The sequence below is a fragment of the Podarcis liolepis genome (assembly GCF_965112155.1).
Source record: "Podarcis liolepis genome assembly, chromosome: 4".
Classification (NCBI taxonomy): domain Eukaryota; kingdom Metazoa; phylum Chordata; class Lepidosauria; order Squamata; family Lacertidae; genus Podarcis; species Podarcis liolepis.
The window spans coordinates 90,800,081-90,944,259 of NC_139558.1; the positions used below are offsets into that span (position 1 = coordinate 90,800,081).

Here is a 144,179-nt window from a genome sequence, read left to right on the forward strand (position 1 = left end):
CCGGCCTACAGTTTTCATGTGGGAACAGAAGCATGTGTGTGCAGAAGGGGAGTACAGTGGTACCTCGGTTTACACATGCTTCAGGTTACATACGCTTCAGGTTACAGACTCCGCTAACCCAGAAATAGTACCTCGGGTTAAGAACTTTGCTTCAGGATGAGAACAGAAATTGTGCTCCGGCGGCACGGCAGCAATGGGAGGCCCCATTAGCTAAAGTGGTGCTACAGAACAGTTTCAGGTTAAGTACGGACCTCCAGAACGAATTAAGTACTTAACCCAAGGTACCGCTGTATTGACATTCTTCAATGTCACTCATTGCTATTTCACACCACACCCACTGGTGCGAATGAGATTTCGCTACAGTTCTATAGCACAACAGGTACTGTAGTGAGAAAGGAACATTAGCACACAGAAGTGTCGGCATTATAATCAAGTCCTGGAAACTAAGCCTTATGAGGAACAGTTGAAGGAGCTGGGTATGAAGAGGAGAGTGAGAGAAGATATGACAGCCATCTTCAAATATTTCTTCGGCTGTCACATGTAAGATAGAACAAGGTTGTTTTCTGCTGCTCTGGAGGGTAGGACTCAAACCAATGGCTTCAAGTTACAAGAAAGGAGATTCTGACAAAACACCAGTAAAGTACTTTCTGACAGTAAGAGCTGTTCAACAAAGGAATGGTCTCCTTCGGAAGGTGGTGAGCTCTCCTTCCTTGGAGGTTTTTAAGCAAAGGTTAGATGGCCGCCTGTCAGAATTGCATTAGTTGAGATTCCTGAATTGCAGGGGGTTGGAATATATGGTCCTTGGTACCCCTTCCAACTCTATAATTTTATGATAATAAGGAAATCTAACACAAGTTTCAGTACTTCTGAATGCACCCCTAGTAAGCTAAAAGGTAAAAAGTAAAGGGACCCACTGACCATTAGGTCCAGTCGTGGCCGACTCTGGGGTTGCGGCGCTCATCTCGCTTTATTGGCTGAGGGAGCCGGCGTACAGCTTCCGGGTCATGTGGCCAGCATGACTAAGCCACTTCTGGCGAACCAGAGCAGTGCACGGATTCGCTGTTTACCTTCCCGCCGGAGTGGTACCTATTTATCTACTTGCACTTTGACATGCTTTCAAACTGCTAGGTTGGCAGGAGCTGGGACTGAGCAATGGGAGCTCACCCTGTTGCGGGGATTCGAACCGCCGACCTTCTGATCAGCAAGTCCTAGGCTCTGTGGTTTAACCCACTGCACCACCCGCGTCCCCCTAGTAAGCTAGCAGTCGTGAAAAAAACTAGCACAAACACAAACCACTAGCAGAACAGTGCAAACTCTAATACTTTTTTGTGCTAACGCTGTGTAGGATATCGCCCATAATCTTGTGCTGAGCTGCTGTTCTGTGAGGTCAAAATCTGCCTCAGAATGTGCCAGCAACATATTCACATTATTATTTCTGCTATTTCCCCAGCCATTTACAGCGTGCCAATAAAAATCTGCCAGGAGGGTTCAAAAAGTTTAAAGCATGGCAAAGATGGCATCAGCGATGCCTAGGTTTTTGTGTTTCAGAACGGGTCAAGAAACACGTTTGGGGTTTTGTTTAGAGCTCCTTCTTTGCGCCTGTTGTTTAAGTTCTCAGTCTGACTTTTATTGAAATCAATGAAAAACTATCGATTTCGACGCAGAAGATGAAATCTAGATGTAGAGAAAGGAAAGAAAGCCACACAGCTGGGGTTTTCATTTCCCCCTCTTATCCAGTAACATAAAACAAGCATTGTTTTATATGCTTAGCAAATGTTTTCTGAGTAATAATCTGGTTTCACCCTGCTGGGTTAATTCAGAGGTCCACATAGTGCTGGAAACTCATTTTCAGCCAAGACCAACCAGACAGATGCCACCAAGAAGCTCACCAGCAGGATAGGAAGAAAATAGTCTTACTTTTCCCCAGCATCTGGTATGCAGAAGGATATTGCATCTGTACATGCAGATTCCATTTAGTTTCTGTTAAGGACAGGCAGTTCTGTCAATTTCAGTTTCTCTGTTTCCAATCTCAGATCCATTTCTCTACATTTCCACTTCCACTTTGCGAAAGAACAAAGAGGAAAATTAAATAAAAGTCCACATGGAGATCCATCAGCATTTTGGTGCAAATTTCTCTTCATATCCACATCTGTAGGCAATTTTGCCTAATAGACATATTTTTGCAAAACACTTTTTCCTGGGACAGTGCATTTTTTTTAAAAAAAACCTTTTTATTATTTTCACCTTCTCTCATGGCTGCAGAACTACATGACAAAATTCAGAGAAATGCACATTTCAAAGGACTGGTTGGTGTTTAGGTTCACATCTTGTTTTGGAGAGTGTGAGTTAGGTTGTTGTTGTTTAGTCGATTAGTCGTGTCTGACTTTTTGTGACCCCATGGACCAGAGCACGCCAGGCACTCCTGTCTTCCACTGCCCCCCGCAGTTTGGTAGGTTGCTCCTTAAATGTGAACTGCATCCAATTTCTCCTCCACTCCTAGTTATCACGGCTAGTAGCAGTTCACAGAGCTAGAAGGCACCTAAAAGGTCTTGTAGTCCAACCCTCTTGCAATCCTTTCTCTAATTCAAAATTCCCTGATTCTCAGAGCAGGGGAAGGAGTAAATTACCTAAAGATAGGAATATGATTTGTATTTTCTTTTCTAAGAGGGGTAACCTGCAACAAATTTGAGGAAATTATTCTGAATCAAATTAACCTAATTCAAATGTGCTTGCTTAAACACACACACAGCATAGTTTATATTCCACTAATTCAATCCCTCTCTTCTGTTCCCAATTATGGAAGCTGTTAAATTAAAGAAGTTAGAAATCAAACGATGTACTGTAAACGTGCTGGAGTTGGCAGGCTGCTACTTTAAAGAGGTTTTAGCATCCAGGGTATTGAGAAATCCTCCTTGCCACCCACTATTTGGTATTTTTGCTTGCCACCCCAATCTTTGAGTGGTTGAGATCCCAGGGCTTCCAGTGGCTTACTCAAGAATCCATGTTTCCTTTTGGGGATGAAACGCAGCAGAATTTGTGGTGTCTTTAAGATATATGACTTATTCCCACATATATACAACTTGTGCCTGCGATGGAGGGGTTCACAGCATTGACATTCTGAGAGGGTCTTGCTTCTCCCATAACAACAGCCTTGAATTCTAGCAGAAATCTTATGTACTGGGTTGAATAGGATCCAAAATGCAGCAGTCTGATTGGTCCTAGAACAATAGGATTCAGAATGCAGCAGTCTGGTCCTAGAACAATAGGATCCAGAATGCAGCAGTCTGATTGGTCCACAGAAGCCACGCAATCCAGCTCCAGGTGGAAGTGAATCCACAAGCTGATTGGCCTACTGGAGAATCCCGGAATTAGCCAATCATGTGGGGCCCATTGTGTAAATCATGGATATAAAGCAGACATTCTGGGGAAACTTCCATTCCTCCTCACCACTATGAGCTGAATAAAGAGCATGAAATCCACTCTTGACTCCGAGTATATTTCAAGAAATCAAAGGGGAAATAGAGGCAGGCTTCTTAAAACAAATCAAGGAAATTTTCAAAAAAAGCATTTTTCACATTTCCTCACAAAGAAACAACTCTTGATTCATTGAGACAACAATACCAGACAATGCTCATAAATCCTCAATTTTCCCTCAACTGAAATGGGGTGGGCTGAGTATTTATATTAGCAGCATGCAACCTCAGAACTACCATTCCCTTCTGTGTGAGCACATACTTCTCATTATTGCTAATAAGTATTACACGCAACAACCTTACAAGCAGAAGTGGGCATGCTTTGGAGCTAGATTAACACATGGCCATGGAAGCTGTTATGTTCCACCGGATCAATAAGCCATTATAAACAAAATACGTTCTAGTGACTAGATGGCACAGGGGGTTTGTAAATGGCCTACTGTGACTCCTTAGCCACTAATTGGAATGCAGATGAGATCAATGGTGAGCCAAGATGGCTGCCACTTTAGAGCTACACAACATGAGCACAAAACAGGGAGGGTTTTCGTTGTCTTCTATGGCACAGAATAGCCTGTTTTATGACTGGCTGTGGGTTCAGTGGTCCCTGCTAGAGAAACAACAGAGAGTTAACTTAGGATGCTCAGGGCAAACACTACATAACACACACAGCTCTGTCTGTCGACCATTTTTTGCTTCTCACTCATCTAAATGCCACTGCCACAATCCTCCCATAGCACCCATTGCCTGAGGCAGCTTCCCCACTCTGCATAATGACTGGGCCGGTCCTGATATTTGGCCTGCTTTTGCCCAGGGGGACATATCAGGCCACTTTGCTGTTAGAAAGATAAATTGATAGGAACTACCCTGTTCCAACTCCTCAAAAGATTCCTTCAACAGTGTCTCTGAAAAAAATTACACATCACTTGGGAAGACAGGTGAACTAATGTCAGTGTACAGGAAGAAGCAAAGATCACCAATGCTGAAGCAATGATTTTTCAACATTAACTTCATGTTGTGTGGATGCCTGATTATTGTCTTCCAAAGCAACTACTCTATTCCAAACTTAAAAATGGAAAGTGTGATGCTGGTGGTCAACAAAAGAGGTTTAAAGACTGTCTCAAAGCAAATCTAAAAAAAAATGCAGTATAGAAACAGACAACTGGGAAACACTTGCCTGCAAGTGCTCCAGTTGGAGAACAGCCTTTACCAAAGGTGTCATGGGCTTTGAAGACACTTGAACTCAAGATGCAAGGGAGAAACGTGCTAAGAGGAAGGCACGCTTGGCAAACCCCCACCATGATCAACTCCTTCCCGGAAACCTATGTCCCCACTGTGGAAGGACGTGTGGATCCAGAACTGGCCTCCACAATCACTTACTGACTCATTGTTAAAACCGTGTTTATGGAAGACAATCTTACACAGCTATGAGTGATCACCAAAGAAGACCCTGTTCTTCTGATTGTTAGGTGTTTTCATAGATTTTGATAAGATATTTTTCATAGTTCTGCAACCCGCTCTGGGGGCTTGCGGTGAAAGGCAGGCAAGATATCTAATAAGCAATCAGCATCTGCACAATAATAACCACAAAAGGAGAGTCTACTCATGAGCAAGGCAGGGGATTCAGGAAGAAGGTGCAGTTAGAGCAGAGGAAGGCACATGGAGCATGCTGCTTCTCTGGGAATGTAAAAAGGGAGGTGGGGAAGAGTTTTTTGGTTCGCGGGCTCTGTCTGCCTTGACTGGTCACAACTTGTTTTCGAACAGTAGGAATAGCTCATACTGAAGCAGAATGACCTCAACAAAAGAAAAAGCCAATCCATCGACAGTCTTAAATGTTTCGGACTAAGCAATAACAATTCGATGCATACAAAGCAAATGATTTGCACGGACCTAAGGGTCAGATCCAGCCTGCAATTTAAAAATCAATATTTAATAACAATATTTGCTCGTGGAGCTCAGTGGGACTGCCAGCAGAGTAGGAAATATGCTCTTTCTAGCCAAGAATATTTGTGCATTACCTCCCGACAGATGAAGTATGTGGAATAAGAGAAACCAAGTTAGTATGAGACAAGCGGCAATGCTTGAAGAACCCAGTCCTTGCAAATGTTGATAGAAGCAGAACAGAATGTTATCCACTGAATTTCACCCATATCCAAATGTTGGCTGTGCATTTCAGGGCTCAAAAAGTACCAAGCTACATTCAAATATGCGTATTTTGAAGGAAAATGTGTTTAGAAATGTGTATTTTGAGTGAAACATGCAGATTATGAATGTAAATGCAAATTTCCATGCATTATTATTATTATTTTTAAAATGCAGATTGATGCAGTAATGGAACGGAACAGATTCAGGGGTGCTTGTTTTTTCCTGCTCTGGAGGGCAGGACCTGAACCAATGGCTTCACGTTACAAGAAAGGAGAATCTGACCCAACATCAGGAAGAACTTTCTGATGGTAAGAGCTGTTCAACAGTTGAACAGTCTCCCTCGGGAGGTGGTTTTTACCTTCTTTGGAGGTTTTTAAAGCAGAGGTTGGGTGGCCAACTGCCATGGATGCTGTAGTTGAGATTTCTACAGGGGTTGGACTATAGATGACCCTCGGAGTCAACTCTACAATTCTTTGCTTCTGTGATTCTAATGCAGGCTTCCTCAAACTCGGCCCTCCAGATGTTTTTGGCCTACAACTTCCATGATCCCTAGCTAGCAGGACCAGTGGTCAGGGATGAGGGGAATTGTAGTCTCAAAACATCTGGAGGGAAGAGTTTGAGGAAGCTTGTTCTAATGGTATGCGAGAGGGAGAAAAACTTTAATCTCTTGCTCCATGTCATACATAACTTTTAAAACATCTGTCTTGGTCACCATTTGTCCACTAAGCCCAGTATTGTCTACAGGGTTTGGTCACAGCTCTTCAGGGTTTAAGGCTATCCCAGTCTCAGACCTACCTAGAGATACTGGGGATTGAATCTGGAAACATCTACCTACAAGGCAGAGTCTCTGTTGCTGAGATATGACCCCTCACTCATTATCAACAACAGAGGGGCCCACAGCTGGGAAGATAAATTTATTTTGACCTGCGATTTTATATATACATCACTTCTCATATTTGAAAGAAGAAACATATATGTTCACCAAGGAGCCTTCCAAGAACAATAAAACATTTGGAGCCAGACTTACTTTTGTTTACATTACACTGCCTTTCGTTGTGTTGGTTGTATTTCATACTGTTTCCCCCCCAGAAAATTGTTTCCTGCATTGATGGGTTTCATTGGCTTTGGTGTTTGTGAATGGCAGATCTTTTCATTGTTTTTGCAATGGAAATAGCCTCTCTCTCTCCAAATAATAGACGGGTTTCTACTTCAAGAACTGAAGTTCCTGTGGATGTTTTATTCACAATATTTAAAGTTTTTTTATAAAAATATATATATCTGTAAAAGTACTAGTAATTCACATATCCTGTCCCCCAGTTTGCTGAATAAGCTCAGTGGATGAAAAGAAAGATCATGGAGTTGGAAGAGACCACAAGGGCCATCGAGATTCCGCAGTCTGCAAGCCCAGCTTAGATATGAAGTTCTTTTTATGTATTTAGTTTGTTTATTTGACAAAAGAATTCTAAACCACTTAATGTTTCTATAAAACGTCTAAGTGCTGCAGAGGTGCACAATAAAAATGTAATATAAAACCAATCAAAACATTTAAACTATTCAAAAACAAACCAAGAATACAATGCAATGCAGCATTTAACAAGTAAATACACAAAAAATACAGGTCCCATCCTTCATTTAGTCTTTGCAAGTAAGGGAAAGGTTTTAAAAAATAAAAAATAAGAAAATGCAAACTGATAATTAATGGGATCAGAGCAGCCGTGGAAGGAGTGAGAGCATATGGTCAAGAGGAATCATACAATCACAGTTTGAAGTGATCTTGCTAGCAATCTAGTCCAGCCTTGGGATGTTGGGAAATTCTGGTGAAAAATGGAAACAGGAGCGGAAACTGATGATGTTCACTTATTTGCCTAATGTCTGGAATGGAAATCAATTCATTAAATATAATCAGTATTCACTGTTGTCGTTACTTTCAGTCCACAAATGACACATTTGCATTGCATTTACTTTGCACTGGAATGAATGGGGTGGAATAATGTAATGATACCTGATGAGGATTTCTTAAAAGGGTAAAAATAAGAGCAGATGCCACATCATTTCCCAAATGTAATTCTTATAAATTTGTGTCTTCCCCAATACTAGAGAGCATTTTCCACATGCACAAATTACCTTCTCTCATCCCCACAAAAAGAATTGGGTCAATTTGCAGTTCACTATCTAGGGAAGTATGGGACGCAGGTGGCACTGTGGGTTAAACCACAGAGACTAGGACTTGCCTATCAGAAGGTCGGCGGTTCGAATCCCTGCGACGGGGTGAGCTCCCGTTGCTCTGTCCCTGCTCCTGCCAACCTAGCAGTTCGAAAGCACATCAAAGTGCAAGTAGATAAATAGGTACCGCTCTGGCGGGAAGGTAAACAGCGTTTCCGTGCACTGCTCTGGTTCGGCAGAAGCGGCTTAGTCATGCTGGCCACATGACCCGGAAGCTGTACGCCGGCTCCCTTGGCCAATAAAGCGAGATGAGCGCTGCAACCCCAGAGTCGGCCATGACTGGACCTATTGGTCAGGGGTCCCTTTACCTTTATCTAGGGAAGTAGAAGAACAAAAACAAATATGAAAATAATCTCAATAAAGGCCCTTTATCTGTGGCAACAGCTACATCATGTGACTACCAGGCTAATGCTTTCAAAAAATAGGCAGGTAGCACTACTTAATTCATGACTTTAATTCAGAAAAATAAAGCCTTAAAATGAATTGTTACATTTGTAAAATGTAAACACTGACAACTGGGAAACACTGGCTTGTGAGAACAGCCTTTACCAAAGGTGTCATGGGCTTTGAAGATGCTTGAACTCAGGATGAAAGGGAGAAACGAGCTAAGAGGAAGGCATGCTTGGCAAACCCTCACCATGATCAACTCCCACCCAGAAGCCAATGTCCCCACTGTGGAAGGACGTGTGGATCCAGAATTCGCCTCCACAGTCACTTACGGACTCACTGTTAAAACTGTGTTTATGGAAGACAATCTTACTCAGCTACGAGTGATCGCCAAAGAAGAAGAAAAAAACATCTGCTTTCCACACAGAAGATCTTAGGTTCAAACTTTGGTATCTCCAGGGAGGACAAGGAGAGAAACCCCTTTCTGAAATTGTGGGGATCTACTGCCAGTCAATGTAGATAATACTGAGTTAGATGGACCAACGTTTCATCTACTCCATTCAGAAAGCTTTGCAAGACTCGTCTCCAGGCTGGATGTTGTGTGAGACAAAGGCAGCAAAAAATGAGAGGTGCTTGGGGTCATGATGGAAGGGAGGAAAAGGCCTAGTGTAGTTCATGGCCAGTAGCAGTTGGTGGGATGGGGCAGTATAACTCATCTCACCTCCAGTTGCCTACATTGCTGCTACATAACAGGGGGAAGAGGGGAAGAGGCAAGGCGTTGTTGAGGCCAGCACAGTGCAAATGCACTTGTGGAAGCACCGGACTGGTTTCACCTGTGTTCCCCTCCCTCACCTCACTGCTGCATCCTCCCCACCCCTCTCCATCCTATGATGCAGCAGCAATGCATGTGACTAGTAGTCCAGTATAGTAAAAGCTATGGTTTTCCCAGTAGTGATGTATGGAAGTGAGAGCTGAACCACAAAGAAGGCTGACTGCTGAAGAATTGATGCTTTTGAATTATGGTGCTGGAGGAGACTCTTGAGAGTCCCATGGACTGCAAGAAGATCAAACCGATCCATTCTGAAGGAAATCAGCCCTGAGTGCTCACTGGAAGGACAGATCCTGAAGCTGAGGCTCCAATACTTTGGCCACCTCATGAGAAGAGAAGACTCCCTGGAAAAGACCCTGATGTTGGGAAAGATGGAGGGCACAAGGAGAAGGGGACGACAGAGGATGAGATGGTTGAACAGTGTTCTCGAAGCTACCAGCATGAGTTTGACCAAACTGCGGGAGGCAGTGGAAGACAGAAGTGCCTGGCGTGCTCTGGTCCATGGGGTCACGAAGAGTCGGACGCGACTAAACGACTAAACGACTAAACAACAACAAAGTGGTCCAGTAGGTGATGCTGCCCAAACTCACTGTCTGCTGCTGCTGTTTCTATATTAAGCTGCACACCATCCCACCCTCCAGCTATTGAGAAGTCTTAGATCTTCCTATACCCAACACCTTCCAGATGTTTTGGACCACAACTCCTAAGTGCTGCTGAGCGCTCAGGGATGTTGTCATTCCAAACTTCCAAAAGGCGCTATAGCAGCAGGTAGGGACCTCATTTTGAGTTTCCTTCTCAGGCCAGGGTGAATTTACTAGCAATCAACAGAAAATATACAAGATCACAGCAGTTACGTAGTTTGAGTTGAATCCCTCTGTTGATACAACTTATGATGTGCACCCAATTCTTGGCTCATTAGCTGTGTTGCATTTCGCTTTCTGTGTACGTCTAGCACTGGATCAGGGCCCTAGACATATTTAATTTCTTTGTTTGCTCAGGTTTCTTTGACATTAATAAAGAGCCAGTTCCTCTACGGGCTTTTAAAGAAAGCTGCATTGACTTCAGCTAAGACAACTGTGCCAAAGTAAACATAGTTAGCATGTTAAGTTTTACCGATGCTAACAGTAGAGATCAAGATAGGAACCTTCTCTGATTTCATGCGTCTGGCAAGCCAAAGTTCTCTTTGACATTGGCTAAACAACCCGGATCATTTCGTGTAAATTCCCAAACCGCTGAAGAGTCACAGTGAGCAAGTCATAGTGAGTAACCCAAAGGATTGCTAGCCTGCCCTTAGAAGTATGCACAGCTATATTGATACAAAGTGAGCATTGCACCAATATGAAGCCACAGCCTGTGAAGCTGGACATTCTCTGGATCAGTGATATATATATATATATATATATATATATAGTCCCCATTCTCATGTACTGACATGAAAGCCCATTTTCTCTGGGTGTGTGTGTGTGTGAACATCAGAACCACATGAGCAGATTCAGTTGTTTCAGTCTATTACAGTTGATCATCATCCATTCCCTCCAACGTCCAATACATAACATAATAAAAATCCTTTTTTACTTACAGGTGTACAAACAACCCCTCAATAATGTACCTAATAATCCCAACATTTATTTATATTTTCTCAGAATGTCAGCTCATGGTTCCCCTGGGTGGAACTTCCGCACTAATTTTGATGGCCCCCCAAGGGATATTTTGGAGGCAAATCTTATGAAGCCCCATTATTCTTAAAAACAGCTATTGTAGTTTCCCAAGTGATGTTTCAGTTGGGTGAGAATTGGCTCTCATGTTCCTCTTTATCACACCACAGAAGTGATATTGACGCCCTATATCTAAGATTTGCCTTTGAAAACCATGAACAAGACATCAGGCTTTCTACATCCAAAGCTTTTTAGTTCAGCCCAGCTCAGAAGAAAAAGACTAACCATATTTCTGTTTTCGCCTCTGGAAGAATGCCGTTACAGGCAACTCCCCATTTACGTGGGTGTTATGTACTGAAGTTCTCACCCTGGGCCAGCAGGGGGATACTGTAGATAGTTATGCAAATGAAGGATCGAAAAGTGATGTTCAGTGATTGGATAGTTTTGTATGCAAATGAAGGATCGAAAAGTGACGTTCAGTGATTGGATAGTTTTAGAAAATGGCAACAGTTGCATTGTTCCGGAGCTCTTTATAAGCAGGCTGACTGAGCTCCTCAGCCTAGTTCTGTTCTGGCATCTGAATAAAGAAGAGCTGTTTAAAGAATTGCTGTGTCGTCTGACATGTTCGCCCACAACTTAACACTGGCGACAAGGATGGGATCGATGGACATCAGAGCACAGCCAGATGCAGCCACCCTCTGAGCACAGCTGAATCACTGAGCTGAATCACTGAGCGAAATCACTGGACAGAACCAATTCAGAGCTGACTGTTTTGGCTAGAGCACGGTGTTCCATCCATCGCCCTTCTCGCCGGCATCGGAATCATGGCTTCACTTGTGCCTCTACCGCCGTTTGTGCCAGCCTCTGAATCATGGGACTCCTACCTCGCTCGGTTCGACTGCTACCTCCAAGCCAACGAGCTGACAACGAGTATCAAAGGAGCGGAAGCGGGGCCTATTCCTCAGCTCTGTGGGCCTGAGTTGTTTGAGACGGCCCGAGCATTGGTTGCGCCTGAAGCAGTCCAGGCAACACCATGGGACACGATCCAAGAGAAGCTCCGCAACCACTACGCACCAAAGCCGTCCAAGATTGCTGCCCGCCATGCGTTTTACCACCGGAACCAGGCAGAGGGGGAGTCAATCAACAACTACACCACCGCCCTGCGACAGGCTGCAATGCACTGCGAGTTCCGAGACTTAGACGATGCCCTGATGGATCGAATCGTCTGCGGGGTCCGGGACATCCATCTGTAACGGCATCTCCTCGCCAAGCCAGACCTCACGCTGCAGAAAGCCATTGAGGAGGCTGTGGCCTCAGAAGCTGCTGAACGCTCCGCCAAGGAGATCCGCAAGGCCAGCAGCCCGCGTCTTGCTAGGGAGCCAGTTCCAGTGCATCACGAAGAGGCCAGCAGTGATGAGGCATCCTCCAATGACGACGAGGATGTGCACCAGACAAAGCGGGAGCACAGGAAGTTCCAACAGAAGTTCAAGGGCCAACCGGAATGCGCCAGCTGTGGAGGCAACCATTCCCGTGCCAAGTGTCGATTCAGAGATGCCATCTGTCGAACGTGTTCCAGAAGGGGCCACATCGTTAAGATCTGCCGATCGGCTCCGTCTGACACCCCCCCTTCACTGACTCCCAAGTCCAAGTTTTCATTCCAGTCTGCCAAGGAAAGCTGTTTCTCTCTCACCAACTGCCGTTGCCCGTCTGGAACCACAATTGGCCAAACCGACTTGCCTACGCGACGCAAGCTGAACGTCACGGTGCTCATTGAAGGAGCTCCGTGTGACATGGAGATCGACACCGGGTCTGCCTTGTCCATCGTGTCTTGGAGCACCATCAAAAGACTGGTACCCAGAGTGCCCAAAAGGCAACTCGACTCCCACCGCGTACACCTGAGAGACTACCAGGGAAACGACATTCCCGTGGTAGGCGTTGGCCGGTTCTGGATCGCCTTCAAGGATTTTTCGGGCCTGCTCCGACTGGTGGTGGTCGAAGGTCAGCGGCCAAGCCTCCTAGGGCTAGACTGCTTTGATGCCCTCGGCCTGGAAGTCACCGGCATCAACTGCATCTCTATCGCAGAGGCTGAGGGTCTGGTCAAAGACTTTGCCGAGGTTTTTGACGGCACTTTGGGGCAATATACAGGTACGCCCATCTCCTTTAGCCTTGATCCACAAGTCGCCCCCATCAAGCTAAAGCCACGCCGGGTTCCCTTTGCTCTCAAGGCTAAGGTGGACGAACAACTGGACAAGCTGATTGCCCAAGGAGTTTTGGAGCCGGTTGACCAAGCCAGGTGGGAAACCCCCATCGTCACGCCTGTCAAGCCAGACGGGTCGGTGAGAATCTGCCCTGACTACAAGTGCACAATCAACAAGGCACTTCAGCAGCACGCTTATCCGGTTCCTGTTGTCCAACACCTGCTGCATTCCCTGGGTGAGGGTAAGGTCTTCGCTAAGCTGGACCTTGCCCAACCCTCTCAACAACTGCCTGTCAATGATGCCACTGCTGAAGCCCAGACGATCGTCACCCACCGAGGGGCATTCCGTTGCTGCCGGTTGCAGTTCGGGGTGAGTGTAGCTCCTGGCATCTTCCAAAGCCTTATGGAGCGTCTCCTGCAAGGGCTTCCGGGCGTGGTGCCATATTTTGATGACATCTTGGTGTCCGCAGACTCACACCAGCAGCTGTTTGAGCGCCTCCGTGCTGTGCTGACCAGGTTCCAAGAGGCCGGGCTCAAGGTAAAGAGGGAGAAGTGCCAGATCGCTGTTCCACAGGTGGAGTTCCTGGGCTATCTTATCGACGCCTCCGGCCTTCACCCGACCACATCCAAGATCCGCGCTATCCAGCAGGCCCCCATCCCAAAGAACAAGACAGAGTTGCAGGTGTTCCTGGGGCTGCTGAACTTTTATAACATGTTCCTGCCCCACAAAGCCACGGTGGCTGAGCCTCTTCACCGACTCCTCAGCACAAAGACCCCTTGGTCCTGGGGTCATCGGGAGACGGCGGCCTTCAACGCAGTCAAGGTTCTCCTTTCATTGGACAGTGTGCTGGTAAAGTACAGTGAAGCCAGGCCGCTGGTCCTTGCCTGCGACGCCTCACCTTTTGGCATCGGCGCTGTCCTTAGTCACCGTTTTCCAGACGGAAGAGAAGCACCGCTCGCCTACTTTTCCAGGACGCTATCTCCAATGGAACGGAATTACAGCCAGCTCGACAAGGAGGCACTGGCACTTGTGGCTGGAGTGAAGAGGTTCCATGACTTTTGGCAGGACTTTTGACCTCATCACTGACCACAAGCCGCTCCTGGGCCTCCTCGCCGGTGATCGTCCAACTCCACCGGTCCTCTCGCCGTGCATGCTGCGATGGACTGTTTTCCTGGCTGCCTACCACTACCGGCTCATCCATCGCCTGGGCAAATCGATGGGCCATGCCGACGCCCTCAGCCGTTGCCCTCTTCCAGCGTTTGTGGAAGACCCAGCTCCAGCTTCATCACTCCTCCTGATTCAGGATCTTCCGGCAGCGCCTGTATCGGCTGCCACTGTGGCCTCCGCATCTGCCCAGGATCGCACCATCAGCCATGTGCTCAACTGGGTGTGGAGGGGGTGGCCACAAGGGCCTTTTGCATCGGAGTTCCAACCATTCACAACCAGACAACATGAACTCTCGGCTCATTGCCGTTGTCTGCTGTGGGGAGACCACGTCGTGATTCCCCAAAGACTCCGTCAACGCGTCCTGGAGGCTCTGCACGTTGGCCACCCAGGAATTGTCAAAATGAAGGCGTTGGCTCGGTGTTACGTCTGGTGGCCTAACATGGACGATGCCATCATTGCCTGGGTGTCCGCATGTCAAGCGTGCCAAGAATCAAGGCCTGCACCACCGGCAGCTAAGGGACACACCTGGGAGACGCCAAAGACACCCTGGTCGAGGGTGCACATCAATCTGGCCGGCCCCTTTCATGGCTGGACCTTTATGGTAGTGGTGGACGCCTATTCCAAATGGCTGGATGTGGCCCTGATACCCTCCACCACTACCGAGGCCGTCATCCGGGTGCTGTGAGGCCTGTTTGCGATGCATGGGTGTCCTGATGTCCTTGTCTCCGACAACGGACCACAGTTCACATCAGGCACTTTTGAGCGGTATCTTTTGGGACTGGGCATCCGCCATGCCCTAACGGCACCATTTCATCCATCCAGCAACGGGCAAGTGGAGAGAATGGTGCGCTCGGCAAAAGAGGCACTGGCGCGCCTGAACTGGGGAGACTGGCACGAGCGGGTCACCAAATACTTGTTCGTGCAACACATCACCCCTCACGCGGCCACAGGGCGGAGTCCTGCTAAACTGTTTATGGGCCACCGCCTCAGGTCACCTCTCGACCGGCTGCACCCGGACTTTGCCGTGGCCGAGCCCCCAGGCTGTGCCAATGCGCCACGGTCATTTGTTCCAGGAAACCAGGTCTTTGCCCAGAACTATGTGGGGGACATTCCTTGGGTGCCAGCCACAGTAGTGGGAGTCACTGGACCTCGCTCGTACCAGGTGGCACTCGAAGACGGACGCTTGTGGTGCCGGCACATAGACCAGCTTAGGCGCAGGGTTGGGGACTTGGACACTACCGTGGTGCCCCCAACTGTGCTTGTGGCTCTGGAAGAGACACTTACAGATGGCGAGGCTCCACCTACACCTCCCTCGCAAACTGCCAGCGTGGAGCCAAACCAAGCCACTTCAGAGGGTCTGCCAGACTTACCACAGGCTCAGACCACTCCACTTGCGGAGGCTCCACCCACAGCAGCGGATCCAGGGGATTTGGTTTCAATGCCACCTAGGGTCGCACCACAGCCTCAGCAAGAATTTTGTGGCCCCCCAGACTTGGCTACCAGTCCCCGGCGGTCTGACAGAGTTTCCAAGCTCCCAACTTATTTAAAGGACTATGTTGTTGGACATGTATCACTGTTGGTCTAAGTATGTGAAATGTACGTGTAGGGGGGGCCACTAGGGGGTGCATCGGAAGATGGTGACAATAACATCTCTCCGACCCACACGAGGTAATTTGGAGGCTATGATGGGGGTAATTAGCCTCCTTACCCCCCCCAGGATGGGGGGGACTGCCCTTGCCTGCTGTGCCCTACACCACCCCCGAATTTGTGGGGGTGGGGGCACTAGGCACAAAGCCCTCCTGTGGGATTCTGGCACTCCTGGACGCCGTCCCTGATCCACGCCACTAGCTGCAAGAACTTCAAAAGAAACAATTTGGATGAAGCTAATTGCACATATTTCAAGGAAGAAGGGGGAGTAAAGACTGCTAACAGAAGAGATCTCTGATAAAACAAGACAAGAATAAATCATGAGAAGATACGCCAAGATACGGTATGGCAAATGACTGATGGGGGAGGGGGAAAAACTTTCCTTTCTTTCCTTATGTGATTAAACAAGAATCCCCTCCCCTCCCCTCACGAGTCAGAAATGTCGTTTTAAGGACTTAAGCTGTGGATTTAAGACTGTGTGGAGATAAACTTTCGAACCAAGGCATGTTTTGAGAAGAGTGTGGAATGTACAAGAGCTCTGGAATGACGCAGTTAAAAATGCCGTCGCCATATTGGGAAGTTCTGTCGGAGGTCTTGAGTCTGGGAGGAGAAAGAGAGAAATAGAGCTGCTTTTATATTGTGGGTGAAACTTCTCAGAGGGACTTAAGAGCGACAGTTTTGCGAGATAAATGATGGAAAGAGCGATGTTATCTATGAAGGTGATGATATATGGAAACCATCTCGATTTGAGGATTGGAAGAACGGAAAAATTCACACAGGATTAATATTGGTGTTTATCGGCTTAAGGAGACTATCAGAAGAGATCATAAAGAAAAAAGAGAAAATATATGAACAAGATGTGATGTGGAAACAGCAAGATAAGACTGGATAGAATTATGAACTCTGTTTGGACTGATTTGGTCTAATTTGGACATTAATGCAGTAGCAAGAAGATGATCAGAATCCCCCTTCGGATCTTGAAATATGGGTCCCCCCAACAAAATTTAAAATTCGGCTTTGTAATTCGGAACTTATGTGATGTGATTTAATCTTATTTGATTGGCCGGTTAATAAAAAACTATTTTAAAAAAATAATGAACCATTACGTGTAGTGCTGTATATAAGGAAACCATTACGATTGTAACTAACGCCTTATCTCGGTGGGGAGGGGTGTTACGTACTGAAGTTCTCACCCTGGGCCAGCAGGGGGATACTGTAGATAGTTATGCAAATGAAGGATCGAAAAGTGATGTTCAGTGATTGGATAGTTTTAGAAAATGGCAACAGTTGCATTGTTCCGGAGCTCTTTATAAGCAGGCTGACTGAGCTCCTCAGCCTAGTTCTGTTCTGGCATCTGAATAAAGAAGAGCTGTTTAAAGAATTGCTGTGTTGTCTGACATGTTCGCCCACAACTTAACAGTGGGGATTACATTCCGAGGCATCACACGTTTAAGTGAAATCATGTATATTGGGAACTCCACTGAGAAACCCTGTAAATACCTTCTAAGACACTGGAAACCCTTGAAAAACCCTTTTAAAAAACAGCAGCACTCCTGGGATTGCACTTGCAAAGGCTCATGAGATTGCTAGATGCTGTTTCTGCACCATTTTGCTGTTTTTGTCCTCTTTTGCAGGCTGTTTTCACCAAAAACCTACCGTACTTTTCACACCATAGGGCGCACCGGACAATAGGACGCACCTTGTTTTAGAGGGGGGAGAACAAGAAAGAAAAAATCTCCCCCTCTCTGCCCAGCGCCTCTTCAGCGCAGCGGTAGGAGACGCTGCGCAGAGAGGGGGAGAATTTCCTCCCTCTTGTTTCCCCCCTCTAAAACAAGGTGCCGTTTAAGGTGCGTTCAGTCGCCTTCAGGCAGCTACCTTGGAAGCCTGGAGAGCGAGAGGGGCCGGTGCGCACCGACACCTCTCGCTCTCTAGGCTTCAGGTTCCTTTCGACCTGCTCTTTGGGGCTGGTGGGGGGAAGCCCACCACCAGCCCCAAAGAGCAGGTCGGGGAGGAGCGGAAAGCTTCTATGGCTTCTAAAGAAGCCCCCCGTGACCCTCTCCCAGCGGGGTCGTGGGGCTATGGCGTCTTCGCTCCATAGGACGCACACACATTTCCCCTTCATTTTTGAAGGGGGAAAAAGTGCTTCCTATAGAGCAAAAAATACGGTATATGCCACTTTTCCACAATGAGCGGCACCCAAAGTGTCTTATAGCAAACATTCTAAACAATTAGCCTTTTCTTATAATGTCCAGCCGGATGCCTATGGGAAGCTGACAAGAACCACCTGAGTGAAACGACAACTCTCCCTCCTTGTGATTCTCAGAAATTCATACAGTGGTACCTTGGTAGTCGAATGGCTTGGCTCCTGAACAAATCAGCTCCCGAACATTGCAAACCTGGAAGTAAGTGTTCTGGTTTGCGAACGTTTTTTGGAAGCTGAATGTCAGACATGACTTCTGCTTGAGTGCAGGAAGCTCCTGCAGCCAATTGGAAGCAGCGTCTTGGTTTTCAAACGGTTTTAGGAGTCAGATGGACTCCCGGAATGGATTAAGTTTGGCAACCAAGGTACTGCTGTATTCAGAGAAACATACTTGCCTCTGACAGGGGTGGCACTGTGCTCTAAACCACTGAGCCTCTTGGGCTTGCCGATCAGAAGGTTGGTGGTTCGAATCCCTGTGATGGGGTGAGTTCCTACTGCTCTGTCCCATCTGCTACCAACCTAGGAGGTCAAAAGCACACCAATGCAAGTAGATAAATAGGTACCACTCCGGTGGGAAGGTAAATGGCATTTCCGTGTGCTCTGGTTTCCATCATGGTGTCCCATTGTGCCAGAAGCTGTTTAGTAATGCTGGGCACATGACCCAGAAAGCTGTCTGTGGACAAACGCTGGCCCACTAGGCCTGAAAGTGAGATGAGCACCACAACCCCTCCTAATCGCCTTTGACTGGACTTAACCATCCAGGAGCCCTTTACCTTTACCTTTTTTACTTGCCTCTGACAGTGGAGGTAGAATATTCCCATCATGGCTCATAGCCACCGATAGCCTTGCCCTCCATGAATTTCCCTAATGCTAAGTACATAAATAAGAAAAGGCTATGTTTTTCCCATGTATTTGTTTTTTATGCTTTGGAATATTTCTCCATTAATGTTCTTTGCCATCTGTTGTGCTACTTGTCTAGTTGCCATCTTGCCTTTAGCACTCCTCCCCTCCGTTATGCCGTCCTCCGTTCTAAGGAGGGCGAATAGACACCTGCCTCCCAACATTTATATTTGGATGCAAAAATTTTCTCTCGTTCATTCTCTCAGTTATCTGCGCAGCTCTTTTTCCTAGACAGAAACAGAAATTGACCCAATATATCCACCCTTTTGTGGATATATTGGGTTCAGGACTGCAAGGTATTTAGCTACAATGACAAAAGCGATGTTAGGAATATGCTCAATACGTTTCCCAAACACTGATTGTTTTTCATGTACTGCAGGGCAAGGAGACTAATCCGAACTAAGGGAAAGAATCAGAGATAAAATCTTAGCTTTTGACAGCATGCATTTATGCACTTTGCTTGTTAGTGTTTTATGTTACTCCTTATTGGAAAAGTCAGTTCTACAGATTTCAATAGTAACAATAGCAGACCAAAGAAAATGGCAGTAATTATTTGGAATTACTATTCCCTTCACAAAGCTGTATTTCCTAGAGGACTATGGGATTTCTGTGAGGGGAACAGGCGTTCCCATGCAACTCTCAGCACCCTTAACAAACTACAGTTCCCAGGATTCTTTGTGACTGTTTGAAGTGACATGATATTGCTTTTAATGTACAGTGCAGATGTTTACTTAGCCTCCTAGTCAGGGCTTTTCCCCCAGCCGGAACACTCCGGAACTTAATTCTGGCACCTCTTCTGCTCCGGCAGGCAGTGCGTTTTCTGGGTGCTGGAATTTGGATGGAGCGGGAGTTGGTGTGTTGCATGTTTTTGCACTTTTCTAATCTCCGGAAAGAATCTCCTTAAGGGAGGCGTGTGTTTTCGGTGGCTCAACAACTTCAGCGTTTCCTAAAATAAAGCTCAACAACTTTGGTGGCACCCTAAGAAAAGCTCAGAAAAAGCGAGAGTTCCTGCACCTCTTTTTCTAGAAAAAAAATTGCATTGCTCTTAGTACTGGGCATACTCTTAGCACTGAAACACAAAGGCAAGTGTCTTTCTTAAATATAAGCCAAGAAAAAGAATAAAAATATTCTAGCAGTATATAGGTTATGATCACTCTGCCTGCTCCCTTTCCCTAGCTAAACAGTTAGACCTCCTTGCAACTCCCTTGCACAGTATATGCAATTCATTCTTAACCTTGGCTGGCTGCAGAGATGTGTACGCATAATTTAATATCCCCATGATGGCATGGTGGGAATAGGTTACAATTATGACAAGAAAAGGAACCTGAGATTTCATCATGATCAACAACGTGTGCCATCATACCGTCATGGGAAGATCAAATTATGCTTACAAATCTCTCCAGGCAGGCAGAGTAAAGAAGGTGTCATATATTATGGGGTGTGAGGTGGTCTGGTTATTTGGTGGGCTGGCTGGGGAGGGGAGAGCGATCTCTGAGCTGTGGAAGTTGTCTCTGTTGGGTTATCTATAGGTCATTCCAGGAAAGCATAAGGAAACTGTCTTAAATCTTACCACTACTGCTTGGATAATTGCGTCAGAGCCACGGAAGGACAAAAAGTGAGTCTTAAGCATTGAGCCATGGTTAAACAAAGCCGTTGGAACTTTTCCAGCAAGGTGAAAGTGATTCATTGTTAGACTGCAAGAAGGCAGACAGGAAACTGCTCAGCAAAAGCTCTGTTCAGACATTAGGAGCAGAGGAAGCTGCCTTATACCAAGTGAGCCTGTTGGCCCATCCATCGCAGTATTGTCTTACACCTTCTGGCAGTGACTCTCCAGGATTTCAGACATAGTTCTCTGCCAGTCCTATCAGGAGATGCTAGGGACTGACGCTGGGGCTTTCTGCATGAAACACAGATGCTTCTTTTTTTTTACTGAGCTATGGCCCTAGACAGCCTCTTAAAAAGCAGAGACATCACCTTGCCAACAAAGGTCCGTATAGTTAAAGCTATGGTTTTCCCAGTAGTGATGTATGGAAGTGAGAGCTGGACCATAAAGAAGGCTGATTGCCAAAGAATTGATGCTTTTGAATTATGGTGCTGGAGGAGACTCTTGAGAGTCCCATGGACTGCAAGAAGATCCAGCCTATTCATTCTGAAGGAAATCAGCCCTGAGTGCTCACTGGAAGGACAGATCCTGAAGCTGAGGCTCCAATACTTTGGCCACCTCATGAGAAGAGAAGACTCCCTGGAAAAGACCCTGATGTTGGGAAAGATGGAGGGCACAAGGAGAAAGGGGATGAGATGCTTGGACAGTGTTCTTGAAGCTACCAGCATGAGTTTGACCAAACTGTGGGAGGCAGTGGAAGACAGGAGTGCCTGGCATGCTCTGGTCCATGGGGTCACGAAGAGTCGGACACAAATAAATGACTAAACAACAACAAATTGCCCTTATTGCCCTTATAAAATGGAGAGTGGGGATACACTTACTGGCCCCACCTACTTGCTCACATCTCTGTCACACTGCCCTGCTACCCTCAACACATTGAAAGGCAGACATTTGCGGCAGGGAGACAGCTGCTCTCTACCCATGGAAGCTCCCTGCATGATTTAGAACCCTACATGAATGTCCTTGCATGATTTAGAACTTTGCATCAACAGGAATATAAATCACCTGGGGAGACTTCACAAAACAATAGCGAAGGTTCCTTGCTGAAGGAGCGTCTCCACCCCTATCGTTCAGCCTGGACTCTGAGGTCCAGCTCTGAGGGCCTTTTGGCCCCTCTCTCACTGTGAGAAGTGAGGTAACAGGGAACCAGGCAGAGGGCCTTCTTGGTAGTGGCGCCTGCCCTGTGGAACGCCCTCTCATCAAATGTCAAGGAAATAAAGCAACTATCACAACCCGAAAGTTACGTTACCTAAAGGTCCAGTGGCGTAGCGTGGGTTGTCAGCACCCGAGGCAAGGCAAGTAATTTGCGCCCCCTAACCCGTGGATTTGCGCCCCAACCCGTGGATTTGCGCCTCCTAACCCTAACCCCCAGATGTTGCGCCCAGTGCGGCCGGCCCCCCCTGCACCCCCCACACTACACCACTGTAAAGGTCCACTGTACTTCAAGTCTGGAAGAATAAATATTCCCCATCTGTTATAAAAATGGACTGAGGAGGTTAACGCCCTTGGTACATTTGAAGGAACTTTTTATAAACACCAATTTTGCTTTGAGTGTTTATTCAGACATTTGGATGCCATATGTAGATTTATACAGTGGTACCTCTACTTACGAAACTGATCCGTTTTGGGGTGCCGTTCGCACCCCGAAAAGTCTGTAAGTAGATTGCTGCTACTGCACGTGCGCGAAGCGTGATAGATCGCTTCTGCATGTGCGTGAAGTACGCAAATCACTTCTGCACATGCGCACGTGATGAAACAGGAAGTAAACACTTCTGGGTTTGCCGCGTTCGTAACCTGAAAAGCCTCCACGTGAAGCAAACATAACATGAGGTATGACTGTATGTCCAACTTAAGATGCATGTAATGATGTTTATTGGTTGGTTAATAACAGCCAATAGGTTTTTCCCCTCCCCTTTCCTTTGTTTTCCTCGTCTCTTTCTTCCTCTTTTATAAATTTACAATAAAATAATAATAATGGAAAGAGTCAATATCTTGCCCCACCCACTTTTGCTTCTGGCCCCACCCACTTTCAGTTCCAGTCCCACCCACTACTGACATGGGACCCTTGGGAGATTGCCAGTGGAACGCAACCATGGGGCTGAAAAATGACCCTCACCCTTGCTATAATTCCTAGATGTTTCTAGTGAGTTACCAGGACAAGGATTAATTTCCATATAGTGCTAAGTGAGTTTGGAAGAGTGCTGTCAATCTCTTGATTTTCTTCTATTTAAGTAGAATTGGCAGCTTTCGCCCTGCAAATGTGTTGCACCTAGCACACAGGTCCCCATAATCTCCCTCTGTCTTGTGAACCTCAAATGGACCAGAAAGCAAGCAGCCAACCTTCCAAGAAACCTCCCACACTTGACTGGCATCTGCATTTCAGCTTAATGTCCAAGGGTCCCAGGAAGCGATACTCAAACGTCTTCCCAGTCATTCCCAATAGACCCGTTAAGCACTTCATCCTCTTTCGAAAGCCATCAAAGTCATCAGACCTGCCGCACAGTTTTTAAAAATATAGCAGTAGAGAATTTAGCTCATCTGACACCTTCCTTTTCAACCCTATGAAGTAATTTAATGGCTATTAGAACTTTACATATACACAGTATTGAGAAAGTTCCTGGGAGGTTTGTTGACAATGTTTATTGGCATAAATTGTACTTTGATGCTTTTCTTTTCTTAGTGTATGCTACACGTGCACTCATAAGAGCACAATAGTCATTTAGGCTCTTTATTCTAGATTGAAGCTAATGTGCACAAAATTCCTTGTGGTGCACAAAGTTCCTTGTGGTGCTGGGATGCTACTTCAGCACCTGGAGGCCTAATACAAATTTATTTTCGATTAGACCAGACAATTGGACCTTTCTGCACAGAAGCTGGACTGCAGGCATTCCGGCATCTTGAGCAATTTGAATGCCCTTGAACATTTCATTCCACCACAACAGCTCATATCAGACACTTCACTGCCTACAAACACTGTATAATATCCATGGGACTGAATACAGTGTGCTGAAAATTCTGCCAATGAACTTAAATTCATGTCACCTGCATATGTAGGCTGGAAACCATACTTTACTTCTTATCTGCTTAGATTGCACACCATTTTATTTAAGAACTTAAAAAAAAATCTTCACAAATCTAATAGAAGACATATTCTCCTGTAATGATTGCCTTTAATAAGAAGGTGCATTCAAATTTGCATGCCATTAGTGTAATATTTCAGTAATCACGGGTAATTATGAACTTAAGCTCTTACATTTGAAATACAATTCCATATTCAATACAGCGAATGTTCCCTAGTGAATTTTCTGACTTTAATTTTCTTCATGTGGCTCATCCATACTGTTCCCTCCTCGCGTGTGGGGCACACTCTCTTTATACTTTTTGATATTTAATTTGATTTAGGTCTGAGTTATCAAAATCAGAGGGGCTGCCATCTCCCACATTGAACTTCCTCTGTCCTCATAGTATGCAGCAGGGATATAGAGCCCGTGGCCATCCAGATGTTGAATGACAATGCCCATCATGCCTGACCATTTGCTTTGCTGGTTGGGGCTGATGCAGCAACATCTGGAGGAAATCAAGCTGCCACTGTAACCAAATTACAAATGCAATATTCTGCATACTCATTCCCATTGGGAGGTTTGTGACTTCCAGTGTCCTGGTTCCCCTTGCTTTTGCATCTTGCCCTGTCCACCATTGACATGTGGCCCCTAGCATGTTGTCTTTGAGGGAACGCAACGTTTGGACCGAAGATGTTTCCTCTCCTCTGGTTTAGGGCATCAGAATGGCCCAAAGCTGCCATGCTTCACAGGGCATTGGCACAGCAGGAGCTTTGAGGTGCTTAACCCCTGGAAGCAATGACGACATCCCAGGACCCTGTAGTGCAGGGATAGCATGCTTCAATGTCATGGGAGTCATTATTACTGTTGCGCATCTGCTTGTCATCGTAAGGAAGAACTGTCAGTGCCTTTAAACTGCTGAAGTAAGCATTTGTCCTTAATGAAAGAAGCCACTCTACATTTTTAATCAATTTTCCATCAAGAAAATATTACTCCTCCTCGGGGCTTTTTGTGCGTGTGACAGTATTCACTGGTACCTCTCCTTTTGCTGTCTATGGCAGCCATTTTGTGTTGGCCATTTTCTCAAAAGATGAGCAGTAGAACCTCATTATTATTATTTTTACCTCAAGCCCCTACACTGCTGCTACTACTACCTGACTGGTGAGGTTTAATGAGGCCTGCTAGGCCTCAGAGGTTGGGCCACCAGGTCATTTCAAATATAGCACTGGGGCAGATGAAAATAGGGGGAAATAGGGAATGCAGACTCTCCCACCTCCTTCCCAAAGTGCAGTAAGCCCAGATTTGGGAAGGAGGCATGATGCTCTGGAAGTCTGAGAGCCTTCGCACCTCCTTCCCAATGCCCGGTAAGCCCTTGCCCACAACCTTGCATTTACCCAGGGAGTCCAAACCCTGCTCCATTTCTGGAATATTCCCAGATCAAATCATAAGCTGAGATGGCTTCCGTATTTCTGGGAGTGCCACTGTTAAATCATGGCTGTTGGCCATGGCACCCCTACTTTTCCTGGGCCTGATGTCATATACAATGTCAGCCACAGGAAATTCCAACCTGCTGTTTGAAATGTCAAGCCACAGCTGAAGGAAGAAGAATCAGAAGTTCACCTCAGTTTCCTCCACTGCAGCCTAAATACGGCACTTTTAAAACCTGGCACCTTCTCTCATTGACCTCCACCATATTTCACCTGCGGACTGTGCTTCCACTTATTCAGAGTGTGCTTCCTATTCTTCCTTTGAAATCAAGCTGGGGATGTAAAGGAAGAAAGTGGACTACAACTTGGTTTTGCAGCTCTAGCTTGACGTCAGATGACTGACATGTGGGTAAGCTTGGCCAGTGATAGCTGGACCATAAAGAAGGCTGATCATCAAAGAATTGATGCTTTTGAATTATGGTGCTGGAGGAGACTCTTGAGAGTCCCATGGACTGCAAGAAGATCAAACCTATTCATTCTGAAGGAAATCAGCCCTGAGTGCTCACTGGAAGGACAGATCCTGAAGCTGAGGCTCCAATACTTTGGCCACCTCAAGAGAAGAGAAGACTCCCTGGAAAAGACCCTGATGTTGGGAAAGACTGAGAGCACAAGGAGAAAGGGACGACAGAGGACGAGATGGTTGGACAGTGTTTTTGAAGCTACCAACATGAATTTGACCAAACTGCGGGAGGCAGTGGAAGACAGGAGTGCCTGTCGTGCTCTGGTCCATGGGGTCATGAAGAGTTGGTCACGACCAAACGACTAAACAACAACAAAGCTTGGCCAACTATGAATCTCTGATGGTGGGCTACTAAAAGGGGTGGTATTAAACTACGCTTCACCCTGAAGAAACCCAATAAATTTAATGAACCTAATGTCATGCTCATTCATTTCAATGGGTATACTCTGAGTAAAACTTAATTGACTACCACCCTGGGTCTGGCCCTGACTAGTTGTTGACACCCATCTGTCTCAGGAGAAAATGGAGGATTGCGCCTTTTGGGGGTGAAGTTGAGCTGTTGGGAGGTTGCAGTGCCTGCTGTGGCTGTAGAGATGGATACGGGGAGACATGTTTTGTTGCAACTGGGGCAAATGAGGGTGTCTGATTGTACTGCTGAAGATGCATCATGGTGTTTCTTCTCTGTGTGCTCCTCCCAGGGGTCATTCCTCCTCTGGTCACTGCTGTGGAGGAGACCTGACTGTCTGTCTCCAGGCACTGCGATAATCTGCAAGGGATTCCCACATGTCTGGGATGATGGTTCCAGCCTTTGTGTTGCATTTGTAGACATCTTTGTAACACAGAGTTGATCTGCCAACGGGCTTGGTGCCCGAAACCAACTCCCTGTAAAGCACCTCCTTGGGGGTCGTGCCATCTTCCATTCTGTGAACATGACCAAGACAGCGTAGACATCACTGAGACAGGAGTGTGAACATGCTGGGAATGTGGACTTGGGAGAGCATGTCTTTGTTTGAAACTCTGTAAATCTTCCTGATGCAGCACATGCAGAAGACATTGAAGCATCATTCCTGATTGTTGTGAGTTGCCCGCAACTCACTTCCATAAAGCAGCATGCTCAACCCACAAGTAGAACAGGTATCATTAATACAATATCAAAACAAGACAGAACGTTGCATGACGCTACAATAAAATTGAGACAAACAAAACTCTTCAACCGGCTGAAGCAATGCCCTAATTTAGAGTGCCTGGACAAACAAAAAAGTTTTGACCTGATGCCCAAACAAAACCTGCTTCCTAATACATTTGCAAGCTGATGATATATTCCTGAATCATTTTTTACCCCCAATTAGAAGCTGCTTATAAAAAGGAAAATGCAATCGGACACAATAATATCTGTAAATTGAAAATGTGGAACAAAAGGCTAACCATAGGAACATGGGAACCTACTTTAATTGGAGTCAGAGCACTGATTAGCCCAGTAATGTCTACAGTGTCTGGTAGCATCTCTCCAGAATTTCAAACACTGGGTATCTAATACTCCTCTCTCTTACTGGAGAGGGGCCCAGGTCTATACCAGAGCAGACTTTCAGCTTGGAGGGTCTAGAACTACTTCCATGCACTCCCAACTACAGAATGATGACATGCATGGTATTGCACAGCCTCAGCACCCGATAAAGAAACAATAAGGCTGGTAACAGACACTGCATGATATCGCACAGTTAACAATTCCCACCCTGCCTGCTTTGTTTTGTGCTTTAGTGCTACCGAAACCTCCTTAAAATGATGCTACTGTAGAGGTATTCTTTTTCTAAACCTCTCTTTAGAAAACACACACACACACACACACACACACACACACAAACACACAAATCTGTGCGAGGTTTAAAAATCATATTTAATTGGGAGCTCTTCAGAAAAGCAGCAAGACGTACTCTGTAATTGCATTAAAAAAATATAACAGAGTTCAGGCTGCACAAACTGTAATAAAAGAATAACCTTAAAAGGATCGGTACTTAATACCTCCGATTCACAAAGCAGTTGTTTCATTCCCCAGCCTACACAGTCTTGTCATTATCTTATAGCTTCCGATAAGTAATGCAAAGTAGTGCTGATGATGATTTGTGTGCGTTTTAATCTAACGTGCTTAACTCCAGGATTTTTTTCCTTTTTGGTGGGGGTGGGGAGGCTGCCGGCATAATATTTTAGAAGAGACCTGTAGCTTGCTGCTAAGCCAAACAAATTAACAAGGACTAAAACTCCAAAGAGCTTCCACCAGTAAATGTTGAGCTGATTGGACCAGTGGTCTGACTCAGTATAAAACAACTTATTATGTTCCTTATGAGCAGTAAGACATAGCCGAAAGTACTTTATCTGGTTGGATTGCGGGTGGGGGTAGGGTGAGGTACGTCAGTAGGGTGTTGGACACGTTGGTCAAAAGGTGGGTGGGATTACAGGTACAGTTCTACAGCCGCAGTCCACTTCACGCAGAACCCAGTTGTGGCAGGACATGGTAGACTTAATGGACCAATCTGGACAATGCTCACCTCACATCTCAAAACTGGGAGAATAGGATGTGTTGAATTTTTCAACTTTCAAATTCAAAAAATGAGGGACGCTAAAATGTAACATGACTTAGGAATTCGAAATATATTTTGATTAAATTAATACAATTTAGATTTGCTTGGCAAGTAAAATGTCTCTAAAATTGCACAGAAATCATTGAAAATGAATGCCAAGTACTTGCAGTTATCAATCAATCAATCAATTGATTATTAAGCATTACCTGACATTTTCAGAAATCTAAATTCTTTGGTATTCCGAAAGCAGTCTAAGTGCTTGATCATCTTAGTGCTGCCATATGTCTGGAATTTCCTGGACATTTCAGGGATTTGGCGGTAGAAAGCTGTGTCCAGCTGGAAATCAGAATTTTCGGGGAAATGTATCTTTTTAAAGATATTGCAAATTAAAGCTCAACAATCGCAAAAAAATCTCAACAGCTTTTGTGTCCAGATTTTCACTTTTTGAAGTATGGCAACCCTAACATAGACTTACCAAGCGAAATCTTTTCCAATAGCAGATTTGAGTTTCTCACACCCAAAAATATATTTTAAAGACCCCTCACTGAATTATTATTATTATTTTGCAAAACTTAAGTTTCAACCCCATAATGGCACGTCCTACTGGGAAGAGGTGTTCATAGCTCCTCATCCTGGTCTGCTGTTTCTCCCTCCACATATCCTGCTCATGTAGGGACAGATTATCTGAGCTGTGCCTTCATGTGTACAAATAGCATGGACTAAAAATTGCATGAATTAGAAGCATCAGCCGTGTAATCCATGCGTTTTGAACGTGCGTACAAATGTCGAAAGATGTACGTTCTATGTTAAAGGTGCACATAAAAATGCACAATATGGGACGGAATGGGAAACAGCAGCACCCAATCAGACAGAATGGGATGGAACAGACCTATGAGACCCAAATGGAAGGCAATGATCTGCTCAGCCTTGTGGGTGTGTCCTTATCAGCCTCCATCATAGAGCTGTAGTGGAGGCAGACAGTGGCTCGGGCTGCACTGTCCAGATGTATGGCAGTTTAGTGACCAGTAGCACCCAGAATTGCTCCTCAACATCTGCATGCGTGCAGTTGCACTGCCAGCCACTGCTTCCTCCTAGTGACGTCTGCTGATAAAGGCTTGAGACCCCTTTCCTTCTCTGCTCAGTAGCAGGCAAGCACTATGTTCTGTGCCCACACACAAGCTGCCACAGCCACAGCCCAAACTACCCTGATTAGAATAATGGAATTAGAATAGAATTGTAGAGTTCGATGGGATCCTTCTATGCAGGAATCTCAGCTAAAGCGTTCATGACAGATAGTCATCCACGCTCTGCTTTAAATTCTCCAGCGAAGGAGAGTCTGCAATCTGCTGGGGGAATCTGTTCCGCTGTCGAACAGCTGTTTCTGATGTTTAGTCGGAATCTCCTTTCTTGTAAATTGAATCCATGGGTTCGAGTCCTACCCTCCACTGCAGGAGGAAACAAGCTTGCTCCACCGTCCATGTGACAGCCCTTGAGATATTTGAAGATGGCTATCATATCTTCTCAGCTCCCACAACCGCTCTTCATACGGCTCGGATCATCTTGGCTGCACTCGTTCAGTTTGCCAACATCTTTCTTAAATTGTGGTACCCAGAACTGGACGCAGTATTGCAGGTTTGGCCTGAACAAAGCAGAATAGAGAAGGACCATGACTTCTCTGGATACTAGACTTCTGTTGATGCAGCCTAGAATAGGGTTGTTGTTGTTTTGCTGCTGCCGCATCACACTGCTGACTCATGTTAAGCTTGTGGTCTGCTAAGAGATCTTGGCCAGCAAAGTGGTTTCCCAGATGCTCCATGGAGTAGTGATATGGGGCATGGACCCAAATGCTAACAAAGCCTTAGAAATCCTCAGGAAAGTGGTCTCACTCCCCAACGGGACCCCGGCTGCGCTTCTTCGTGCTGAAGCTGACGTGATGACAATACAGGCTAGAATTGATTACCTGTGCCTAAATTATGTGAAAAGACTTCAATCTCTTTCAGAGGAGAGATTCCCTGCTATGTCTTACACAGAATGGAAACAGACCAAGTGCTGGAAGGCTGGCATCTAACTCCTCTTGTCCCAATATCAATTACAAGATCTTCAGGTACCCATGAAGATGGCACTTAAGAGACTGTCTCTTTAGGTCCGATGCAGAAAGGGATCTAACCATGATTGCTTCTACTAAGAGCTCACCATGGCTCCCATTTATCAAAGTGGAGCATGCCCGAGCCAGATACCTGACAAAGCTCTCACTTGCCGTACTGAGAATCACTTTTACAGAACTACAATTCCAATCGATGCCCTCGGTGGTGTTGGATGGACGGTACGGCAAAGTACATTACGAAGAGAGACTCTGTCTGTGTGGACAACCCTGTGTTGAGGACCTGTGCCATTATTTATTGCAGTGTCCGTTATATATAGACCCAAAAGACTGATTTATAAAACCCCTGTTTACGAATAGAACACATTTGAATAGGGTGGAAAGGGTGAACTGGCTGCTGAGTGACACCGATGACTTTGTTATTTATAAAGTAGCACTCTATGCGCTAGCAGCTAAGAAGATCAGGAGGAAGGAACTAGACAAAACAGCGGTCAACTGCAAAGGGGATTCGGATATTTAATTTGGCACATCTTACCTGAGAATCACATCTTAAAAAGCAGAGACATCACCTTGCCAACAAAGGTCCGTATAGTTAAAGCTATGGTTTTCCCAGTAGTGAGATGTGAGAGCTGGACCATAAAGAAGGCTGATTGCTGAAGAATTGATGCTTTTGAATTATGGTGCTGGAGGAGACTCTTGAGAGTCCCATGGACTGCAGGAAGATCAAACCTATCCATTCTGAAGGAAATCAGCCCTGAGTGCTCACTGGAAGGACAGATCCTGAAGCTGAGGCTCCAATACTTTGGCCACTTCATGAGAAGAGAAGACTCCCTGGAAAAGACCCTGATGTTGGGAAAGATGGAGGGCACAAGGAGAAGGGGACGACAGAGGACGAGATAGTTGGACAGTGTTCTCAAAGTTACCAGCATGAGTTTGACCACCATGCAGTGGAAGACAGGAGTGCCTGGTGTGCTCTGGTCCATGGGGTCACGAAGAGTCGGACTAAACGACTAAACAACAACAACACCTGAGAATCTTCTGCTATTCTATTCTATTTAATGCAACAAATAATTTTAGTAGCCATGACCGTGGTTTTATTGTATGTCTGTGCCTGATGATTTCTATAGTTATTGTTGTTTTTTCTTTTTTTCTTTTTTGTTCTCCTTCTGAATGATGCCATGGCCTATGGCTAGTGCAATAAAAAGTTTAATTGGAATTGGAAATTGGTCTACTAAGACCCCTAGATCCTTTTCACTTGTACTACTGGTAATCCAGTTTCTTTTCTTCTTCTTTTTAATCAAAGCACAATTGAGCCAAACCTCATTGAGCCTCCTGAGTTTTCAGTTGTTGGCCAGAACGGACCACATTATTCTGAAAGTTCTATTTCAGCCACCGGAGGGCTCCCATTTTTATTTCTCCATTTCTCTCCCAGAACTGCCTAAATGAATGAAAAGGGGTAGGTAATTTAACGAACAGCTCAGTATGTAGAGAATAAACTTCTGGTGTGCTGCCTCAACAGAGCAGTATGGTGCTTGCTCCTTGCGCAGAATGGAAAGCAGGAAATTAAATGAGTAGCTATAGATAATCTGTCTCCATAGAACATTTAGAGAAATAGCTGAAGCCATACTATGCAGCCTTAACTATGTTGAAGAGCAACTGTGCTAAAGGCATCTACTGAGGGCTTTCCAGATATCAGGTGTCAGCAACACCTGGGAGACTAAGGACTTATTTCAAGGACATCTGTGAGTATGGAGCAGTAGACAGACAGCCCAGCTAAGCAGCATCATATTCATGCCTCGCAATTTTTCCAGGTTTCCTCTGTGTCCCTACCCTTCTCATATTGTTTCATAACTGAGAATAGGGGCATACCAAAGATTGTTGCTCAAGAATCCCCTTTCCACATTAAGGATCTTCTGTGCCTGCTCTGCATGGTCTTGCAATAACTTGGATCACTGCAATGCGCTCCCCATGGGGCTTCCCTTGGGCCTGGTTCAGAAGCGCAAATTGGTGCCGAATGTTGCTGATGGGCACATCTGGCTGAAAACATGTGGCACCATTGTTAAAGCATCTGCATTGGCTGCCCATCTACTGCTTAGCAAGATTTAAGGTCTTTCTTTAATTTAAAGGTAAAGGTAAAGGGACCCCTGACCATTAGGTCCAGTCGTGGCCGACTCTGGGGTTGCAGCACTCATCTCACTTTATTGGCCGAGGGAGCCGGCGTACAGCTTCTGGGTCATGTGGCCAGCATGACTAAGCCGCTTCTGGCGAACCAGAGCAGCGCACGGAAACACTGTTTACCTTCCGCTGGAGCGGTACCTATTTATCTACTTGCACTTTGACGTACTTTCGAACTGCTAGGTTGGCAGGAGCAAGGACTGAGCAATGGGAGCTCACCCTGTTGCGGGGATTCCAACCGCCGACCATAACTTAGTTTCCGTGGACCTCCAGGGACCACCTTTATTGCAGCTCGGTCACTGAGATCATCTGCAGGTGTGCCACTGGTTGCTTCCCGAGCTGGTGAGGCTCATTGGACAACAACAAAAGCCAAGCCTCTAGTGTCACAGGCTCAGTCTTGCAGAATACCCTGCTAAGAGAGATTCAGCAGGCACCTGCTGTTTCAGTTTTTACATGCCTGCTGAAAACTATTATGTTGGGCTTTCGCAGGCAATTAAGAGCACATCTGAAATATACTCAGAGTCGCGTAGTGATTTCATGCTCTTTATTGCAGCTCAAAAAACAGTGAATGAATTTTCCCCAAAACCTCAGGCTTTATATACATCATTTACTCAGTGAGTCAGTCCTGTCTGATTGGTTGATTGTGTTTCCCTCCTGGAGCCTGATTGGGCTGCTACTGCAGGCCAATCAGTTGTTACATTCTAGGATCCTACCTGCGTATTGTTCTAGGATCCAAGCTTAGTATATAACACCCATCCCCTCTAAGTTCCCGTTGTGCCCAGAAGGTTAGTATTCATAGTCATTGAGGTATGCTGGTCGCCTACGTATGTGTTGTGGTCTGGGGTGTCCCTGGTTCTGGCTCTTGTTCTGGGGCTGCCGGCTACGACGGGACCGTTGGATCAGGCGCCGTCTGTCCGCTCGGTCGTGGCTCTGTTTCTTGTGGCCGCTCTGCCTCAGGGGTCACCTCTGAGTTTACTAGTTCTGCCTCCCTTACCCGCTCCTCATGCTCTACCGGCCTCACCTCCCAGCTGTCCCCTTGGGAATCCTCTGTCCAGCCCTCCTCCTGGTTTTCCCGTGGGAATTGTCACCGTATTTGATTTGGGCTGCTGCTGCAGGCCAATCAATTGTTGCATCCTAGTATCCTACTGGGTGATTAATTTCCTCCTGGGGTCTGACTGGGCTGCTCCTGCAGGCCAATCAGGTTACAGTGGTACCTCGGGTTAAGAACTTAATTCGTTCTGGAGGTCTGTTCTTAACTTGAAACTGTTCTTAACCTGGGGTACCACTGTAGCTAATGGGGCCTCCCGCTGCTGCTGCGCCGCTGCCGCACGATTTCTGTTCTCATGCTGAAGCAAAGTTCTTAACCCGAGGTATTATTTCTGGGTTAGTGGAGTCTGTAACCTGAAGTGTCTGTAACCTGAACCGTCTGTAACCCGAGGTACCACTGTATTGCATTCTAGGATCCTACCTGCCTATTGTTCTAGGATCCAAGCTTGGTACATAACAACATCCTTCCACACATAGGAGCCAACTCCTAGGGGCTGAGGTCCTTCGTCCCCCCAATAAAATATTTGAGGGGGCCAGCCCCTCCCAAGTTGATGGGCATTGCAATTCAAACGGGGGGTGTGACCATGTCATGTGATTGATTATGTGGGGTGGGGCTTACCTGCCCCCCCCCCCAATATTTTATTCAAGTTGGCACCCCTGACTGGCCATGCCTCTTCATGACGATGCGCCCATTGCTCCCCCCTTTGCAATGGCACCTGAGCATTCGGTCTCATGCACAAGGATTGGTGAACACAGGACTCCTCCATGCCCCTGTTGTAGAGAGGAGTGATAAAGCTTGCAGATCACCATGCATAGGACCCATTCTCACTGAAGCCTTTTGCTTCCAGAGCATGGGGGTATGACCAGCACATCTGTTCCCAAATCCTCCTTATGTATCATAAGATGAGAAACACCCTTGTGTGGTGTTTCAGTAACGTCCAGCATGATGACATGCAAATCCACCAGGATCAAGATGCACTCAAGCTTCTAAAGATTTAATAAAGTGGGCTGAAATATGAAAAACTAGAAACAAATTATTAAATAAATAAAAGAACCATCCATGGGAAGTAAGGATAAGTGTATTGCCCGCCTTGTTATTCTCTTCCTGCAGCCTGCTATCAGTCTCTGTTGTGTTATGAGTCCACTCTGAGACACTTCTGTGATTAACTGGGAACAATGTGCTGAATTATAGGGGGAAACATTCTTGGAAGGATTCAGGCCAACACATCACAATCAAGCACAACATTTATCTTTGCCTGCCAGTCTCATACTTGTCCTTGGGCGTAGCTCAGACACCCATCCATTAGATGACTGGGGAACTGCTGATTTCTTACTGAAAGGAGAAAGTATCTATGTGTATACAAAGAAAGAGCTGCACAAACATAAAGAATGCTACTATAACTGGAATGAGTCGTTCTGGGTCCCGAGAATTCAAACAGTTGTGCTCAACCATGGTAGCATCCTGCTAGCATTCTCCCAACCACAACTAGCCACCTTATTTCCATTTATACCAGCTTGAGCTTTCCCATCTTTGCCTCCTGGGAGCAAAAAATCTTACATTGAGGGCCTGGGTTAGACTAGCAGGCAGCAGGGGACTCTCACATACACAATCTTGTGCAGGTCGCATAACTCACATGGGAGCATGGATGTCCCAGTTTGGGGCCTCAACATGTTGGAGGGCATTCTTTCAGGCACTCAAAAATGTTTTTGACTAATCCTGTGGTTTGAAGGTGACCCAGAAACTGCAACTAATCCAGAATGCGGCAGCTAGACTGGTGACTGGGAGTGGCCGCCGAAGACATATATTGGCTCCCAGTACGTTTCCGGACACAATTCAGAGTGTTGGTGCTGACCTTTCAAGCCTTAAATGGCCTTGGCCCAGTAGACCTGAAGAAGCATCTCCACCCCCACTGTTCAACCCGGACACTGAGGTCCAGCACAGAGGGCCTTCTGGTGGTTCCCTCAGTGCCAGAAGTGAAGTTACATGGAATTGGGCACCCAGTAATGGCGCCCACCCTGTGGAACGCTCTCCCATCAGATGTCAAAGAAGTAAACAACTATCTGACTTTTAGACGACATCTGTTTAGGGAAGTTTTTAATGTTTGACGTTTTATTCTGTTAATATTCTGTTGGGAGCCACCCAAAGTGGCTTGGGAAACTCAGCCAGTTGGGTGGATTATAAATAATAAATGATGATGATGATGATGATTAGTAGTAGTAGTAAAGTAATTAGTAGTAAAGTGGCCTCCTTGGTGAGCGATGCTGTCAGTCTCTTTTCTGGCTGGAAATCGTGGAGACTGAATTCTAGTTCCTATGATCCCTAGAAGAAAATGTCAACAATGCATGTTTGGGACAAGTGTATGGACAATCACCCATCCCTAAAACTTTCTACATATACAGTATACACTCTGCCACAGTTATAGCCTTTCCATATAATGTAATAAAGCCACTTCTGCTTAAATTAAGGCAGATGCAAACAACAGCTTCTGGTCATCATTTTTTAGGTGCCTGTCAAAGGATGGTGCATCATAGCGCCGTAAAAGAAAACCCACATTATTTTTGACTGCCTGTTCTTTCCTGTGGCTAAAAAACTCCGCAGCAAAACAAGGTTTTAAATTATTTTTTTACTACATTTAGTTTAGGGCTTTTGCTGTCAGCTTAGACAGGAGTGTGGGATCCATCTTGTGTCAGTTACTGTTACTAGCAATTTTCTAATGCCAGCTTATCAGTGTCCCTTATTAATACTTGCTGTATTATAATTTAGCTCTAGGTGTTCATTTGTTCATGAAAGCAGCTATTAAGTATCTTCATAGACATCGCTGCCTATCAGTCAATGACAAAGCATAGATACATTAGCTGTAGGAGAGTAACTGTGGAATTCAATTAACTTATTAATAAGACATCAAGATGTTTTAGAGCTTGCTATGGGATATGATCTACTCAGATAAATCTTCTGGAGTATATAAGTGGCAAGTGGAATGAATCTCCTTGTAAGTGACATTGAAGACACCAAGTTTGGAGGGTCTTAATTCATGCATTGTGCATGCCTGGTTGCATTCCAGAAGTGGCCAAGATGGAGGGAGGGCAAATGGGCAAATGGGGCACTGCAAATGGGGCACTGCCTCACCAACCCTCAGGCCGTCTCCCTTGCCTGCCTTCTTACTTATAAACAGTCATGGGGGTGGCCTGGCTCTCAGCTTCCTCCTACTTAGCCTCTGTTTGACCTTTATAGAACTCAGCAAGGAAGAGGATGGGGACAAAATGAGAATCAGGTGGTTCTGCTCGTCATTGTCTCTGGCTCCATCTACTGATGACCTCCAGCCTCGCGCCCTAAAAGCCCCTAAGGCAGCGGTTCTCAACTTGTGGGTCCCCAGATGTTGTTGGCCTACAACTCCCATCATCCCTGAGCTCTGGCCTTGCTAGCTAATGGTGACTGGAGTTGTAGTTCAACAACATCTGGGGACCCCCAGGTTGAGAAAGGCTAAGGCACCAGCCACCACTGTGACATACCCTCCAACATCTCAGGTAGGCAAGTTGGGCTTTTCACCGTCACCAAGTCCTATGGAAGTGAGTTTCAAAGATCAAGGATTCAACCCCATAGAAGCCATTTTTTTTATTCACTGTAAAGTGCTGATCTCCAGGTTGTTCTCTAGATTTCACATTATGCATAGCTATTGCTTTCATTGTTGATACCAAAAGTAATAGTAAATTATTAATAGCACTTTCACTGCTGAAGGGGAATTTGAATGATCTCCAGTCCCCCGCAGAGTTATGAAGAATCTTTTCTGCAGTGGATGACTTATTAATTATTATCATTATTGCAGATTAACATATGCAGGTTCTCTCTCCCTCTCCCTCCACACCATCAGTTTTCAATGGCATTAAAACTTAAAACATTTAAACACCCCAGTTTATGAATAAAGCACAGATGAAGAAGGATTTGGGGAGGGGGAGATGCAGAGAGGGGGAGATTTAAATTGAAGGAACCCTGCATCTCCCACGGAAACTGGAGGAATGATACTATTTCAGAACACATTTTAGAACCATTCGCTTTAACAATGCCTCTGTTGGAGTTTTGCAAGAGAGTTGTCTTCTATGTCAATACAAGCACTAAATCGCAATGCATTATCCCTGACAATTCCATGACTTTGGAGGCAATCCTATGGCAGCATCCACAGGGATGAGCATCTGTGGATATGGCTGCTCTCCGAACCCAACCCAGGCTCGATAAAAGATGCAAGACTGTCGGAGGCAGATTTAAGGCAGCGCAACTGGTTCTGCCGCACTGGGAGCAGAGCGTAGGGGGTGTTGCAGGGCATCATAACTATGATGTAGTGAACTGAGCAGAACGGAAGGCGAGAGAGGTTTTTTTTGGGGGGGCACCAAATTTTAGCCTTGCACAAGGTGCCACCGAAATTTGAAAGACCAAAGTCTGTCCCTGCCGGTGTTAAGTTGCTCTACCCAGATCAGTCAATGCTCAGCTAGCTTCCTCATAGCTGGCAGGACCAAGGCTGGTGCAAGTTCCCACAAAAGGAGTGTTCCAGGGATGTGGCCAATGTGTGTGTGTGTGTGGAGAATTGGGCTGGCTCCTAAGTCTGTTTTGTTTAGTCACGTGACTTGGCAGTGAGAGCCAGTGTGGTGTAGTGGTTAAGAGCGGTGGACTCGTAATCTGGTGAACCGGGTTCGCTTCCCCGCTCCTCCACATGCAGCTGCTGGGTGACCTTGGGCCAGTCACACTTCTCTGAAGTCTCTCAGCCCCACTCACCCCACAGAGTGTTTGTTGTGGGGGAGGAAGGGAAAGGAGAATGTTAGCCGCTTTGAGACTCCTTCAGGAGTGATAAAGCGGGATATCAAATCCAAACTCTTCTTTTTCTTCGTAAGCTGCTATAGAACGCTATTTTAGAGGGTTGATTTCCATCTGCCTGGTTTAGGCAGAGTATCAGCAGCAGTCCTCATGCTGAACAGGGTTTGGATCTGGTATAACTTTATCCTGGCTGAATTTAACCAGCTTGCTTCATGCCAGCTTCTTCTGTATAGGATTTCCACATTAACTAATTTCTTTGGATTTGTTTCCTGTCTCATCCTAAAGAGGTGCAATTAACAACAATTATAGTAATAATTCAGTAGTGATTTAAAGGATTCATCAGGTACATTCCATTTTTGAGCTCCACAGCTTGGAATTTTATTTTATTTTTAATACTCTTTTATTTTTAATACTTAGAACATGTGTGTTTATCATAAGCACCGTATGATTAAAAAGTGCCAGTTCAGCTTTGGTTTTGCTAACGCTTCACCAGAAAACATTAACATTAACATTTTGGCCTTCTTTTTATTAATTGCTGTTGCTTTTATTAATTGCTGCTGATGTTCTAACTGCTATAATTAAATCTAAAAGGGTGGTGTAATGCGGTTTTAATTGTCCAATTATTTTATTGTGCTTTATCACCATCGTTGTTGTATTTTGTACAATTTTGTGCACTGCCTTGAAGGGATAGCTGCACTCTAAAAGGAATGTATAAATTAGATCATCAATAATAATAATAATAAAAATGAATTAACAATAATTCAGCAGTATAATATATGAATGACAATGCACTTTATGCAAACTGAACTCTGCCACAAATATATTCCTCTCCTTACATTATGTCAGGCAACTGAACCCTCTGTAATGGACTCCTTCTCATGCTGCCTGGGTTATGGAAGGTGACCTGTGTCATGTGGGAGGAGCCTGTGATGTAGCTCCTCCCCAGCCAGCGTTTCCCTAATTTCTAGAGGAGCCACCGTGTGGTAGGCCCTGTCCACATGATTCAGGGCTTCTCATGAGAGCTAGGCAGCAATTGAAGGTTCAAGCCTCACGTTGGGTGAAAGATTCCTGCATTGCAGGGAATTGGACTAGAGAATCCTCATGGTCCCTTCCAACTCTACAATTCTATGATTCCATGAACTGAAGAAGCTTCCACAGAGTCCTAGCAATACATGGAAAAAACGATTAATGGTAACAATACAGTGGTTAGACACAGTGGATGTCTGAAAATTAGTTAGATGGAGAATTAGCCAGGATGTGGTGACGAAAAGTCATAGAAACATTTTTGTTGCTTAGTCGATTACTTGTGTCCGACTCTTCGTGACCCCATGGACCGGAGCACGCCAGGCACTTCTGTCTTCCACTGCCTCCCGCAGTTTGGTCAAACTCATGCTGGTAACTTCGAGAACACTGTCCAACCATCCTCTGTCGTCCCCTTCTCCTTGTGCCCTCCATTTTTCCCAACATCAGGGTCTTTTCCAGGGAGTCTTCCCTTCTCTTGAGGTGGCCAAAGTATTGGAGCCTCAGCTTCAGGATCTGTCCTTCCAGTGAGCACTCAGGGCTGATTTCCTTCAGAATGGATAGGTTTGATCTTCTTGCAGTCCATGGGACTCTCAAGAGTCTCCTCCAGCACCATAATTTAAAAGCATCAATTCTTTGGTGATCAGCCTTCTTTATGGCCCAGCTCTCACTTCCATACATCACTACTGGGAAAACCATAGCTTGAGCTATATGCATCTTTGTCGACATGAACACGCCCTTCATGGATCACTGCCTTGTCGTGGTGAAGGGGCTTGAATAACTCAGAGAAGCTATGAGCTATGCCGTGCAGGGCCATCCAAGATGGACAGGCCATAGCCGAGAGCTTAGATGAAATGTGATCCACCTGACAAGCTACTCCAGTATCCCTGCCAAAAAAACTCCATGGACAATAACATCAGGCATAGAAACATAGAATCATAAAATTGTAGAGCTGGTAGGGACCCCCAAGGGACATCTAGTCCAGTCCCCTGCAATGCAGAAATCTCAACTAAAGATGGCTGCAAGACAATGTCTTGTGGACCACTTTATTAAGTGTTTCATTCATAGGCAAGAAATAGTCACCTTGAAAGTCGAGTGGCCTTCATTGGTGCCTTGGCACGGCAAGGCCTGGGGTACAGTAAGTACAGTGGTACCTCAAGTTAAGAACTTAATTTGTTCTGGAGGTCTGTTCTTAACCTGAAACTGTTCTTAACCTGAAGCACCACTTTAGCTAATGGGGCCTCCTGCTGCCACTGCGCCACCGCTGCACGATTTCTGTTCTCATCCTGAAGCAAAGTTCTTAACCCGAGGTACTATTTCTGGGTTAGCGGAGTCTGTAACTTGAAGCGTATGTAACCTGAAGCGTATGTAACCCGAGGTACCACTGTAGTGGATCTTGCCTAGTGTGAAAGTCCAGGTTTGCAGTCCTTCCCAGAAGACTGCTCCTCCAACTGTTTTCCTAACAGATGATTGCAAATGATAGCTAACTGTCCTGTCTTCCTGGCTCCAAAGGAAAGATCTTTCTTGGCACTAAACAATGTTGACCCTGCAGCTCAGGGCTCTACTTTGAGTTTTTCCAGTGTTGTGCCAGGCTCTCTTATCTTGCTCCATTTGCCTTTCCTGTAGCAGCATCCAATTATTCTCCTTAGGACATTGGTTCCATACCAATGAGCCTACAGAGGAAATCTTTCCAAAACGCCTGCGCAGTGAGAACGTTCATGTCCTTCCACTCTGAACAATATAACGATGCTGAGGTTTCTTTTCTTTTCTTTTCCATTTTGAGGACACTGCTGACTCATGTGAAATCTCTCTTGCATACTGATCAGAAGAGGCAATCATTCAGGTCATTTGATTTTAATGTGCACTTCACAATATTGTTAACCTTTCAGCGCTCAGTGCCTGCATTTCCTTATTGCAGTTCAAATTGATTGCACAAGGGTGGCACAGAGAAAAACCCAGACATTCTACACGAAGGAAGAATTGCCCATAAATAAAGGATGGCATGAACTTAGGTCTTATGAATGGGTTCAACAAAAAGCACTGATTCATTCACTTTGCTCCCAGCTCTGCTGGGCCTGTCATCTTCCATATGACACCAGAGCAGCTAATCCTATGAAATCAAGAGGGACTTTGTCACTTTGCTACACAGGCCCATTACATCATGAGGGTTAGTGTCAGGTGACATGAGGGTTGTTCACATGTTACCCTGAACACTTGCACAGGGTGGGAAAATGGACACTTGTTGATTTGTACAGATCAACTATTGTATACGCATGTACACAGCTTCTACACTCATTTAGCATAACATGTGAACATCCCTATGGTGAGTACGGTCATACTTTTTTAGGGGGGAGCTGTCTGCAAAATTGATAAATGATGCTCTTGATCAGGGATTGCCAACCTGGTGCCCATGGGCACAATGACACCATGTGGTCTTCCTCTGGTGCCCACAAAGCCACTGGGCTCCCCCACTCACTGTCCCCTAAGAGATTTTGTGTACTGGTCCAGTAAACGCTTCCGCTGCGCCACCAGCAACAGCTCTCTTTGCAGAGTATTAATTAAGTCCAGTGCAGAGATTCTTGTTGCAGTACAAGCTTCAGAGTCTCAGCAGCAAAGAAATAACGACACAGGGAAGCCTGTCTTTCCAAAGACAGGTTTATTGCAGAAAGATAACATAAACACCTCCGGAGCTTTCAGACATTTTTGCTTCACGCCCCACAGGCAGAGAAAACAAACACTCTTTATATACTGAGCAACTTAACAACTTAACGAGCTTGACTACTTAAAGTCACATAACATTGCTAACTTGCCAGCATCTTAGGTTTCACACCCTAACACCCCCTCTCGCTGGCAATACAAAAAACAAAATTACTTCAGACCCATTTCTTCACAAAAGTTTTCATGCCGCTGAAACCCAAGCGGTTTTGTAAAACCATCAGCTTGATTTTCATGACTGGGACAGTAATTTAATTTAACAATTCCTGCTTTTACCGTTTGACAAATATTTTGAAAGCGGATATCCAAATGTTTTGTACGACCTTTAAACTGCCCATTTTGTGCTAACTTAAGACACGGTTGATTATCACCCCATACAGTGATTGGAGTGATGGCCTTTTCATACATCTCTTGTGCCAAGCATTTGTAAAATTCTAGATCTCTACATAACTCAGATAAGGCACAGAACTCAGCTTCTGTTGACGACAAAGCAATTAGGTTCTGTTTCTTGGATCTCCACCCAATCAGAGAGTTACCAAATTTTATTACACAGCCAGACACTGATTTTCTATCCTTTAAATTTGCCCAATCACTATCTGCCCAACAAGTAATCTGTGCTTGTCCTTCCGAAGATAATTCAAGGCAAAAATCTTTGGTGTACTGTAAATATCTTAACACTCTTTGAATTCCTTTCCATGCATTTACACTAGGTTTCGAAGCTTCTCTGCTGAGTAAGTTAACAGCGTAAGCAATATCTGGTCTACTCCATTGCGAAAGATGAAGTAAGCTTCCCAGTGCTGACTGAAAGATCTCAGCACGCTTGAATTCAGCACTATCCTTGAACTCATTGTCTTTTACAAAACCCATTTCCATTGGTGTTCTAACACCTGCACACTCCGTCATGCTAAACTTTTTCAACATTTGCAATATCTTGCCTTTTTGATTCAGTAGAAAACTGCCATTTTTGGTCCTATCTATCTGAACACCAAGATAGACCTTCACATCACCAAGATTCTTAACTTTGAAGTGTTTATTTAACTCTTTGGCTAGTTTTTTTACTTGTTCTTGTGTCTTTGAAGTATAAATCAGGTCATCTACATAAACAAGCAAAGATTCTTGAGCATCTCCTGAACTTCTGAAATATAAGCAATTGTCAGCCTTGCTCCTGCTAAAACCAATGCCTACCAAAACATCATTCAAACACTCATTCCAATTATGAGCAGATTGCTTGAGTCCATAAATAGATTTATGTAGTTTCCATACCTGATTTGATTTACCAACTTTCAATCCTGGCGGTAGCTCCATATAGAGCTCTTCAGCCAAGTCTGAATGAAGATAAGCTGTAGAGACATCAAATTGATTCACTTTGAACCCTTTCTGAGCAGAAACTGCTAATAGTGCCCGTAGGGTCTCACTCCTTGAAGTGGGTGCATAGACTTCGGAATAATGTAAGCCCTTTCTTTGTGTAAAACCTCGAGCTACAAGCCTTGCTTTGTACTCTGGTTTCCCCATCGCTGTTGTCTTTATCCTGTACACCCACCTACAACTTACTGCCTTGGTACCTTCTGGCAGTTTGGTGATGGAAAACACACCCAGTTCTTTCATAGAATTCAACTCCTTTTGCATGGCCTCACGCCACCTACTGGCCTCCTCCTGGGGTAATTGCTCAACCTCCTCAAAACTTTCAGGTTCACAATTTGCCAAACCAGCCCAAACACTAATAGCTTGGTACCTTTCAGGAGGTTTACCTTTGTTGGTACGCTGAGAACGCCTTAACAGTTCCTGCGATGTTCCTTCAGTTTCCCCCTCTGACCCAGAATCACTAGTCGTCACCTGTTTGTCACTAGTAGTTGAAGAACTTTCTGATTCTGACTTTACACGTCTTTCTTGCTGTACAGGTGAACTTTTAGAGCTAGAAGATTCTGACTTTACAGACTTGGGTGAACTAGGCGATTTCTCACCCTTGTCCTCAGACTCAAATTCCTCAGTCTGTTCTGGAACTAATACCTGTCCTGGGGCCTGAGTTTCATTATTACTGTTCACCACATCAAATAGTATGTCAGGATTTCCATGAATTTTATTCCAACCATCCTGTTCACAAAATTCCGCACTTCTGCTTATTGTGATTTTCGTTTGATTGCCTTCTACATTCACAAATCTCCAACCTTTTGTGTTTGCTTGATAACCACAGAAAAACATTTCTTTAGACCTAGGATCGCCTTTCCTACGTTGTGCCCTAGGCACCAGCACATAAGCACGACATCCAAAAACTCTTAGATGATCAATTTTTGGTTTTTTCCCAAATAGCATGAAGTAAGGAGTGTTGCCTACTGTGCTATTGTACACTCTGTTAAAAGTATAATTCGCATACAGTGCAGCCTCAGCCCAAAAACGCTGTGGAAGTCCAGAATCAAACAGCAAAGCAGCAATGGCTTCCTGTAATGTTCGAAATTTTCTTTCGGCAACTGCATTCTCCTGTGGTGAATAGGGATTGGTAAGTCTATGAACTATACCTTTCCTTTTTAACCACGTCTCCAGCGTGTGGTTCACATATTCCCCACCACGATCTGATTGTATTTTACGTACCCTGGTGTCAAATTTACATTCGACTTCTTCAATCCAATCCATCAGGATGGAAGCTGCTTGTGATTTTTCTTTCAGAAAGAAAACCCAACTAGCCCTTGAAAAGTCATCCACCAAAATTTGCATAAATCTCGCACCTCCAAGCGATTTGACTGGCATAGGGCCACACACGTCTGTGTGCACAAGTTCAAAGGGTTTCTTGCTTACTCTATCAGATCTAGGATAGTTACATGTCTTAACCTTAGCATGTTTACAAGCACAGCAATCCAGAAAATTTGGACAGGGTTTAATGTTACACCCCTCAGCTAAATGTGGCATCTTGCTTACATACTTAAAGCATATATGAGCTAACCTTCTGTGTAGTAGATGTGCACAACCTGTATGAGGAGCCTTATTTACACACTTAGCTTGCGCTTCACCTGTTGAACATCTACCTGCTGCTAACTGCTCTTCATCCAAAACAAAAAGCCCATCCTCACAGGGAATTTTAACTAGCTCCTTCCCCTGTTTCGAAATGGTGCACACATCATTTTCAAACTCAACCTTAAAACCACTTTTTACTAGGCATGACACACTCAAAAGTCCATTCTTCATTCCTGGAAGAACAAAAACAGGAAGGTTAGTTTGCAAACAGTTAACATAAATTGTGCCTTTAAGGTTCATTTCTCGTTTACTATTGTCTGCTATAGTCACGGTTTTTGCAACTGGCAATGTCTTGCAGTTCATCAAGCGGCCACTAGATGTCGCTGGAACTAAACTGTGACTTGCTCCACTGTCAATTATCCACTTCAAGGTTTGTTGGCTCCTTTTAGGACTCTTTTGTGCTGCCATTGCAGATAGTCCCTTATCAGCACCTGCTCCCCCTCTGGATCGTTGATTTTTGTAGTTCTCATGTCGTCTTCCCCTGTAACTCCGGAAACTGGCCTTGGACTGTTGAAATTCCTGTTGCTTTTCTGGACACTTTGCTATCAAATGAAACCTGCTGCCACATCGAAAACATGACTTGCTGGCCAAAGCAGACACTTGTGAGGCTTCCTTACAGCTCTGCCTGCTAGTTTCCCCACGCTGGGAATTATCTGAACATCCAACCCTTGGGGTATTTGAATTATCAATACGTTTTCGATGATGTTGATATTCTTGCTCACACAATCTACCAGTCACATAATTCATATTCAGCTGGTCCTCTGGCAAAACTTGTAAAGTTAGTACTAAGTTTTCAAACCCTGCATGCAGGCTGCTAAGCAGAGTATAAACTTTAATATTTTCAGGAAAATTCACACCTAAAGATGACAGTTGGTTGAAATACTCAGTCATTTGTGACGTGTGTTCAACCACACTATCCCCTGGCTTCAGTTTCAACTCATACAAAGCACGTATAATGTTCACCTTCTCTCCGGGCGTGGCTCTATGGTGAATTCGCCTAAGAGCTTCCCAAATTTCAAATGCAGACCTTAAATTTTCCACATGAGGTAATTGGGAATCGTCTATCGATACCATCAACATGCATCTAGCTTTAGTGTCCATTTTATCATGTTCCCTGTTCTGAGCATGTGCAGCAGCCTGTTGTTCTGCTGTGGCATCTGCTGCAACAGCCACAAACGGCTTTCGCCTCTGGACATAGTCAGCCCACACTTCTTTGGCTTCCAACCAGACTTGAACCCTCTTAGACCACTGCACGTAATTAGCAGAGTTCAACTTTGTAAACGGAACCTGGAAATTTTCCATTGCCATTCTTGGGGTCTGCTGCTACTCCCTCTGTGTGCCCTTTCTTCTCTTTCCCCTTGGGATTTGTTTTACTCACTTTTCAGACGCCTCCAGCCTCCTCTGAAGCCTTTAAGAGCTGGATTTACGACCAAGCCGGTCTTCTCTCATCCAAAAGCTGCTTTCACTTTCTCTGCACACAATACAGCTGTAGAAACGTAGAAGGATCCATAACCTAAGAGATTTTGTGTACTGGTCCAGTAAACGCTTCCGCTGCGCCACCAGCAACAGCTCTCTTTGCAGAGTATTAATTAAGTCCAGTGCAGAGATTCTTGTTGCAGTACAAGCTTCAGAGTCTCAGCAGCAAAGAAATAACGACACAGGGAAGCCTGTCTTTCCAAAGACAGGTTTATTGCAGAAAGATAACATAAACACCTCCGGAGCTTTCGGACATTTTTGCTTCACGCCCCACAGGCAGAGAAAACAAACACTCTTTATATACTGAGCAACTTAACAACTTAACGAGCTTGACTACTTAAAGTCACATAACATTGCTAACTTGCCAGCGTCTTAGGTTTCACACCCTAACATCCCCTTGGTCATAAGATGGTGAGGGTGGTTACTTTTCTCTCTCTTGAAAACAACAAAAGGAGGAAGTTGGAGAAGTGATGCTCTTTCCCACATCCTTGTTAAGTTTTATGATCATCTTTCCCCTATGGTTGTGAAGCCATTGTTTGACAAAGATTACCATTCCATTGGCATTGATTTCAGTAGCCAAGAGAACAGGTTTTTTATTTTATTTTAAAAAATGTCCCTCCTCCATTCTAGCATTCAGATTGGCTAGTGTCACAATAGCACAAACACTTTTACGAATTGTTGTCAATGCAGACAAATCACAAAAGACAGTGAAAATTAGATGAAAACAATAAAGCGTTCCAGGTAATAGGCCCACATAACCTTCTCACTCTAAGAATGAAAGAGAGAGAGAGAGAGAGAGAGAGAGAGAGAGAGAAAGAAAGAGAAATTACCATGCCCCCTTTACATCACTAATTGAGGCAGTGCATATTCCATCTGTAAGTCACTGAGTAATGAGATGCTGAACATGAGGGTTCAGTCACATGCTACTAATTGGAAAAGGGCCATAGATCAATGTCAAAGCACATGCTTTTGTGTGTCAGATGTCCCTTGTTCAATCCTGAGCATCTCCAGTGCAGACAATCTGATACCAGGTGATGGGAAACACCTCTTTCTGCTTGGGCCTGGAGAGTTGCTTCCAGTCAGAGTAGACAATACAGCATTTGATAGACATGGAGTCTGACCTGATATAAGGCAAATTCGTGTGACTCCCCAAGCCTGAAATCTTTGGAAATCAATGGGAATTTAGCTCTTGAATCCAAGAGAGCCAGTGTGGTGTAGTGCTTAAGAGTGGTAGACTCGTAATCTGGTGAACCAGGTTTGTGTCTCCGCTCCTCCACATGCAGCTGCTGGGTGACCTTGGGCTAGTCACACTTCTCTGAAGTCTCTCAGCCTCACTCACCTCACAGAGTGTTTGTTGTGGGGGAGGAAGGGAAAATAGAATGTTAACCACTTTGAGACTCCTTTGGGTAGTGATAAAGCGGGATATCAAATCCAAACTCCTCCTCTTCTTCTTCTTTTTCTTTTTCTTCTTCAACATGAGCAGACCCATGCCCTAAAGGTATGCACCACCATATCTGAAGTGGATGCGTTCCAGCAGGGGTACACCTGGCAAGGACCTGTCCCTGGCCACAACTTGAGAGACAACGGAGTGTGCCTCAAGGAGTGAAGTCAAACTGATGCGTTAGCAACACTGAAGTGACCACCCCAGGGTGTGCAAGCCTGGGCACTGTGAGAGGAGGTCCACCCTGCTCTTGGCCTTGCTAATGTCAAATGAAAAGTGGTCAAATGAAAAGCGGAGCAATACATCTGGCCCCAGCTTGGCTGCAGCAGGTGCCAGAAGGAGGTGTACAAGACACCATCCCACCGTCTTAGGGACTCCACTCCAGATTTGTGTAGGGTGTACTCCTTAGACCTCTCTTCCACTGAAGATGTCCCGCAGGGCAGCAGAGGTTTGGGGTCAGAGTTTTCCTTCTCCTAGATGGCCTACCTTCCCAGATTGACATGATAGAAGGTAAAGGGACCCCTGACCATTAGGTCCAGTCGTGGCCGACTCTGGGGTTGTGGTGCTCATCTCGCTTTACTGGCTGAGGGAGCTGGCGTACAGCTTCTGGGTCATGTGGCCAGCATGACTAAGCCGCTTCTGGCGAACCAGAGCAGCCCACGGAAATGCTGTTTACCTTCCCGCCGGAGCGGTACCTATTTATCTACTTGCACTTCATGCTTTCGAACTGCTAAGTTGGCAGGAGCAGGGACCGAGCAACGGGAGCTCACCCTGTTGTGGGGATTCAAACTGCTGACCTTCTGATTGGCAAGTCCTAGGCTCTGTGGTTTAACCCACAGCACCACCCGCATCCCTGACATGATATATATGATATATATGGTCATAAATACATTGCATGCAAAGGCATACACCCTCACCCTTAAACCATGACTTCTGAAACAACCCTGGAAGTTGCCAAATGACAACTTCATGCCCAAGGGACAGCTTGAACCCAGACCTTGCTTTGGCTCTAAGTCCATCTCATTATCTGCTGGACCACCTCGACTCTCATGCCATCAATTCAGCCTGTTCCTGCAGAGCCGTCCCTACTCAGAAATATTGGATGATACAAAATGACACACTTAGTCTGATTATGATTAGCCCCTGGCTCGTTCCCCAAAAGCTTCCAGAAGAAGACTCTGGCAGCTGGGATCTAGCCCAGAAATTGACGTTGTGTTTCTGAACCTTCTGCTGTACATTTAGATAAACCGACAGAGGCACCAACATGACAGCTGGGGGCTGCGAGGCTGTTGCAAGACACCCTTTGCGACGAAAACAGATCCAGTGGATACGTTTGACAAGATGGACTCAATGAAGTTTGCAACTGGCGAGGGGGTGGGGATGGGGGATTGACTCCAGTCAATGATACAGACTCTTTACACTGCTGAAGTTTAGCAAACAGAGACAAGGAGGTGGAGTGAGAAGAAACAGAGCAGAACCGCAAGAGGAAAACTTCCTTTTTTTGGAAAGCGCAGAGCGATGCCGGCTGTGATTCTGTGTGGGCTTAAGGCAGCTTTGTGCTTAAGCTTATGTAATGATGGATGATTTCTAATTCATATAGCTGCTAGCTCAAGCATAATAATAACCTTCCAGACTGCTAAAACACATGGATATGTTCAGCTGCTACATCACCCTGGCAATATATTGATGGTGGAGGAAAGGTGGAAAGAGTTGGCCATCACCTACTCCAGGGATGGAAGAGCTTGGGCCTGGGACATCTTTTTTTTCAGACCGGGTGGGGGGCACATTCCTTTCTGGGCAACCTTCCAGAGGCCTTATGTCAGTGGTGAATGGAGCTAGGGGAAAGTGGGTGGAGCAAAAAAATGTGAATTTTACCGTTCTGTGGTAGGCTGGTTTCTGCACAAATTCTCCCCCCCCCCCCCGTATCTGGCATCCAGGCAAGGAAGATGCATTAGCAGAGTTCAAACAGGGGTGGAATTGGTCTTTCAAATTTCAGCAGTGTCCTCAGTCTCAGGAAGCCATCAGTGCAGCAAAAAAAAAAAAACACCATTCTGGGCGCATGACCTGTCATGGAATTCTACTCAATATTGATCCCGAGTAGATTCCGATGTATAGTTAGCAGAGTAAAAACTTTAACACATTGCAGGATCCCCCCAAAATAGACCAGAGGCAGTTGTGTTTCATCCAGCAGAGCTTTACTGCTACTGAAGGCAAATGAGCATAATAGTAAAAAATCCAGTACATTCAGGAATGGCACTGTCCATAAGAAATCCAGTTGAAGCAGATTTAACTTAAACTTAAAATAACTTATAATAAGTCTAAACCTTAACACTATAGCATACTATGTACAGAACACCACACCAGAAGGAAAAGAGATAGAAAATGAAAGTGAAACTCAGGCTCCTTCTGGCCTATTTTTATAGCCAGCATGACCTTGACAGAAAGAGATAAGAGGTTTAAACCAGCTGTAGTCAACTTCTCTGAAGGAATAACCCAAACAACAACCCTCTGCTTGTTTCTTTCACACAGAGAAGCTTCCAGAACCCTCTTGAATTAATTAGAATAGGAAAGATCTCTGCACATCAGATCAAGGCTTTCTGTACCAAGAAATGCAAACTGACAGTGTGAGGCCAAAAACATGGTACCCCCCCATCCCCTTCCATTCTGCTCAGTTCAATTGTGATGCTCTGTAGCCCCCCCTAGGCTTAGCATCCAGTGCGGCAGAACCGGTTGACTTGCCCTAAATGTGCCTCTGGTTCCAGGACACTTCGTAGCCCAGCAAAAACACACAAGAGTATGAAGTGGTAGTAATAAGGAGCAGGCCCTGAGGTTCCCCACCTGTGCTCTAAGGCTTTCCTGCCTCTCCAAAGAGACCCCAATCCTTTCCTGTGAAGGGGACGCCACGTGATTATGGGAAAACAGGAGATACTCACCTCCTCAGGCCTTACTACTAGTGCATCTTCACTGAGCATGGATCTTGAACCCAATATCATTCAGGGGTCCACAGTGTATGGAAACCTGCATGTATGGAACAGTACATCTGCAGGATCTGTATCCTCATCACCTTCAAAGGAGGCATTTTGCCTGGTACAGGTGCCTTTGTATTTTGTGTCTTACCAATTTTTTTAATTCTTTCACTACATTTCACATTCTATCAGTTTTTAATGAACACAGTGTGGATGTGTTACTTTTAAAAACACTTTTTTTTGCTCATTTTAATTGGTTTTGTTCAGGTGGGAATGAAAAGGCAAGAGACATGAAAACAAGTGGTATTGGTAAAAAGACGAATAAGAATATGTAAATGTGGATTGACAATGGTTGGAAATATATAGTTATAAAAGGTTAAGATAAATAGGTAAAGATAAATGATAGAGGGTAAGGATTTGCTGAACTAACTATGTGAACTGGAATACAGAAAAGGGGTGTGTGAGGAGGTCAGGAAATAAGTAAATGAAAGATATGACATGAAAATATGGACTGTTTTTCTCTTTTTTATTAATTTTCTTCTTTATTGTCTATTTCTGTATTTTTTTCTTTTCTTTCTCTTTTAATATTGTTATGTATTTTTATTTTCTTATTTATAATTTTGTAATTTTTACTGTCTGGAAAAGCTTAATAAATATTATTTTATAAAAAAAAAAGGCAAGAGACAATTGCAATTAAGACAGTATGGGACAGTAATTGCGCCTGTATCAGAAAGGAAGGTAGGAACAAGCAAAGGTACCTTAAACTGAGTCAGACTATTGGTCCATTTAGCTCACTATTGTCTACATGACTGGCAGCAGCTCTCAGGGATTTCAGATCTTCCACTAAGCTATGGCTGCTTCACAAAGCAAACTCATTTAATGAGAATGGCAGAGATTATCGCTGCCCCCTTAAACCCTGACACATTTAGGTGAGCAGAGGGGCCTTCCCCTATTACTGGGGCTCCACAACTCTGGCCAAGTCCTCCTAGAGGTGCAGCAATTAAAAAAACCTGCTGATAATAATAATAATAATAATAATAATAATAATAATGTATTACTTATACCCCGCCCATCTGGCTGGGTTTCCCAGCCACTCTGAGCAGCTCCCAACAGAATATTAAAAACACGATAAAACATCAAACATTAAAAACTTCCTTAAACAGGGCTGCGTTCAGATGTCTTCTCGAGGTTATATTGTTACTCTCATCTCCTTGACATCTGATGGGAGGGTGTTTAACAGGGCGGGCGCCACTACCTAGAAGGCCCTCTGCCTGGTTGGTTCCCTGCAACCTCACTTCTCGCAATGAGGGAACCGCCAGAAGGCCCCTGGAGCTGGACCTCAGTGTCCAGGCTGAACGATGGGGGTGGAGGCGCTCCTTCAGGTATCTAGTACATTTGCAAAGCTAAGTAGGGTCCAGTATGCACAGCTAAGTAGGGACTGCATGTTGGGATGCCTGCATTGCAGGGGGTTAGACTTGATGACCCTCGGAGTCCCTTTCAACTCTCCAATTCTATGATTCTATGACTCAGGTTAACCTCAGAGGTGCTCCATATCCCTGAGCCGCAAGCTGAAATGGCATGCAACATCTGGAGAGGGCTGTGATCTGACTGTGCTTTGTGTTCTGATCCGCAAGCAAGTTTGGGAGTGTCATGTTAGGTTGCTCCCTTGTGAAAAGTGGATTCCTCCCCTACCCCTAGTGTCCTTTGCAAAGAAGAATATGCTGTGAGATTCGGTTCCCACTCAACGGCAAACCTACCCAATTCTTACCTTCTGAAACAATAAATTGACAGAAACACAGCCATCCTTTGAATTTTGCACTTCGCTGAATTTTGCAGTTCTCTGATGTGTGTGCAAAAATGTGCTAAGGTGTGCATGAAAATCTGCATGTTTTGGAAAGCTACATGCAAAAAATGTATTTTATTGGGGGAAACTGCTTTGCTAAAATGTGGATATTGGGAGAAACCCATGCTAAAACGTTGATGAGGAGGGTTTTGTTTTTTGTTTTTTGCAAGATGATGTGGAGATGTGGAGTACTGATTTTAAGATTGGTAAAAAGAGAAACCAAGGGGGGGGGGGAAATATGAAATTGACAGATCTGGCCATCCCTAGGCAGGATTTATGGAAGGGATCACACCTCTTTCTTCCATTAGTGAAATTAGTCAGTGCGTGTCGGTAAGAGGTGAGAGATCTGAAAACAAGAAACAGGCAGAGGAAATTCAGCCAGCAATAGTATGAGCTGTCAAAGAAAGAGCCCTTGATACTATGGAAATAGGGGTATTTTACATTTTGTGTGTGTCAAGCGCGAGATACGAGAGCTGGCATTAGAAACTTCAAGGCAGAGGCGTGCAATGATTAGATGCATCCTTTGATGTAATGTGTTGTGCCGGCAATAATCTTATATTCGAGCCCATTTAGGTGTGAAGAATCCTTGGCCTGAAAACTCCTCCGTGTCAGGACTCTGTTAATAAATAGATGCCGTGTGAAGACTGCAATTGGCTGCATGTTTCTCTCTCCGTCTTCCCTTGCGCTCCCGTTACTTGTCAAACAGTTTTTGAAAGTACAAAGACTCCCCCCACCCCTTTCTCAGCCATTATATTATGTTGTTTTGCTGACATATTTTCTGTGTCGGGAGCCTTGGATCTGTGTTGAAAGATGGCATGAGGAGAACATCTCCCCCACCCCCAATACACATGCACACTGCTTATTTATTCGGGGTGGGGGAATTTGCACATGCAATGATCACGAGGAGAACCGGAAAAGGGAGCAGCATGCTAAAAACATATATTGTGTTCACCAGAACCCCTTTGCATGCAAACACTCCCCAATTTAATCAACAGCATCTCTGAATATGGCTGGGAAAAACCCCTGTCTGCTTCTCCCAGTCAAGGCAGACAACCTTGGACTAGATTGCTAAAAACTCTTTGTCTTGGTATAATGCAGCTTGCAAGGCCCCAATGGGTAAAAGAGAGTGAGTGAGTGAGTGAGTGAGTGAGTGAGTGGCATGCAGAGATTGGAGACTGATGGACCAATGCTCTGACTTGGTCTAAGAGCATGAGGCCTTATGAGGAACGGTTGAAGGAGCTGGCTATGTTTAGCCTGGAAAAGGGAGGACTTAAGAGGAGATATCATCGCAATCTTCAAATATCTGAAGGGCTGTCACATGGAGGATGGAGAAGACTTGTTTTCTCCTGCTCTGGAGGGTAGGACTTGAACCAGTGGCTTCAAGTTACAGTGGTACCTCGGGTTACAGACGCCTCAGGTTACAGACTCTGCTAACTCAGAAATAGTACCTCAGGTTAAGAACTTTGCTTCAGGATGAGAACAGAAATCACGTGGTGGCAGTAGGAGGCCCCATTAGCTAAAGTGGTACCTCAGGTTAAGAACAGTTTCAGGTTAAGAATGGACCTCCAGAATGGGTCAAGTTCTTAACCTGAGGTACCATTGTACAAGAAAAGAGATTCCAGCTAAACATGTGGAAGACCTTTCTGACAGTAAGAGCTGTTCGACAGTGGAGCGATCTCCCTCTGAAGGTTGTGGTCTCTCCTTCCTTGGAGGTTTTTAAGCAGAGGCTGGATCACCACCTGTCATGGATGATTTAGCTGAGATTCCTACATTGCAAAGGTTGGACTAAATGATCCTTGTGGTCCCTTCCTATGCTATGGCAGTGTTTCCCAACCTTTTTTGGGCAAAGGCACACTTTTTTGATGAAAAAAATCTCGAGGCACACCACCATTACAGCCCCGTGACGTCAGCGCGCAGCGTCACGCCGGGAGGGACGCACGAAAGTGTAAGTTTCAATTTTTTCCCCTCCCCCTTGCCGGGGAACCTCCAAGCTTTGGGGGGGGGGAGGAGGCAGCAAAGCGAGGGACTGAGGGACTCCTCCAACAACAAGGGTTGGGGAAGAAGAGAAAGGGCTAGTCCGCTCCAGTAACGGGAGGGGAATATGTACTGGCCCAACTGGTGTGCGGTCTTCGGAAAGCGGGGTGCGGGAAGGAAGCCTAGGCTCGGGGTCCACCGACCTCGGCGGAGAAAGGCAACAACCGAAGCCTCCCGACGGTTTCGGGGGAGACGTTCAGAGCTTCCCTGGGAGTTTCTCAGCCTGCCTTTCGGAGGAAGAGGCGGAGGGGCCTGGGGATGGCGGTGGCCTCAGCCTCGCCCTCCCTCCGTCCCTCTACCTTTGTAGTGGACGCGCAGGTTGTTCTGCGAGAGGCCGATGTAGCTGAATTTGTCCTTCGGGCTCCAGGAGCGCGGCAGCGGCGTCTCCTGCTTGTCCACGGCCGGGTAGAGCCACTTGAGGCGCCGCTTGAGCTCCTTCTCCTGCTCGTTCAGGGCCGGGTCGCCACCGTGAGGGAAGGGCGCCGGGGCACTGCTGCTGCTGCCGCCGCTCCCGGCAGGCATGGGCCCAGCTGAGGCGGCGGCGGCTGTTGTGGTGGTGGCGGCGATAGCGGGCGGGGGCGGGGGCGGTGGCGGGGCCGAGGTGGCCGGCGGCGGCGGGTGGAGCAGGAGGGCGGCCGAGGCCGGTGAGGGAGTAGGGTTGCCCGGGGCTTGAGGAGCCGTCGCCGGGAGTTGCTGCTGCTGTTGTTGCTGCTGCTGCCCGGACATGCCGGCCTCCTCCTCGTCCGCTGTCTCGAGCTCCTCCCTTTTGCGTGCGCTGCCCCGCCGCCGCCCCATTGGCCGGGTCCTGTCAGCTGATCCTGTGTTATTTCCTGTGTGTGAGTGTGAGGGGAGAATGGAGAGAGAAACCTCGGCACCACCACCGCGGAGCCGCCCCCGGCTCGACGCGGATCCTCGCCGCCGCCGCCCCGCCTCTCGCCGCCCGACTCGCCCGCCTCCCTCCCACGGCACACCAGGCAACGTCTCGCAGCACACTAGTGTGCCGCGGAACACCGGTTGGGAAACACTGTGCTATGGTTCTATGGCTGTGTAGAAGCTCTAAGGCATCTTCTTGCATTCCCATGTATATGTGCACAAAACAATTGTGTGTATCATAGAATTGTAGACCTCCTACTCTCTTTCTCTTGCAAAATCTGTTGCAATGGTCCTTCCCATATTTTTTTTCTGTTTGCAAATAGGGTAGATAATTTACAGAGGCCATTTGGGTGCAGATGACCTCTTTATTTAAGTATTCATTCTGATTTGCTTGCACGAAGTTTGCACAGAAGTGAAATTGCATCTGGTGTTTTTGTGGGGTGGTTCTGTGAAAATGAGCATTTGTCCTACTAGTCAGTCACTTTCCAGACTGCAACAAGTTTGATATGTGCCTGAATTCCTCCCACAAAACAGTGACAGTCTGGAGGTGCATGTACACGTAATCCAAAATCCTTGCAATATTTCAGGGAATACTTGGGTTGCAGCTCCTGGTGGGGAAGATACCTTGTAAAGTGCTGTTTCATTGGTATACCTTGAATATTTGTCATCATTTGGGTTGCATGCATGGTTGAATTACTTCTGTGGACACAACAGTAAACCACAGACTGATGTTCTACACAAGCCACCCTGTAATCAATGGAAATTATATAGCATCACAGTTCAGTTCCTTTGCACTCCCCTCCTCTTCCTCTGCATCTCCCATGCATATGCATGCATCAATAACACCCATCACTGAGAGTTTCTGCAGGCTGCATGACCATTTTTATTATTTTTAAAATAATAATAGTATGAATGCTGGCTAGGGCTGTTGGAAGTTGCAGTCCAGGACATATGGAGTCAAACTAGTTGGTGAAAGCTGCTCCAAGGTTTGGTTTTACGCTTCCTTTGCTGTAGGGCTTGGATGGGAATGGAAGTAGGGCCAGATTTAGGGTGGTTGAGGCCCTAAGCTACTGAAGGTAATGGGGCCCCTTATATGTCCAGCTGTCCTTTGTCAACAACAAATTGTCGCTGTTTTTTGTGTGTTGAATATATGCTATATGGTAACTTATGGACCTAATAGGTATCTAAAACCATTTGCACATGTTGACTTGCAATCTGTTCATGCAGAATGTAGGCACCCTATATATAGAAATGCGCAAACCAGTGATATGTTAGGGAGTAGGCTAGCAGGCGGGGCCAATAACTTACCGTACATCATAGGAGCCTACACAACACAAAACACTGTTGCTGTATGTAGGTTTTATTCTATTTTTTTAATCTTATATTTTGGAAATGTACATCCATATTTTTTTCCTTTTATTTTTTGGGGGGCCCTCAAGAGAGTGGAGCCCTAAGAGTGGAGCTTGTTTAGCTTATACGTAAATCTGTCAAGCATGCACGTTCTGAAATCTTTCCTTTGCTGTAATTTGTGTTGGGATTGAAATCTCCGTAATACTGTCCCAACACTTTGCATTGTTGCCATCACTCTGCATCTCTCGTGCCCTTCTCGCTTGCAGGGTTCGTGCCAAAATGGACTCCCTGTATCCACGAGAGGCTTACACTGCAAGGAGAAATTCATAAATCAAAGGCGTCGCTTTGGAAATCAGCAAAGCTTTCCTTGCTGCGCCTTCTGGAAATCAACTTCTCTGGCACAGCTGAGCTCTGCCCAACAATGCAGAGAAAGGCGCTTGGTGTTGTATTGAACGTAGCCCTGAAAGGGGTACTTGACCTTTGACATGGTTTTGCAAGTCAACCCGGGATGGCATTAAAGCATATGCTTCCCAAGGCTGCCCTGTGCATAATGCAATCAATATTCTTTAATTACAGGATGATGTTATTGATTCCAATTAACCAAAATTGCCTGCCTCATTCATTTACAGTTCATGTGTGTTCCTAGGGACAGGATGATTTAGTGAGATGGCTTTGGCTTGCCACGTCGGGGGAGAGACATGCCTCTTTCAAAAAATACTCTCTTAGACCCTTGCCTTCTGATAAGCCGTTTCTCCCGTGATAGATGGATAAATTAATGTGTATAAACATATAATAATAATAATAATAATAATAATAATAATAATAATAATAATAATAATAATAATAAAAATTATTTAAGGGTGGGTCTGAATGTGCAAGACAGGTATCCAGAGAAAACAATGCATTTTAAAATGGACATATATTTGAGATTACAGTGGGAACCTGGCTACATTAATGGCACATTGAAATATATTTTGGAACTCATATTTTTCACTCCCAATAATGTGTCAGATATTCTTTTTTGTTGTTGTTCCTTGGAGGGGTGCTGTGTCTGTTCAAAGGGTCTTAAATAGGGAGGCTTATGAGCATATCCATCAATTTATTTGAAGACAAGAATCTTGGTTATATTGAAACACTAATCCATAATGTATAATACAATCTGCACTTGGAAATCATTTTTCACCAGCTTTCTTGCTAATGTTAAACTGCAGGTAACTGGGGATTAATGGCCTTTTAAAATCTTCAAAAGGCTGCATATTAATTCTTATCAAATGATGATTTTTCAAAACAGCCACATGGGGAAGGATTTCTCTATTAACCCCTGAGCTGATTGCGCCCCGCGCATGGTGTGCTTAATTATTTCTACTTTAAATGGAAAGCCGCTGTCCTGCATGGAGGAAACCATGAGGCATACTTCAAACAAGCACTGTTTCCAGAAGGGAACATGTAGGAGTGTGCTTGAAATACAAAGGTGATCTCCTAATTGGGAATATTCAACTATGGTGGGGTTCATCTTTGCTGCATGGGGCTGCCCTTGAGGGCTGGCATGAAAGCTAGTGCAAAACTGCTTACTGGGGCAGGATATTCCCACTATTTATGTCAGTGTCAAAGGAATTGCCCTGACTTCCAATTAGACAACAGGCTACATCTGAAGTGCTGGTATATGAACTTCTGCAGAGCTTGGGACCAGGATACCTAAAAGATCATCTCACCATTTATACCCCCATTCTGCGGGTCTCCTGCAGATACAACCTTATCAGATGGTTCAGTGTGAGAGCCAGTGTGGTGTAGTGGTTAAGAGCGGTGGACTCGTATTCTGGTGAACCGAGTTCGCTTCCTCGCTCCTCCACATGCAGCTGCTGGGTGACCTTGGGCTAGTCATACTTCTCTGAAGTCTCTCAGCCTCACTCACCTCACAGAGTGTTTGTTGTGGGGGAGGAAGGGAAAGGAGAATGTTGGCCGCTTTGAGACTCCGTCGGGTAGTGATAAAGCGGGATATCAAATCCAAACTCCTCCTCTTCTTCTTTTTCTTTTTCTTCTTCAACATGAGCAGACCCATGCCCTAAAGGTATGCACCACCATATCTGAAGTGGATGCGTTCCAGCAGGGGTACACCTGGCAAGGACCTGTCCCTGGCCACAACTTGAGAGGCAATGGAGTATGCCTCCAAGGGTGAAGTCAAACTGATGCATTAGCAACACTGAAGTGACCTCCCCAGGGTGTGCTAGCCTGGGCACTGTGAATGGAGGTCCACCCTGCTCTTGGCCTTGCTGATGTGGTCAAAGAAAAGCGGAGCAATACATCTGGCCCCAGCTTGGCTGCAGCAGTTGCCAGAAGGAGGTGTACAAACTCCTCTTCTTCTTCTTCTTCTTCTTCTTCTTCTTCTTCTTCTTCTTCTTCTTCTTCTTCTTCTTCTTCTTCTTCACAATATAGGAATCAGGCTTTTAGGTATTGTGGCACCTGCCCTTTGAAATTCCCTCCCCTTGTGTGTCAGGCAAATTTGTGGGGTTTTTTTGCACCACTGGATTTAGGACATCAAGTCAAGAGGGTGCAAAATAATGATTATAATGATGATAAACCTATATTTATACCGGTACTGACTGAGGAGTGGGCAGAGCTATGGTCTAAACCACAGAGCCTAGGGCTTGCTGATCAGAAGGTCGGCGGTTCGAATCCCTGTGACGGAGTGAGCTCCCGTTGCTTTGTCCTAGCTCCTGCCAACCTAGCAGTTTGAAAGCACGCCAGTGCAAGTAGATAAATAGGTATCGCTGTCTCGGGAAGGTAAATGGCATTTCCGTGTGCTCTGGCTTCCATCATGGTGTTCCGTTGCACCAGAAGCGGTTTAGTCATGCTTGCCACATGACCCGGAAAGCTGTCTGTGGTCAAACACTGCCTCCTTTGGCCGGAAAGCGAGATGAGTGCTGCAACCCCATAGTCGCCTTTGACTGGACTTAACCGTCCAGGGGTCCTTTACCTTTACCTACTGAGAAGATCCATTACAAAGCAACTGTGCCAAATGAATTATTGTGAAACCAAGAACTACTGCAGAGGCGGGGGTCAAATTTTGTCCTCACCATAGGAGCCAACTCCTAGTGGCCGAGGTCCTTTTGGCCCCCACAATAAAAATATTTGAGGGGGCTGCTCCCCAAAGTTGTTGGGCATTGCCATTCAAATTGTGTGTGATTGATTTTGCAGGGCAGGGTTTACCTGTCCCCCCCCCCATATTTTATTCAAACTGGTCCTCACTCAGGGTGGCATATTACCAAAATCCACCCCTGCTTTTTGGCACTTACTGAAGACCTCCGTCTTCCAACAGGTGTTTTCAGTGGAGATCTTTCCCAGTACTGGAATTGTTTTTTGATGTTTAAATTGTTTCATCATTTGTCTGCTTGCCAGCTGGAACTGAGAATTCCCAAAATGTTCTAAGCTACCCTGTGCCCCTCCAGCAAGGGCAGGGAACCTAAGGAGACCCACCAGATCTTCTCATGTGGCCTGTGAAGGTGTGGGTCACACCTGCCCTACACCTGACATCCTAGGTTGCACTTGGAACAGGGCTTCTCAAGACCCTTTCCAAGTGCTGCATACAAGGATGCTTTCAGGCCTAGTACCAAGTACCAAGTGGTACTAGCAAAGTACCACTTGCTTGTCCCTTTCCGGCACAGCCATTGCCCTCTCCCCAATCCACACATTTCCCTCCCTAATCTATGTGTTTTTGTACACACTGTTTGGTTGGAGAAGTGTGCATTTTGAATGACAGCTGTGTTTCGGTTCCAAGATTGATTTGATAAATCCAAATCCATACCCATCAAGTGTCCCGAAAATAAACGGGGCATCTCGTTTCTCCACAGGAGATCATGGCAGCCATTTTGGCTGCTGCGATCTTGTACTTTATTGTGACGCACCCTAAAAAAACACCGCTTTTGGGGGGCCACAATCTCACACGCCACCCAAACATACATGTTTTTGGAGTCACACGAGATTTTACAAAAGCATTTTTGGCGACACGATATCAGTGTGGATCACATGACTCGCCTGGGGGTGCATGCTGGAAGACACACATCCAAAATGTTTACCTGAAAAATTTGGATGGGATGCAAATCAGGTAGTTTCTCATTCTAAATAATGGTAATAATAATAATAATAATAATAACAACAACAATAACAACAACAACAACAACAACAACAACAATAATAATAATACAGTGGGACCTCGGGTTAAGTACTTAATTCGTTCCGGAGGTCTTTTCTTAACCTGAAACTGTTCTTCACTTGAAGCACCACTTTAGCTAATGGGGCCTCCTGCTGCCGCCGCGCCGCCAGAGCACGATTTCTGTTCTCATCCTGAAGCAAAGTTCTTAACCTGAAGCGCTATTTCTGGGTTAGCGGAGTCTGTAACCTGAAGCGTATGTAACCTGAAGCGTATGTAACCTGAGGTACCACTGTAATAATAATAATAATAATAATAATAATAATAATAATAATAATATGTTTCTTCCCCATTCTGGACATAGCTCAGTTTGTTAGCATGTGCTGCTGATATTGCCAAGGTACCAGGTTCAATCCCCATGTGAGATAGCTGCATAGTCCTGAATTGCAAGGGACTTGATGATCCTCAGGTCTGTTACAACTCTACAATACTACGACTCTATGATCTTCTGCTCCACCTTTCCCTTGCTCCTGATGGAATGGCTGGTGTAGACGCCTGTTGTGGGCTGAGCCTAATGGAACCTGCTTTTCAGCTGAGCCTGGACAAAGGCCCTGCACTCCCAAAGACCTGCCTCTCGCCATCTGTTCTGTGCTAAAAACAACAACCCTTAGTTCTTCGCCTCACGTTGCCTCGTGCGTGGCAAACCTACGGGAAAGGTAGTTCCATTTGGCCAGCTAGAACAGATCCTGGAGGTTTTAATCCATCTTATCTTTCCATCCAACCATCTCTTTTGTTTGCAGCCTTCGTTTCTGCGGTGTGCTGCAACCATTTAGCTGATTACCGAGATGAAAGGAGACGCACAGCAGTGAATCCCACTCTTCCATTGATCTTGCTGGGAATTAGTTAAAAAAAAAGAAAGAAAAAAATGGGGGGGGGGGGGAGTGGGAAAAAATCAATTGAAGCACCTTGGTCACTGGCCAGAAGAAGCATAGATTCAAGCAGTGCAGACTTTACAGCACAGAGGGGGAAGGTCTGTTTAAAGGGCAGCATTGATAACAGACGTGAAGGTAATGGGTATTGTGGAGAAGCAGTTATGATATTGACAGAAACACACATGGGGTTAGATAAGAACAATCCAGATAAAGATGTTCTCTGCAAACTGAGACAGCAAAGTGAAGAGCCGTAAATGGTTTTTCAAAAAATATTTCCCAGGTAGGACTGCTATATATAGATAGATATATTTCGTAACTCAGTGGCACTGCCATTAAAAGCAATTGATTCGGTCTGTTGATAATGAGGCTTCACAGCCCAGGGTGCATGTGTGGAGGAGAGAAAAGATGGAGTGTAACTTGTTTGGGTCAAATTGCAAAATCATTTGCTATTGGACACAAAATCGGTGTAAATATAATAACGATTGACAAGGGGTTGTTGCCATTCATGAAAAGAAGTCTAGCTAAGGAGGGTCAGCGAGAAGCCTTGTTGCAGATATCCTGTGAATATCTTCCCCCAAAGAGGTAAGAAAAGCAATGGGCAATAGAAATGGGCAATTGAGTCTACCTCACTTACTCATTTGTTCGCCTGTAAGGCCACATTGGGATGTGGGTAGCGCTGTGGGTTAAACCACAGAGCCTAGGACTTGCTGATCAGAAGGCCGGCGGTTTGAATCCCCACGACGGTGTGAGCTCCCGTTGCTCGGTCCCTGCTCCTGCCAACCTAGCAGTTTGAAAGCACCTCAAAGTGCAAGTAGATAAATAGGTACCACTCCAGCGGGAAGGTAAACGGCGTTTCCGTGCGCTGCTCTGGTTCACCAGAAGTGGCTTAGTCATGCTGGCCACATGACCCGGAAGCTGTACACCAGCTCCCTCATCCAGTAAAGCGAGATGACCGCTGCAACCCCAGAGTCGTCCGTGACTGGACCTAATGGTCAGGGGTCCCTTTACCTTTACCTTGAAGGCCACATTCATACCATGAAGCATTGTGGTTTAATAGGCAATTCCTCTTCACAGGGGACTCTGGAAATTGTAGCTCCGTGAGGGGAAATAGGGGTCAAACTACAGCTCCCAGAATTCTTTGGGGGAAGCCATGACTGCATCGTAGTGCCTTAAATGTGTGGTGTGTGGATGAGGCCCAACTTTGTCCCATCCTGTGTCTGCATTCATCTGCAGTGTAATAAACTATCAATCTGGAAATTGTTTAGACTAAGCCTACATGTGTGAATGACAAGGTATCAGAGAGAGAACTAGGGGGATACATTCTTGCTCCTGCTCTTCACTGTGCATCAGAGAATGGTTGGAGAAAGTAGGATCTGATCTGGTCTTTAGTGTAATCCCTGTAACATGTAGGGTGACATATTATATACGTAAGAGTCGAACCATGGAGACAGGAGTAGGGACCAGTCAACATGCTCCTAATCCCCTTTTATGAATGAATTCTGTGCATGAATAAGGATTTGATATTTGCTTTAAAAGAAACTCCTCAGCTTTCCTTGTCTTGTTCTTGTTCTTGTTCTTATTCAACAAATGTATACACCTCTTCATGGCATAAAGCCATGGAAAAACAGAACCCCTCTAAATGCAAGTGCCAAGAACAACAAAATCCATCCAGCACACTCCAAAACAATAAAACTGTCCACAAAAACTCTAAAAACAAGGGAAGCATTTCATAAAATATAAAATTGCTCTTCTGTAAATGATTGGGATGCATCTCAGAAAAAAGCCTTCCTGCACAGCAATGTCCTCAGTAGTCACTTAAAAATCACTAGGCCAGGGGCCTGCCTGGTTTCAGCTGGTATTTGGATGCATAAATGCTCAAGGGAGATGACACGATTTAGGATTCAATTATTGCAATGTGTTGTATGTGGGGCTACTCTTTGCTCCCACAGGTGCAAAATGCTGTGGCTAGACTGTTGATGGGAACAGACTATTGCCAGCATATAACTCTAGGGCTCAAAAGTCTCCACTTCCTGCTATTGGAAGGGTCAAGGTTTTTGCATTAATTTGCATTAATTTACAAGGCTCCTAACAATTTGGGTCCAGGACACCTCAAGGCCTGTCTAATCCCTTACATTCCTGCCTGATCACTGAGGTCTTCAGGGGAGTCACTGTTAATGGTCCTCTGTAGCTCACATGCACAGCACCAAGAATCATGTGTTTTGTGCTGTCGCCAAATCTCATGGAACCCCCAGTTGAAGTCAGGCACACCTTTATGAACTTGGGTACATACTGAAGATTTAAAAAATAATAATAATGCAGACATTTCAATCAGTGTTTGCTTTTTGTAGTTTTGACTGATTTTTCTTTTTTGTCTTGTAACTTTATAAACTGCTCAAAGACTATTGTAGTTTTGTGGCACATAAATTGTTTAAATAAATAAACAGGCACAGGTGAACATCTTTGCTGAGCTTTCGTAGACAGATTTCTAGTTTCTTTTAACTTGAAGCATAGAATTATATCCTGAATCTGCACACCAACTAAATTTCAAACATTTCAGTTTTCAAGGCAGATCTAATCTGTGCATTTTCTGGCTTTGGGGAGTTGAGCAGGTGTTCTAAACTTGAAACGTGAAATTGCATCCTGAGCTGAGTTGTATATTTTCAGGAACAACAACTCGCTTCCACTGGAGAGATGCCATGATAATTATTTCCTTTGGTCTCCACTCTAGAGTTAGTTTACGGCCGATATGGATCCACAAGAGAAGTGCCAAGAGGGATTAATTAAGCCAGCAAGCAATAACAAAGGGAAGAATACAGGAAAAGGCCATTATCAGAGGATTTGCCCACAGGAGGGAAAGTGGTATGAGTGAAAGAATTGGAAGAAGATTCAACAGATCAGGCTGGGCCAACTGCCTGAGGAGCAGCACATCGAGTGACTGCTCTGTTCCCAGATGAGCTCTCAAGATCTTTGGCAGAGCCACTAAAAATGAGGTTCACTAGCTTGTAAGAAAGGAAGAACCAGGCCACGGAATGCTAAATATGAAAGGAGGAAATCCCACAATTTATAGAAGCATGTTAGATATATATGGAAATCACCATGTATCATTTCAGTTTGCATGTATGGAATATATGGAGAGGCGCGACTGATCAAGTCCATTTCACCTCATCGTTTTGGCTTATGAGGTCAACTGGCCTGGGTTTGCAGAGCTCAGTTGGCAGTAGACCATTGAAGGTATATTTGAGAAAGAATTGTGTCCCATCTGTACCGAAGGTGGTGGCAGCACAGTTTCTTCTAGGGGAGGAAAGCATATGTGGATTTCTTTGTTGTAAACAGCTGTCACCTGCTTTCAAACATGCCTTCTGAGGGCAAGGTCTTGAGCAGGGTGGAGGTGGTCTCCCAGCTTCAAGTGTTCCTCAAATAATCTGATTATGTAGATTAAGGTAGTCATTGTGGTGCCCTTCAGCTGTTGGAGGGTCATGCTAACAAAGGCTGGTGGGAGTTGTCCTCCAGAGCAGGGCACCATGTTGACTGCCACTGATCTAGACCCTTTCCAGATGAGTTTTTTCCCTGATGTTGGGACTAAAACTGACTCACTTACCCTAGTGTGGATAATCTACTCCAAGAGATGGAATGGAGGTGATTCTTCCCCTTCCACAGTTTCCGATAGTATTCAGAAACATTACCAATTCCAGCTGTGCAGGCAAAGCACAGCTACCATGGCAAGTTGCCCTCTCCTCCACAGATTTTGTCTAATCCTCTTTTAAAAGCCGTTCAAGTTGGTGGCCAGCACTGCTTTACTGTGTGAGAGAGATCCATCGTTTAACTACGCACTGTGGGAAGACAGACTTTTTCTTACGTCTGCCTTAAATCAATTCCCAAAGATTCCCTCCTACCAGGGAGCTCTGGGAAATGTAGCTCTGTGAGTCTCCTAACCACACCCAGCACCCTTAGCAAACTACAGCCCCCATGATTATTTGGGTGGAGCCATGGCTGTTTAAAGTGGTATGGTACTGCTTTAAATGTACGGTGCAGAGAGAGGCTTAGGAACCCCTGTCTGTCCTCCGCCCAGGCTAGCCAGAAGCATAACCAGAGTTCAAGGACCCATTCCAGCCAGGCAAAAACACTCAAGGAGGTTTCAAATAGGGTTGGTGAGGGCTGTGATGAGCATCCTAAGAACCAGTTAGTTAGACACTGAGGGATGAATTTTGTCCTCAGCCCTGAGGTACCTCACCTCTGAAGTACAGATTTTACTGCTTATTTAATATTAAGGATTGTTTAATTTTTGTAAGCTGCCTTTAATTTTCAGATCACACTTCTTTGCTCTGCAGCCCATTCAGACATTTTGAAGTTGCATCTTAATATCACTGGTCACAGATGTGGTTACTGTCAGAAGCAGGATGTCTCGGGTCCCACTCATGGGTTTCATAGAGGTATCTGGCTGGCCATTGTGAGCACAGGATCCTGACCTCAATAGCCCTTTTACCTGACTGAGCAGGGCTTTGCTTATGTGGTTGTGCTCTTAAAAAAACACACCCTTTAAGCCAGTTGCTCAAAACTCTACTGCAATAGATATCTTTTGAATGTTCCAGCCATCCCATTGCAACTTGTTTTCTGTGGCTTAGTCCCATTGCTGGGTGGTGATTTTGTGTGAAGAACCCACTGGATTTGGCCCTGGCCATTTGGTTCTGAGCTGCTAAGGATTACATTGCCATGGGATGAACCTACAGAAAACCATTGTCGACTCTTTCAGTCTGCGTAGAGCTTCCAGGAGTCAATTCTTGCTTGCAATTGCATGCATGCAAACCATGCCTATCTCATTTTGCATACCTGGAAAGGAAAAAAGAGAACCTCACTTAATACGATTTTCCTAGAACATTTACCTTCCAGGGTGTAACACGAACCAACATTTATACGTGTAATTGGTGCAACAGGCATAATACGACGAGCTATGGAAGTGTTCATTAATTACGACCGATCTATAATAAGATCTGCTTTGCAGAGGAGGTATAAATCCATCTCTCTCAGCATTCAGTCCTCAGAAGCAGCATTCGGAACAGGAGGACTATTTTTCATCTTGTGGTAACCTTTCAGTTTAATGGTCGGACATGGTGGGGGCCAAATTTATGCCTTGAATAAGAGCTTGGATGTCAGTGTTTCTTTGCCCAGGGATGAATGTGCTCGGGTTTTTTGTTCAGCGAAGTGTTGGAAATCTTGTGTGCTCCGGTCTCTCTGGTGTGCAATAGGAAGATTTTTGCAGCTATACAGATGCCATTATTCGCTTGGCATTTGAAGTAGTGCCTCTGCCTTCAGTGCAACAGACAATGACCTGACTTAAAGTTCCAAGTCATGTTTTATATTGGATACTTCTAGGGTGATGCAAATTCTGTCTGCACTCAAGGTGTGCTGGCCGAATCGTCCACTCTGTGTGATTCAGTCTGGCCAAGGCCAAATCTACTCTGAAGAATTACTATTAAGTTGCCTGACAGAGATGCAAGTTTCTCCCTCTGAATAGAGTAAGTCCCATTAAACTCAGTGAAATTACCTCTGAGTGACGTGTATAATATTGCCCTATAAGAGAATGGGTGGGTGAGAGGCTTCTGTGAATGACATTTAGTGTGACATGCTGGTCTACCAGTCAAACAGCCACAGTTCCATAATGCAACAGTGTGGGATGTAACCCACTGGGAGCAGTCAAGTACAACATTCCTTGTTTTGCTAGAGTGGACATGCAAGGGAATGTTTGGTCCAGCCAGTCGAACTTCCTGTTCCTCCTGGCCTGGAGCATCCTTCCTTGCATGCGACTAGTAAGTGGGTGTGACCTTACCTGACCTTACAAAAGGTCCAGTCACACTGCCACCTCTGTCTCTTTGATCTTGCTTTTTGTCCTGCGAACTTCCAGTACTGCTGGCTGCCAGCCAAGCAGCTCCCCAGGTTATCTTCCATATGGGGTAAACCTGTCTGTACATGTTTGTAACTTTAAGCCTTAAGCCTGCCTTCAGGAATCACACTGTGCTCTGCCTGATCGCGAGTAAAACTACTTTTTGTTACTTATGAACAAGACTGTGTGTCTTTATTCTTTTAGGAGGGATTCAAAGGGGTCTCACGAGGAATATTAGAACGTATCTCAATCTGGACAAGCCAGATTGAACTGTTTATTGTCTCACACGAGTTTGCAACCAGTTTTCTGCTGTGTAAGAAGGAGAATGCACTCTGCCAAGTGAACAAAGTTGCTAGCGCAAGTTAGGAAGGATATTAATAAACAATATATCCTCTCCTGTCACCCTCGACATTCCCACAAACAGTTCCTCCAGTCAAAATAAAGAAATTCCTTCCAGTAGCACCTTAAAGACCAATTAAGTTAGTTCTTGGTATGAGCTTTCGTGTGCATGCACACTTCTTCAGATACACACGAAAGCTCATACCAAGAACTAACTTAGTTGGTCTTTAAGGTGCTACTGGAAGGAATTTCTTTATTTTGACTATGGCAGACCAACACGGCTACCTATCTGTAACTAGTTCCTCCAGTGTGAAAGGAATGCCAGAAAAATGGCACAGAATCACTAGCATTACAATCAGGAAAACTAATGCAACATTTCCAAAATCTGAATGCACCCCCAACCTGATGTTCTGATCCCTACATCACTCTTGACTTTGATCACACCTTGCAACGTTATATCCTCTATGGTACAGAACACATCTGGTTGTGCAAAACAGTTTAATGGCTTTCGGGTGTGGGGATAATGCAAGACTTCTTTCTTCTTTTCAGTGCCACTGGTGTCGATAGCAGTAAACTTTGACATAGAATGGTATTGCATTTACAATTCTAAAGAATGAGAAACACTGACATTTGGAAGCATGCAGCTTAAGATCCATGGGGAATAGAGGCCGATGGTATGTACTGAGTTGTTGTATACACCATCAATGCAACTGACCTTTGAAACAACGATACTATTGTCACCTCACTTGCTCAGGCTGGTCATAGCATCATAGAATTGTAGGTCAGATGTCGATAAGCAGGCTCACTGTGCTCATATCTGGGAAGCCTGTTTTGGGTATCATCCTTGTGAAATCTTTGGGTTGTATTCAATAAGAGGGAACCCATTACAATTAATGTACCCAAGTTAGCCGTGGCCATTGATTTCTGTGGGTCTACTCGGAGTATGATGAATGTTGAGCAACAACTCCTTGCTTGCATCTTTCAAGTGCACAAAGTGGGTTTTTGTTTGTTGTTGTGGTTGATGTTGCAAAAGCAGTTTCCCACAGCGTTCTCACAGCATCAAAAGCTCAAATTATCTCCACAAGATTAGTAAAGGGTTAGCGTTTGGGAATATTGGGAGGTAAGAAAGAGTTTAGGACAGAGATTGGTAACTGTTCAACGTGCAGACACAAAAATATGCCTTTGATTCAGTTCATGTATCACTTTGAAGTGAAAATTCACTCCCCAAAATAAAATACAAAACAAAGATACGAATGAAATCAATTTATACCCATTTATTTCCCTTTGAGAATCATTGAGTGGGTTTTAAGGGATTGAGTTTTTGAGATACTACTCTCTCTCTCTCTCTCTCTCTCTCTCTCTGTGTGTGTGTGTGTGTGTATGTGTTTATAATACTGAAGTATATTATAGGTTTTAAAAATTCCTTCCAGTAGTACCTTAGAGACCAACTAAGCTGGTTAGTGGTGTGAGCTTTCTTGTCCATGCACACATCTTCAGATACACTGAAAGAGAAGTCACCAGACCCTTATATATAGTGAGAGGGTGGGGAGGGTGGTGGGAATGGGTGATTGGCTGATAGGTGTGGTAAACCTGTTGACTGTTAACGACTGCAATTGGTCTTACAGGAAAAAGCAAGGGGCGAGATGGCTATACTTTAATCATGTATAAGGAGATAAGAATCCAATGTCTGTATTCAGACCAGGTCTCTCCGTGGTTTTAAGTTTGGTAAGAAGTTGCAATTCAGCAACTTCTCTTTCCAGTCTATTTCTGAAAATAGACAATAGAAAACAATAGAAAAAAATTGTTTATCATGCCAGTCCTCCAAGGAGCTCTGAGTAACATACTGCTCCACTTCCTGTTTTCCTCACAACAGTCCTGTGAGGTAGGTCAATCTGAGAGATAGGAACTGGCCTAAGGACACCCAAAGAGATGCATAGTTGAGCAGGGATTTTATCAGTTACAGATAGGTAGCCGTGTTGGTCTGCCATAGTCAAAATAAAAAAAATTCCTTCCAGTAGCACCTTAAAGACCAACTAAGTTAGTTCTTGGTATGAGCTTTTGTGTGCATGCACACTTCTTCAGATACACTGAAACAGAAGCTGCCAGATCCTTCTATATAGTGAGAAGGTGGGAAGGGGTATTACTCAGAAGGGTGGTGGGAATAGGAGATTGGCAGATAGCTGAGATGAGCCTGTTGACGACTCTTAACGACTGTAATAGGTCTTACAGGAAAAGGCAAGGGGTGAGAAATGGCTTAGTCATGTATAATGAGATAAGAATCCAATGTCTTTGTTCAGACCAGGTCTCTCCATGGTTTTAAGTTTGGTAATGAGTTGCAATTCAGCAGCTTCTCTTTCCAGTCTATTTCTGAAATTCCTTTGTAGTAAAACAGCTACTTTGAGATCTTGTATAGAATGTCCTGGGAGATTGAAGTGTTCTCCTACTGGTTTCTCTGTTTTGTGATTCTTGATGTCAGATTTATGTCCGTTTATTCTTTGGCGTAAGGTTTGGCCTGTTTGTCCAATATAGGGATTTTATCAGTAATGGAGAAACATCCCCCAACTCCTCTCCCAAAACGCTGAAGTGGCTGCTGAACCTTATGTTGCAATTGGGCACCTAAAATTAACTGCTTGCTGTCTCCTTAAAGATATCCCAGCTACCAGTTTCCAGCCTACTTCTCTTAGATGAGAAGAAATCTTGTTACAGGTCTGCATTAACCAGGGAGCTCTACAGAACCCTATTAATAAACTTGTTCGGTTACCAACACTGTGCAGGGCCTGATTTAAAGTCAAGATTTACAACAGAAAGCCAACTTCTGCCGCAGAGTTGTCAGAGGGTTTAGTTTCATTCCACATTGTGGAGGGAACATTTCAATTTCAGACACCTGGACCCATGCGAGGATCAGAACATAGGTATGTGGATAAGTCTGAACGATCACTGAACCGATGTAAGCATTGATTGAACAATATTACTTACGAGGCTGCCTTCTGCCTTCGCTTTTTAAAAAACACCACAAAGCTGCCCAGAGCAGCTTGTAGCTCTGGGCTCACCCACAGCCACATTTGCCCTTGCCACTTTCTCCTAAGGAAACCTGGTCTTTAGCTCTGAATTGGAACAAATGGCAGTTGGGTTTTCCATGGATTGTTGTTTGTTCCGATTTAGCGCTAAGGAGAGTGTTTTCTGGGGGAAGCACGGGAACCTTTTACTCTTTAATCAGGGTTTGTATATATTGCAGAATTTGCTACCTGCTTAAATTATAGCTTTGTTGTCTAAAGCAGCATTAATATATATTCTGCCTCTCCTATTTCATATAATAAACCAAGCTTTCTTCATTCCTCTGTGTGAGAGCTTCATGTGGGCATAAGTTTAAGGGTCATAGAAGCCAACTCCTAAGGACCAAGCTCCCTTCAGCCCCCCAATAAAATATTTGAGGGGGCTAGGCCCCCACAAAGTTGATAGGCATTGCCATTCAAATGGTGTGTGTCATGTCTTGTGATCTTACCTGCCCCCCCATATTTTATTCAAGACGTCTTATTTATGTCATAACTCCAGCAAAAGATCCTAAACCTCTCAGAAGTGTATATGAAGCCGGTGTGGTGTAGTGGTTAAGAGTGGTGGACTTGTAATCTGGTGAACTGGGTTCGCTTCCCCGCTCCTCCACATGCAGCTGCTGGGTGACCTTGGGCTACTCACACTTCTCTGAAGTCTCTCAGCCTCACTCACCTCACAGAGTGTTTGTTGTGGGGGAGGAAGGGAAAGGAGAATGTTAGCCACTTTGAGACTCTTTAGGGTAGTGATAAAGCGGGATATCAAATCCAAACGCTGCTGCGTCTTCTTCTTCTTCTGGCTGCGCATATATGAGTCCAAGTTAGGGCTGCCACACATCCGAAATTTCCCTGACATAGCCAGGATTCATCCATCAAAAATGGTGTCTGTGTGAAAATTTCTAAAATTGCTTCAAATGTCCAGGAAAACCTGGATGTATGGCAGCCCATATTGGAATTTTTTGGCAATTTTCCTAAAAAGTAGCTTAAAAACTTCACTCTCTTTTTGGAGATTTTGCAAACAAAAAACAAACAAACACAACTCAACAACTTTGGGGGAAAAGAAAGCTCAACAACTTTTGCGTCTGGATTTTCACTGTTTGAAATATGGCACCCCTAGTCCAGGTACACACATGTAACAGGTAGCCCAGTGGTCTGACTCAGAATAAGGCACCTTACTATATCCCTGTTTCCTCAGAATGTGGGAAGGATGTGAGTGGAGCCACTCCATAGGTGGACAGCGGGACCGAGACTGACATGCACACTCTTGCTTCTCCCTACACAAGTTCAGGCCATAACTGTATGGCTATAATTATTAGCTGGTTCACGTTACCTATAAGCAAAGAGACTTGGTCTCATTCCGCATTGTCCTCCATTCTGTAGCTCCACTCCTCCACTCCTTGAAACTGCTCAAAGTCTTTGCTGCTGCCTTTTGGGGACTTTTTCTCACCTTCGTGAAATATGCCTTTCTTTTCTTTTTCTTTTTCTTTTTTTTGCTGCAGCCTTGGGGAAACCACGGAGATTTGTTTCACTCCTAAGTTCAACATCCTCTCGCTGCTTTCTTCTCATAAACAGTGCGCAGAGGGTGTCTCCTCCTACGCCTGTTTGCACTTTGTCAGCAGCAGCCCCGGAGCTGCGAGAAAAGCTTCATTTTTAGGCTGCATAAATTTGCACCTTTGCACATCACTTTCTATTTCAAACGGCATTAAATGCCAGCCTGCTGCTGCTGCTGCATAAGAAGTAGAGCAGACCTGGATTATAACTTGTGATCTGCTAAGCCGTGAATGCAGCCCCAACTGGCAGGTATGGTGGATGCCCACCTAGAGCAGCAGAAAATCGGTCCCTTTCGCATGAATTAGAATTGGCCCTGCGTTGGTGTCATCCAGTCTTCCACAAGCTGGAGTCTTCCAGGTGCTGTGGACTCCCATCAGCCCCAGCCAGCAAAAGCCATGCTGAGTGAGGCTTATGAGAATCACAGTCCAAAATATCTGGAGAGTACTAGCTTCAGGGAGGCTGATGTACTTTCTCAGTGAGCTTCTTTTCCCAGACTAAGATGCCTGGATAGCTCAGTTGGTTAGAACATGGTGTTGATAATGCCAAGGTGGCAGGATCAATCCCCTTATGCGACAGCTGGATATTCCTTCATTTCAGGGGGTTGGACTTGAATGCTATCTGCTGGAAGACCACATGATGAAGCAATAATTACCAAGAGTGTGCATGAGCTGTTGCTTCATTTTCAAAGTCATTTAAAGTTGATTTTCACTAAGATATGTGTAAATATTACTGTCGCTTCTTCGGATTAATTTAGCATCAAGCACGATATCAGACTCACTGGCATTTTTTTTTAATTTGAAGAAGAAGGCAATGAGCTAGAAAACCAGCATGTATCATCAGAAGCAGACACAGCCGATCCAATCTTAGGAATGAGTTATCTGAAGCATCCGCTGTCATTGCAGGGAATGAAACCCTGAAGTCCACGGCTGCAATATGGCACTATGTGGGTCTGGAAAGCAGGATGGGGAGTGAGTCTCCACAAGGTTCTTTGTTAGAGCTGGGAGAGAAATCCAGTTTGGCTGGCACATTATTGCAAGCTTAACTACTTCACTCTTCCTGAAACAATACATGACCAAAACCCATTGAACTGTTCACTTCTCTGAATTTTTTGATGTCCTTCTCTGAGAATGCAGTAATGCTTCTGAGACCACAGGAGGCTGGGCGGCTATTGTGTGAACAGGATCCTGGAAAATTTGGGCCACAGGCCTGATCCAGCAGACCCTTATGTTCTTATGACTACAAAATATGTAGGAAAATGTATATTTTTATGATTTTGCAGGGGATGAAATAGGCTGTTTGCAAGATCCTTCTAACTCCTGGATCCACCAAGTCTCAAAATATAAGCCAGGCTAGCTTCCTGTTTTGAGGTGATCACCTGGGCGATAGGCAGGGCTCCCCCCCCCCCCCAGCTGGAACTCACCAGAAATCAGTTCTGGCACCTTTCAGGTGGGTGCCACCGCCATCTTAAGAGAACAGGGGAGATGTTCATGGTGAGTTCCGGCATCTCTTTCTCTAAAAAAAATAGCACTGGTGATGGGCCATTAGGAGAACCAAGGAAAGGGAGTTCTGTGTGAGACTGCAAACTATCGAAAGAGGGGGATTTGCCCTGCCGGACTTAAAATTGTACTATGAAGCAGCAGCATTTTGCTGGCTGAAAGAGTGGATGCTCCTCGAGAACACAGATATCTTGGATCTAGAAGGTTTCAATAATACATTTGGTTGGCATGCATATCTATGGTATGACAAAATTAAGGTGCATAGGGCCTTCAAAAACCATATTGTCAGAAAAGCATTATATAATGTTTGGACAAGATACAAAGATTTGTTGGAAAACAAAACCCCTAGATGGTTGTCACCCTTGGAGGCTAAGGCACTGAAAAAGCTCAATATGGAGGCCGAATGGCCAAAGTATTGGGAAATCTTGGAACAAGATGGAGAAAAATTGAAGTTACAGAGTCATGAGAAATTGAAACCTAAAGTACGAGATTGGCTCCATTATTATCAAATAATGGAGGTGTACAAACAAGATAGGAAAATTGGCTTCCAGGTGGAGAAATCAAAGTTAGAAACTGAACTGTTAGAACCCAATACTAAGAATTTGTCAAGAATGTATAATTTGCTGCTGAAATGGAATACACAAGATGAAATAGTTAAATCAGCTATGATTAAGTGGGCACAGGACATTGGTCATAACATTATGTTTGCTGACTGGGAATGGTTGTGGAACACCGGGATAAAATTTACGGCATGTAATGCCTTAAAGGAAAATATTATGAAAATGATTTATAGGTGGTACACGACCCCAGTCAAGCTAGCAAAGATTTACCATTTGCCTGATAATAAGTGTTGGAAATGTAAAGAAACGGAAGGTACTTTCTATCACCTTTGGTGGACATGCCCAAAGATTAATGCTTTCTGGGAGATGATATACAATGAAATGAAATAAGTACTTAAATGTACATTCCCTAAGAAACCAGAGGCCTTTCTCCTGGGCATTGTCGGCCAATTGGTGTTAAAGAAAGATAGAACTTTCTTTATGTATGCTACGACCGCAGGAAGAATACTCATCGCAAAGTATTGGAAGACACAAGATCTACCCACCTTGGAAGAATGGCAGATGAAAGTGATGGACTATATGACATTGGCTGAGATGACTGGCAGAATTCGTGATCAGGGGAAAGAGACGACGGAAGAGGATTGGAAGAAATTTAAAGCTTATCTTAAGAACTATTATAAAATTGATGAATGTTAAAATGTCGAGGTGTTGAGAAAGAAAAAGGGATTACAGTGACATAAGATTAAGTTGAAGAAAAGACTAATAGAATATATATTTGATAAAATTATTTAGAAGCTGCTGAAACAATTTTTGAAATTGGAATGCAGAAAGGGGAGGTATGGGGGAGTCCGAGAAGCGAGGGATATGAAAAAAAGGTTATGAAATTATACATGTTTTGTTTGTCTGTTTATTTGTTTGTGTTGTTTAAAAAATGTTGTAAAACTAATAAAAAATTATTAAAAAAAAAGAGACTGCAAACTATCAGAGATAGTTAGAAGGGCAAAACCTGAGTCTGGAGTTGAAAGTGGCAGTGATGTGACCTAGACACAAAGCAGCAACTGGAGAGACCTTCAGAGCAATGTCTGACAGCAGGCTGTGGCTATGGAAAAAAACAAGACCCTTTTAGGATGTCAATGCTGTGAACCCCTGCATTGTTGGCTCAGATTGTATATATGTGTAAATATACCATATATAATAAAGACACCACAGTCTCCACAGTGCCTCATTCCTGAAGGAAACACAGACCCTGGGAAAGTGCCTCAAACCCCTGAAACCTCACAGCGCTCAGAGATTGGGGTGGTAGGAAACACTATATTTGGGGAAAGTGTTCCTACAAATGCATATATTGGTGAAATGTAGCATACAAAAACGACTTACATTATGGGGAATCACTTGCAAAAGCCTGCACAGTATGGAAAACTACATCCTGAAATTTGCATTGAAATGCTGGTGGAAATGTGTGATGACATTAGGAAAAATACTTCTTTGCAAACGGATGCAGAAAATGTGGTTAACTGAACTTAAGATTGGAGAAATGAGAAACTAAAAATGACTGCTCCATCTTTTGCACAGCCTTAACTTTTCTCACCATGCCTCCTCTATGCTGGTGCACTGCTGCTCATCTCGGTTTGATGTGATGCTTCTTCCCCAGGTTCTGGGGCACAGACTGCTTGCAGTGGAAATTGAGTGATGCTTGGTAGCTTGGACAAAAGTGGGCTGTCTGGTGTCAGAACCCAGCTGTCATGACTCCAGAGTTCAGTAGCAGTCAAGACTTGGAGTCAGAGGCTGTAGAGCAGGGGTAGGCAATATAGTGGCATGACCAACCCAGCATAGACGTCACTGAGACAGGAGTCCATGTTTCTCATCTAGTTTTGCCTCTGGCTCTGCTCACCTCTGGAATATGGCCCCCAATTATTTGCCCAGAAGGGAATGGGCCCTCCGGCTGTGAAAGGTTCCCGATCCCACTGCTGGAGGCAATTGTTCCCTGCTACTGGTTCTAGCTGATGAGTGACAAGTCCTAAGTCTTTCTTTAAACTCACAATCTTGCAGTAATCTTAGCCCAAGGCAGGATTATTTCTTCACTTTAATAAGGCACCTGCTTTCTTGGTTATTTCTCATCTAAATTTTTCTGTGCAATACACAATCAATGTAAAGTAAGGAGCGGATTTAGGGCAGCACAACCAGTTTAGGGCAGCACAACTAAGGGATGCTGCAACTATGATGTACTGAAATTGAGCAGAACAGAAGGTGAGAGGCGATGGGGGCGGGGATGACGACGACAACGACTGAATTTTGGCCTTGCACAGGGTGCTGCTGAAATTTGAAAGACAAAATTCCTGCCCTACCAGGAGCAGGAAGCTACCAGCTCACCATGCTGTTTTATGTACAACATTTCTGACATTTTCTTATTGTTATGTACTGAGCTTGGATTCTAGAACAATAGGCAGGTAGGCTTCTAGAAGGCAGCAACTTGATTGGTCTGCAGGAGCCGCCCAATCCGGCTCCAGGAAGAGAGTTGAATCAGCCAATCACACGGGATCCATTGTGTAAATAATGCATATATAGCCAGAGGTTTTAGGGGGAAACTCACTCACTGTTGATCATGAGCTGAAATAAACAATCAATTCCGAGTATATTTCACTTATTCTTATATAGGCATGATCAGCCAATGAGGAGCTTGCAAGGCTTGGCCACACCAATAAGCAGACCATTCCTTCAAAGAAACTGCCATCTATAGGTAAAGGGTAAAGGGACCCCTGACCATTAGGTCCAGTCGTGACCGACTCTGGGGTTGCGGTGCTCATCTCGCTTTATTGGCCGAGGGAGCCAGCATACAGCTTCCGGGTCATGTGGCCAGCATGACTAAGCTGCTTCTGGAGAACCAGAGCAGTGCAAGGCTTCCCGCCGGAGCACTACTTATTGTTCTACTTGTACTTTGACGTGCTTTCGAACTGCTAGGTTGGCAGGAGCAGGGACCAAGCAACGGGAGCTCACTCCGTCATGGGGATTCAAACCGCTGACCTTCTGATCGGCAAGCCCTGGGCTCTGTGGTTTAACCCACAGCGCTACCTGCGTCCCTTCTAAATGGCAGCTAAATGTTCGCCAGGCCCCAGTTGCAGTTCAAAACAGAAAACCTCCCAATACTTGCCCGGTATTTCTGCCAGCAGTGGGATTAATTAAACACAGGTCTGCGAGGCTGTCCAACAAAGTCTTTTGTTTAAATGGTATCAAAAGCTTCTGGCAGCAACAAGAGGCTAAGCACAGATGCTTGACTTGCATCCACTTTCTAGAAGGAAATTATCAGTCCCCAGGTAAGAAGGCAGATGGTTTTCGTTCACAGAATTCGAGAGGTTGTTATGAGCGTTGGGCCTCCTTCGCTCCAAACCTTTGACATTCTGCATGTGACTACAAGCAAGCAGAGTTGCTGCAAAGAATACTGAGCGATCCCCCTGCCCCAATTTATTCTAATCAGGTATATTCTGGGTCTAATTGTTCTGTAGCCTGGGCTGATGAAAGCGGAGGAAACTCAGAGGTTTTTCTTCAGCCACTCAGTGATCAAATTGTTTTGGGCAGGGAGAGGGGAACTTTTTCAGGACAGGGGCCACATTGCCTTCTGGGGAACCTCCCAAGGGCCACATACCAGAGGTGGGAGGGGCTAGAGGCAAAAGTGGGCAGGGCAACCAGAGATGAGAAAGGCTCCTTACCCTTGTTGTCATGAACACTGATGCTGCCATATACCATATGACAAGGCAGCCTGTTTAGGGAAGTTTTAAATATTAATGCTGTATTGTTTTTAACACTCGATTGGAAGCCGCCCAGAGTGGCTGGGGAAACTCAGCCAATGGGCAGGGTATAAATAAATAAATTATTATTATTATTATTATTATTATTATTATTATTATTATTATTATATTTTCCACTCCATAAGACGCACCTGACCATAAGAGGCACCTAGTTTTTAGAGGAGGAAAACAAGAAAAATATATATTCTGAACGAAACAGTGGATGTATGATTTTTGTGGTCCATGCTGTGGCAACAGACATGTGACTTGACGGTGAGTTTGGGGTAGCCCAATGCAAAAATCCTGAGAATCCATGTGGATCCATGCTTTGTAACCACGTTTTTGTGCCATTGTGGCCCCACGAAACAGTGGATGTGTGGGGTTTTTGGTGCAGGCTGTAGCCATGGACATGCTATGTGATTTGAGGGTGAGTTTTGGGTGACCCAATGCAAAAGCCTGAGGATCCATGGGCTTTTACCTCCCCGCTCCTAGGCAGCCTCCTTTATCTTTAGCGTCCCTTATCTCTCTCCCCGATCCCTTGCCGATTAGCTGCTTCCTTTCAACAATCCCTTCCCTGTTGTTTGCCTTAGTGTCTTTTCCTTAGCTGGAGCAGTTTTTTGCTCCTCCTCTTCTTCTAGTTTCTCTCCTCATTGCTTTAGTCTTCCTGTCTCCTCTCCTTGCAAGTGTGCTGTCTTTACCCCCCCTCGGCAGCCTCCTTTATTGCTAGCGTCCCTTATCTCACTCCCGATCGGCAAACGATCAGTGGCTTTGTTTCAACACCCACTTCCCTCTTTCAAGAAAAAAAAGCATGATCTGCTTTTTGCCCCTGGGCAATTCGGCTCCATGGACCACGCATTCGCTCCATAAGATGCACAGACATTTCCCCTTACTTTTTAGGAAGAAAAAAGAGGCGGCAAAAGTCCATGGCACTCACCCAGGGAATTGAGACATGGTGAAGACTGTTGCAGCTTTAAGAAATGCTTACACCTTCAGTCTGCATGGAGAAAGCCCAGAGCTTACAGCATGGACATTTCAAGAGAGGCAGCACTCCGGAGATCCAAGGGATCTCACCCCATCAGCTCTGCAGCCAGCCTGCCCCAAAATGGATCTCGGACCTCTTCCTCCTTCTCCTTCCTAGAACCCCTTGCTACCAGACTCCCTTTTCCTGTCACCTCAAACACCTCCCCGCCCATCACCTTGGCAACATCTGTCTCCCCAGGCCAAAGGATTCCTCTCAGATGGCCCGTCAACCCCTTTTGTCATGTTAACAGAATTGCTCTTCACTAGGCCTGCCGGGTTGGTTTGCATAAGCTCTGCAAGTTTGTACTTTCATCCATATCCCAAATGAATCAGAATCCTACAATATTTTAATTTCTGGGGTTTAGAGGGGTCCCCCCCCCATATCCATAACAATAATAATCATGTTGAGTGTTAAAAGGGCAGCATTTTCTAAATAAATAAAAGGAAGGAAGGAAGGAAGGAAGGAAGGAAGGAAGGAAGGAAGGAAGGAAGGAAGGAAGGGATCAGCAGTCTTTCTAGTCCAAGGACAAGGAACCTGTGACCCTCCAGATCAGAGGTCGGCAGCCTAAGGCCCAAGGGCCACAAGCGGCCCATGGGGGGGTCATTTAACCAGCCCATGGACCCCCCCCACCTGCTCTGTCGGCTTCCGTGCACAATGCTAAACCAGCGTGGAGCAGAGTGTGGACCGCCTTCCACGATGCTGGCTGGCTTCCAATTGGCTGCAGAAAGCTGCTGCAGCCAATGGGAAGCTGCACGCGCCTCTTCCACACTGGAAGGAGTGCCAGAAATAGTGTTTGCACATGCGTGCATGCGTGCATGCGTGCGCATGCACACACTCTGGCCCACAGAGGCGTCTGCGGGACCATGAACCGGCCCAAGCCACAAAAACTTTGCCGACCCCTGCTCCAGATATTCCTTCATCCCTGGTCATTGCCCATGCTGCATGGAATGGCTGATGAGAGTTGAAGTCCAACATCATGGGGACAGGGGTTTAGCTCCAAAGAGAAATTCACTGTACAGGCTGAAGAAGATAGTCTGTGATGCTGACATGTATTCTTCCACTGAGCTCTCGCCTCCCCATCTCGCATCACTGAGGGAGGCATGACTGTGAGATGCGGAAGCGCATCTGCCGGCCACTAAATTGCAATATCTGCTCGACGTGGATGCCATTAATGTTTATCATCTGCGTGGCATCTCAGAGCTGAGATAACTTCTAGTCTTGCCCATCGCGATCCCAGAAGCGCAATGAAGTGTTACTCAGAGTACGATCAATTCATTTCTAACCACCTTTGTTCGAAAATTATAACCTCATTAAAACAGAACAACGAAGCAGAGATGACATATTAATTTTAATACTGAAACGAAGAGAAGGAAATTGATCCTTGCTGGAATTTTAAAAATGCAACATTGGAAAGGCAGGTTCAGAGGGCAGAGGTCTTCATCAGAGTCCTGGCTTGGGCAAAAGAACTTTGCTAAATGGCAACGGCAAGAGGGCGATGGGGTGAGGACTGAGATGGCATTAGTATTAATATATTCCAGGAATGCATTATCCTACAGGTGAAACACTGTTTTGCATTGTGGGTGTTAAGAGTGAAATTTCAAGGTGATTTTGGAGGATTCTGTGCAAATGAAACATCCAAATAATTGTGAAGGAATCAGCACAGAACTGGATAAGAGGTGAGAGAAAGTTCCTATAGCTCAGTAGCAGAGCTATGAGTGCAGAAAGTTCTACATCGGGATTACTAGATAAAAACATTCCAGATATCAGGATTGGAAAAGACATGTAGAAGTCATATTACAACAGGGGTTCCCAAATCACAGTCCACAGGGCACCCAGCAGAGATCCATGAACTTCATTCAGGTGGTCCGCAATGTGGATCTGTGGCTGGAGACAGCCGACAGCCCATCTTTTGCATCAAAGATTGATACTGATTTTTTTAATTGTCTTTTTATTGCTTCTTGTATTTCTTAAGTCACATTTTATTGCATTGCAGTTTAAATTCTATGGAATTCAAATCGTAATGCCATATGTAAGAAATGAAAGAAGCAATAAAAAGACGATTAAAAATCATACGGCATCCAGCACAGCCTATTACAATTGCTACAATAGGCAGGAAATAACAATAAGTGGTCCACCAAGACGCTAAGCAATTTTCAAGTGGTCCACGGGGAGAAAAAAAAAGGGGGGGAGGAGAGAACAAAAGAGCCTTGCTATAGCAGACAAAATACCTATCTAGTCCAGCATCCCATTGCACACAGTGGCCAGTCAGATGCTCCGGAAATCCCAAAAGCAAGAGAGGGCAGCAATAGCTTTCTTAATCACTTGCTTCCCAGAGTCTGGTGGGTAATCTGCGGTATTCCAGATGTTGCTGATCTACCATTTCCACTGGCCATGTTGGATGGGGCTGGTTGGAGTTTAACATTACCTGGAAGACTAAGGTAAAGGGCCCCTGGACAGTTAAGTCCAGTCAAAGGCGACTATGGGGTTGTGGCGTTCATCTCGCTTTCAAGCCGTGGGAGACGCCGTTTGTCCACAGACAGCTTTCCGCTACTGGAGCATGGAGGACAGTGATGAGTGCCAGAGCGCACAGAAATGCGGTTTACCTTCCCACCGCAGTGGTACCTATTTATCTACTCACACTAGTGCGCTTTCGAACTGCTAGCTTGGCAGGAGCTGGGACAGAGCAACGGGAGTTCACTCCGTCGCAGGGATTCAAACTGCCAACCTTCCGATCGGCAAGCCCAAGAGGCTCAGTGGTTTAAATCATAGTGCCACCTGTGCTAAGGGTTCCCCTACCCCTGGTGTCTAGTGCCTATCTATTCATTTTAAGATTTATAAATATGCCCTTCTTTGATCAACTGATATGCGAGTTTGCTTACAACAGATTAAAAGAATACAAGAAAATGACACAAAGTGACTTGTCACTCCTTAGCAACACCAGGCTTGTCTTGAGCAAGTCTTTGGCTAGGCTTTCTCAGCTACTGAAGGGGAAAGAGAGGGCTGAGGATTGCGAAAGAGGGAGGGAGATTATGAGTTGTCTCTGGTGTAGTGCTGAGACAATGACCCACCCACACAAGAATTTCTGCTTGCGCAATAGACTTTCCCGCTATCCTCCCTGTATGTGCAAACCCACAATCTGTTCAAGGGGTTCCCTCAACCCTCTCAAGTTCATGGGGAGGGGTGTATGGTGCATGCCTCAACAGAGGAGCAGGGGGAAAGTGTGCAAGTGGAAAAGCATGTGCTGACTGGATGAGTTAGCTGAATAAAGCCACACACACACACACACACACAAATCACATCTGTTCAAGTGTATTGTGTGCTTAGTCCTACTAATTTTCTATGCAGAAGCATGAACTGTCTTACCTTTAATCCATAAGATTGTTTGTCATAATGGGTGGGAAATACAGTACCTAAAATATCAATTTAGGCTTCGTGTAAAGATGACAGCTGACCTGAATGTATTTGCATTTTTTTTTCAAACTTCTCATTTTTTTTGCAGTTTTGTCAATATAATTTGTGGTCCACCAAGTGCAAGCATGAAGGAGGTTTCCCGCTCACAGGTCCTTATAATATCAGTGGAAACAGTTGGTCCTGGCGAGTATTAACCGCTTTCAATTTTAACTTGAGAATTGTTATTTGTCCAGTTTTAACTTTAACTTTAATTTATTTGAATTAATTTTGGGATGCATTTCAATTTATATGATGTTAGCTGCTCTGAGCCCGGCTCCAATTGGGGAGGGCGGGGTACAAATAATAATAATAATAATAATAATAATAATAATAATAATAATAATAATAATTAATGAGCTCATTCATTTACATTGCCCTGACTCACCATATTTCCACTCTCAGTGATGTCATTATGAAGTCAAATCTGATTGGAATTGTGGGATCTCTGATTGGATTGGGCTCACTCACACACCTAACCTGGGAAGAAGTGGGAAAACAGAAATCGGGAGGAAATGGTACAAAAGAAAGAACAGCCAGAGGAGGCCATGGCAATGAGAGAGATCTTGCTGTCACTGTGACTATTACTCCTGTTCCGGTGGGATATTGCGCAGGCTGAATTTGATTAACTCATACTCAGAGTAGATCCATATAAATCAATGGACTTAGTTAAATACAACATGTCAACACTCTTTGATGCATGGATAACAAATTGTAGAAACTTTTGATGTGGCTTGAGCACTTATATAGGTCCACATTAAAGAACAGTCTCAGGGTATCCTTATTGGGGGCAATGAAAAACAGATCAGTTTGCAGCCATTTGGTTTCCCTTACTTTTAGATGCACAGGAGCACAGCAGGCTGGTCCCTATACAATATAAATCAGTGTGGCTATCCTGAATCCTATCAGATTTTTTTGTTAATTTTAAATTTTGCCAGGTATTTTGTAAAAAAAAGTAACAGAAAGGGAAAGCAATTCCTATAACAGACAGACACTGCTTTTGACAGCATATTAAGTTTATATTAATTGTATTGTTCCATTTTATATTGCACCTTGAATTGCAGTGGGGGGGGTCTGTTTTTAAAACAGGTTGGTTGGGGTTTTGGGTAGCTTATTTATTTGTAATATAACTATCTTTTGTAATATATAAAACCCAATAAAGAACTATATATAGAAAGAAAGAATGATATCTTCCTTGCAGGAGAACATTTGGTACAGGTTAGAATCACAGGAAAGGGACGCGGGTGGCACTGTGGGTTAAATCACAGAGCCTAGGACTTGCCGATCAGAAGGTCAGCGGTTCGCATCCCACGACAGGGTGAGCTCCCGTTGCTACAGTCTCTGCTCCTGCCAACCTAACAGTTTGAAAGCACGTCAAAGTGCAAGTAGATAAATAGGGACCACTCCAGCAGGAAGATAAGCAGTGTTTCCATGTGCTGCTCTGGTTCGCCAGAAGCGGCTTAGTCATGCTGGCCACATGACCCGGAAGCTGTACGCCGGCTCCCTTGGCCAATAAAGCGAGATGAGCGCCGCAACCCCAGAGTGGTCTGCGACTGGACCTAATGGTCAGGGGTCCCTTTACCTTTACTAGAATCACAGGATGTGGCTTTTTATGGAGTCAATTAGTCATTTCACACAGTCAATACTCAATTGGTTCATTTCACACAGCACACTTTACGCTCCTGGCTTCCAGGCAAGGGTCTCTCACAGCCCTACCTGGAAGTGCCAGGGACTGAACTTAATACTTTCTGCATACTAAGCAGACGCACCTTCACTGAGCTGCAGTCCTTCCCCACAGACCCTGAGAACACTGTGAGAATATTTGATGTTTTACTCTGTGGAGAATTTAAAGGATCAGATTTGTTACAGCTTTAGTGAACTGCAAAGCCAAGCGTACAGCACAGAAAGGCGGTCATCTGAGTCCACGCTAAAAAACCACTGCATAAAAAGCAATAGGGATAATGACCTACTTCAATGCCATTTGCCTTTGAATACTTCGCTCTTCCCTGCAGTTGGTCTTGAGATTTATCCTGGCCTTTGTTCGGAGGCACATTCCTGCGTCCCTGGAGGCAGCTTGGCTGCCTGCGAGTGCCATCTATTTAGAAACACCTGCTGTTAGTTTTGTTGTTTCTCTGCTAGCAGTCAGGAATATTCCTTTTGTGAAGCCCTGAGATTAAACTCAAATGGCAAAAAATAAAAAAGGATGCTAGCTGCAACCAGCACAGTTTTAATTCATCGCACAAAGATAGCTCAATCACAGCCCAATTTCTCCAGGCTAATTTTGATTGGATTCACAAAACTCTGGCTAACGTTGCACACCTGTTGTGCGCTGCTGAATCAAATCACACCCACCCCGATCCTTCAACAAAGAAAATAGGGCTCTCCAAAAGTTCCTGCAAAACTATGAAGTGTTGAGTTGCCTTTTGTTTGCAGATATTCAGTACAGTGGCGGAGCTTCATGCTCTGGCACTGGGTGTGTGTGTGTGTGTGTGTGTGTGTGTGGAGAGCAGGTGGGGACGGGGCTGGCGCATGTCCCGGGGGCATGGAGCGCCACCTGTAGGGGCATGGCACCCAGCGTGCGTGCGCGCGGGGGGGACAATCACAATGGCACCCGCCGGGATCGCACTGCCCAGAGTGGTGTGCTCCTCCCACATGCCTCTTCCTCCGCCAGTGCTTCAATACATGCACCTAGGATTGCCCATGGAAAAGAGCACCGCTTCCAAAAATCTGAAGGTTTGCCAAACTATATCTGTCATGCACACTCTTAAATGAAGAAGAAGAAGAAGAGTTTGGATTTGATCTCCCACTTTATCACTACCTGAAGGAGTCTCAAAGCGGCTAACATTCTCCTTTCCCTTCCTCCCCCACAACAAACACTCTGTGAGGTGAGTGGGGCTGAGAGACTTCAAGGAAGTGTGGCTAGCCCAAGGTCACCCAGCAGCTGCATGTGGAGGAGCGGAGACGCGAACCCGGTTCACCAGATTACGAGTCTATTGCTCTTAACCACTACACCTCACTGGCTCTCCGGATTGGATGATATGGCTGTGATGACTCTCCTGCATAAAGTTGGGAGTAGCATTAAGAGCAAGGGCAAAAGATGGTCACATACACACCATGCATACATTTAAAGTAGTACAGTGGACGCTCAGATTGCGAACGTGATCCGTGTGGGAGGTATGTTCGCAACCCGCAGCGCCACGTCTGTACACGCACGGTCGCGATTCGGCACTTCTGCGGATGCGCAAAGCGCGATTTAGTTGTTCTGCGCATGTGCAAGCACCGAAACCCAGAATTAACCTGTTCTGGTACTTCCAGGTTCGGAGCGGTGCACAACCCAAAAATGCGCAACCTGAAGAGTCTTAACCCGAGGTGTGACTGTATTATACCACTTAACACAGTCATGGCTCCTGCAAAGAATTCTGGGAGCTGTAGTTTAAGAGCGCTGAGTAGGAGACCCCCTTGGCAGGGGGTTGGACTCGATGGCCCTTGTGGTCTATTCCAACTCTATAATTCTATGATTCTTCACAGAGCTGCATCCTCCAGAATACTCTAATGATCTATCTGTCTTCACAGGAAACTCTGGAAATTGTAGCTGTGTGAGGGAGTTGGAATAATATTCCAACAGGGCCTGAACACATCCAACGCAACATGCATAGACTCAAATAATATGATCAGTTCTGAGACCCTTATATGGGAAAACTGCTACATGAGACTGGCCTATGAGCATGATTCCCCCCTCCATATTTCATATGTAGGCCCTATTTAAGTTCTACAGTGGCATCAAAAGCAGAATGCATTCCAAATGGTTGTTTTGGACCTTACTACCAATGACACCTACATGAGTCTTAGGGCGCCCAATGCCTGCCAATCCAACAGTTATTAGATAGCTTAAGTGGATGGTTCTGAATGAGCCTTATGATCCTTATGATCTGTTTTTCTGCCTGGTTTCCTGTAGACTGAATGATTATTGCTCCAGCCCAATCCATCCAGTTTTTAATTCCTTATTCCACTGTAGAACATTTTAAATGCACCCAAGTGAAAGAAAGTTTGCACAGTACAGAAGTATTAACAGACTGAATGACCTCTGCCTTCCCAGTCTGAGGAATGGTGAGATGGGGGCTACTCCCCTATTTTTCCTGCTTCCTGAAACCTGCCATCTCTCATTATTCCAATTTTCTGGACCAAAATGGTTCAGCTGAGCCTTATCGGTTCAGATGACATCACCAAAGGGCTGCAACACCAGGTTTATATACATTTTCCCGTGAGAGTGATGCACAACCTCTTTCTTAACAAATAATTCAGAAGCCTGGAAAAAGGATGCATGACTCACCAGCGTTTCACAACATCGTGGGCACTGAGGTTTTTGTTTCCTATGCCTGAGGTCTCTGGGCATGCCTAGCTTTACACAGCATAACAAGGCACCTAAATCCGATCTACACCAAAGCTGACATGGAACCTTATTGGTCTCTGTGCATTCTCCTTAAAATCTGATTCAAAATTCCCAGTCTACAGATGAGATCCAAATACAGAGATGAAAGAGCACTCTGGGTAGCTTTTTTGTTTTTGCATGAATGGATTCAGGGGCTGATTAACCCCTTCACCTGAAAAAGCAAGGGCACCTGAGCTCCTGGTTTTCTTGTCTCCTGATCTTCAAACCAGCAGTTGTTAAAGGGCCTTTTGCAATCTTGCCAGCATTTCCTGCCCCGAAGCTGACAAGTAGCCCTCTAATGAATAATAATCTAAAGCGAAGTTCCTGGGTCTGCAGTCCCTACATTAAATTGAGAATGATTCTGTGTAATAATTGAAGGTTGCAAACCCTTGTCAGTTTGCATCCATGTCAGACAATTTGCCATCTGCGAAACAGTCCCCCTGGACTTCCAAAGGTACTTAGGCAGGGAGGTTGTGAGAGTGAGTTTGTCTAATGCATTTGCTCCGCATCGGCCATTATTTGCTCTTTTCATGTCACTGACGGATGGATTTGTTTAAGTAAAAATGAAAGGGGCATCCCTTGGTAGTGTTGGCATTTGGAAAAATTTGTTACAACACATCCATTGCTTCGGGGTATATCATTCCATTTGTTGCAAGCTATGCCCCAATGGATACTTCCTTTTGAAAAATAATAACAAACAAAACTGTACCTATTTGAGTTGCAGAAGGAACAAAATATATTAACAATCTGTCCTACATCTACTAGGAGCAGAAAAAGATGAACTGACCTTCACATATTGAATCAGAGCATGTGTCCTTCTTTGTCCATGGAGTTTTCTTGGCAGGGATACTGGAGTGGCTTGCCAGTTCCTGCTCCAGGTGGATCACGTTTGATCAAAACTCTCCACTATGACCTGCCCATCTTGGGTGCCCTGCACGGCATAGTTCATAGCTTCTCTGAGTTATTCAAGCCCCTTCGCCATGGCAAGGAAGTGATCCATGAAGGGGATCTATCCATTCTGAAGGAAATCAGCCCTGAGTACTCACTGGAAGGACAGATCATAAAACTGAGGCTCCAGTACTTTGACCACCTCATGAGAAGAGAAGACTCCCTGGAAAAGACCCTGATGTTGGGAAAGATTGAGGGCACAAGGAGAAGGGGGCAACAGAGGACGAGATGGTTGGACAGTGTTCTCAAAGATACAAACATGAGTTTGACCAAACTGCAGGAGGCAGTGAAAGAAAAGAGGGCCTGGCGTGCTCTGGTCCATGGGGTCACAAAGAGTCGGACACGACTAAACAACAACAACATGTGTCCTTGCTCCAGGCTATGGAACCTTGTTCACATTCCTACATGGATAACCTTATGCATTGGTGGGTGGGGCCAGATGCAAAACTGGGTGGTGGAATGAATATGAATGTTAGCCTTATACCATTGGCTAGTTTCTTAACCCACTCACACATATCCCTCTCTTGTTGGGGTTTCTGGGTGTACGCATTGCAGCAGCTCAGTCAAGCAGTTAAGTCACCACAGCCATTCAGCAGAGATGTCTTTATTTAGCCAACACCAACATACACCGTTATACATGCACATACCATTTACAGATGTTAAAGATAGTCTTCTCTCTCTGAGCCTGGAGAGGGCTCTTTGCTTCAAAGTCCTTGCTGTGTTCAAGTCCACAGCCAAGTCCTGAGTTCCGTTGCCTGCAAAGTCCTGCAACTGATAGAGGTTCTCAGAGTCCTGAAGTGTAGCGATTTTCCAACTTCTTCCTCAGATGATCTCTTCAAAAAGTCTCCACTAAAACCCACCGTTCTAATAGACAGCCTTCAACAATTTCTGTGATCTCCTCCCACAACCCACACATTATGCTGTAACCTGAGCCCTTTTGTGCACAAAGTTGCTTCCCAAAACTGCCCAGTAATAATGATAAGAGAGTCGCAAGATGCCTGCAGGTGCATTGTGAAGAATGAGTGATCTCTGCTGACTCATGGAGAATTAACCCATTAACTGCATTCCTTAACATTTCTGTCCTCCATTTGGGCAAGCTGAGGTGACACATTAAAGGAAGGTGTGGAGCAAGGCCATTTAGGGGTGTGGTCTGAGGAAAGTGGTGACATTTGAGGAATTTTCCCAAGCGTCATAAAGAGAAGTCTGGATGGCCACATTTGAGTCACAGATTTGAGGTTCCCCACCACTGATCTACGAGGGATGTGGGTGGCGCTGTGGGTTAAACCACAGAGCCTAGGACTTGCCGATCAGAAGGTCAGCGGTTCGAATCCCCGTGACGGGGTGAGCTCCTGTTGCCTGGTCCCTGCTCCTGCCAACCTAGCAGTTTGAAAGCACGTCAAAGTGCAAGTAGATAAATAGGTACCACTCTGGTGGGAAGGTAAACGGTGTTTCCGTGCACTGCTCTGGTTCACCAGAAGCGGCTTAGTCATGCTGGCCATATGACCTGGAAGCTGTACGCCGGCTCCCTTGGCCAATAAAGCGAAATGAGTGCCACAACCCCAGAGTCGGCCACGACTGGACCTAATGGTCAGGGGTCCCTTTACCTTTACCTTACCACTGATCTACACGGAATTTGATTAGCAAGGAGCCTCCATCTGCACTGTACATTTAAAACAGTATCATTCAGTTTCAGTCATGGCTTCCCTCAAAGACTTGTGGGAACTGTGGTGTGCTGAGGGCACTGAGAGTCATTAGGGGACCCCAATTCCCATAAATTGCTACTTACAAGGAAGTAAGAGAAAGCTTGGCAAAAAACCTAGAGGTGGTTTATAATTCTAAAACAGTGAGATTTTTTTTATAGGGCAAGGTTATAGAATGAGTTTTTCCTCACAGTTTTTAATGTGCTTCTTGAATTCACTTATGCATAATATAATTTACCTCACTTACAATAATAGAATTGTAGAGTTGGAAGTGGTCATCTAGTCCAACCCCCTGTAATGCAGGAATCTCAACATGCGGTCCCCCATCCAATTTGAAAACATACTGCACCCTGCTTAGCATTGCAAATGTGCTAGCAGTTTTATTGCTCCACCACTGGGAGGACTTAAACATAATTATGAAATTCAGAAGAATGGATAGCCATGAGGTTGCATGGCTAAGAGCAGACCGAGTCATTGAGTAGAGACAAGTTTTCCAAAGAAAGCAAAATAAATAAATAAAGTCCATTTTGGTTTTGGGGACTCAGCTACACTGACAAAGCAAAAGCGCTTTATGTGTGTTGTATATGCATTATAACATTGTGACACCAGATGATGCTGTGGAGTTCTGTTTTGCCAACCCGATTTCTCATACAAAGTTTACAATGCATTTAACTGAAACGCTTCTTTGATGTGCCTAGAACCAGCCATGGTCAAGAGGGAAGTGGTGAATTTCATTCTCTGTTCTGCTGTACATGTGGTGTCATCTTTGACATTTGAAAGCCACCGAAGTGAAGCATTTCTCTCCTTTTTGCAGGTTTTGAACAACCTTTCTGTTCTTAGAAGATTTCTAAGGAAAAGAATGGCCCCAAGTGTGATAATTACTGGAGTAATAATAGAAAAGTCTACAGCTTTAGGCAGTCAGGTGGAATCTGGACACACTTACAGTGGTACCTCGGGTTACATACGCTTCAGGTTACATATGCTTCAGGTTACAGACTCCGCTAAACCAGAAATAGTGCTTCAGGTTAAGAACTTTGCTTCAGGATGAGAACAGAAATCGTGCTCCGGTGGCACAGCGGCAGCAAGAGCCCCATTAGCTAAAGTGGTGCTTCAGGTTAAGAACAGTTTCAGGTTAAGTATGGACCTCCGGAACGAATTAAGTACTTAACCTGAGGTACCACTGTATTATTATTATTATTATTACAGTGGTACCTTGGGTTAAGTACTTAATTCGTTCTTAACCTGAAACTGTTCTTAACCTGAAGCACCACTTTAGCTAATGGGACCTCCTGCTGCTGCCGTGCCGCCGAAGCATGATTTCTGTTCTCATCCTGAAGCAAAGTTCTTAACCCAAGGTACTATTTCTGGGTTAGCGGAGTCTGTAACCTGAAGCATATGTAACCTGAAGCGTATGTAACCCAAGGTACCACTGTATTATTATTATTATTATTATTATTATTATTATTATTATTATTATTTGATGTGGCATCGTGTTGTACTGTTTCAAGTGTGGCTAGAAACTGATGCAATAAAAGAGAGTAAAAACACATTCCCCACAAGAGGTATTCACCAGGTGCTCTTGCTGTCCTCTTCGTAAAAATACGCACACGCCAAGGTACCACAGAAGGCACTGAGCGTGGTTTTCTATGGACAACTGTTTGGGCTTGTTATTTCAGAGCCGATATTTGAAGCCAATCCTTCCCTCCCACTTGACGTATTGAAAAACGAGACATTCTGAGGGTTCTTGAAGTCCTATGTGATTGCAGCAAATCAACATGGAGTGATTTCGTGCAGGTGTTGTTGAGATTAGATGTGAGTGAAAAAGTTCTTTGGTGAAATCCGAGAGGACCAAGGTCACGGTCACCTCTATCTTGGCCATCCATGCACATTTAAAGATGGCATGCTATTCTCTTGCTCTGGATTTTGTGGTGGTGCATGAATTCTGGTGTAGCATTGTTGGCTGAGATTGAGCCCAATTGCCTCTGATAGAGGATAAAGCTATCAATGGCTGTGTTCTACCTCCAGTATGGGAGTTGTGGGAGATGGAGAGGGCTGCTGTGAATGGGGTTGTTTTCTGAGCCTCAGATTGGCCCAGAAAACAACCCAAATTCTTTCCATTTTTTAAAAGAAAAACTGACATATTAAAATATTCATATTTTTTGAGTAGAGCTAAATTTGCTCCACCCCCCCAATCTGAAATTTCTCCCCTGCAAATTTTGATAGTGAATATTCTTCAGATATTCTTTTAACATTCGCTGAATGTTAGATAATTGTATTTGACTAAGGTACACTTCAACCTTTGATAGCTGTATTTGACAGTACTTGATAGCTGACATGCAATGTTAATTAGTATTTGAGCATATTTGATAGATGACATATGGTAGTGTTTAGTATCTGCTAATGTTTGAATATATTTGATAGTTGCCATTAGAGTTCAATGAACATCCTTAATCTCATCTGTTAGCATTAGCATTAGAATTCTCATATATATCTCACCAAGATCTTCTGAAGGGGTATGTCTGGTGATTCCCTATGTTCCAGAGGTCTGGTCCTGCCCAATGGAATCATAGAATTGTAGTCCAGCAGCCTGCAATGCAGGAAACATAACTAAAGAATCTCTGACAGATGGTCGTACGACCTCTGTTTAAAGTCCTCCAATGAAGGTGAGTTGACCTCTTTCCCCAGACAGTTCATGACACTGTCAAATAGCTCTTATCGTCGAGCCAGTGTGGTGTAGTGGTTAAGAGTGGTGGACTTGTAATCTGGTGAACTGGGTTCGCTTCCCCGCTCCTCCACATGCAGCTGCTGGGTGACCTTGGGTTAGTCGCACTTCTCTGAAGTCTCTCAGCCTCACTCACCTCACAGAGTGTTTGTTGTGGGGGGAGGAAGGGAAAGGAGATTGTTAGCTGCTTTGAGACTCCTTAGGGTAGTGATAAAGCGGGATATCAAATCCAAATTCCTAATGTTTAGCTGGAGTGTCTTTTCTTGTATAGTGGTACCTCGGTTTACGAACTTAATCCATTCTGGAAGTCCCTTCTTAAACTGAAACCATTCTTAAACCAAGGCGTGCTTTCCCTAATGAGGCCTCCCGCCGCCGGTGCCCTTTCACCATTAGGATTCCGTTCTTAGACCGAGGTAAAGTTCGCAAACACTACTTCCGGTTTTGCGGAGTTTGTAAACCGAATTGTTCGTAAACAGGGCTGTTCTTAAACCGAGGTACGACTGTAATTTGAATCCAGTGGTTTGGGTCCTGCACCTCGGGAACAGCAGAAAACAAGCTTGCTACATCTTCCATGTGGCAGCCCCTTTGAAGATGGCTATCATACCTCCCTGCCAGTTCCTTGGGAATCATCCCTATCTTCCCTTAGAAGTCTCCTGAAAACTGTTATTCAGACAAGCCTTTGAAATGCGGACTTCTTTTATCAACCAGTATTTCTACTGATGCTTTTATCAATACCTCTGTTGAGCTTATTGAGAGGATGTGTTTCCGTGTATACCTTCCTGTATCTTTGTTTAAGTGCAGTCAATAAATAAACAAACCCACTGTTTGTGTAGACCAGGCCTTGATTGTAACCCTCGAGTTTTTAGCAGTCTTGTATTCGACAGCAAGGCTCCCAACTTTTTCTAGCTATTATATGCGGAGGAGAATGGTAAAGGCCCCTGGGTATTTTAGAGGACATCTCTTTTTGGTGATTGACTTGTTGGGAAAATGTAACAACAACGCTACTAACACCATCCCCATCCTTTTTAGTCTTTATAACATGTGGGTGAGGCATTGACTGACATATTTATACAATAGAACATCCATTTATCACACTCGTTGGACAGGTATTGTGGAAGATAAAAGGCTTGCCTTGGTCTCATTGGTATCATGGTTTTTTGTTTTTGTTTTAATGCCTCTTCCTGTATTTGTGCACCATGGGTCTCCAGTTTAGATCTGAGCATCTCTTTACTATGGTTGGACTAAATAAAGCTTTCCTATGAGACGTAAAAGGTAGGAGCCCCAAAGCAACAAATCTAAAATACATCTACTCCATCATGTACGTTCCAAGTGTGGCCAGTGGGAAGCATCTAGAAAGGGAACAAGAAAGGCGGTCCCCTCACCCACCAGTTAAAATTTAGAGATACATTGTGTCTGGACTCTGAAACTGGAGATTCCATTTCAATATCCTGGTACTAATCATCATGGATTAACTTACTCTCCAGAATGTGGCCATTCCTGTTTTCATGTGATATAAGTCAGTAGACATCAACACAACTTGTGAGAAGAAAGACTGTGGCCTTAGTCTACTGCAGGTCTACTGCATTGGTTGACCCTAAATTCTAATATTAGAAAATGTCTGTTTGCAATTGACAGGGGGAAAGCGGGACCATGGAGATGAAGGTGGTGTGGGGGACGTAGCTGGACTAGAAAGAAGTGGAAGCTGTTGGATAATGTGATACATGGGATGAAGTCATTGGTTGAGATCTGCGGCATCAAACATAAGGTTTGAGGAACATATTGATGGAGCTCTTTTGAGCTCCTCAGTATGATCAGTGGCTCCTGCTGTAACAGTTTGCATCAGAGATGGGGAACCTGTGGTCCTCAGTATGTTGTTGGACTCCAACTCCAACCATCTCTCATCAGCAATGGTCAACAATGATGCGAGGTGTAGTCCAACAACGTATGGAGAGTCACATGTTCCCCATTCCTGCTTTATACAAACCTTTGGACTATTTTTGTTGAGAAAGCCCATGTCCTCCTGTCCTCCTGTCTGGAAGAAAGGGTGTGTACGTGTGTGAAGATGTTGGCTATCAATCCAGTTGTCTCAAAAGCTTGTGCATGATCCAAGATAGGCAAAGGTCAAGATTCAAAGCATCAGTCTAGGAACAGGAACAAGTACTGTAGTCCAAAAACCAGCATCTTCACACCAAAGATTCTGACTGAATGGCTGTAGATCTTGATAACATCTAGTGAATAGAGGAAATAGACCTTGAGATCAGCTGACTGGGGGTGCTAAGGAGATTTTTGACAACACCCTCAAAGCACAGAATTTTCTTGCAAGGAGACAGAGTGCCGGTGGCAGAAGATAGGTGTATAAGGTGCTTCCTGGCACTTTGTATGGAAAAGGGCAGCTTTCTAGTAACTTCCAAAAAGTTAAAACAAATTCCATCCTCTTTTTTCATTGCTGGCTTTTGGAGGAAGTGGAAATGCATGCTTATGGCATATTGGAAGTTAGAAAGAATAAACTATTCATGGGCATGATACCTGCTATATCTACTTCTAGATAGTAATTAACCATGTTTTCAGGTCAAAATAAAAAAATTCCTTCCAGTAGCACCTTAAAGACCAACTAAGTTAGTTCTTGGTATGAGCTTTCGTGTGCATGCACACTTCTTCAGATACACTGAAACAGAAGTTGCCAGATCCTTCTATATAGTGAGAAGGTGGGGAGGGGTATTACTCAGAAGGGTGGTGGGAATGGGTGATTGGCAGATAGCTGAGATGAGCCTGTTGACGACTCTTAACTCTTAACGACTGCAATAGGTCTTACAGGAAAAGGCAAGGGGTGAGAATCAATCTATGCAAGAAATACATTTTTTGGACACTACTATAAAAATACAGGATGAGCGCATAGACACCACCTTATACCGTAAACCAACTGACTGACAAACATATCTACATGCCTCTAGCTACCATCCCAAACATACCAAACAGTCCATTGTATTCCCACCACCCTTCTGAGTAATACCCCTCCCCACCTTCTCACTATATAGAAGGATCTGGCAACTTCTGTTTCAGTGTATCTGAAGAAGTGTGCATGCACACGAAAGCTCATACCTAGAACTAACTTAGTTGGTCTTTAAGGTGCTACTGGAAGGAATTTTTTTATTTTGACTATGTCAGACCAACACGGCTACCTATCTGTAACATGTTTTCAGGTGTTGTGTTTGGATGGGAGGGAGAGAGGAGATTGCTTGGGGTATGAAATGTTAAGGTAAGGGGGGAACTGAAGGGAAGATAGAATGAGTGAGTGATAGATCCTTTTGTCAGTTGGCAGTTGGGAGAGCACAGAGGGGATTAATTTTGTGAGAACGTGTTTTAAGAGATTACTAGTTCAATTTGTGTTCACCTCAGATGTCAGTTTACTTTTGGGTAGCTACTTATGCATTGCCCAAGAAAAGACGAAGTGCATATTTTAAAAGAGGACAAAGGAGGTCACAGCTTTGCATAACATTTGCAAGTGCTTAATTACATGCATATATGCAAATTGAGAAATAATTGCTATAATTTAAATTTAAATACAAATGCAATACCTATCACCGTGGAGGTGACCTGCATGCCTGCTCAGTCTGCTGTCCAGGTACTAGCTATTGATGGGCAAAGTTCCTCTCCCTTCTTATGGTTCCTTGTTTTCAGGATGATGGTCAATGGTTAGAGATGAGTGGAGCTGTAGTCCTTGCACTAGAGGACTGTCCTCTTTTAGGTAGGATATGTGGCTGCCTTCGTTTACTGTGGCTTCATTCTCATCACTCCTGAAATAAACTCCCCGTCTCTTGTTTACCCAGGGTAATTGTCGGTGGGACCCATATTAAAAAGGTTTTGAACAGCCAGCCTGATACATACACCTACACTGCGGTGTTAGCGATGGAAGACTGACAGATAGCTTGCTGGAACAGCAGGAACAGTCATTATGTTTTCCAATTTTAGCATTCCGTTGAGATGGAATTGATGGTTTTGTGTTGGATTCAGACAGAATTTACATTTTTTCTGATGAAAAGGGAATAGCTTCCAGGCAGATGCAGGTGGGGAATTTGATCCTTCATCCCACTGGAGTTTGACATCCTCAACACAGATGCCAAACAATGCAATGGTTGTTTTTGTCATCTGTCAATGATTTGTGAACATTGTTGTTCACAATAGAAAGGGGCATCCGATATCTGTTCCAGAAATCTGACCAACAACCTGCAGCCTGGGATATTATTAAGACAAGGTGATGATCCAGCGAGTGGGTAAGAACATGAGAAGAGCCAAGGGCCAACGGCCATCTAGTCCAGCACTCTGTTCTCACAGTGGCCAACCGGTTCCCCTTGGGAAATTAGCAAGGAGGATCTGAGAGCAACAGCACCCACTCCTTCTGCAGTTTCCAGCAACTGGTATTCAGAGGTATACTGCCTTCATCAATGGAGTCAGAAGATATTGTAGATGTCATGGCTTGTAGCCTCATCCTCTATTAATTTGTCTAATTCTCTTTTAAAGCCATCCAAGTTGATGGCCACCACAACTCTTAAAGCATTCAATCTTATAGATTAACTAACCACCACTTGTTGAATAAATACTTTATTCTCTCTGTCCCGAATCTTCGGATGTTCTTTGGCTATCTCCAAGTTCTAATATTTCGAGAGACAGAGAAACACATTTCTCTATCCACTTTCTCCACACTGTGTATAAATTTATACACCTCTATCATGCCATTTTACTTACTTACTTACTTACAGGTAAAGGTAAAGGGACCCCTGACCATTAGGTCCAGTCACAGACGACTCTGGGGTTGCAGCGCTCATCTCGCTTTATTGGCCGAGGGAGCCGGCATACAGCTTCCAGGTCATGAGGCCAGCATGACTAAGCTGCTTCTGGCGAACCAGAGCAGTGCACGAAAATGCCGTTTGCCTTTCCACCGGAGAGGTACCTATTGATCTACTTGCACTTTGACGTGCTTTTGAACTGCTAGGTTGGCAGGAGCAGGGACCGAGCAATGGGAGCTCACCCTGGCGTGGGGATTCGAACCACCGACCTTCTGATCGGCAAGTCCTAGGCTCTGTGGTTTAACCCACAGCGCCACCCACGCCCCACTTACTTACTTTACTTTTAATTAAAAAGGACATTGTTGTTGATGATTATGATACTATTGTCCTGGTGCCTGTTATTTACTAATAATATTTTTGGTCAGTAAACACAGACTGCATTTCTAATAGCTCTAAAATTTCCCAACCTTCTTTTTTTTTGGGGGGGGGGGGGAGAGATACCCTGCCCACAATATTTGACTTAATGATCTCCTCTACAAGTAAATTCCTGAGGTTGACTCCAGGCTGCATAAGATGGCATTTGTTCTAAATTGGCTGCCCTTTCCTTTAATTGAGTGTCCTGTTGTTCCGGTGTTCCAGGCAGAGTTAAAAAGAAGGACAGAGATGGGTCCTCGCTGATCGCCTTTATAATTCTGAATAGCTGGACGCGGTCCCCTGCTGCTCTCTTTTCCATCCAGGCGAAATCAATGAAAGTCATTTTGACTTCAGCAATCTGGACCTAAGCATTTTTATTCTCTCTCTCTCTCTCTCTCTCCCCCCACCCCCCGCTTTTTGGCAGTATCTTTTCAATCTGCGCAATTTGGCTCCTGGGTTGTTTTGAAGTCCTGTGGGAATTTACGTAGCTCTTTCCCCTGAACTCATTTGCCGTGTGCTTCCCAAGTGCTCTTCAGGCATCTCAGATCAGCAATCAACCACAATCCTGCAGTTTGTGAGTACAAAATCTCAGGCAACGGTTCCGGTGTTTCAGTCTTTATCAAAAGTTAGAGGCATTTTTTTCTACCCCGAACTGCAAATTTGCATCCTCCAGCCTTTACCTTTCAGTGACTGCTCCACTGATATTTTCTCCCTTTTTTTTTTTAAAGAAATCATTCTCTATCAATTAATGAGGAAATTGTCAAAAGAAAGAGGAGGTTTTAGTGAAAAACCCATGGGTAGGTTGTAGGGTTTTTTGTGGTGTTTGCCTTACATTCAAGGTGGTCAAGCGGTGATTGTGAGTGTCCTTCCTTTTATTCTATGAGGGCTTCGGATTCTGCAGCCTCCTTTTCTGAAAATCCCATAGATCATAAGAAAAGCCCTGCTGGATCAGGCCTACAGCCCATCTAGTCCAACATTCTGCTATCACAGTCATATACCTGTTAGAAACCCACAAGCAGGACCCAAGCATAAGAGCACTTTCGCCTTCTGTGATTTCCCTCAGAAGCACTGCTGCCTCCAACAGCTTGTAGCCATCAACAGCCCTTTCCTCCATGAATTTGTGCTATCCTCTTTTAAAGCTATCACTTCCTCTGTGTGGTGTAGTGGTTAAGAGCGGTAGTCTCGTAATCTGGTGAACCGGGTTCGCTTCCCCGCTCCTCCACATGCAGCTGCTGGGTGACCTTGGGCTAGTCACACTTCTTTGAAGTCTCTCAGCCCCACTCACCTCACAGAGTGTTTGTTGTGGGGGAAGAAGGGAAAGGAGAATGTTAGCCGCTTTGAGACTCCTTAGGGTAGTGATAAAGCGGGATATCAAATCCAAACTCCTCCTCCTCCTCTTCTTCTTCTTCTGGGAGTGAGTTCCTTGGTTTAACTATGAACTGCAAGAAGAACTAACTTTTATTTGTCCTCAATCTTCCAACACTCAGCTTCATTGAATGTCCACAAACTCTGGTGTTATGAGAGAAGGATAATTCCCCCTCCCCTTCTCTATCTCCTTTCTCCATGAATAATTTTATAAACGTCTATCATGTTGCCTCTTATGTGCCTTTTCGCTAAATGAAAAATTCACATACACTGCGACCTCTCCTCACAGGGCCTTCACTCCATCTTGGGCCATTTGTGGAAGGCAAGCTCAGGCCTACTATTTATTCAGATTTATTTATATTTACTTAGTGGAATCATAGACCAATTAATCATCACAAATCTCTAAGCGGTTTACACAAATGATGGCATGGAGCAATACCCATGAGCAATACTTGCCAATCTGGCTAGGGGGCAGGCATGTTAGCCCCAGAGCTGGGCCTTCAAGAACCACTCCCCCAAACAAGTAAGGGGGTCCCCAAGTAAGGAGCAGGGAGCCCACCCCTGCTTACCCCATCAAAGCAGTTTGGGGAATATAACTGGAAACCAACTAAGGCTGAAATCCTGGCCCCAAATAACTTGGAGTAAGCTCCCCTGAATTCAGTGGCACTTATTTCTGAGAAGACATGGTCAGGGTTGCAGTCTGTATGCACTGCTTTGAAAAAAAGCAAACCAGAGGGCAGCGTCCAGCAAAATAGTTTGAATAGGTCAAGGACTTCTGGTTCAGCAATAGAACTGGCCCCCCTCTCCTCTCCCCGTCTCCCCCCACAATCTGCCATGAAAGCTAATTTGGGTTGGGGTGGGGAGCGAGGGAGGGAGGGATTGGAAGTTCCATTGCACAGTGTGAAGTCCCTGTCCTGAAATCCTTCACTGGATGCTGCACCAAATCTAAAACAATGTTGGTTCATTTTTTGGTTCATCCTGTCTTTCTTCAGACAATTCGTCACATTAGGAGAACAGGAAACTCAGACCAATGGCAATCCCATGTGTGCGTGTGGGTGGGGGCAGGAAATGCAGGTCTCTTAAGAGCACCCTTACCAAACGACACTTCCCAGGATGCTTTGGGGAAAGCCGTGACTGTTCAAAGTGATATTAAAGGTAAAGGTAAAGGACCCCTGACAGTTACGTCCAGTCGCAGAGAACTCTGGGGTTGCGGCGCTCATCTTGCTTTACAAGCCGAGGGAGCCGGCGTTCGTCCGCAGACAGTTTTTCCAGGTCATGTGGCCAGCATGACTAAGCCGCTTCTGGCAAACCAGAGCAGTGCACGGAAATGCCGTTTACCTTCCCACCGGAGCGGTACCTATTTATCTACTTGCACTTTTTTGGCATGCTTCCGAACTGCTAGGTTGACAGGAGCCGGGACCAAGGAACAGGAGCTCACCCCATCGTGGGGATTCGAACCACTGACCTTCTGATTGGCAAGCCCAAGAGACTTAGTGGTTTAGACCACAGCGCCACCTGCGTCCCTTTGAAAGTGGTATAATAGTGCTCTGAATGTTTGGTGTGACTGTAGCCATACTAAACCTGGTATGCACTTCATGCTCTCAGAGACCCAGCTGGTTTTCAAAGTTCTGGTGTTCACAGCCAAGAGAAACCCAATTTCCACCTAAATAATCTGCCAGCACCTTGCTTCTGCAGGTAAACATGACAGGCATCAACTTCAACAACCAAGAGGCCTTAATCATACCAGCCCAATATACGGGTACATAGCAGAGTTGCAACAAACAGTCAATTCAGTTGGTAGCAAGTTCTTTTTTCCCCCCGGCAAGCAGGCAGGTAGGAATTAAGTAGACAAGAACTATATATATATATATATGCTTTCGTAGATTTTCACGGGTACAGGAATGCAGGTTTTGGTGTCTTCGGGTGTCTTCCCGTGTAAGAGTTGGGGTGTCTAGGCGACGTTTCGACGAGGTCTCACTCGTCATCTTCAGGCTGGTGCTTTCGGCTTCTTGTTACTGGAACAGAGCAGGATCTCAGTGTTTGAGTTCCTATAAATACTGTTGAGGGGGTGTGGTGTATAGCCTCCGACGTTCTGGGCAGAGAGGAAGTTCCCAGGTTAGTGTGCCTTTTCTTCTTTTGTTCCTTAATTACTTGAGGGATATCTTGAGTGATTTCTAGAGTGATATTCTGAGTACCACTTAGGAGGGTCATTAAGTGTGGATTAGTTGCTAAAGCTTTCGTGTCTTGACCTCTTGAGCTTGTGAAGAGTTTTTCTGAGAAGATGGCTGTACTGCACTTAGTTGTGCTCTGGCTTGGCTTCGTGTATAGGGGCGAGCTGTGGTTTTGTGCCCTGTGCCAGCCAGATCTGTGTAGGGATTGCAGGGGGGTGCAGCATCTGGAGGTGCCACTATGGTTTGGCTACTGGATGGTGTCTGTAATTTATCTGTGGAGAGGGTCTGGGTTTGGGTCTGGTGTGGTTGATTGGTGATGGCGTTCTGTGTGCCTCTGGTTCTGGTGTCGGTTTTTGTGGGGAGGGCTAATTTCCAGATGTCTGGCAGGCGGGACGTGTCGTCACGCTTGTTCATGTTGTGAGGGTGTTTCTCTATCTCGATGGCTTCCATGATTATTCTCTTGTGGTGATGTTCCATGTTAAAGAGCAATTTGGAATCTGCAAAATTAATTTCGTGTCCTGTTTCTTTCATGTGTTGGAAAAGAGAGGAAGTTTTTTCTTCTTTTTTGACGGCATTCTTGTGTTCTGCGATACGTGCATTTATTCGTCTGTTTGTTTGTCCAATGTACGTGGCTGGGCAGACTTTGCAGGGTATTTCATAGACCCCTTGGTTTTCCAACTGGATTTTATCTTTGGGGTTTCTGAGGATATTGGCTATTTTTTGGTTGGTGCAAAAGGCTGTTTTGATATTGTGTTTATGGAGGATTTTGCTAATTTTATCTGTAGTGCCCTTGATATAAGGAAGGAGGGCCATGCCATTGTTTTCTTCTGTGTCTTGGTTTTTGGGGGGTGTTTCTTTTTGGATTAGCTTCGTAACCCTGTTTTGCTGGTATCCATTGGCGATTAACACATTTGAGAGATTCTGTAACTCAGTTGTCAAGTGGTCTTTGTCAGCCAGGTGTTTGGTTCTGGAGATGAGAGTCTTGGCTACGGAGTTTATTTGTGCAGGGTGGTGGTGTGATTGTGCATGTAAGTAGCGGTTGGTGTGTGTTTTTTTCCGGTAGATAGTGTGTCCTAGGGAGCCATCAGGTTTTTTGTAGATTAGGACGTCAAGGAAGGGAAGTTGGTTGTTGGCTTCTATTTCCATAGTGAATTGTATTTTGGGGTGTAGGCTGTTGAGATGTGTGAGGAAGCTATCTAGTTTTTCTTTCCCGTGTGGCCAAATTACAAAGGTGTCGTCAACATATCTGAGCCAAAGTTTGGGTTTGTGTTCTGACTTGTCTAAAGCATTGGTTTCAAAGTGTTCCATGTACAAATTTGCGATGACCGGTGAGATGGGTGATCCCATAGGTGCTCCTTCTATCTGTTTGTATCTTTGTCCATTGTGGATGAAGTACGTGTTGGTTAGGCAGTGGTTGGTCAGGTCCAGGATGTATTCGGGGGGATTGTATTTGTTTTGAATGGCTGTCAAGGCTTCATTAATGGGCACTTGTGTGAAGAGAGATACAACATCGAAGCTCACAAGTAGGTCATCGGGATGTAGGTTTTGCTTCTTTATTGTTTCTATGAACTGGAAGGAGTTAGTAACGTGTGAAGCGATGGATTCTGCATAGGGCTGAAGTTGCTTAGCGAGAAATTTAGCGAGATTTTGTAGAGGTGAGCCTATGGAGCTGACTATTGGTCTGAGTGGTGTTCCTTCTTTGTGTATCTTGGGGAGACCGTAGAGTTTGGGGCATCTGGATGATTTTTCTCTGGGGATGATTCTTAGCTGGATTTCTTCACTGATAGGAGAGGCTTTTATTTTGGATTTGGTGGTTTTTTCCAGATAGGTGGTGGGATCTGTTTTTTTATAGAACGTCGGAGGCTATACACCACACCCCCTCAACAGTATTTATAGGAACTCAAACACTGAGATCCTGCTCTGTTCCAGTAACAAGAAGCCGAAAGCACCAGCCTGAAGATGACGAGTGAGACCTCGTCGAAACGTCGCCTAGACACCCCAACTCTTACACGGGAAGACACCCGAAGACACCAAAACCTGCATATATATATATATATATATATATATATATATATATATATATATATATATATAAAATAATATGGATTTTTTTTCAGCATGCTGAAAAAAATTAGCTGAACATCAAGGCATTATGTGTGTGTGTGTGTGTGTGTGTGCTGATTTCAAAATGGTCTTGGAGAAGTAAGCCGGCATAGTCTTCAGATGCTGTCGAAAAGTGTGTTGGAAAACAAGGCTTGTCGAATATATGGAATGTGCGCACAGGGAGGAAGATAACAGACAGCCTAATACCGGGGCCTTCTGCTGCCTTTTTGAATGCAAATTCCAGCTGTCAGATCTTAATTAAAAAGTACCAGTCAGCACTATTTAACAATTGGAAGAGAACTAAAATGCTAGGTTGCTTGGGGTGGTGGCGGTAGTGGAAATCCGCAACTTCTAAATTCAGTAGGTGGGGTGACAGGTATGTAATTATCCTCCGATCAAGAAGGGGATGAGAAAATGACTGCAGTTCCTGAGAGGGCGGAGCTTTGGCAATTTTCACCCTCTGGAGAGGAGGGCTTTGCAGTCAGGGCTCATTTGTAAGCCCTTTGCTTTTCAAAAGAAAGCCTCCTTTTATGTGGAGCGTCACTGAAGCTCCTAGGGGGAGAGGTGGATGATTTTGCAGGGATGTGCTTTTATAGGAAGATGTTACAAGTTAGCTTGCATGCACAGACCTTCCACCCATCACATCCTTGAATAAGGCAGTATGGAGCTTTTTGAACTGTAAAACCACCTCCCTGGTACTGCATAATCTTCTGGCGGCTAGATGTGCCTGAGCTAAACTTGAGTAAAGGAGGGGAGTTGCAGGGGGTTTTTTGTTTGCAAAGGAACAGAGACCTCCAGGAGAAAAACCTAGGCAGTAGTTAGGGATGGAGGAGACATTTGACTCAGTTCACATTTAAAGGCAAACTTAACTATAATCCACATTTTCCAGAAAACATGAGAACCAAAACACATGAACTAGATGACCTTCCAACTCTACAGTTCTATGATTCTATGAAAATATGGACCTCAATTCACACCTCTCTATTTTTTGCAATGCAGTTATGTGTACAAAATGCACATAACTAGCATAAAGTATGCATATAAGTGCGTATATTAGCATAAACAAATACATTTTATTAGAGGAAATCACTTTGCATAAATGTGACTATTAGGAGAAATTCACACTCAAATGCTGGTGACTTTTCATGATGACTTAAAGAATAGAAGACCGCAAACTGATATGGAAATGTGGAGAACTGAGCTTCAGGCTGGAGAAAAAAATGAGAAATGGGAAGAAACTGAAACTGACAGATTTCCCCATCCCTAGCAGTAAGTCTGAAGCTCAGCATCAAAAAAACTAAGATCATGGCCACTGGGCCCATCACCTCCTGGCAAATAGAAGGGGAAGAAATGGAGGCACTGAGAGATTTTACTTTCTTGGGCTCCATGATCACTGCAGATGGTGAAAGCAGTAACGAAATTAAAAGATTCCTGCTTCTTAGCACAAAAGCAATGACAAACCTAGACAGCATCTTAAAAAGCAGAGACATCACCTTGCCAACAAAGGTCTGTATAGTTAAAGCTATGGTTTTCCCAGTAGTGATGTATGGAAGTGAGAGCTGGACCGTAAAGAAGGCTGATTGCCGAAGAATTGATGCTTTTGAATTATGGTGCTGGAGGAGACTCTTGAGAGTCCCATGGACTGCAAGAAGATCAAACCTATCCATTCTGAAGGAAATCGGCCCTGAGTGCTCACAGGAAGGACAGATCCTGAAGCTGATCTCATACTTTGGCCACCTCATGAGAAGAGAGGACTCCCTGGAAAAGACCCTGATGTTGGGAAAGATGGAGGGCACAAGGAGAAGGGGACGACAGAGGACGAGATGGTTGGACATGTCACGGCTAAAATGGCCGCTGTTTCTTTAATGTGAATAAAGCTGGGTCAGCATGACTCAGCGGCTTGCAGCAGGCTGTATATATAGGTGAGAACTGTTGGTTTGGGTGTTGGCTGGTGTCCTGTTGGCTGGTGTTTGGGTTGGTTGGTGCTGGTGTGTATTCAGTCGTGTTTTGCACAAAGACTTTTAATAAAACTCTGCAAGGATATTCCCGTGGACTCTTTTTGTTTCAACAAGGAGACTGAGAAGATAAAGGGAGGTCAGAACCCTTTCCTTCTTTTTTTTTGCTTTTCTGCAAACACTGACAGGTTATGGGCCCAGTGTTTCTGAGCATGTGCAGAGTGCAAAACGACTAACAGCATTTCAGCAAGGAGCTGGTGAGTCCTGGTGGTGTATGGAGCCAGTGGCTGTGCGTTGGAGCAGTTGGTGGCAAGCTGTAACTGTCTGCAGTGACGCTGGAGCGGCTAGGATCTGAGGATCAGGAAAGCACTCAGCGTCGGCTACTGGAACAGTTTGAACTGCTAGAGGACCACAGTAGGCGACTCACAGAGCGGCTACACCAGTTGCAGAGCCAGGCGGGACCTGAGGGTCAACAGAGGCAGCAGCTAGAAGCCGGTGAGTGCCAGCCAGGACCATCTAGTTGGACTCTAAAGAGAGAGTCAGGAGAGATTGCTGGAGACCCTACAGAAGGGGCTCAGCAAGCAGCAGCAGAGATGGCAGATTTCCAGTCTTCCCAAGTTGTAAATATTGGGGGAGGCATCCCTTTTGAACTTCTCTCAGAGAACAACTGGCTGAGTTGGTCAATTAAAATGCAGCAGTTGTTAAGGAGAGATGGACTATGGGACTGTGTTGAAACTGAGGTTTTGAGAACTGACTCTGCTGAGAAAAAACGGCTAGATGAAAGGGCCCGTGCCCAAATTATGCTGTGTTTGAGCAACTCTCAGTTATTGCATGTAGCAAATGCCAGCACAGCGTTTGAGTGCTGGAATTTATTAAGGGCAATGCATGTCAGAGAAACTGCTGGAACTATAATTTCTCTGACCAGAAGGCTGTTCAGGACTGTTATGAAAGAAGGTGAGAGTTTGGCAACTCATCTTCAAACGCTGAAATCTCTGTTTCTTCAACTACAACAGAGAGGTAAGCGTTATGATGAGACTGACCAAACCTACATTATCCTTTCAAGTTTGCCTGAAAGCTGGTTGCCCGTAATTAACAGCATGGAGAGTATGCGTCCCCGAGATCTGACCCTTGAGTATGTGGTTGGCAGATTGACCAAAGAAGCAGAAAGAAGGTCAGATAGACAGGCTGAACTCCAAGAGCGGAGGAGTTACAGCAAAGGGGGCCAGCAGCACAATCTGCCAATGGAGCAATGCCAAGGTTTGGACTTGGCCATGGCGGTGAGGAGATGCTATAGATGCAACCAACCCGGGCATCTCCAACGTCAATGCAGGGCAAGACTTCCAGGAGACGACGTGGAGCAGAGACAGCAATCAACGCAGAAACGTAAGCAGAAGGGGTTCTCTTCAGGGAAGAAGAACACGCGTTCTGCTCAGTTTGTGTCTGCATTTTCTCGGGAGGAGAGAAAGATACCTCGGGGAACATGGTTGCTGGACTCTGGCAGCAGCAGGATTATCTGCAATAGTCGGGAGGACTTTAAGACCCTGGAGAAGCCAGCTGATGGAAAAGACTCAATCTATCTTGCTGATGGTCGTAGAAGCAAGATTGATGGCCAGGGAACATGTTTCCTGCAGTGCTTGAACACTACTCTACCAGAGACTCTGTTTGTCAGCAGTTTGGACTATTGTTTGCTGTCTGTAAGCTGTTTGATTAATGCAGGGTATAGTGTTAAGTTCACGCAGGATGGCTGTCTGATAAAGAACGGAACTCAGGTATGTGGCCATGCAAAGTTGGAAAATGGGTTATATGTAATGCAGGACAAGCCAGTTAAAGCAGCCCAAGTGGTTCAGGATAATTTGCCAGTTCATAAGGGGTGTGTACATCAACTGCACAGAAAACTGGGTCACGCCAATTTCCGTGTGCTCTCAGAAATGCAAAAGGTGTGCAAGAACCTAAAAGTAAATAGCTGTAACTGTTTCCTAGATTGCAATGTATGTAAAATGGCCAAATCTAAGAGGAAGCCTGTGGCTTCTAAAAGTGACAGATATCTAAAGAGGTTTTAGAACTTGTCCATTGTGACGTGATAGGCCCTTTTCCACAGAAGACTGAAGGGGGCGCCAGATATGCTTTTCTGGTAATAGATGACAAATCACGTTTTAGTTGGCTGTTTTTGTTAAAGCAGAAATCTGAGTGTTTCCCCACATTCAGAGAATGGGTTGCCCAAGCTGAAAAGCTCTTCGCTCGGCCTGTTGTGCAGCTGCAAACAGATAGGGGCGGAGAATTTCTGAACAAACAATTTGGGGCATGGTTGCGACGTAAGGGGATCACTCACCGTTTGACTAACCCTTATAGCCCTGCTGAAAATGGTCTGTGTGAAAGACGTGGGGCTGTGATACAGTCAGTAAAGGACTGCCTGCTAATGGATGCAGGATTGGGCCACAACCATAGGCTGTGGGGCGAGGCTTTTCTGACCGCGAACTTTTTGATTACTAGAACCTGGTCTAGCTCTATAAAAGATATACCATATCGTGTGTTGTTTGGGAAAGAACCAGAGTGGACAATGCTCCATAATTGGGGTTCTTGGGCACATGTAAACATTCCCAAAGCTCAGCGTCAGAAAGGGGGCGCTAGAGCGCAGAAACTGCGGTTTGTGGGATACCAGTCCTATGGCAAAGGGTGGCGTTTCAATTTACGCCCAGGACGCGTGGTTCTGTCACGAAGTGCAGACTTCGCTGACCAGGACAGATGGACTGCGATCCATGCCAACCCTGATTGCCTACTGCCCCTGCAAGTAAGAGAAGAGGCTTCTTCTCAGCCATTGGCAACACAGGAGCAGAATGAGGAGGAGGCACAGGTTTCCCCAAAAGATGTGGCAATAGATAATACTTCTCTAGAGGAAGAGGAAGAAGAGCCAGAGATAAGGGGGGAAGAAGAAGTAGTTATGCCTAGGCGCTCCCAGCGTTCAAACAAGGGTGTACCTCCTCAGCGTTTGACCCTAGGAGGAGTGAGAGTATGCAATGTGAGTTGTGTGGAACCACAAAGTTATAATGAAGTCTTAGACTTACCCCCTGGGGAACGTGCTTTGTGGGAACAAGCCATGAAAGAAGAAATGGACTCTTTTAAACGTAACAAAGTGTTTGAGGTCATAATGCCGCCACCTGGTGGCAGAGTGGTGTCATGCAAGTGGGTTTACAAAAGGAAAACCCTTGCATCTGGGGAACCACGTTTTCGAGCCAGATTAGTAGCCAGAGGGTTCACTCAGATTAAAGGGGAGAGTTATGATGAAGTGTTTTCTCCCACGGTAAAGAGTGAAACTTTTCGTTTAATGCTTTCCATTGCTGCTGTAAGACAACTAGCAGTGCACCATTTTGATGTTGATGCTGCATATCTGCATGCAAATTTAGACCATGAAGTGTTAATGAGACAACCCCCTGGGTTTGAAGAGGAGAATGGTGCAGTCTGGCGTTTGAGAAAGGCTGTTTATGGTCTCAAACAAAGTGGAAGGTGTTGGAACCAGTGTTTAAATGAAGCCCTTGTAAAACTTGGTTTTAAAAGGAGTGTGGCTGATCCATGCTTGTACACCAAGGGGACAGGCAACAAATATCTAATGCTCTTAGTCTTTGTTGATGATTTGCTTGTGGCAGGGAGTTCCACAGATGAGATCCAGAAGCTCACAAGTCAATTGGAAAAGAGGTTTAAGCTTAAAGCCTTAGGGCCTGTAAGCAATTACTTGGGAGTAGAAGTAAGGCAGGAAGCTGATGGAAGCTTCCTATTGAGTCAGAAAGAGAAAATTCTTCATTTAATAGAGCAGTTTGGCATGGAAAACTGCAAGCCAGTTCAGACTCCCATGACACCAGATTTCCCAAAGACACTGTGTGATGATGAATTTGATCAGCCTGAGTTGTATCACTCAAAAATAGGATCACTGTTGTATTTAAGCCAGTGGTCAAGGCCAGACATTGCATGTGCTACAAATGTTCTGAGCCAACGTGTATCTAAACCCAGTACTGCCGATTGGTGTGCTTTGAAAAGGCTTATCAGATATCTAAAGGGGACATTAAATGTATGTTTAAGGATATCTAGTACACAAGATGAAAAACTAGAAGTATTTGTTGATGCGGACTGGGGAAGCTGTGTAGCTACTAGAAAATCTACAAGTGGAATGGTTATGATGTTTGCCAATTCCATAATTGGATGGAGGTCAAAGAAACAAGGATTTGTTGCGACCTCATCCTGTGAGGCAGAATATGGGAGCCTGTCGCTAGCATGCAATGAAATCATGTGGTTTATACAGATACTAAAAGATCTAGATTGTAAAGTAGATTTGCCTATCCAAGTGTATGAAGATAGCCAATCGTGCATTGCATTAGCAGGCTCGGAAATAATGAAATCCGCATCAAAACATATTGCTATTCGTCATGCGAATGTGAGAGATTGTGTACAGAATGGGGTAATCAAACTGGAGTATTGTCAGTCACAAGATAATATTGCTGATTTGTTTACCAAGCCTTTGCCAGCAACATGCCATAATGAATTGATGACAAAACTGGGTTTATGCATATAATGTATTGTTGTAATGTATTGTTTCTGTTGGGGTTTTTCGCATTTAAGAAACAGAAGGGGTGTCACGGCTAAAATGGCCGCTGTTTCTTTAATGTGAATAAAGCTGGGTCAGCATGACTCAGCGGCTTGCAGCAGGCTGTATATATAGGTGAGAACTGTTGGTTTGGGTGTTGGCTGGTGTCCTGTTGGCTGGTGTTTGGGTTGGTTGGTGCTGGTGTGTATTCAGTCGTGTTTTGCACAAAGACTTTTAATAAAACTCTGCAAGGATATTCCCGTGGACTCTTTTTGTTTCAACAAGGAGACTGAGAAGATAAAGGGAGGTCAGAACCCTTTCCTTCTTTTTTTTTGCTTTTCTACAAACACTGACAGGACAGTGCTCCCGAAGCTACCAGCATGACCAAACTATGGGAGGCAGTGGAAAACAGGAGTGCCTGGCGTGCTCTGGTCCATGGGGTCACGAAGAGTCGGACACAACTAAATGACTAAACAACAACAACAAAGCAGTAAGTAAGTGTCCAATCAGGCATCATGTGAGTGGAGACAGAGTGGAAAAAGCAGTGGTTTGTTCTGTTTAAAAGATGTAGGAAACCACCCCTGAGAAATCTTAGCTATCTTACTGAAATGTTTGTTTGCTTTCCTTGAAGTGCCTCTTCCACACAGAAACCTTCAAATTTGCAACAGGAACTGTTTTCTCAGGTCTCACTGGTTTTGCCCCCGGAATGAGGTGTGTGCCTAGCCCCAGACCGCCAACAGGCATCTAGTGCTGGTGAGAGGAGAACAGAATAATAGCACCATTGGATCAGGCCAGTGGTCAGACTTTCAGGTTTGCTTGTGACAAAATAACATAAAGGATGTAAGAAAAACTTGGAAAGCAACCAAGCAGAGGCTGGATACGTTTTTCCTTTTCTTTAATGAGATTCCTACTTCAAGCTAGGAATTTAATAAGTAGCACTTATTTGCAGCACTGTTTGCATTTCTATTACCCCCCCCCCCCGATTCCGTTTCAGCTGGATGAGTGCCTTATGTTAAGGCTCAATGTGATTTACAAGTAGAATCTATGCATTTAGAAGGAAATATCATTGAGATCAATGGAGCTTACTTCCAGGAAACTGCTCTGGACTGCAGTCATGCTGATCCTCATAAATAGGGTATTGTGCAACGCACTGCTGTTCTTTGGTGTGTGTGTGTGTCTGTAAACACAAACGCCTGGGGATACAGCTGTACACACTTGCCAGTCACAATAAGATCCTGAACTTCAAAAATTGCCACCATATAATCCTTTCCTCCTTCAACACTGTCCCAGTGAAAATCACACCAGAAGCTCCGGCTAGCTGTAATAATAATAATAATAATAATAATAATAATAATAATAATAATAATAAATACTCCCATTGTTCAACAAGATAATCAAGGGCAAGCATACCCATTTATTTTATATATAGTCAGCCTGCCCAATAACATGGAAAGAAAGGCTTGTATTTATCCCCATTCCTTCCTGTAGTGCTACCCCTTCACAGCTTAGCAAAAAACTAAAAAAAAAGAAAGGGGGGAAAATTCCCTCTCTCATATTCCCACAGGTGAGGGCTGCGCCATTTCTATTTGCCAGGCTAAAGCAATACCCTCCAAGTGGTTCTCCCAGACCTTGTAAATTATTCAGCCGTTTTTAAGCCTTTTGCTGTTCAACTGATGGTCTTCATATTGTATTCCATTCATTTTCGTGCTTGTAAGCTGCCCTGGGAACTTTTATGATTGAAGGTGCAATACATTCATATATCAAATAAGCAGAGAGAGGGAGAGACAGACAGACAGAGAATGACTTGGATCCTAAGTCAGGCTAACATAAAGATGTTAAAGTCTTTAAACTATAAGCGGTTCAGCCTCCAGCATCTTTGGGCAGGGCTGGGAGAGACCCCTTGTATGAAATCCTGGAGAGTGGCTTCCAGTCAGTGTAGACAATACTGAGGTAGATGGATCAACGCTCACTATAAGGCAGCTTCCTATGCCCATAGAATCACAGAGGTCTACAGTTGGAAGGGACCCCAACATTGCAGCCCAACCCTTCAATGACCAATGAGTCCAACCGATGACTCTGAGACTATGAGTCTCATGCTCTACTGAATGAGGAGAGTTTATCTCCGATTCCTTCATTGCGAGCTTGCAAGTAAACTGGTCCTACTCTTATAAGGATTTTATATGCTTATAAGATAAAAGGCAAAGCTAAAGGACCCCTGGATGGTTAAGTCCATTCAAAGGCGACTATGGGATTGTGGCACTCATCTTGCTTTCAGGCTGAGGGAGCCAGCGTTTGTCCACAGACAGCTTTCCGGGTGATATGGCCAGCATGATTAAACCGCTTCTGATGCAATGGGACACCGTGACAGAAACCAGAGTGCACGGAAACACCATTTACCTTCCCACTGCAGTGGTACCTATTTATCTACTTGCACTGGCGTGCTTTCGAACTGCTAGGTTGGCAGGAGCTGGGACAGAGCAACGGGAGCTCATCCCATCACAGGGATTTGAACCACTGACCTTCTGATTGGCAAGCCCAAAAGGCTCAGTGGATTAGATCACAGTGCCACCTGTGTCCCTTATAGTATCACACTGAACAGGAAACTTTCCTCTTGAGAATTTCCTTAAGCTGACTTGTTTTAGGATCCTATGGTATTCTCCTCTTTCTAACACAAACACATAGGAGTTTAAGGAGAGCTTGGCCCATCTAACTCAGTGCTGTCTGCACTGGCTAAAAGCTGTTCTCTAGGGTTTTAGTCTGTGGAGATTCCCAGCCAGATGCCAGGAATTGAACCTGAGATGTTCTGGATGCAAGACAGACGCAATCTATAGCTTCTCCTCCAACACACCCACACCAATCATATTAAATCCCCTCCATTACTATGGCTATGGATTCAGCGAGAGGATATTTTTATCATTCCCTCCCACCCCCAATTCCATCATTTCTAGAGGCTGGGAGTGAATGACAAGGGATGGATCACTTATAACGTTATTGTTTCATGCTGGCTTTCTCTGGGCTCTGTCAAAGGAAGATGGCTTTGCCACTGGGACTCTAAGCTTGACCTGGCATGACTTTTCTTCTCTTCTTCTGGACCGTTGTGAATGAGTAGCTTCTCTCCCTTTGATCTAGAGAAGCAGCAGCGAGACAGCTGCCGAGGATATGGGGCGGGGGGAGAGAGCTTTCAACTCCATACTGGGAAGATTCTGGAAAATTGGACGGACTTTATAGCAAAATAACATACAATTAAATTTCGACTAATGAGGGATGAGTGGAAGAGCTAAAACAAAGCGCAAATGACCCCTAGGAGGGTGGGAGCCGAGTGGGGAACAAGTCATTAAAGAACATAATAACCAGGGAAGGAGATGAAGAATATTAATTGCTCCAGAAGGGTATAATTATGAGTAATGGGATGATAACATAAAAGAGAATATTTAAGCCAATCAACAGGAGGAACTGCTCCCGCTTGGGAAGGCGAAGGAGACGGGAGAATACCATCGCCGTAAATATCCAAACAGGTACTTTTTCATAAAACTGGGTTTGCCGCTTCTGCACGAGGCCTTGGACTTGACGGTATGGGGAAAGAATTTTGCTAGCAAACGGACAGACTCCGTGGATTTGATAGGGGCTCATTTATCCACAGGATGGCAAATTTAAAGTGGATGAAGAGAAGGCAATTGTATCTCCCACTAGAAGCATTTTCCTCTAATACAGTGGTACCTCGGGTTACAGATGCTTCAGGTTACAGACGCTTCAGGTTACAGACTTCACTAACCCAGAAATAGTACCTCGGGTTAAGAATTTTGCTTCAGGATGAGAACAGAAATTGTGCGGCGGCAGTGGGAGACCCCATTAGCTAAAGTGGTACCTCAGGTTAAGAACAGTTTCAGGTTAAGAACGGACCTCCGGAACGAATTAAGTTCTTAACCAGAGATAAGGGTAAAGGGACCCCTGACCATGAGGTCCAGTCGTGGCCGACTCTGGGGTTGCAGCGCTCATCTCACTTTATTGGCTGAGGGAGCCGGTGTACAGCTTCCGGGTCATGTGGCCAGCATGACTAAGCCGCTTCTGGCGAACCAGAGCAGCGCACGGAAAGGCTGTTTACCTTCCTGCCAGAGCAGTACCTATTTATCTACTTGCACTTTGACGTGCTTTCGAACTGCTAGGTTGGCAGGAGCAGGGACTGAGCAACGGAAGCTCACCCCGTCGCGGGGATTCGAACTGCCGACCTTCTGATCGGCAAACCCTAGGCTCTGTGGTTTAACCCACAGTGCCACCTGCGTCCCAGAGGTACCACTGTATAAAAGACATGATTTGTTTTGCAGGGTGAAAGCTGGTCAGTGGAATCTGTTCCATGGGTGAGTGACAAGCTGGGATGCCAGGGACAGCCAATATGGTGGCCTCCAAACATTTGATTGGCTACCACTTCCAGCATCCCTGGCCATTCATTGGTCATGCTGGCTGGGGCGGATGAGAGTTGGTGTCCAACACCCTAAGTGAGAGAGAGGTATGAAAGGACATGGTTTTTCTTTTTATTTGCCACAGAGCTAACTGGCATTCTTAACACATATCAAGTGTGATGAGCAGCTTTATTGTGATTTTGCTACTTTATATTGCTTTGACTGGGTGCATTTGGAGAGGGTCTCTGAAATATAAATGTCCTTCCTCTGTTCGAACATAAAAAAGATAGCTACGTAGGTAATTGGTTCTGATGTGTGTGTCTGTGTGCTTTTGGGGGGAGAAACCCCTCTTAATCAGGGGAAGCTGTTTTAAAAAATGCAAAATCACACACTCTAAAAATTGCATGATTACTAAATTACATGCTGTAAAAAGACAACGTCCAAATTAATAAGCTATGTCGAAGAAATTCCACACTGCAAACTAAAATATTTAATTAAATTGCAGGTAAATGTATAATTCAGAAAAACCCCGTAAACCTCAATATCATGATCATATCAGAGTTGTAACTTAGAAAAAAAATAGTGCCCCCCAGCTTTAATTTCTGATAAAACCCAAAACACTCTTACGATTTGCATGATAAAATGGCCTTATCAATGCCACCACATGGTAAAACTGCCAGTTACCAAATTCTTGAAAAAAGGAAGAAAGAAAAAGGAAAACAATGATGTAAGAATCCATAATTGCATCATGCTCAGGTCCTTTCATGAGATGATTTTGCCACATAACTGAGTCAGACCGTTGAGCCATCTAACTCAGTATTGTCTCCACTGACTGGCAACAGTTTTCTGTAATTTCACACAGAGAGACCAGGGATTGAACCAGGGACCTTCTGCATGGAAAGGAGATGCTCTCCTGCTGAGCTACTGCCCTCCCTCATAATTGCACAAGTCATAGCAACCACACATACAGTCACCATGTGGAGGTAACGGCTTTCACAAATGTCACCCCCACATAAATGGAGCCCATCCACGAGCCCAGTGGCAAAAGCCAGATGCTCACACAGGACCTGCTGTAAATGTGGAGAGGCCCTCAAAGATGGAGCGTGGCTGGTGCCGTCCACCCACTTCCAGGTGGATAGCACAGGTGGTTAGTGCATGGTTCTGTTAATGCCAAGGTGGGAAGTTTGATCCCCAACCTTTGGCCCTCCAGATGTTTTGGACTACAATTCCCATCATCCCTGACCACTGGTCCTGTTAGCTAGGGATCATGGGAGTTGTAGGCCAAAACATCTGGAGGTCCACAGGTTGGGGATGCCTGCTGTATGGGATAGAGGCATATTCCTGCACTGCAGGGCATTGGATTAGATGATGCTCAGGATCCCTTCCAACGATTCTATGATCTGAGTCTACCTTAACAAAGACAGTTAAAAGCCATTAGAGCTCCTTATGAAGCTCAAAGGGTTCGCAACCTGTACAATTAAATAATAATATAAAAGCTCTGCCATGCTGATGAATGAAAGCTCATTACAGCTTCTCGAATTGGACAATGTATTTAATTCATTTTCACTCTTTCACTTACTTAAATTCAATTGATTTCATTAATCTCCTGACCCCGAGACAGCAATCTTGCCAGCTGGGGCACTGGCATTGATTATGATTTAGTTCCACAACGATGGAGGGCAAGTGGGCCTTCGATGGCGTGAGATTTCAATACACTGCTTCAGGGATAAAGGTGAGCATGCCTTCCCCAGTCCTCTCTTCCTGAACCTACTGGGTCTTCAGTCCTGCACAAATCTGTCTAGAGGATCATAGAAATTCTGAAGAAAAATATTGGCTCTCAAATACGACTGGTGACAACTAGAGATGGGTGAATCTGTCCATTTTGCTCTCAGCTTTTCATTTTGCAATCTTAGGTTCAGTTCTGCACATTTCAGAGGGGAGAGACTTCTTCCACCTGCCTTGCCCCACCCTCCAGCCTCTGCTTCTCAATTTGTATTATTTTATGCACTGTGTCTTGCCGTTGTTTTATCGATTGTAGTTTAGAAATTATTTATTGCAATTGTCTAGAGTGGATGTCTGATTAATTTTTATATGCTGATATTTAATATTATTCTATAGTATTCTAACGATTGTTGAATGCTACTCTATTTGATGTAGGTTGCTTATTTTAAAGTGATGTTTTATTATCACATTTTTGTATTGCATTAGATTGTTATAAGGTGTACATTCTCTGTTTGTTCAGCTTGTAAACCACCTTGGGTATTGTAAGGTAGAAAGACAGTATACAAATTAAAAGTGATGATGATGATGATTTCACATGTATAAAAAAAGCCCTCACAAACATTCTTTATCATTTTATTGTGCATTCTGAATGCAATTTTTCCTATCAGAAACAATTCTGCAAGCAACTTCCCTGAATATAATGAATTTTCTCACATCCCTTTCACCAATATATGTATTTCCCTCCTGGATACTTTACTTTAGTACATGCATTTTTGTACAGAATGCTTGGCGAACAACCTTCATTTCAAAATTCAATGAAGTGCGAATTTTGAAGGATGGCCGTAGGCTTGAATATTGTTTTGGAAAGTCTGAATGAAGCAGCTTCACCATTAGGTATGAACTGAACCAAATGTCTCTCTCATCCCTAGTTACAACTGCTTTGGGACCTGCTCTGGTATCCAGGCCTCTTCTCCTCTCTGTTTCCCATGCTTTGCTGGACCTATTTCTGTCTGCTTCAAGTAGCCTGTCACCAAGGATTAAAAGTGCAAGAGTGATGCCCACTTAGGAGACTTAGCAGAACATGAGAGAACATTAAATCTTGCTTCTGGGGGAATAAAAATTCTCTTAGCTGAAGGCTATTGTGCTGTGGTCTCATGGGAGAAAGACCTTGCATCGGCAGGAGTAGGGATAACAAAAGATGCTGGGAGTTTCGCAGTTTGAGCCCTATAAATGCTTACTTGAAAGTAAACCTCACTGAGTTCATTAGGACTTACTTAAGGATGTAAGGATTCTTTGAATTGCAGCCTTGGTAGTAGTCATCATAACCATTTCTCTCACTAAGTAAAAAAAAGTATTTTGGCTCCAGAATCAACAGTGCTGCTTATCCCTCAATATTTAACAACCGTCTGAAACATTGTACATGCCATGGATAGCCGTGGAGGAACAAATACAACAGGGATTCTCCATTGTCTGAATTTTGTACTGGATGCTGTGTACATCTTGCCAGAGTTTTTATTTCCTGGGAAAGATGGTAACTTGGTGGTGGGTCACATACATTGTACGCAGAAGGTCCAGGCTTGGCCCTTTTGTTGCTTTTGATTGTAAGCCTCTACCCAGAAAAATATCCGAAATGTATTTCAGAATGCAGGACGAAGTGAAGCTTATGGAGCAATAAAATAAGATAATGATGGATACCTGAAATGGGCAAGTCCTGTGGTGTCTTTTTTTCTGATTGGAAATTATTCATCGTATTAACCTTGATTTGGAACAATCTTTGATATTTGAAGATGCTAGTGCACAACTGAATTCTATTCCTGTGGTGTAGGAATTAACAGATGGATGGCAAACGTGGATCCTGAGAACCCGCAGGATTGCAAAAAGAAATATACCATGCATGGAAGGGATAAACACCCACCACTGCGTGGGCTGAATATCTCACTGCACTTTCCACATTTGAAGCATCATCAATCTTGTTTAGATATACATTTGGATGGCTTATATTTACATATATGCTTAGGTCAGGATTCATGTGTTTTTATTGTTAATCTCGGTGGATAACATTTCCTTCTTTTTTCATTTTGATATATCTGCAGTTCTTTACGAAGAGGTCATTTTTTTGTCGACGCAAGATCACCTAATCTACAATCTTCCTTGCTTGTGATTCTCAAGTTAGCCCCAGGTGGGCAGGTGTTACACATGTTCTTACTTTATGAATCATGCACAAGGTTGTGTAACTTGGAAAGTTGGAATACTGTGGTGTCTTGGGACATTTCATTTTGTTAAGGAAGAGCCAATATTCACTTATCTTTGATCTTCTAGATGAGTCCCCCGAATGAACTAACAGAAATTATCTGTGCCATCTGAAGTCTTGGTCCATAGGCCTGTCTACCTCCTTTCATGGCAGGGGAAACCTGGGAGGATGCAAGCCAGACAGGCCAAGAACCTAGACTCTGAGAATGAGCCAACAGGTGTTAACACTATTGTTTAAGCGTTTATGTTCCAGTATATGCAGACTCAGCAATGACCAGTGGATAGCAATGATTCTGATAGCTTTAGCAGCAGAAGAGCTCTGACATTTTGGGACTGTTTTCTTTTGGTTTTTCAAATTGCATACTCCTCCGTTCTCAGGATGTGTCCTTTTGACTGTTAGTCTCACCTTACATAAATGTCCCCCCCCCTCCTCCACTGTATCCGTGCTTGTCAGGGACTGGGCAGAGGAGGAATGGTGGAGACCGCCTCCCCAGGCTAACCCTTCCAGAGAAGAAGGAGACAGTTCAGAATTACAACAGGGGTTTGAGGGAGATCACAGCTCAGAGGTGGATGAGGGGAAAAGCTGGGAAATAATGGGAGAGGAGGAAGAAGAAGCACCAAACAGGCAACACCTGGTGGACACAGTGTCTTTAGAAAGCACCCCAGACCCACCCCTCCCAGAAACCGGCGAGCATTGAAAGTAGGAGAGCAAAGAGCTCAAAGGCAGAGGGCACTTCTCAGCACCCATAGTAATTGTGATGGCCTGGGACTCGGGCTCAGGCTTGGAACCAGAAGAGTCTCAGTCCGCACTGGATCCTTTGCCTCAGGCGGCATCTGAACCAAGTCTGGGGCCTGATTCTGAAGAGCCCCAGTCTCCACAGGTTCCCCTGCAACAAGCACCAGCTGGGCTGAGTCAGGGGCCTGAGCCTGCCCTGGCTCCAGATGCGGGGATTACTTCGTTGTCTTCAGCTGGGCCCTTACAGCTGCTCCACTACCAGTTGGGTCAGGAGAGGCTGAGACAGCCTCTGGGTCTAGTAACCCACCAACATCTCCCGAGCTACAGAGACTAAGATTTGAGAGAAGGAGAGACCTGAGTACTCGCAGGAGGAGTGCTCGCCTTTGGGCGAAACAGGGAGGTGAGTCACTGGGGGATCAGGACCGGCCGTTACTCTGACAAAGATAAAAGGCTGCTGGACCCCGCCCCAGGTTGCGGGAGAAACAGTGCTGTTTGCTAGAACCTGCCTGAGACCCTGTGCCTGACCTAGCCTGGTTTCCTGCCTTGTGTCCTGCCTTGGCCCTGTCGGACTGACTCCTCACAGAATCCTTGGATTTGCGACCGGACCTGGACTGCATTGCTCGGGTTAACCCCCGGGCCCAGCACAGTAATGGCGCATGAAGGGAGAGGGGGGGTGGAGACTCACTTATAGCAACACTATTATTCCAAGAGGCTACATTTTCAAGCCTCTCTCTGTGAATATTGAATAAAAAGCAGTTGGTAAGAACTTTTCCTTGTCTTATCTGTTCCTGGCAACCTGACGTGGTGGTTGGATCCTCTGCGCCTGACAGTGCCCATCTGTTATATGGTCACCATTCTCTCTGTTTCATCCATACTAGTGAAGTTGACCACCTACAACCATCAGTTAGCTAGTCTTGGATGCATCATGGATGGTCACCAATTTGGATGACTTTAGAAGATTAGGCAAGCTCAATGGCTACTGGCCATGATCACTATGTTCTTTGTTAGCTGTCAGAGGCAGTATGCCTCTGCACACCAGTTGTGGCAACACACAAGCGAGGAGACTTACAAAAATTGGAGGAAAAGAGGGATTGTACAGGCATGTATGTAACACCATAAGTGAAATTGCTGCAGAAGCCAAGAAGGAACCACTAAATTTTTAGTATATGTGATGGTACTGTGGGAAGATACATCTTACTGGTGTAAAAAAATATCAAATTAATTACAAAAGTGTTAGAATATGAATCATCATGGGATCCAGTCATCTTGCTGTTAAATTATTTTAAGGGTATGGCTGAACCACACCATGGAATATGTTACAAACCTATTATGTGCTGAAAGCAGCAAAATTTAAGGATAATAGAGCGCTTGCAATTGTTGACTATTTGAAAAGGATCTGGCAGACCACAGATATTGCAAAGCTCATTAATTACATCATTCTTTTTTTCTTTTTAAAAAGACAGCAACAGGAGATTTTTTATTTTTGGAAAATTGGATAACATGCATTCATTTCTGAAATGATAAACATAATGTCTCTTTGGCACCTTGTGGCGTCTTTTCATTACTGTGAGATCTCTGCTTTTAATATATGCAAAATAATTTGAAATAGCTGAGTGTTTTGATTTCATAGTATTCAAAACATGCATACTTTATTCTTACAAAGAAAGACTTAAACAATTTGTGCCAGTCATTATCATTGATTTTGAAGGCCTTTTCTCCCTTCCTTCGTCAAAAAAATGAAAGGTGTCGGCATGCTATGCTCACTGAATGAGCAACACGGGAATCCTACAGTATTGTGCTTACTTAAGCAAAAGCTTGTGGATTTGACTGCAAGATCCTATACATCTGCTCACATCTGGAAGAGGCTGGCACTGGAAAAATCTTGCAGCCAGAGAATAAACATCAATTCAGCATGAGTGAATTTTTCTTTTAACTATTTAATGACAACAATGAACCATAGTTTCTACTGCAGCTGGTCATAGAAGCATAGAACTGAAGACTTGGCAGGGACCCTTAGGGTCATCTAGTCCAACCCCCTGCAATGCAGGAAACTCAATTAAAGCATCCATGGCAGATGGCCACCCTACCTCTGCTTAAAAACCTCCAATAAAGGAGAGTCCGCTTTCCAAGGAAGTCTGTTCCACCGTCCAACAGTTCTTAATGCCATAAAGTTCTTCCTGAGGTCTAGCCGGAATCTCCCCTCTTGTAACTTGAAGCCATTTGTTCGAATCCTACCCTCCGGAGCAGAAGAAAACAAGCTTGTTCCATCCTCTATGTGGCAGCCCTTGAGATATTTGAAGATGGCCATCATATCTCCTCTCAGTCTCTTCTTTTCCATGCTAAACACACTTAGCTCCTCCAACCGTTCCTCATAAGGCTTGGTTTCCAGACCCCTGATCGACTTGGTTGCCCTCCTCTGTGCATGTTCCAGCTTGACAATACACTTCTTAAATTGAAACAAAATTTAAAAAATCCTTCTGGTAGCAACTTAGAGACCAACTAAGATACCAGTATCTGAAGAAGTGTGCATGGACACGAAAGCTCATACCATAACAAACTAGGTCTCTAAGGTGCTACTGGAAGGAATTTTTTAATTTTGTTTCGACTACGGCAGACCAACACAGCTACCTACCTGTAACTTCTTAAATTGTGGCGTCAAATTGCTTCAAGAACATGGCATGTGCTGCCATGAGCACCAGAACTATTTGTACATTCTGAGGAATGCTGAATGCTTCACTTCCGGGAAGAGTTAATTCCATGAGCAACATAAATAAATCATAGTGAAACTCCTCCTCATTTCAAAGTGGTAAACATTATATCAAGAGTTGATGAAAGTCCTTGCGAATCAAGCTGGAAGCCTTTAAAGAGTTTTCATACTAGACATACAGAATTTCAGCACAAGTGACATATCAAGATGATATTTATTTATTTTTAGTCAAGATTTCATGGGCTTTCCGCTCGGTGGGCTGTACACACACAGCTGAGGACTACACTTATGTGAAAGCTTCCTCTGCTTTCCTCTCTTCAATTCCCTTCTGGTTCTGGGAGAAAGTGGTACAGGAGAGGGTGGGGAAGAAGCTGGTTCTTCACTTGTTTGACCTGCCTCTTCCTCCTCTTCTTCTGACCCATGCTGTGTTCCGCCCCTCCAGTTCTGACATTTCCAGTGTGGTGTAGTGGTTAAGAGCGGTAGTCTCGTAATCTGGGGAACCGGGTTCGCATCTCCGCTCCTCCACATGCAGCTGCTGGGTGACCTTGGGCTAGTCACACTTCCTTGAAGTCTCTCAGCCCCACTCACCTCACAGAGTGTTTGTTGTGGGGGAGGAAGGGAAAGGAGAATGTTAGCCGCTTTTAGACTCCTTAAAGGGAGTGAAAGGAGGGATATCAAATCCAAACTCTTCTTCTTCTTCTTCTTCCCCGGCCTCCACACTTGCCTGCTGGCTGGTATGGTTCCCCACAGATCACTGCCCCCCTCTCCCATGTCAGACTCCACCCCCCTTTTCCCAGTGCACGAGCACCACTGTCCTGCCCATCTCTGACAGGTGCCAGTCAAAACTCTGGCTGCTGGATTCTGAACTAAAAATGAGAGGCAACCTAAATGTAACATAGAATGCAGAAGCCAGGGCAGCAGTTGCCAAAGCCCCTTGACTGTTTTGTTTGCCTTTCTCAGTAATGTTTCCAGCTCTACAATATGCTTTTTGTGGCACGGCAATCACAACCGCACAGTTTTCGACATGTGGCTGCACCATAGATTTGTATTAGGGTCTTATGAAAAGCACTATCATATTGGCAGTTTTATTTTCAGCCCCTTTCCTAATTCTGGTTCCTAAATGGAATTCATCCACACGGGAATGGGATAGACTATTCATCTTTTCAGGATAAAGGCGCAATGCATTTTGGGGAGGGAAATGTGTATTATGTTACACAGCTGTCATTCACAGAGAGATCTGTTTAACCAGAGTGAAAGGAAGGCAATCTGTGTTTGACATTGCAGACGAGATCCATTATTTCAAAAATAAAATGTATTATGTCACTTAATTAGCGGTTCTAAAACCTCAGTTAAACTAACTTCGATACTGTTTGTATATGCATCCCCTTCCTGCTCCGGGAGCTTCATCTCGTTGCCAGTAGTTTGGTGGGGCAGAAATGCTCACCTGGTTTCATTGATGTTGCTTGAGATCTGATAGCCTTAGTGGTGCAGAGTGCCTTCCATCAGAATCTGCCAGTGGCCCAGCTGTGCTCCTATCAGGGATAGCCTAACTTCCATTGTCTATGCTCTGGCAACCTCTAGGTTCTATTACACATTATATGTGGGGCTGTTTGGAAGCTACTGGGTACATGGAACATACTCAATAAACACACAAAACGTAACCAGCTGTACTTTTGAATAAATAAGATATACTATTCCTTGTATCAATTTGTAGATTTCAACAGACGTCTCATAAAGTTCAACGAAAAAAGCAGAAGACCCAGTGGATCAGTTCATTCTCTAGTCAGTTCATGCAGTTCATGTTTCACAATCCTAGGCTTCATCAGTAGAACAGGCTCATATGTAATATTACAGGATAGTGGATTTTATAGCATAGTAGTGGTTGTGAAACAAGGTTAATATTCTGGAAATCCTTGTCTGAGACTCTGTGATAGGATTCTGTGGAACTGTAACAACCCTTCATGTGGATTATTGGACTCTGTGAATAGACAGGTGGAATAGATACTCAAACATGAACTGACTAGAGAATGAACTGATCCACTGGGTCTTCTTTTTTCCATGAACTTTATGAGACTTCTGTTGAAATCTACGAATTGATACAATGAATAAAAAGGTAAAGGTAAAGGGACCCCTGACCATTAGGTCCAGTCGTGACCGACTCTGGGGTTGCGGCGCTCATCTTGCTTTATTGGCTGAGGGAGTCGGCATACAGCTTCCGGGTCATGTGGCCAGCATGACTAAGCCACTTCTGGCGAACCAGAGCAGCGCACAGAAACGCCATTTACCTTCCTGCCGGAGTGGTACCTATTAATCTACTTGCACTTTGACGTGCTTTTGAACTGCTCACCCTGTCATGGGGATTCGAACCGCCGACCTTCTGATCGGCAAGTCCTAGGCTCTGTGGTTTAACCCACAGTGCCACCCGCTTCCCTGATACAATGAGTAGTATACCTTATTTATTTAAAAGTAAGCCGGTTACGTTTTGTGTGTTTAATGGCAGCTACTGGAGTCAAAACCCATTTTTAAAGCCAGTTGACCAAGTATCATTTGCTGAGCATTAACAAGCTGCTTTGGCGACTGACAAGCAAAGAGGGATTCTGAGAACCAGCTGTGGACGTGACCATGTCCTGGTCACGTGGTGCTCGGAAGCACATCATGTCATGTGAGACAAAATGAGCCAAGGAGGAATCCTCAAGGGAGCTGACTTCAAATATGACAACGTGCCAAAGAGTTTGAAGCATGAATCTGGTTGATAAGCAAGTCTGGTCTACATTCCCAGAAGGTGACAAAGGTGTCTGCAGTCCCTTGATTCCAGCCATATGGCCCCAAAATGTGAGGCAACAGCTTACTCCTCTCCTCCCGATTCTGCTAAATGTTCCAGCGAGGCCTTAGCCAGTTACTGAAATATAAAAAACCGAATGCCTGCAAGTTAATTTCAAGACATACATCATCATCATCAATAACAACAACAGTGTAAGAGGAAACATATTGTTTCAGACTCTTTGTTTCTCTTAGTTCGCTTTAGCATATAGAAAAAGGCACACACCATACACATAAATATTTTGTAATGCCCTTTAAAGGAAAAAATAAAATTCATGGGCATGTCCATTAGCAAAAAAGTGTTTAAAAATAAAAAATAAAATGCAAACTCACTGTGATGGCATCTACTGAAAGGTTCAAGGAGGAAGAAAGGAAGAAGACCGGCTTTGAGAAGAGTAGGAAAAAGAACATCAGAAAAAGAAGGTGCAAAGCTTCTTAAAAGAGGAAAGAGAAGTAGCTAACTGAATATTTAGTGCTTAGGTTCGCAACATGGTGCCCTCCCCAGGACTCAATTCCCACCAGCTCCAGCCAGCCAGTTAGGGAGCTGTGGTCCAAGAGCATCTCAGGGGACCATATCGGCTCCACTGATTTTAAAGCAGGCATAGGCAAACTTGCTCCTCCAGATGTTTTGAGACTACAGTTCCCACCATCCCTGACCACTGGTCCTGTGAGCTAGGGATGATGGGAACTGTAGTCCTAAAACATCTGGAGGGCTGTGTTTGCCTATGCCTGTTTTAAAGAATTCCAAGTATAAGGAGCAACAAGGAAAGAAGGAAGGCTAGAGGGGAAAAGTGAATGAAACTGGCCATTTAAAGTGTGGATCAATATTAGTAGACTGAAGTGGCCATGGAGGAGAATACAGAGAAAGTGAGAGAAGAGATAAGACAGAGCTAGATCGCCAGGAGATTTACGGGTAAGAAGCAGCAGCTAAAACTCAACATGGAATGAGAAAGGGAAGGCAATGAAGTGTGATGCGGTCACAGTGTTAAGTAAGATAAATTGGATGGGAACAGGAGTTCAAATATCAAAGGAAACTGAGCCAGTTGAGAACCAGGAAGACCAATAAAAAGGGGATGTTAGGAAGCTGCTTTATACTGGCTCAGCTCATTGGTCTATCTGACTCAGTAATGTCTACCCTGATTGGCAGGAATTCTCTAGGGTTTCAGACATGGGACAATCTCAGCCCTACCTAGAGATTGAATCTTGAACCTTCTGCATGCAAGGCGGGTTCCCTTTCCCTGGGCTATGTCATATTCTGCTGTTGTCCTCCTACCTTAAGTAAAAAATATGGAGTTGACTGGAAGCAGCAAAAGAACTTGCCTCCCCTGGGGGCGGGGGAAGGTCCTGGTGAATTATGGTGAAGTGGGGGGTAGGAGGGAGACAGACAGTGATTTTAATAATTGAGAGACTATTAGTTGCTAATCTCTGGTCCTCCTGAAGAATTAATAAAGCACAAAATTACTAGGAAAAGAAGCAGTGCAAGAATTCATCAGCGCAAATTTGAGGAAAGCACAAAGTACCTGGAACAGATGGGCTCGCCTCAGAATGAATTACGTAGGGAACATTAACGCTCCATTAGGAAATTCGTAAGTTAATCATGAGGAGATCCAGAAAAGACAATCGAGGCTTGACAAATGATTAAAAAAAAAAGCTGTCAAACATCCGACAATTAAGGGGTTTAAACAAGTTGTCACTTGTAGTGATGCAGTGGTCTTTCAGTGTTCAGCAAGAAAGAGGTTTTGATCGATACGGTTGAAAGACCTGCCTCCAAAGTTAATAAAACTTATTATTTATGTAGCACTTTGTGAAAACTGCTCACGACGTGCTACATGAATTTTCTCCATAATCTATACAAAAACGAGGCAAGATAGGTCGGAACCATCGCACACATATTGTCTATGGCCACTTAGCGAGTTCATGGCGGGGTGAGATTTGACCCAGATTATTTCCTGGTCCATATATCAGCCTCCATCCCTACACTGGTTTCCTGTCTGCAGCTGCAGATCTAGCACATAATTTGTATCTTCACCCATGCTGGCTGGGGTTGATGGGAGCTGTAGTCCAACTCCAGATCCTTGGGTCCCTGATAGGCAATACTGATAGATGGACGAATGGTCTGACTCAGCATAAAGCTGCTTCTTATATTCCTGTGACTCAACAATCTACCTTGCAGTCTCTTTAGGAAGCAAGAGATGGCACCAGTTATGCTGATCCATAAATTAGTTTGTCACTCTGATTCCTAATGGGAAGGATCACAAACCCTCCAAGTGTCCCTATTTTCCAGGAACAGTCCTGGATTTACAGAAGCTGTCCCAGTTTCTGATTTGAACCTGGAAAGTCCCTCTTTTCCTTAAAGGTAAAGGTAAAGGTAAAGGGACCCCTGACCTTTAGGTCTAGTCGCAGACGACTCTGGGGTTGCGGCGCTCATCTTGCTTTATTGGCCGAGGGAGCCGGCGTACAGCTTCCGGGTCATGAGGCCAGCATGACTAAGCCACTTCTGGCGAAGCAGAGCAGCGTACGGAAATGCCATTTGCCTTCCCGCTGGAGCGGTACCTATTTATCTACTTACACTCTGACATGCTTTCAAACTGCTAGGTCAGCAGGAGCAGGGACCAAGCAATGGGAGCTCACTGCGTCGCGGGGATTTGAACCACCAACCTTCTGACCGGGAAGCCCTAGACTCTGTGGTTTAACCCACAGCACCACTGCGTCCCTTCTCTTTTCCTTAGGATGTCCCTATTTTCATCAGAGAAATGTTGGAGGGTATGGATCAGATCAGTTTGCACTGCAATTCTCAGAAACCAAATTCCTCCAGCATCCCCACTTTAGCCCATTAGATTCAGTTCTGCCCCCGTGCTGCAGCGGAGGGCAAGCTTTTCAGACCGAACCATCTCCATTCCTGCTCTGTTCAGACCCTTCCATGATAAATCATTTCCATGAACAGAAGATGGGGGGGAAACCCAAAAAAGTCATTAAATTGAAATGAGCAATTTACAATGCTCCAGCTGGACTCTTAAGTCTGCAGGCTGCTCAGCAAAGGCTGGAGGGTTTGTGGGGGTGGACAAACGTTCAGAGGACTCGTGAAGCAGAAGAAGTCGGTGGCAGGTTTCAGAGGGCAGAACAGAATGATGGGGGACCCCTCTCCCTTTGTCTATCCTATTCCGGAGATATGTGAGAGCTTAGTCAAAAGAATCACCATTTACATTTGACCTCAGCCCACACATTTTCCTCAGCCCGCCTGTGGAGGAGACAAAGCTAATATTTGTGTTGCGAGCTGAAGTGTTGCCTTGCCTAGAATTTAGAGGGAAATGACTCAGGATATTAAATTAGATTTCTAATCTGCCAGGAGGCTCGGCTACAATGAAAATACGAAATGTGATAGAAACGTTTTCATAACCCTGCTGCTGGAAATGCTTCCTTAATGGAAGGCCTGCTAATACCAGAGGCCTTCCTGTGAACAGACAGAATATAGCCCTGTTCACTCGATGACTTTTAAATGGTTTTATTGCATGGTGCTATTGCTGTGAACCTCTTTGATATTTTTTACAATATAGCGGTATACAAATGTTGTTGTTATTTTAAAAAATAATCATACTAAAATAAATAATGGCACCCAGCCAGATGGGCAGGGTATAAATAATAAAGTATTATTATTATTATTATTATTATTATTATTATTATTATTATTATTATTATTACTGAGCAATGCTCCCTCATACTCTTTATGCATGATCATGTATAACATAAACAATGGTCAACTCAACTATGATCTGACATGATAGTGGATGCCTCTACTTAAATTTTAACCTTTAATGTCCTGCTCATTGTCCTGCATTGAGCGGTAGGCCTCCCAGGACATGATATTACTAAGAAAAAGGCTGCATACATGGCAGAGGTGTGTATCAGGAACTTAGGAAACGTTTAAAGCCCTAAACGGCCTCAGTCCAGTATACCTGAAGGAGCGTCTCCACCTCCATCGTTCTGGCCGGACACTGAGGTCCAGCTCCGAGGGCCTGTTGGCGGTTCCCTCACTGCGAGAAGCCAAGTTATAGGGAACCAGGCAGAGGGCCTTATTGGTAGTGGCACCCGCCCTGTGGAACACCCTCCCACCAGATGTCAAAGAGAAAAATAACTACCAAACTTTTAGAAGACATCTGAAGGCAGCCCTGTCTAGGGAAGCTTTCAATGTTTAATAGGTTATTGTATTTTAGTGTTTTGTTGGAAGCCCAGCCAGAGTAGCTGGGAAAACTCAGCCAGATGGGCGGGGTATAAATAAATTATTATTATTATTATTATTATTATTATTATTATTATTATTATTATTATTGGAACACAGGAAGCTCCCGAATACTGAGAGTTCATCCAAACTTCCCCATGTCCTGCTGTCCCCCCCCCAGTGAAAACCATTCTCTAGTGCTCAATTGGAACAATTCAGATTTTCACCAGATTGTCTATGTTCCGATGCAGCAGGTTTTCTATGGAAAAGGAGTGGAGCAAGGGGGAAACTGCTTGGACCCATGCCTAGAAAGGGTGGGTCGATTCAGAACCTGCTTGGACCAATGCTTTCTAGGCACAAAAGAAGCGGTAGTGTGGATGAGCCCTGAGTCAGACTGTTGGGTCCAACTACCTCAGTATTGTCAACAGTGACTGGCAGTAATTTTCCAGGGCTTCAGGAAAGAGACACTTCCAGCTGCACCTACACAGCTACAATTCTCAGAGTAGCTCAATCCAGGGAATTCCATGAACTGTAGCTCTGTGAGGGAAGGAGGGGCCTCCTCACTACTCTCAGCAAACTACAGCTCCCAGAATCCTTTGAGGGAAGCCATGACTGTCTGAAGTGATAGCATACTGTTTCAAATGTATACTGTGAATGTGGCCCAAATTTCAATTACAGGCAGCAATGTGCAGGCATGGAGAATCGTCAGCAGGCATGACCAAGCTTAGAAATAACTCTCAGAAAAGAAACATTTTATTTTTGTCCTGAATGCTTGTCAAGAAAGCATATAAATATTGTGCCCGTTGTGCTCCAAAGATGAGCTGTGAACTCTGAGCACAATGCTTCTTTATGCTCTTGTTGTTGAGCAAAAGGACCTTAAAACAAGTATAAATACATTTTCTGAATGGGGCAGCGATGTCATCTATGAGTGCCTCAGGTCTCTGTGAGTCCTTGAATAGATGTCCCCCTACTGTCTCTCTTTGCGAGTCAAAGTGGTTTAATGCCATAAAGGGCCATCTCTCACTCTTGAAACACAACTGGTAGAAGGGAAATAATATTTATTGCTCAATTTATTCACCTCATTCTGCAATAATGTCTACATGCATTATTCATTGACACCCCAGCCCTCCCCCCTTCCCTTTCCATTATTCACAAATGTTTACAGAGCTAATAATTGGTGAATATTCATTGCACAACTTATTCAACCCATTTTGGAGAGAGAGAAAAGTTGTCCCAGATAATAAGCGCAGAGGAATCGTTTTTCATTATCCATCCAGGTCTAATGAAGAAAGTAAGAAAAAAAATAGCAGACCTGGCAGCCGTTGTTGTCCTAAGTGCAATATTAATTTGCAGCTGTATTCTCACATTGATACTGATAAATGATAGCTTCAGGCATAAGCAAAGCTATTCAGGCAGGAAAAACTCTACACGAGGCACAGAATCTCTGTACAGGTGACTTGACGTCTGCTGAGATAGGTCGAGGCTCAGTTCATGTTCATATAGACAGTTGCACCAGGTCATCAGATATTTGGGCAGGTATATAATAAAATGTTTGAAACAGCCTCCGGCTCTTCAAAAACAAGTCGACAGAAGCCGTCAGTGAATGTTTGAGAGTGAAGCAGGACAGCACATGTCAACTTCCTGGTGCCATTGCACCCACTGCTCATGCCACACTGGTCTTTGATTGGCCAGGCTTTTCGGTCACATGGAGGAGTCCTATGCATGTACAGATATGTGGGCATAGGCCCTCTTTCACAGCAATGTCCAATGCATAGCCACCAAGGTCCACCAAGGTCCATTGTCAGGGACCATGCAGAGGAGGGCTGCATTGAAGAGGAATGGTGAGAGCCATCCCCTCCCCCTGACTGAATCTTCCCAGGAGCAAGAAGACAGTGTAGATTTGGAGCAGTGGTTTGCAGAGGGGTGTAGTTCAGAAGGCAGAAGCTGGGAAATACTGGATGGGGAACATAGAGGGGGCAGCAAACTTTTTCAGCGGGGGGCCAGTCCACTGTCCCTCAGACCTTGTCGGGGGCTGGACTATATTTTAGGGGGGGGGGATAAATGAATGAATTTCTATGCCCCACAAAAAACCCTGAGATGCATTTTAAATAAAAGCACACATTCTACTCATGTAAAAACACGCTGATTCCTGGACCGTCCGCGGGCTGGATTTAGAAGGTGATTGGGTCGGTTCTGGGCCCCGGGCCTTAGTTTGCCTACCCCTGAACTAGGAGAAGAAACACTGGAAGAGAGAGGGGTAACAGATTCACAGTCGCTGGACAGCATTCCTCCACCGCCCTCCCCAAGGTCAAGAAGAGCTCAGAAAATGTTAGAACAGAAAACACAGGGTACAAACTCAGATTACAAGATGCAGGAGTGATGTAGATTAATAGTGATGGAAGGCGGGCGTGAGCCTTAATTTGGAACACTGTGCCATTTCTAGAGAGATGTGTTCTTTTGTTATAGATTAATAAAGAATCTGTTACCACCATGGGGGAGGAAGCTGATTTCCCAAAACCTGACATCCATGGAAGAAGAAGAAGAGGAGGAGGAGGAGGAGTTTGGATTTGACATCCTGCTTTACCACTACCCTAAGGAGTCTCAAAGCGGCTAGCATTCTCCTTTCCCTTCCTCCCCCACAACAAACACTCTGTGAGGTGAGTGGGGCTGAGAGACTTCAGAGAAGTGTGACTAGCTCAAGGTCACCCAGCAGCTGCATGTGGAGGAGCGGGGAAGCGAACCTGGTTCACCAGATTACGAGTCTACCACTCTTAACCACTACACCGCACTGGCTCTCGTTCCATAGGGGACATGGGCATCAACTGTCAGAGATCAAATATGGGGGTGGGGGGACAGAGGGTGAAGGAGCCCACTGCGACACTCCAGCCTGGTGCACTGAGGGACAAAGGAGCTCCTTTGGCCACGGCACCTTGAGGAGTTGGGGCTGATGGAGCTTGTTCCTCTGCACCCCAGGAACTGGCAGTCACCCATTGCCCCCACCCATCGCCAGTGCCCAGAACATGGAGAAACTCCATGAGTCCCGATCCTGCAAGGCACCGTGGCCAAGGGAGCTTGTTTCTCCCTCAGTGTGCGAGGCGCACGGAGGAACAAGGCTAGTGATGGACAAGGGTGATGGAGGGAGGGAGAAATGAACCCCCCCAAATGTGCCCCCTCCCCCAAATGTGTCTAGGGCTCCAGCCCCTGCTACCCCACGTGCTACCCCACTGATTATACTTAAAATCACACTGCATGGTAAAACTGCAGGCCTGAAACAAAAGAAGGTTTTAGCAGCTGTTGAAAACAGTACAGTGAAGGTGCCTGCCTAATATTAATAGACACCCGCTCACACTACATTGAGTCTCAGCCTATAAAAACATCACAGGGGAAGCATCACTGTTGATATTTAAATAAGGTACATAAATGCATTAGGAAAATGTTCAATGCGCTGGTTGTTGCAGGGTGAGCGATATTAAGGAAGAGGCAGGTAATTCAGAGGAAGATTATTTTGTGCATATCGGTTGTCTTTATAATTAAGCTAGGGAATGAAAGTCGAGCCACGTCGATGGATAGGGAGGTTATGAACAGAGCACCAAAATTACGCCAGCTCCTCTGGAAGGCTCCGAACATCACAGGGGGAGGAGACAGGGTCACAATGAATTGGGCGAGACCTTGAGAACGGAGAATCGTAATATGGGAAGCGTGCATTGAAGATGCAGTGATTGAAGATTAAAATAGCTTAATCTTTTCACAGAGACTGTTTTGGGATGGGACTCGGCTGCCCAACAGCTGACCACTGGATCAGGGCTACTGCCACCTTGATGAAACAGAAAAAAAAAATATGCCTAAAGCAGACTTTGGGTGAAAATTTAGGACTGGTCCAAGATATTTTGCTTCAGAGCAGCAAATCTCTCTCTCTCTCTAACACACACACACACCATTAAGATGTACAGTGCAGTGTAAGAGCCAGGGTGAATAGAGTGTTGGATCAAGACTTGAGTTCAAATCCTCACTCAGCCATAAAGCTCATTGGGTGAGCTTGTGCCCGTCACAGTGTCTCTGTCAGTGGAGGCTGGGCTTTTAGGGCAAATGGGGGCACTGCCACGCCAACCTCAGTGTCCTCTCAGCCAGCCTGTCCTCTTATAACCAATCCAAGGGGTGGCACTTCTGTGTCAGTGTTGACCTTGCAGAACTCAGCAGGTAGGAGGATTTGGAAAAGAACTAGACAAAACAACCATTGGCTACTGTTGGGGTCCCTGCCTCCTGCTCTACCAATCCCAAAAGGACAGCAGTCACTGCTGCTGTCAGTCAAACCTATTTCACTGAGATAAAACAGGGAGGTGAAGAACCATAAATGCCAACATGAATTCATTGGAGGAAAGGCGGGCTCTAGATGCAACACTACCAGCAACAAAGAACACAATAATGCCCAGTGTCCAGATGTTTATTAGGAAAAGATTGTAGTCTTCATGTCTCCGGCCTTCTCCATACAGTGGTACCTCGGGTTACATACGCTTCAGGTTACATACGCTTCAGGTTACATATGCTTCAGGTTACATACACTTCAGGTTACACACTACGCTAACCCAGAAATAGTGCTTCAGGTTAAGAACTTTGCTTTAGGATAAGAACAGAAATCGGGCTCTGGTGGTGCGGCGGCAGTAGGAGGCCCCATTAGCTAACGTGGTGCTTCAGGTTAAGAACAGTTTCAGGTTAAGAACGGACCTCCAGAACGAATTAAGTACTTAACCTGAGGTAACACTGTACTTCCATTTTTCCCACCGTTTTTCCAAATATCGTTGTTTGCACTGATTCTGTGGTAAAAAGTGGGTGTGGCGTTTGCCCCCCCCCCGTGTGTGACATTTAACTAATTGTAAAATGACTAACCAATGGGAACCCAAGGGGCGGAGTTAACGGTATATAAGATTTAAGCACAGAGGTTTGATAGTGAGTTAGAGTTGTTGAGAAGACAGTCTGGAGTTAGCAGAGACAGAGAAGAGAAGTCTGTGGGTTGGGCTAGTCTGGTGTGAGAGAGGGAGAGAATTTGTTAAGAAGAGTCAGTCAAACAGTTGAGATAATCAGTCAGAAGGTATTAGGAAGGTATAGGCCGGTAAAGAAACTAAAGTTAGGATACTGACAGGAATATTATCTGAGAAACCATAAACTTGTTAATGTTTGTAAAATAAACTTGGTTTTTTTGGTTCACTTTTAACAACTGACTGGACTCAGTGTTTTACTAGAGAGTAACTGGTTGGTGGCGTGGGACGCGGGTGGCGCTGTGGGTAAAACCTCAGCGCCTAGGACTTGCCGATCGCATGGTCGGCGGTTCGAATCCCCGCGGCGGGGTGCGCTCCCGTTGTTCGGTCCCAGCGCCTGCCAACCTAGCAGTTCGAAAGCACCCCCGGGTGCAAGTAGATAATTAGGGACTGCTTACCTGCGGGAAGGTAAACGGTGTTCCGTGTGCTGCGCTGGCTCGCCAGTTGCAGCTTCTCACGCTGGCCACGTGACCCGGAAGTGTCTGTGGACAGCGCTGGCTCCCGGCCTATAGAGTGAGAAGAGCGCACAACCCTAGAGTCTGTCAAGACTGGCCCGTACGGGCAGGGGTACCTTTACCTTTAACGGGTTGGTGGCAGCGGGGAAGCGAGCACAGTGGTGGCACAGGGATCAACAGACCATTAAATGTCCAGGGACCCTGTATGATCGCCACAGTGGGTTCTCCCAGGAAAAGCAGTGGGGCAATGGAAAACCTAGAAAGCACAGATAAGAGTGGTTTTCCACTCCATGCCCAGGGGGGAGCAGAAAGCTGCTCATACTTGTGCTTCTTGGCACAGGACTAGTGGAAATGTCCTGCCTTGAGGGACGTTGAGGGAACTGGGTATGTTTAGCCTGGAGTAGTGAGGACAGACAGGTGAAATGATAGCTATCTTCCAAAACCTTTGGGGCTGTCACATGGAAGATGGAACACACTCTTTTTCTGCTGCTCCAGAAGCTAGGACCCAAACCAATGGGTTCAAATTACCCAATAAAGGAGATTCTGATTACATACCCCTCCCCAGCATTCCTCAAAAAATAGGGACATTCTACTGCGGGTGGCGCTGTGGGCTAAACCACAGAGCCTAGGACTTGCTGATCAGAAGGTCGGCGGTTCAAATCCCCGTGAGCTTCCATTGCTCGGTCCCTGCTCCTGCCAACCTAGCAGTTCGAAAGCATGTCAAAATGCAAGTAGATAAATAGGTACCACTCCAGCGGGAAGGTAAACGATGTTTCCGTGAGCTGCTCTGGTTTGCCAGAAGCAGCTTAGTCATGCTGGCCACATGACCTGGAAGCTGTACGCCAGCTCCCTCGGCCAATAAAGTGAGATGAGCGCCGCAACCCCAGAGTTGGCCATGACTGGACCTAATGGTCAGGGGTCCCTTTACCTTTACCTTACTGAGGTGGACTACAATGCCCCTATTTTCTGAGGTAAGAGCTGTTCAATAGTGAAACAGACTCCCTTGGAAGGTGATGGACTCTCCTTCACTGGAGGATTTTAAGCAGAGGTTGGATGGTGATCTGTCAAGGATTCCTCAGCTGGGATTTCTGCATTGCAGGCAGTTGGACTACATAACTAGATAGAAGAGGAAGTCGTTTGATTGTTTCAGTTTTCCAGAATGGCAAGGAACTGATAATGCCATCGTGTGAAAGCATGCAGAATCTGAAAGGAAACGAAAGGTCAGTGATTGTCAGCTTGTCATAGGGGCAGCAAAAGTCCCGCATACTAACAACTTGTCTGCACTATAATTCATATATTAAATACTTACCAACTGCTTTCACTTAAACAAATTGGGAGGAAGGCATTGAGGGGGGGGGGGAGATTAATTCTTAATTAATATTTGGATTTCCTGCTTCACACTTTTCCTCATTACAGATGTTCAACGTGCCTGTTACCTAATTGGCCAGCAACACATTTCAAAGAATATTCAATTTTTACAGAGGGAGGATGACAACCTAACCATTTGGAGAAGGTTTTCGTCAGCATGTAAGCACCGAAAACAGCCCCTGAAAAATTTCCAGCAGATCAGCCTCAAAACAAAAGCAGGCTAGGAGGAAGATTGCATATTTATTTTGTTTTTAACGCACGTAACATTCATTTTTAGACTGCATTTTTCTCCCTCGGCTCCTGGTACTTTAACACATATCCTATGGAGAGCGGGCTTTTTGTTTTCGGTGCAGATGTACTGAACATATGAGAAAATATTGTTTTAACAAAGGCATGGACCTTGACGATTATGCTAAAAACAGACATCCACCTGGCAGTGCTGAAGACAGAAATTTATTTTAAACAGGACCGCAGAATCGGCTACAATTCCCCCCTTGCTCACAAAGAAAACACAATGATGTGCCCACATTGCCAGCCTCTTTCCGTGCTACGTTTCATGGGAACCTTGTGGATAAAGATAGACTGCTCCATCTGGCAATATGATTACTGTGCACAAAATCCAATTTTGGGAGGGGAAAACTGGCAACAAAACCCCCTGCCATTAGCTCTCAGACGTGCCCCTGATCTGTAAATTCTTGCAAAGGTCTTTAATACGAGCAGTCATGTAGGGTAAACGAATTAAGAGTTTTGAAACTTTCTTGTCAGGAAACATTGAGCTTTTAATTTCCTGGCCTTGGATGTTGTTAGCCATTGTGATAAAAATCAAGGCCAAAAAAGGAAAAAAGGAAAGGGGAAAAAAGTTTCCTGAATAGATGTTTCTTGACAGGAATAAAATCCTGGCATTCTTATCTGTTCTCAAAGCTCTGTATCAGATATATAACTTTTAATTTTGCAGATCTATAGGCATCTGGATGAATTTGAAGTAGCACTATTTATGCTTTTCATTTCTTTTCAACATGCAACTCTCCGTTCTTCCCCCAAATGCACCCAAAGCTGTGTACAATATTCAGCATAGCACCAGCTGGATTTCATGACTTTGGGTTCTGTGGTCATAGAGATTTATAAAGGAAGTCCTCCTGTGTGGCTAGAGTAGAAAACAGGAAGTGGTGAGACTCAAGCAAAATATAGAAGCAATTTCATTCTCTAGACAATGGAATTAAAAGAACAGTGTTTTTGTCCCAGTTTTAATCTCTACCCTTGCATGCGCAAACTCTGGCTAACGCAGTGAAGATAATCCACTGTTTTGTAAACCTCAATTTTTTTTTCTGCTTTGCAAAAGCAGAGGTTGTGAAGCATCTGGTATGACTGGTGATGGACTGCATTCAACAGTCAATGTCAACTTTTGCCATCCATAAGTCTGTTTCAGCATTATCTGAAAGTTAAAAACAGGCCATAAATCCCAGACCCTCCAAGTGTCCCTATTTTCCAGGGACAGTCCCGGATTTATAGAATACATCATGGTTTCTGATCTGATCCTGAAATATTCAGCTTTTCCTTAGGACATCCCTATTTTCATTGGAAAAATGTTGGAGGGTATGTAGTTATCTGAATCCCAAGCCAAGGAGATAAGCTGCAAAACAACCTTCAAAAGCATTTGAAGGCAGTCCTGTATAGGGAAATTTTTTGATGATTGATGTTTCATTATGTTTTTATATATGTTGGAAGCCGCCCAGAGTGGCTGGGGCAATCCAGCCAGATGGACGGGATATGAATTATAAAATTCTTATTCTTGTTCGTATTCTTATTCCTGTTGAATGGGAGGTCCTTATTTTCATCAGAGAAATGTTGGAGGGTATGAAACCCCACATTTAAGCAGTATTTAAAAAACATATTTTGGAATGTCTTTCTTTCTCTCCAGATATGCATTTGTATTCTCCCTAAATTCTCCTTGAAGAAATCTGGGAGCTGAAATTTGTTAAGGGTGCTGACTGTTGTCAGAAGACCTTTATTCCTCTCTCGGAGCTACAATTTCTAGAACAGTTTCACCATTGATCCTTTGCTGAAGAGGCCTGCCGATCTTTCAGACAAGTCTAAACTTAATTCTCTCCTCTTAGGCAAAGATGATAAGACGACCTGGCTGGTAGCCAGATTCTGCGCCCAGATTTGTAGGCACAGATCATCCTCTAGAATAAAATAGCTTACTAGGGAAATGCTGAAGTTGCCCTTTGGGGCGCCTCAGGGTCAATTTTTTTATGGTAGCCCAAATCTCAGTTGTGCGGGTGTATGTATATATCTCAATTTTAACTCATGAGCTATTGCTGCAATCTGCTCCAATCGTATATTTTATCTTTATGAACACTGTTTTTATTGTGTTATGTTATGTGAGCTGGTCTTTGACCGTAATAAATGATCTATCTAGAACAGTTTAACCGTCATTTCCGTCTTCCCAGGGAATTCTGGGAACTGTAGCTGTGAGGAGAACAGGAGTCTCCTAACAACTCTCAGTACCCTTAGCAAACTACAGCTCCCAGAATTCTTTGGGGGGTGGGGGTGGGAAGCCAGGACTGCTTTAAAGGCACCATAGTGCTTTAAATGTATGGTGTGAATGTGGTAAGATAAGAAGCAAGCCCTTCCCCAAAATGATGGGGAAATGTCCCCCCCCCCCAAGAGTGCAGTGGAATGCCAGCCCCATTTAATGCTGTATGGGGCATTCAGCACAGCTTCCTTCAGCTGTCCTGGCAATCTAATGTGTACCTCTTTTTAAAATACATAAAAATATGACTTAATGTTACATATGGGGGGAACCACTTCCTGCCCCCATTGCTTCAACAGATGGGCGTACCGCTATAGCATTTGCATAGCTTCTGATACAAGATAGAAGGGCAGTCTCAGATTGACAGCTTTCTTTCTACATATGACAAACTTGTATGGATGGGCAAATCTGTCTATTCTCAGTCCCTGTCACTTTTTGTGTGCGCTCATCCATAAATCTGCTCCATCTCATTTCTACATTACTTTGATTATTTAAAATAAAATGAAAACCTGCATGGAAAATTTGCATTTAAATACCTATTGAAAATGTTTTTTTCCTCTTCAGATGTGCCTTGCTAAACATATTTTCCTCTCTAAATGCATGGTACTGATCCTGCAACACAGTCCCTGTGTGGTGTAGTGGTTAAGAGCGGTAGTCTCGTAATCTGGGGAACCGGGTTCGTGTTTCCGCTCCTCCACATGCAGCTGCTGGGTGACCTTGGGCCAGTCACACTTCTCTGAAGTCTCTCAGCCCCACTCACCTCACAGAGTGTTTGTTGTGGGGGAGGAAGGGAAAGGAGAATGTTAGCCGCTTTGAGACTCCTTAAAGGGAGTGAAAGGCGGGATATCAAATCCAAACTCTTCTTCTTCTTCTTCCCTTCTGTACACATCAACTTATATATACGTTTTGGTACAGATTCCTCTCCATCTAAGGGTTGTATCTGGGTCCCAGGGCTCATCCACTCTTCCTCTTGCCCTGTGTCTAGAAAGCCTAAGTCCAAGCAGATTTCTGCTTGTCCAGAGCTTTCAACGCATAGGTCCGAATGGTTTTGCCTTTCCCCACTGTTTCCCCGAGGAAAACCTGCTCTTTGGTGCTGAATCGGGAGGAAATGGCAAATTGCGGGAAACCTGATTGCAATTTGATTCATTCAGTGCCAAAACATGGGTTTCCCCAGGGGAAAACGGCAGGGCAAATTGAGGTGTGCCAGAGGGGTATAAAAGAGATTAGAGAGATTCACGGAGGATAAGAATGCCAATGGCTACCAGACATGATGGTTAGGCTCTTGGAGGCAGCAGGTTGTGTCCAACACTAGCCATGGAGTAGGTCCTCTGAAAGAAATGAACCTAAGCCCGTCATGTCCATTAATTTCAATGGGTCTACTCTGAGTAGCACTAGTGTTGGATCCAACCCAGTATTCCTTTGGATACCAGTTGTTGGGAATTGTAGATTGGGAGAGTGTTATTGTGCTCAGGTCCTGCTTTCAAACTGGGCATCTGGATGGCCACTGTGATAACAGGATGGCTGCTTTACATGAGCAGTTGACCTGATCCAGTAGGGCTTTTCTATTATTTTTAATGATGCTATGGGCCCAGGAAGCTTCTGTGAGGACATACATACTTTCCATTGGAGATGCTTCCCAAATAAGAACGAGTTGAGTTCCAGGAATCTTACCTTTCCCCCCCCAACCAGCTAGTCATTTTATATTGTATCTTAAGCAAATGGCAGCTGGAGGAATCTCAAGGGCTTCCATGCCGAAGATGGGGCAGACTTGGTCTTAGTCATTCCCAGAGGGCAGGACTTGAACCAAAGAGTGGTAATTCCAAGGAGGCAGAGTTGAACAAAGCATTTGTGGAGGGGGGGGGGGAGACTTCCTAATGGTAAGAAATGTGCAACAGTGAAGCAGATTTTCTCAGGAGGTGATAGCTGGATGGCTGTCAAGGATGATGGAGTTGCATCCTACATTATAGATCCTAACTGAGAAAAGGGCTGAACCAGATGACCTCCAAGGTCATCAAGACCAAAAGTCCATCAGTTCTATTAATGTTGTGAATGGTTTTCTGGCTAGCAATGTAGATGCAGATAAAAATACAAATAGAACTACTCATGCTCTTATCTAAGAAATAAATTTTAAAAATTTAAAAATTGTCCAGTAGCACCTTAGAGACCAACTAAGTTTGTTCTGGGTATAAGCTTTCGCGTGCATGCACACTTCTTCAGATACCTGAATATATCTGAAGAAGTGTACATGCACACGAAAGTTTATACCCAGAACAAACTTAGTTGGTCTCTAAGGTGCTACTGGACAATTTTTAAATTTATTTCGACTGCGTCAGACCAACACGGCTACCTACCTGTTATCTAAGAAAGTAAAACAGGACATTAAAATGTGTGCCTGGTTTTGTGAAAGAAAGAAAGAAAGAAAGAAAGAAAGAAAGAAAGAAAGAAAGAAAGAAAAGAGACGAGAGTTCTCCACTGTTCGCAGAGATATGTTCTTTATGGTACAAAACCCATCCAGCATTGTTTTCTCCAGCAGTCTAAAGGTATTTAAATGACTATGATTCATACCTCTGCATCATATTCAAATGCCACTTAGTCAATGTTATTAACCAGAATTTTGTAATAGCTCAGGGCAAATAGATTAGATTACCATGAAGTATTTCAATCACTAAGAACAGGCCTCTTAACTCCTGTAAGAGCAAATCTTTAACATCGATCCTCAGAACAAGATGCAAATGATGAGGAACGAACAGCTATCATAATGCCGCTTGGAATACGATCAGATACCAGTAAAATAAATCAAAGCATTACAAGTAAAACAGCGTTTCACACATGAAGACGTCGGGAGCACAAAAACTCATTTCAACACTCTCGGAACACTTTAGTTAATGGAAATGGCCTTTGGATCTGAACCATGGTGAGCAGTTTATGGAGGAAGAGTCAATCTTTTAAGGCAGGAATGGGGAACCTATGACCTTGGCCAAAGAGAACAGCTTGGTGGGGCCACGGCACTTTCCTCATGTCCTGGCAGCTGAGTCTGCAGATTCCTCCCCCATTCTTAGTCAGCAGCAAGGCCTACTGGACATGACCCCCACACCTTGATGAACACAGGAGCTTATGTCGCTCAGATAGAGCTATAATTAAGTTGGCATCTGTCTGTCTTGAGAGACTATGGAGTGCACCTACAGGGCTGAAGCCAAACTGCTCTACAGTGGTACCTCGGGTTAAGTACCTAATTCGTCCCGGAGGTCTGTTCTTAACCTGAAACTGTTCTTAACCTGAAGCACCACTTTGGCTAATGGGGCCTCCTGCTGCCGCCGCGCCACCACAGCACGATTTCTGTTCTTATCCTGAAGCAAAGTTCTTAACCTGAAACACTATTTCTGGGTTAGCGGAGTCTGTAACCTGAAGCGTATGTAACCTGAAGCGTATGTAACCCAAGGTACCACTGTATTTGCAGCATTGATATGACCTCCCTGGAGCGCAAGCCTGGGCAGAGTGTATGCAGGTCATGGGCTGCCCAGACGACAAGACTCGCTGATGGGATCCAAAGGAAAGGAAAACAATATGTTTGGCACCAGCTTGGCTGCAGGAGTTACCGGAAGGAAGCATACAAATTCCATTCAACCATCTTAGGAATTCCAGTCTGGATTTGTGTAGGTCCAGGGTTTCCTTCTTCTCTGAAAGTTATCCATCGAGGCAGCAGAGGAGAGCTATAGTAGCAACCTGATTTAATCAGAACTGTTTTGATAGCGTTTTTTGCCTGATCCAGAATCTCCAGATTAGTTTCCATATCTGCTTATGCCAAAATTAGTGGCAAGCCCACCAGTGACGCACTCCAGAGGCCTCAGAAAATGGTAAAAAGGCATCTCATAAGGACAGCGAATCTTTCCTAGGCCCAATAGGCCCCTATATTTAACTAATAATAAAACACCCACCTGCACCCTGAGACTTACTAAATCTTATTGCAGCCACATGCTCATATACTGAGCAATGCTTTAATTAAAAGCATGATAACAGTGCTGGTGCTTCCTTACCCCACAGAGACCTGCGTGGATTAGCACCTGGGAGAACTAGCTGGCTCTGGACTCAATAAAGCAAGCTAACTCAGGCAGCCTCTGAAATCGGTGTAGCTTGCAGTTACAAATCGTGGGTCTCTCCCTCAAGCCAAGAATGAGTGTGTTACAGCGCTCATTTGATCCCCGAAGTGTGGTTGCAGTCAGAATGTATTGCAAGAGGCTCGCAGGTTCAAGCGAAAGGCGTTCCTACCTCTCTGGTGGTAGCATGCATCCCAAGCACAAGGAAGAAGAAGAAGAAGAAGAGGAGGAGGAGGAGGAGGAGGAGGAGGAGGAGGAGGAGGAGGAGGAGGAGTTTGGATTTTATATCCCGCTTTATCACTACCCAAAGGAGACTCAAAGCGGCTTACATTCTCCTTTCTCTTCCTCCCCCACAACAAACACTCTGTGAAGTGAGTGGGGCTGAGAGACTTCAGAGAAGTGTGACTAGCCCAAGGTCACCCAGCAGCTGCATGTGGAGGAGCGGAGACGCGAACCCGGTTCACCAGATTACAAGTCTATCACTCTTAACCACTAGACCACACTGGCTCTTGGAGAGCATCTGAGGGTATTTTGAGAAAAGAACACCCATACATTTCAGATCTAGCAATCTAAGCAACCATTGACAGTACTAATAGTTCTCTTACAGCAGAATCCTACAAATGCCTGCTGGATCAAGTCAGAGCTTCAAGTGACCCTGTTTCCTACAGTCGCTAGCCAGATACTTATTGTAAGCCAACAAGCAGGACTCTTCCTGCTATTCATCGCTGCCTGTTGCTTCTGATGGATTAGAAGCCATTGATAGCTTTATCCTCTGTGAATTTAAGAATGATATTGACAAGCTGGAACACGTGCAGAGGAGGAGGACCAAGATGATCAAGGGTCTGGAAACCAAGCCTTATGAGGAATGGTTGATGAAGTTGAATATGTTTAGTCTGGAGAAGGTAAGATTGAGAGGTGATCTGATAACCGTCTTCAAATATCTGAAGGGCATCCACATGGTAGATGGAGGAAGCTTGTTTTCTGCTGCTCCAGAGGGCAGGAGCCAAAGCAAAAGATTCAAGTTACAAGGAAGGAGATTCTGACTAAATATTAGGAAGAACTTTCTGACAGCAAGAGCTGTCCAACAGTGGAATGGACTACCTCACTGGAGATTTTCAACAGAGGTTGGATGGCCATCAGTCAGGGATACTTTAGCTGTGACTCCTGCACTGAAGGGTTGGACTAGATTGTCCTCTGGGTCCTTTCCCACTGTGCATTTCTATGATTCGTTTAAGCCATCTATGTTAGCGCCTGTCACTTGTGGAACCATATTTTACCATTTAATTCTGTGCCTCCGTGTGAAGACCTCAGATGACCCTAGGCTTATGAGAGACGGAGAAAAGCTTCTCTCTGTCCTTTCTCTCTAAACCATGCATAACTTTCTATGTCTACATTGTGTATTCATCCTCGAGTTCTCTGGAGGAAAGGTGGCCTACAACAATGAAAAACAGTTAGCTGTTAATGCAAAATAAATGCTGATTTGGGGATCACCGAAAAAGTGGTTGAGAAGTCTGAAGTGGGGAATATATCCCCCCACCTGATAGCAGTGGTGCCAAACTTTTCAACA

At 44.8% G+C, this 144,179-nt stretch overlaps 1 protein-coding gene across 1 annotated transcript; it reads right to left on the reverse strand.

Moving 5' to 3' along the window:
* Positions 1–54,755: 54,755 nt before the first annotated feature.
* LOC310705371 (uncharacterized protein) lies at positions 54,756–99,514 on the reverse strand. Its single transcript, XM_083500066.1, has 2 exons — positions 99,261–99,514; positions 54,756–55,723 (listed from the first exon to the last, which is right to left on the reverse strand). Exon 2 carries the CDS (start codon positions 55,487–55,489, stop codon positions 54,965–54,967), a length of 525 nt encoding a protein of 174 aa, XP_083356192.1. The 5' UTR covers positions 55,490–55,723; positions 99,261–99,514; the 3' UTR covers positions 54,756–54,964.
* Between the last annotated feature and the right edge of the window lie 44,665 nt (positions 99,515–144,179).

Excerpts from the sequence above, each read along its gene's own strand:
- LOC310705371 (XM_083500066.1), bottom strand. The coding sequence starts at position 55,489 with ATGGGGCGGCGGCGGGGCAGCGCACGCAAAAGGGAGGAGCTCGAGACA.